This window comes from Rattus norvegicus, chromosome 14, assembly GCF_036323735.1.
Source record: "Rattus norvegicus strain BN/NHsdMcwi chromosome 14, GRCr8, whole genome shotgun sequence".
NCBI lineage: Eukaryota > Metazoa > Chordata > Mammalia > Rodentia > Muridae > Rattus > Rattus norvegicus.
The window spans coordinates 98,472,345-98,616,226 of NC_086032.1; the positions used below are offsets into that span (position 1 = coordinate 98,472,345).

The window sequence follows — 143,882 nt, forward strand, 5'->3', positions numbered from 1 at the left end:
ATCTGCCTCTGCGATTCAGAACTTTCCTTTCCGGAAGCCGGGTTTAGCGTTGGAGAACCACACCGCATCTAATACCGAAATTCCCAGGCCTGCTGCGGGCCGTGCTTCCCGCTTCGGGGAGCGGTTGCCGGAATATTTGCCTTCTGATAATTTATGGTACTTATGCACAGCTTGTATCTGGGAGGCTTTTGTGATTTATTTTATAAGACGGCTAAGAAAGAAAAGAAACATACTTTACAGTCAAATCTGCCCAGAAGCCCCTAAATGTTATTTTGGTCCCCAAAGCTATTAACAGTTTCCGACAACCCTGCATGCACGCCATGCCTGATGGGCCCTCCTCTGGTTCCACCAGCCTCAGCACATAGCAAACAGACTTGACGCTCAGGTCTCAGACCACAGGCCCCTCCCCCAGTCTCTCATTTGACCAACCCTGGCCCGTGGTGAGTCACTGGAGCCAGTATACGATCCACCCAGGCCCTCCCAAGCCACTCAAGGTGAAAGCAGGCTGGCTCGCTCAGTACTGCAGGCTGACCGACAGCTGGCACGCAGGGACTGTGACTCCACAAGCCAGGCCCGGTGGCACACACCTTTAATCCCAGTACGCGGGAGGCAGAGACAGGCAGATCTCTAGAGTTTGAGCCCAGCCTGGGCTACAGAGTGAGGTCCAATCCAGGACAGCCAGAGCTACACAGAGAAACCTTATTGGGGTGCAGAACGGAGCAGGGAGGCACTTGTCTGCTTTTCTTGGCTTCTACCCTCTCTCTGAGCCCGGGGTGGGGGTGGGGGTGGGCAGCTCGAGACTTCCTGAAGCCATGGGACCTGCAGGAGAAGATGTAAGCTACAGCTGGGCAGATGTGTGTGCTGCCACCCAGCGGGGAGATCCCGAGGGGGAAGATCCAGCTACCCCCATTCCAGCCCTGCCTAGCTACTTGGTTGCTCTGGGTCCAATCGCACCTCCTTTAGTGGCCGTGCTGACTCAGCAGGCATGACTGTGTCCTTTCTAGTTTCTGAATGATGTCATGATGTGATGGTGCAGCTGGGTGAGGGACCCTGCTCTCTGTGTCCTTGCTTCTACTCACACCTATCCCTAGGGTGCTGGGTAGTGCTAACACCTTGACTGCCAAGTACGCTGCTCAACTAATTAATAAATCAAGTAGTTAATTACGTGCATTTGTGTCCTGCCTCCATGCATGTCTGTGTAAGGTTGTCAGATCCCTTGCAAACGGAGTTGCAAACAGTTGCGTTTTGCTGGGTATTGAACCCAGGTCCTCAGTGCTCTTAACCACTGAGCCATCTCTCCAGCCCTCCCTAGAGGCAGGAGAATCAGGAGTTCAAGGTTATTCTCAACTTCATAGTGACTTTGAGACCAGCCTGGACTAAATAAGGAACTGCCTCAAAACAAAAAGACAGTGTCACTCCCCAATCTGTGTAGGGACATCTCCCTGAAGATGCTCCAAACAACGCTGTTACTAATAGCAACAGAAAGTCCTAAAGGTACCTAAGGTGTGTGGGCTACGGCAGTTGACGGTTCACATCGTAATCCCAGCACTCGAGGGGCAGAGGTGAATGTGCGTTGCCCACTGAGCGTCCCGCAATTCGTTCCTAGCATCCACTAAGCCGTTTTTGATTGAGCCCAAAATTCGCTGCACACTCGACCCCGCGCCCGGATAGCTGATGAATGGTTAGGCATGTTCCCTGAGCAGTCGGCAGCAGCTTTAATATTTCATCACCGGGCTGCATCTCAGGGAAGGCACTCCTTTACGGCTTCTTCCTGTGCCCCACTCAGCCTGCTATTAACAGTCCCCAAAGCCTTCTTAAAACACGCGCTGCTCCACGTGATTTCCCAAAACTGCTCCGTGTGGGGGTGGCGGTGTGGGTGGACCGGGTGAGCATCATTATCTCCCGGAGCCTCCATGGAGGATGCTAAGGAAGAGAGGCTCCTCCTACCCACGGGGAGGAACAGATTCTGAAAGCCATTCTGAGTCTGGCAGGGATTCAGTTACTCCGGCTCTGCCTTGCTAAGTACTTCCACATAGCAGAGCCAACCGACCCTGCACCCTCTGCAGGAGTGTTACACACCCAGAGGACAACGCTTGTGTGCAGCAGTCACTGTGGCACTCCTGGAGGTGGCCTAGGTTCTCCTGCAGGGCTGAGTGGGAGCTCGGTTACTATTACCTAGTTTCAAGATTATTTCATATATATATATATATATATATATATATATATATATATATATATATATATACATATATATATAGTGTGTGTGTGTGTGTGTGTGTGTGTGTGTGTGTGTATTACATGTGAGCCTGATGCTCTAGGGCAGGAGAGGGCAGCAGAGCCCATGGAACTGGGGTTACAGATGGCTGTGAGCTACCATGTGGGTGCTGGGAATTGAACTCATGTCAAAGGTGTGAGCAACAAATGTTCTATCTAAACCACTGAGCCTTCTCGCCACCCCTTTCTCCTTTTCATTCCCTCAAACCACACTGGTCTCCTGATTCTTCAGACACGTTCCTGCCTCAGGACCTTTGCACTTACCGTTCCCTCCATCTGAAATACACTGCCCCTCAATCTCTGTGCGGCTTCCTCCCTGACTCTTCCTCCAAGTCCCTTTTGTCTCGTGTGTGTGTGTGTGTGTGTGTGTGTGTGTGTGTGTGTGTGTGTGTGTGTGTGTTCCCACATATAAGTACAGGTGCATTCAGAGAAGGCCAAAGACACTGGAACTCCCTAGAGCTGGAGATCACAAGTTGATACAAGTTACCTGATTTGGGTGCTGGAAATTGAACTCTGGTCTTCTCAAAGATCATGACATATTCTTTTTTTTTTTTTTTTTTGGTTCTTTTTTTCGGAGCTGGGGATCGAACCCAGGGCCTTGCGCTTCCTAGGCAAGCGCTTTACCACTGAGCTAAATCCCCAACCCCACATATTCTTATATATTTGGTTGTGAGCCTAGCCTTTAACGGCTGAGCCATCTCTCCAGCCCAACCCCACATATTCTTAACTACCAGCCCTTACTTTTAGTTACATGTGTATGTGCGTGTGTTTGTACACATGAGTGCAGGTGCCCACCAAGGCCGGAAGAGGGCATTGGATCCCCCCCGGGTGGAGTTAGGGGTGGTTGTGAGCCACCTGCAGTTGGTTCTGGGAACCGAACTCAGGTCAGGTCCTCTGCGGGAGCAGAACGTGCTCTTAACTGCTGAGCCATCTCTCCCTCTCCCTCCCATGCTGCTTTTCAGAGTCTCTGGTGAGTCCTTTCTGTGGGGCTTGGGTTTCCAGAGCTTTGTGGGTAAAGGTAGTTTGGCGCTCTCTTGCTGGCAGGGACACTTTCTGAGCAGACCCGAGGGAAGCCTCAGGGAGACTCTGCTGCTGTGGTAACCTGAGGACCGAGGGAGGACTTTACTCTGTGGGAGTGCCCCGATGGCTCCCTGTAGCATGGTCAGGCTTCTGTCCAGGGGCTCATCCTCCTCTAACCCCTGCAGCCCCTAGACATCCTCTGATGGCTGACACGTGTCTTATGGGGAGGTAGATGTCAAGTTCCTGAACAACAGCTGTGGATGACTCGACCTGGCAGAGCCTTGCTCTGTGCTGCAGATGCTGGAGCATAGCCTCCCTGTGACAGAGATTGGGGAGGCGTTCTCTGTGAGGGTGATGGTAGCCTAGGTCTAGGTGGGAGAGCTGCTACAGTTCACACACACACACACACACACACACAGAGAGAGAGAGAGAGAGAGAGAGAGAGAGAGAGAGAGAGAGAGAGAGAGAGTTCCATGATGCATTTATAGCCATCAAAAGACAATTTCTAGTTGGGTCCCTTCTTTTACCACATGGGTCCCAGCGCTTGAACTTAAGCTGTCAGGTTTGCAGCAAGCATCCTTAGCTGCTGAGCCATCTCTCTAGTCCCTTAGGGTTTGCCCTTCCTTCCCCTCTCCTTCTTCCTGCCTTTCCTTTCCCTTTTCTCTTTTTTCTTGCTTAAGACAGGATCTCTCTAAGCAGCCCAAGTAACCTGAAACTCTGCAGCCCTCTTGCTTCAGCCTCTGAAGAACTGAGCTTACAAAGTGCTCTTGTGCTTGTGACTCAGAAGGAAGGAAGAAAGGAAGGAGGTGGGAGGGAGGGACAGAGGGAGGAAAGAAGGAAGGGAAGAAGGGAAGGAGGGGGCCAGCATGTCCGCCCCAGAAGCAGCAGTTCCAGCTGAGTTCCTTCCTAGCTGTGCCACTTTACAGAAATAACCTAACCTCTCTGTTGGACGCAGGGCTCATGCCTGTAGTCCAGCGCCTAGGAACCTGAGGTAAGAGAATTGGCACCATTTGGATACCAGCCCCACGGTGAGGTCCTGTCTTAATGGAGGAAGAGGGCACACAATCTGACAAGAAAGACTGGGGAGCGAGTCCAAGCCCTGTTTTCTCCGTTCTGGGTACTTGCAGGACCTCTCTGCCCCGTGGGAGGCCAGAGTGCAAGCATGGGGAAGGGGGCTGAGCAAAGGGGCGTGAGGCCCCGGGACAGTTTTTATTGCTGCAGCTACTAACTAAACCCTGGGTGACTGACCCTGGAGTCCGACCTACTTATCCTTGTCAAAAGTCTAATCCTCCAAGGCTGAGAAGGAGCCTCATGCTCCGGGGGTGTGTGTGTGTGTGTGTGTGTGTGTGTGTGTGTGTGTGAAGCTGCTATTCTGGACCCACCCATTTCTCCACCAAGCAGATGTGGTTGTTGGAAGCCAAGGCTGCTTGGGGGCCCACAGCAGGAAGGAGATTGAGCTGAGGAGCTGGGGTCCTGAAGAGGGGGACGAGGGGCTGGCTGACTGCACAGAGCCTGCCCTGGCCTGCTGGTGTGGAGTAAGTTGGCTCTAAGAATGGTTGTGCTATAGAGCGAAGGATGGGACCCTGACCAGGAGGAGATTGGGCAGGAGCTGTGCTTGCACAATATTGCTTTGGGAGCCTGGGTGGGCGGCTGCCCTGACCTGCCCTGCTCTGCCCTGCCATCGACTTAGCTGCAACAGTAGTGCCTCCCCTGTGCCTTATGTGGCAAATAAAAAGAGAATTTAACCAGCACATAGGTGCTCTCAAAATGCAGCAAGGACCCCAGACCAATGGCAGTCACACACACACCCCCGCCAGGCAGCCCCCAGAGGACCCCTCCCTAGTCAGGTTCCATTTTGACATAATGGAGTCCATCTGTGGATTTATTCACGGGGGAAAAAAGGGGGAGCATAGCTCGTGTGGGGACACCTGCAAGGCACTTCATACACCTCCTGTTTTGTTTACCGGAAGGGGATGTTCAGCAACTCACAGAGAAGGTATGGTTGTGCCCACCACCACACAGCAAGATCAGCGATGGAACCCCCATGCTGAAGCTCGCTCCCACCTGTCCGCTCCTTCCATTTCCGTTTTTTCCACTCTGGAATTTTCCGTTCCATTTGTTGAATGCCACTTGTAAGGAGGCTGCCTGGTGCGTCTCGATCAGGAATGTGCTAAATGGCACTCTGTACAAGCTGGCTTCTCCCACATTTTGGTCCCATCAAATGCCATGCCTTCCTGTAATTATGAGACATTCTTCTCTGGATATTTGTGGCGGGGCAGGAAGCCCTTAGTGCAGCTGTGCCCCTGTAGGTTAGGAACTGTGGTGTGGTGAGATCCAGGGCCGGCGCTGTCATAAACAGACCCTATGGAAACCTTAGAGCCTCTCACATGCCTGAACATGAACACGGAAGGGAAAAGAACGTGAAATAACCAGCCGAAGCGCAAATATCACCAAAGGCAGCTAGAACGAGCACCGCACTTCAGATACCCCGGACCGGTCTTCCCCACGCATCAAGGGGTAGAACATATATCTAAGGACAGTTTCTATTTACATATACATTCTGTGGCTATGGCAGAAGTGGGAAATCCAAAATCTACCCCAACCACATCCTTTTATTTTGACCCCCGCCCCCAGGTTGGGGATGGAAACCCCGTCTCAGGCAAGCATCGCTGAGCTGTGTTCCCTGCCTCCCATTTTGTCATTCCAGCGGCTTATAGCATATTAATATTTATAATAAATACTTTGTAAATGCCCCCTAACATCTCACAGGAAACACATGTGACCTATATATACACATCTAAAACTTCTTGTGTGTGTTGGGGGGTTAGGGGGGCGCGGTGGTACATCCGGGTGGACCTCTGAGCTTGAGGCCAGCCTGCTCTACAGAGTGAGTTCCGGGGTAGCCAGGGCTACACAGAGAAACCCCGTGTCGAAAAACAAAACAAAGCAAAAATTTCATGGTTCTTAAGCCAGAGCTTCTCAAGCCTGGCATGGATGTTTGGGGACTGTGCAATGAATCACTGTGATCATTAGTGTTGTGGGCTCTCGAGATGCCAGCAACATCTGCCTCTAGGCGTGGCAAGAAAGAATGTCTCCGGAGACTGCCAAATGTCCAAGGCTTAGGCTAAGGGGTGAGCTGACTGAGTGCACTGCAGTCCACGGGTTGTCACATCGACTCTACATGCACCAGCTACGCTTATATCTGGCTTTTGGTCATAGGATGGTGGAGAGAGAATACTGTCTGGAATCTGGTACCGAGGTGAGACTTGGCATCACTGCTGAGGGTGCCAGTGAAGACAGGCTCACCCTAGCTTTGCACGGGGTACAGAGGCCCTGGACCACTAGATCTTGGCACTTTGGTCTGGCTCCTTCTCTCCAAGCTAACCAACCTAGCAGGGGCCTCCCTGCCATTTTGACTTAGTCCCCTGGTCAATCAGAGTGGCAAAAGGCAGTAGGTTAACTGCTTTGTTTTAAAGAGTCTGGATCACCAACACCCCTCCTTCACAAGGGGCCTCTGCCAAAGAGGAATGCTACTTCCTGTCTTAGAAAATCCAACCACAGCCAGCCTGTTGGTTCCAGGGCAGAGAGCAAGTGGGGTTAGGAGAAAGGGAGAGGCTGATTGGGGTGCCTTTGTGTGCAGCCTCCAATCCTGCAGGGTCCTGAGGCCTGTGAATACTGTCAGTTCACCATCAGCAGGGAATGACGGTAGAAAGCCTAGGTGCTGTAAACATATGTTAGTGTAAACAAGGTGAGCAGTGGGCAGGAGACAGGAAGCCCCCTCTGTACCCCTTTTACTGAATGAACACGTCAATAAATAAACCCATGGCCATGGTATCGAAACCGGGATGTGTGAGAAGCAAAGAGCAGGACCTGAAGCCCACAGTCCTTACACTGTCCCAGGACCCCTAGATGTGACTGGGGCTTGTAAATTAACCCTGAAGTTATCTCCTATCCTCCTCATATGCCCAGTGTGGGCCTAATTCCTACCTGAGTCCCAGGTGGACACAAGTGTACCCTGCTCTCTCCTGACCCTGGCCTCTAACCACTGCTAGAGTGTTTTTTTGCCTCCCAAACCCAAACTGAACCAAACCAGATGGAACTGAACCCCAGCCCCAGTTCTCGGTGTGATCCAGAGGCATGGACAGCACAGACTGATGAGCAGGGGAGACAGCAGCTGTCTTGGGCCTCAGGGCACTCAGGTGGGGTGGGGCAGAGCCAGCCCAGCCGAGATTGGCAGCAGCAAGGTCTCTCTATGGTAGTAACCATAATTCCACACAGCCAAAGGCCTGGCTGAGAAGGGAATGGGCCTCTGCCTCTGCCAGAGCTCTTCCTGTTAGTCATCAACCCTAGGCTTCAGGCCATCACACTGGTGGGTAGTTCAATGTCCTTTCTGGGTCACATGGCACTCGGTAGTGGCGTGCACTCATACATACCCACACGGTTGCGCGCGCGTTCACACACACACACACACACACACACACACACACACACACACACACACACGCAGTTCTTCTCAAACACTCCAACTCAAGAAAGTAAGTTCTAACAGTGGAGTTAACCTCAGAGAGAGGTGGCGATGTCACAGCATTAGAAGGTTTTCCTGTGGATGGATCGGGTGCCATTTCATATGCCTTCTTAGAGACCCACATCTTCTTAAAGGTGTTCAGGGACGCACAGAGCCACCAATCAGTGTGGAATACCTCTCTTCTGGGGGCAGCTATCCTGGTCGTCCCATCTGTGGAAGCTAGTTTATTCCCTTTACTCCCGTTACCTTTGGACAGGGTAGAACCCTCGGAGAGGACAATGTTGGAAAAAGTGTAGGCTGTAAGTCCAGGACTTCTGGATGGCAAACACCGCATCTCACGGGTATATTTACTCTCCTCGCCAATCACAGCTCAGGGCCGGGAACCTGGAAGGGCGGATCTCAATGGTGCTGCCATCACACAGGTCGTCGTATTGAGCCTTCCTGGTCAGGTAGCAGGCTCTTTCTTTTATGGCCTTGACGCTCTCAAACTCGGAGGAGTGGAAATCATAACCCTCCTTCCGCAGTAGAGGCGGAGGAAGCACGAGGCATCTCCGCCAGCAATATCGATGAGCATGATGAAGCGAGGCATGGCGCGAAGCCTTCATACAGCGGGACCGCGTGGGTCACAGCAACCACAGAATCCCGTGGTGCCGCTGTGGCATAAAGCTTGCATGAAGATGAAGAGAGCTGGCATGCTGAAGATCTCGGAGAAAACTTCAGCAGCTTGCTCCAGAGTTTTCCCGAGGGCTTAAAGGTCCAACAGTCAGGAACACAGGATGCTCCTCCAAGAAAGACTGCAACCGGTCCTCCGAATAGACATATTGCCAAATGCGCTCTACGTCGTTCCAGTCCTTGACAATGCCATGATCCAGGGGGTAGCGGATTGACACCAGTGCTCCTCAGCTTTGGAGCTAATAAACAGGACACCTTCGAGGGCTCCTGCCATGACACAAACACATTTGGGTCTGCCCACATAGCTTGGAAAGCCATATCTGAGGATCTGATCACCAGCGAAATCAGCTTTGACTACATTGGATCCGTCGAAGACCCCAACAGGCTGGTTGTGGATCACATGGGACTCCATGGCAGAGGAATCTTTCTTCTGAAGAAGGAACTGCCCCCTCAGTCTGCTCTCCACGTAGTATTTTAGATCACAGATGATCACAGGAAACCGAAGCCATGAGTACGGAAGGACTACCATATTAGAGAAATAAGAAACCGCTTTAGAAAGAGAAAACAGGCTGGAGAGATGGCTCGGCAGTTAAGAGCACTGACTGCTCTTCCAGAGGTCCTGAGTTCAATTCCCAGCAACCACATGGTGGCTCCCAACCATTTATACTGGGATCTGATGCCCTCTTCTGGTGTGTCTGGAGAGAATGACAGTGTACTCACATATATATAAAATATAAATTAATCAATTTTAAAATGAGAAAACTACAGGATGGTGTGCACACACCTTTAATCCCAGCACTAGGGGATTCTAGAGAGTTCCAGGATAGTTAGGGTCACACAGAAAACCCCTGTCTTGGAAAACCAATAGAAGAAAAGAGGAAAACTATGGACAAAGCTGGGGTGAGCCAGACTTTGAAGTCCTAGCACCAGGATCCTTGCTTCCCTATTTTGTGACCTAGGAGTGTTCCGCTAGTGTCTGGGAAATAATTTGATGGTTAAGAGCACTTGGTGCTCTTCCAGAGGACCTGGGCTCAGCTCTCAGAATGAATGGTTCACAGCTGCCTGGAACCCCAGCTCTAGGGGATCTGATGCCCTCTTCTCACCCACCCTCCACATGGCATACAGACATAAATAAAATTAAAAATTGTCACACTGGCGGAAATCTCTAGCACTTAGAACTTGAGGGTGGGTGTGGTGGCACAGGCCAACAGCCCTGGGACTTGGCAGGGAAGATCATAAATTTGAGGCTGGGCTAGATAATGATACTCTCTCAATTAAAAGAAAGAACTTGGAGACACAGTCTATGAGGGATAAAGGCTGAGAATGAGACAGGAGCCAGACAGTGTCAAAACCCTCTCCAAAAGGAACTTAAATGGTACTGGAAGGGACTCAACAATTAGAAAAACCGACTATGTGCTGGACAAATTCTCAGAACCTAGAATTCGTTTTAATAATATGAAGGAGGTTTTGTCTGTGTGTATTTGTGTTCCATGTGCATGCAGTGCCCAAGAAGGCCAGAAGAGGGCACCAGATCCCCAAGAACTAGCCTATGAATAGTACAATCTAGAGTTCCTGTGTTGCACAGTTAAGTACATGTGCAATTACAGAATATATGTGTGTGTGTAATATATAATATATGTAATATACATTACATATATAATTATAATAGCCTTGATGAAATTATTTTATGTCTGCTCACTCATTTATTTCAAATTCTGCTCAAAGAAACTTCAAATCTCTGGTTCTCTTTTCACCGGGCTGTTGCTGCCCTGCTGTACTGTAATCCAAGAAGGATTACTTCTTGGGAAAGTTTGCAATCAGAAATGTTGAGGGGTTGGGGATTTAGCTCAGCGGTAGAGCGCTTGCCTAGCAAGCGCAAGGCCCTGGGTTCGGTCCCCAGCTCCGAAAAAAAAGAAAAAGAAAAATAAAAAAAAGAAATGTTGAAGACACAGTGTAAGCAACTAGCTGCACTGTGGAAGTGAGTTACTCCATTGTTTTAAGGCTGATTGTCTCTTTCATCAGGGTCTCTATAAGAGGCGTTATTCTAAATTACAGGCTTTTTAAAAAGTGCCTTCCTGCAACCTTCAGAACTGTGTTCTCAGTGTTGCTGACTTACAGCTCTGGTGAACTTAAGACTAGGGGACAGTTGAAAGTGACACGTGGTGTGCCTATAGGCATAGATTTGGGGAAGCTAGGAGGACTGCCTTGAGGGTCCAGGCTGGCCTGATCTATCTAGCAATACACCGATGAGGCTAAGTCACACATTACAAAACACCAAGTAGCTTCCCTGTTCTTTAATTATTTATTATTATATCTTGTGGTCTCACTAGGTAGCCCTGACTGTCCTAAAACTCACCAGGTGGACCAGGCTGGCTTTGAACCTCAGAGATCACCTGCCTCTCCCTTCTCAGTGACAGGATTAAAGGCACCAACATCAGCCCAGTGCCTTCCCTGTCCTTGATGCCAATGGTAAATGGTGTCACCAACCTGTCAACTTCCAAAATGTGACCTCTGGGCCACCACAGCTCTTGTATGACCATATCCTACTCATAACCAATCACGCTGTCAGTCTTTTGGGTGGACACCGACTGAGGTCCTCACGAAGGCTGGGGTTTGGAGCATGGCAGAGGGGTTCTAGGACCTCAAGTACTACTTTTCCATTTCTAACCCTTCTGTGCAATTCTGACTTAGCAGAATTTAGTGACCTTCTCAGAGTGTAGCACGGAAAGGTATTGAGTTCCCAATGTGCCAGCCCCTGGGGAATAGGGCTATCATTTCCCTCAGACTTCATAGTTACCTTGTGAGGCAGAAGATAGTGTTAGACCTAAATATATATGAGCAAACTGGGCTGCATCTGGGGATGTTGCCTAGAGCAGTTGCCTAACATGGGGATGGTCTAGGGTGTCACCCCCAGCACTTCCGTACCAAGTGGTCTAACATGAAAATCCCTAACATTTTAATAAAAATCTCTCTCTCTCTCTCTCTCTCTCTCTCTCTCTCTCTCTCTCTCTCTCTCTCTTTCTGACACACACACATACATGGTGAAAGGGGGAGGGAGGGAGGGAGGGAGGGAGGGAGAGAGAGATTTTATAATATGTTAATATATTAGTATCTTAGTGTTATAACATGCACAAGGCTCTCAGCTCAATCTCCAGCATTGTAAAATGTTATTCAGACCAGAGTTTATTTACATGCACACTCGGCCCTGGCCACATCTGCCCCACAGCCCTGAACATTTGGAGCAAATAAACAGTTGTTTAGAAATTTGTTTTAAAGGCTGTGAAACATCCAACTGTGAGAGAATCGTTGGGGTAAATTTGCCATGTACAGACTAGCAAACAGATCTCATCTAGAGTGTTACCTTAGCTGACTGTCAGGGACTGCCCCAGGTAAAGACTTTTAAAGCAAATCCATGACAGTCGGGATCTCCCTGATCAGCTAGAAAGAGAATATGAGATGGTCCCATTTTATGAATTTATTGTCCCTAGGCTAGAAGTTCAAGTTGTACACTTAAAAGAGATTTCAAAAATGAAAATGAAGGCAGAAAGAAATTCTCTGTGGTGCTCATACACAGCTGTGTCGCCGAGGATGACACTTGTCAATACACATGTGCCTGAGGTCCCAGCACTGGGGAGACTGAGATAGGAAAATCTGGAGTTCAAGGTTATCCCCAGCTACATAGTGAAGTGGAGGGCAGCCTGGGCTAGACAAGACCTAGTCATTCACAAAAACAAACAGCGGGGCTGGCTCAGCAGTTAAGAGCATGGACTGTTCTTTCAGAGGTCCTGAGTTCAATTCCCAGCAACCACATGGTGGCTCACAACCCTCTGTAATGAGACCTGATGCCCTCTTCTGGTGTGTCTGAAGACAGCTACAGTGTACTTATATATAATAAATAAATAAATCTAAAAGAAAATCAACAATGCAACCAATCTGAGTCCTAAATTTACAGAAAACTCACCTCCTCAGACTACCCTTCTCATGTGACCACAGAAAGTCTGAGGTGGGAAGGACCCCGGAAATGATTTGCATGTGTTCACTTTAGAAAAAAACCGGGAACAGAAACAAAGAGGAATTTCTGGCGGCGAATTCTAAGTTCACCAGAAAAGCCGGTTCTTCAGAATATTCCCTTCTCAGACGCACAGGGACCCAGACGGACATTTAAATTATTTGGGCTCTGGCTTTCCCATTTGGCTTGCAGGAGAATCATCTGGGAAACTTTAGAAAACTCAGAACGTCACTGTCTGGGTTCTGATTCAAGTGATCTGGGGTAGGCCCAGAAATTGTGATGTTGCACACCTCCCCAATTTCCCTAGGGATTCTGACACATAGATTAAATTGAGAGCTGCAGAGTTGGTCAAAGCCTGTCATTTAACAGATTTAAAAAATGAAGGCGGGGGCTGGGGGTTTAGCTCAGTGGTAGAGCGCTTGCCTAGGAAGCGCAAGGCCCTGGGTTCGGTTCCCAGCTCCGGAAAAAAAAAAAAAAAAAATGAAGGCTTAGAGCGGATGGCTGCTTTCCCAGAGACATAGTTACTTGGCACATTCTGTCTCATATGGGGTGATGCCAAGCCCCTATGTCCATGGAAGCGGCGGCACTGGAGTCCCCACTTAGGTGGTCTCAGTTTCTGTCCCTGTGGCCTCATCTTGATGCGGCCATTTTACTGCTTCTCTACCCTTGGTGTTTCCAGAGGGCCCTGACTGATATCTCTGGGCCACTAGTGCATTATATGGTTTTTGTACCCCATGCCATGAGGTGCACGCTCTATGATCTGCTTACCCTTACTGGCCCTCCGTGGTACTGCCAGCGATGGTGGGAGATTAACAACCGGGTCCTCAGCTGTAAAGCAACCTGGCAAGGGAGGTGGAGAATGTGAAGCTTGGCTTGGGGAATGCCGTACACTATCCTCCCAGCAAGCAGAAGCCCAACTTATTTATGGATGAGGACAAGTGCCCTGAGAAGTCGGTAGCTTGCCTTAGGCCCTGCAGCTAGGTAATGGCCACGTGAGGAATGTTCAAGCCAGTTCTTGTCCCCATCCTCTGCAGCGACTCCATTAAGGTGTCATGCCCAGTCTCTTGAAGGACAAGCCAGCCCCGCAGATGGCTGGCTAGTAGCCAGAAAAAAAGCAGAGGTCATGCAGTGGGGACACCTGAGTCCACACTGAGCATTACCAGATCCCTGTCCAGATCACTGGTGTGGTCTTCCAGTCAGAGGTGCTAACCCAAGTCTGAGGCATCCAAACAGAGGACAGTGTCCTGTTCTCCATCATGTGAGTGTGACAGAAGACAGAAAGAAGCGGTGATGTCACTCTGTGGGAGCGCCCGTGTCACTTGTCACCATGCTTGAGGCTTGTGCCCCATGCCCAGTGCAAAAAAGCCGTGGTGCTCGTGTCCACAGGTAAAGCACATACATACGTGAGGTAAATGATTTTGTTGTTGTTTGTCTTTTTGAGTCAGGGTTTCTCTGTGTAATAGCCCTGGCTGGCCTCAAACCACCTGCCCTTGCCTCCTGAGTGCTGGGTGTGTGACTCTGTAACCAGCTGCTTCTAGGCCTAGAATTAACCTTTAAAAAGTGTGTAGTTTTCCAAGCCACCCTTGTCTTCAAAAGTTCTAGGCTGGTCAGGAATACACAGTGAGCTCATGAATGGGGGACGGCGGGGGAGGGTAAATGGGAAAAGGGGCAACTGTTCCAAGCACCTGGAAACCCGTTGAAAGCTCGGGAATGTGGGTCAATGCCACAGCTAGAATGGCTGTGGGTATCATTTCCCAGAAGGTGCTCTGTGTAGTGGTGGTGGCCCGGAGGCGGAGTAGGAGGAACAGGCCGGCAGTGGGGAGATCCCTTGTCTAGACGGAATATACGAGATCTCCGCCCTTCTCATTTCTAGGAAGTCGAGGCTGCAGTTTCCATATGCGGGCCACAGAGCACACCCGGACACGGCATCTTGCTGAGATGCCTGGGAAACCCTGTGCAGTCAAAGCTGCCTAATCCCCTCGGATGCCCGGCAGGGCGACTCTCCACCCCTACTAACTTCTATATAAAAGCAGATGTTAGGTGTTGCCAGCTGAGCACTGCTGAGGGAAGACGACAGCGCTTCAGCCCTCGCAGGCTCTCTTCAGCTCTCGCAGGCTCTCTGACAACGAGGTCTCTACCACCGCATCTACCTTGGGAAGTGCAGCCTGAGAGCTTTACACAGCCGGGCTAGAAGCTTTCAGGCAAGCTATGTCTCGTGAAAACTACCACAGGGTAAGATAAAGTGTGTAGTAGGAAAAAACAAACAAACAAACAAACAAACATAAAAAAAAGCCTTTCCTTCCTAAGTCTATTTAACTAACATACATGAAATTTCAAATGTATTTACTTTGTATAAAATGAAACTAACATTGATGTTGTGGTTTGCCCTGGAGTTACCTGTATTTCGATGCTAATTCCATTGCCCCAAGGACAGCTGCATAGACACTCACTCAGGACTCAGGAGACTTCACCAGAACCTTCTCCCCATTGAATTTGTAAAATACAGGTGAGGGGCAGATACAGGATAGATGGAGGCCTGTCATTGGAGGAGAAGGAGGATGGTTGAGAGAAGAGTTTGAAGGAAGGGAGAAAAGACAGGAGGGAGGGAGAGAGTGGACAGTAGACAACATGGAAGATCACCTTGTTGATTCTGCTCTGTGGATTACAGGTTGTTACTAATGTTCTTTTTTCTTTTCTTCTTTTTTCTTTTTTTCGGAGCTGGGGACCGAACCCAGGGCCTTGCGCTTGCTAGGCAAGCGCTCTACCACTGAGCTAAATCCAAGGGATGGATGGTACTGGGCTTTGTATGTTTAGGTGGGCAATTATATCTTACCAATTGGGTCAAAGGTTAATGTGTTGTGTGTTCGTTCATGTAGATTTAAGTGTAATGGAGTGTGGGGTGGCTGGTCTGGGCCACCACGGAGTTGGAATATGTGTTTTTGGCATGGAAACCTGCCTTGGGAACTAGATAGGTAGAGAGATTGCTGCCAGGCTCAGAGAGAGGCCCTCGGCAGTGTGATATGGGATGGAGCAAAGCGGGTGAGAGGCTTTGCTGACTGAGAATTAAGATATCCGGCAGATATCTTGGGGCACCACAGTGCCGAACCTAGAGGGGGTTAAAAGACAGCATTTTAATTTTTTGTATTTTTACAACAACACATTGACAAGAACTGATTCATGATTGTTTGTTTGTCTGTTTTTAAACAGGGTTTCTCTGTGTAGCTTTGGCTATTCTGGAACTCACTCTGTAGACCAGGCTGGCCCAAACTCATAGAGACCCACCTGATTCTGCCTCCTAAGTGGAGAACTCCTGCTTTTAAAGATGTATGTTTGATTCAGTCACCCAAATGATGTCACCTATGGTCAAAAACATCTCAGGGTGTGGTGTGATGTGATCCCAGCACTTGGGAGGTAGAGGCAGGAAGATGAGGAGTTCAACATCAGCCTGAGCTAATAAGCTGTGCCTTGAGCAAACAAACACGGGATGGGGATAGGCTCAGCAAGGTTGTCATTGTCACACAAGCCTGAGGACCGGAGTCCCAGACTCACCCAAGGGTGAAGAGAAGACCAGCTTCACAAAGCTGTCCTCTAGCCTCCATATGCACACCGTGACACAAGTGTAAGACCACCCTATGTCATAGATACACACAATAAAGCTTTTAGGTGTTAGGAAGGCTCGCCTTCTCAAAATGGTTTTTATTTATTGAGACCAGGTAGCCCCAGCTGGCCTCAGTGTTACAGGGATCTGCCAGCCTCTGCCCAGGTACTGTGACGTACCCGTCTTTTGAGTTTGGCAATCTGAACCCTGGTGACTGTCATATTACAAAAGCAGATGCCAAGTATGGCGGTACAAACCTGTGATACCCACAGCCAGGGACCAAGGCAGGAGAAAAGGAGACAGACAGAGAGAGACAAGAGCTTATAGCTCAAATAGTACAAGATCAGGAAGCCCTGGGTTCAATCTCCAGAACCACAAAAACAAATACTAGGGCCAAGGAGTTCGACCTAGGGACCCACATGGTGGGAGAGAAGCAGCTTCTGCTAGTTACCCTCTGCCAGGCGCATCACAGAGTCTATACATACTCAAAATGGGTAAGTAAGTCCAGCCAATGTTTTTTAAAAAATGAGTTGAAATGAGAAAGTCCAGTAAGTCTAAACTAGCGTCTTGCTCAAGAGATCGCACCTTTTGCACTTTTCAAAAATCAGTACGTTCACTAGTTTAGACGTAACAGTTCGAATTGTTGGCGCACACATCAGAGCTGGCATTTTACAGATGGGAAGCCACGGAAAGGCTCAGAGCCGGGACTCTTCTCCTACCCCATCCTGTCTTCAGCGCTTTCCTCTTCCCAAGTCTGTATCAGTCCTGGGGCCTATCCTGAGCCTGCCTCTCATTGGGGCCCCAGGAACAGCTTTTGTCTTCTGTGTACCTTAATTTGACTCAGTGTCTACTGAGCTCAGGCCTGAGGTGGTGGCGCCCCTAGAACCAGCTGAAGGGCATGCTGGTGTGAAGCACCTCACCAGAGCTTCTCTTCTGTTTTCAGTACGCCCAGCCATGGAGAACATGAAATGGATTCTCTGAGGACAAGCAGGTGACCTCCTGGGCACAGGCATTGAGAGCCAGGAGGCCACCATGTTCAGAGTCCTTAGAATGCATGGTTTTGTTTTATGAGTTGCTCATCCTCATCTGAGGCCCTGGATTTATATCAGAACATGAAAAATGAGCCCCAGGCTTCTGTACACTTTCCACTCACACCAGGAAGCTAAGTTAGAGAAAGCATGGTGGCTGAGTTAGCAGCGGCCACCAGAGTCCTGATGGCCCCCCGAGAAGAACACTTGAGGAGAAACGTTTGAAGTTTCTGAACCAAGAACTCGCTTGTGTCTATGGAACTCACTGAGGTTGGTGTCTTATTTAAGATTCCTGCTGCTGTGAAGAAAGATCATGACCAAAAGCATCTTGGGGAGGCGAGGGTTACTTCATGAACAGTTCACTTCAAAAGCGGTGAGGGAAGGAACTCACACAGAGCAGGAACCTGGAGGCAGGAGCTGATGCAGGAGTTATGGAGGGTGCTGCCTCCTGGCTTGCTCAGCTTGCTTGCTTGATTTCTCTTTTCGTTGTTGGGTTTTGTTTGTTTGTTTGTTTGTTTTAGATAGGGTTTCTTCATGTAATAGCCCTGGCTGTCCTGGACTCACTTTATAGACCAAGCTGGTCTTGAACTTATAAGTCCTCTGCTTTCTGACTGCTGGGATTAAAGATGTGCACCATCACATCTGGCTTCAGTTTGCTTTCTATAGAACCCAGAAGTACAAACCCAGGGATGGCTCCACCCAGAATGGGCTGGACCCTCCTCCATTGATCAGTAATTAAGAAAATGCCTTAAGCTGGTTCTAATGGAGACATTTCCTCAACTGAGGCTCCCTTCTCTCTGATGACTACTTTGTGTCAAGTTGACATAAAAGTAACCAGTACAGTTGGCCTAGCAGTAAGCAAGCTCTCCATGTTGCCTTTGTGGGGATTTCCCATTACAAGGCATCTAACAGAGGCCTCCTAACCCTGCAAGAGAACACTGCCCTGTGGGAAACAGTAACAGCTTCTATGCAGAGTGTCTGTGTTACTTACTGCACAGCTGATTTCAAGCTCCAGGACATTTTCCCTCATCTCCACTCTGTGAAAAGAGATACTGTTTTAAATGGCTGTGTTACTTACAGGAGCTGAGATCTGGGTCTGCTGTCCCTGCAGCAGAAGGACATGATTAGTAGTTGGCCTATCTCTAAAAGCCCTGAGGACAGAGGGCAGGAAGGAAGGAAGGATGTGTATGATAAACAGAATCAAGCAAACCCAAAAATAAGCATCGAAAGCACTTCCGATACACAGGCGTCTGTAAGGCTGCAGCTCCTGGGAGAGCTGCCGGTTACTACCTGGATTAAACATTTCGAAGGCAATGGGAAAAAGCAGCTGGGGTTGGGGGTAGGGCTTGGTTTGAGTCCCGGAAACAGATTGCTCTTAGATTCTTCAATATTCAGACACTGTTTAAAAATGCAGACGTAAAGTAAGAGCTGGGCAAGGTGGCACATACACCATCAGCCCCAGGCAGAAGGACCTCTGTGCATTCAAAGCCAACCTGGTCTACACAGTGAGTTCCAGACCAGCCAAGGCTACAGACTGAGACAATTTCTCAAACAAACAAATAAAAACAAGGACAAACAAAACCAGTTTGAGTACTTGGTGCTCAATAAATGTGACCATCACAACTGTCTATCACCTTCCATTGTTCTTGGCTACCTCCAGTATGCTGACCTCTGGTGGCTGTCCTAAAAATTCAAGATGTACTCTTGCCTCCAAAAGGCAGTAAATCAAGAGAGGAGAATCATTCCTCCAAAGGTATTTGAAACAAAAGTGCTTCAGACAGATGAGACTAGAAGTGCAGAACTATACAATTATATGATTCTGACAAAAGCTATGTTCCCAAGCACAGTAGGCCCGCCAAGCACACAGTAGGCTCTCTGGAGAGCTCAGAGAGTCCTCTGAGTCTTGCTAGATGAGTATTAGGAGGAAAGTCTTTTGCCTTCATTCTTTTATAAAACTCCCAATTAAGCAAAGCCAATGGCTGGTTACAATAAACCAAAATGTTATCATGGAGTCAGCAGCTAAAAATTCTTACAAAATCACCCTCATTTTCAACCCATGGCCTTCTGACTACTAAACTCCGTCTGAGGCTCCTGCCTCTATTTCTAAAAGCTTGTGTTGGAACGGTAAATGCTTTCCTCGTTTCCCTTCCATAAATCAGTGGATGTTCTTGGCAGCAGGAGGTGAAGCTGTGAGTCCAGGGGAGAAACCCTCCTCTTCCTCCTCCTCCTCCTCCCATCCTGCCTCCCTGCTCTCCTGCCCTGCAGATGTGGTTCATCCCTTCGGCCTCAAAGCTCACTCTTTTAGCAGACGGCTCCTGATCTGAAGGAATTGGCGTATCCAGGAGAAGAGCAGTAACGGAGGTGGTAGGAAACCCTCCTCCTGATGTAAAGCCATCCCGCGTGCCAAACTGTTTCTCTGAGATGCTGCTTAGCTGCATTTTAACCCAGCCGTCCCGGAGCTGGAGAACGGCTGAGGCTTTGCCATCTGGGCCACATTTAAGTTTTTTAGTCACTGCCTTGGGGGTGGAAGTGGCCAGAAAAGCACATGAATTCGAACCTCTCTGGATTCTTTAAATGTGGGGACTTCATTTCGCTAACCACTCCTTTCAGTCGTTCAACAAAGCCACGATGCAACGAAGCGAGGAAGACCTCCATTCCCAAGGATCCCTGTTCCCAAGACCTTTTCACTGGCTCATGCCACAAACCTGACCTTTGTTTGAATGGTATGAACAAATAAAAATACTGAAGGCATAAGAAAGTGCTACATATATTAAACAGGAGAGAGGGATTTAAAAAAAAAATCAACTCCTCTGGGATTGTAGTACTGATCAAAACTAAAGAAACATGGTGTTGTCACACCCTTTGATGAATAGTAACGGCCAAACATGTGACCATCTATAATCCCAGGATTCAGGAGGTGAGGCAGGAGGATCACCACGACTCAGAAGCCAACCTAGGCTAAATACAGACATGCTGTTTCAAAAGAAAAAAGAGAAAGAAGAGAGGATTGGAGAGATGGCTCAGTGGTTAGGGGCACTTGCTGCTCTTTTAGAGAAGCCAAGTTCAGTTCCCAGCACTTACAACAGGCAGCTTTCAACTCCAGCTCCAGGAGATACAATGCCCTCTTCTGGCTTCAGAGGTCACCCACACTCGTGGCATAAACACACACACACACTCACACACACACACACACACACACACACACACACACACACAAACACACAGGTGGAGGAGAACCACACATACTACCACATGTAAAAATAAATTTAAAAAAAAGTATTATAAAAAAGGAATAGCTTACATCAGACAGGTTTACCTTTACACCTGTCCCTTATGCGTTTCAAAGGTCCGAGTCAACGCCATCACCCACATGTGCATTATGATCTGTCATTCACTTGACTTTGGAGGTTATCACTAAAACTGGTGATGCAGCAGACCTTAGGTTTGATCTCTAGTCCTGCATAATTACGTAGACAAAATCAACACGTGGACTGATAGGAACAGACGAACACTCACTTTGGACAGATTTCGGGACATATGAACTTTTCATTCACTTAATTATGTATGCAGTGCTCTAGAGATCCCAGTAGAGTTGTGAGCCACCATGTGGGTGCTGAGATTTGAACTCAGAACCTCTGGAAGAGCAGTTAGTGCTCTTAACCGCTGAGCCATCTCCCCAGCCTGGGAAATTACTTCTTACCCAGAGAAACCATTAAATTGTTCTTCAGGGAGGAGTCTGACACTGCAAGCGGACACCTTGCCCACGTGTGTAGTTACAGCTGGTTACTCTTCATACTCATTTAATGACTAATATACACGAAATACAGTAAATACATGTTTTTCACTGTGGCGGTTTGAAAACACTTGGCCCAGGGCGTGGCACCTATGTTTGGAGGTGTGGCCCTTGTTGGAGGAACTGTGTCAACTGTGGGGGTGGGCTTTGAGATTCTCCTCCTGGCTGCCTGAAGTCAGGCTTCTGTTTGCCTTTGGAACAAGATGTAGACCTCTCAGCTCCTCCAGCGCCATGGCTGCATGCATGCTGCCCTGCTTCCCGCCTTCCAACCTCTGAACTGTAAGCCAGCCGCGACTGAAGCTGCCCTTTATAGTGCTGCCTCGGCCATGGTGTCTGTTCACAGAATGGGAAGCCAAGGCAGGACCCCAGCAGTTACTCAGACAACAATGTGGCTGCATCTGAGACTTCAATAGCTGGAGCCAGCTAACGAGACCCAGAAATGTGTACTGACACAAAGAGGTTTTTCCTTTTAAAAATTACTTAATTTATGCATGAGTGCTCTCTCTGCATGTACAACTAACTGCATGCCAGAAGAGGGCACCAGAACTCATGATAGTTATAAGTCACCGTGTGGTTGCTGGGACTTGAACTCAGGACCTCTGGAAGAGCAGCTGGTACTCTTAACTGTTGAGCCATCGTTCCGGCCCCATAGAGAGCTTTTTCTTACTATTCCCTTAACAACGCACTATTTGCAAAGGATTTTCAGTGCATTAGTAGATCTGTGCAGACACTGCAACATCTATGTAACAGGTTGAGCCTTTCTGTGTATATGGAGCTAACCACTGACATACGGGCAACCCACTAGTGACTAGGGGGAACACCCCTTGAGAAAACTGACCCTCCCTCCTTCAGCAGCCATGAATTTCAGTTCTTCAGCTAGGGGTGGCTTCTGCCAGGGCTGGGCGTGTAATGACTGCCACCACTGCTCCAGTTGCACCTCCAGCCATTCCGATCCCATCATAGAATACTAAGCTGTACAGGCATGATGCTGGTTTTTTTTTTTTTATGTTTATGAGATAGACTCTTAACACTGTAGTCCAGCTGGCCCTGCCCAGGGTGGTCTAACAAAGCAGGCGGCAGAGTGGGACCCCTATCTGCACGTACTATGTACACTCATCCCATTCCAGTATAGCAACCTTCAGCAAACTAAGACACCCCACACATTACCGCCTCCATCAAGCTCTCTATACACCCCACTCTTAGATACATTATCTGAACATATACCCAATATATCTGGGTATGAGGGCCGATCCGACCTGAGCTGGTCTGGGGTTTAAGCACAGTAAGGGGAGCAGTGAATTTTTAGGGAGACTCTCATTTACCATTATACACCTTCGTGTAGTTGGACACCAACTGTTTAAAGTAAGTAGATTATGGGAAGGAACATGCGTAGTAAAGAAAGTCGTGACTTAATCTGTGAAGGTAGAAAGGTAACCAAACCAAACTATGTCACATCACAACCAAACTTCTCTTTTTTTTTTTTTTTTTTTCCCTTTTTTTCGGAGCTGGGAACCGAACCCAGGGCCTTGCGCTTGCTAGGCAAGTGCTCTACCGCTGAGCTAAATCCCCAACCCCCCAACCAAACTTTTCTTGAGCCCATAAAGGGAAGCCCCAAATGCTTGGGGAGCAAAGTACTTTCTCATGCATGTGTCCTTCTGCTACAGTACATTATGATAAGTACTTTGCTTTGAATAAAGTAGGTGGGGCTTAAAAAGCCATCCTAGAAGGACCTAGGAAGTCAGTACAGCCAAGGGAAGCATAAACTCTAAGTCTAGCTCAAGAGGTTTCAGAGGAAAACAATATTTTATATTTTTTTTAAATTAAAAAATATATATTGCTTTTCGAGACAGGGTCTTTTTTTGTTGCCCAGGTTGATCTTGAACTCAGAGTTCTGCCTGCCTCTGCCTCCCAAGTTCTGGAATTAAAGACATGGGCTACAAACCATCCTCGTGACGCAGGGTGAAGGAGTCTGCCTGAGGCCCACCCGACAAGTGTTGAGTTACTATCACTGACAGGATAGTAACAGGAGCATTAGGGCAGCCCAGTAATACTCCGTGTCCCATGGTTACCAGTGATCACTACTGCAGGTCCACTGTAGTTGATGAGGGAAAAAAGGAGAAACGTAATGTCGGAGCCAAGCCGTGGGCTCAAGCCTGATGATAAATGGAATGTTGGGGAGAGGTGGCCTCAGGGCAAGACCCCATCCGGCTAGGCTTCCAAGGTGGAAAGTAGAACTCATGTGGCAAAGAAAACTATCAACAACTCAGAGCTTACGCAAACCCAAGTCTTGGAGGCCGTGGTGGTCCAGCCCCAGCAGGCAGCAAAACCTGGCCGCTTTGGTCACGCGTTTCTGGATTTCAGGATACAGGGGAGAGTTGTGGAATCGTACTTTGTGGTTGAAAGGCACAGAAGCCAGGCGTGTGTGTGGCCGGGGAGTCCCTACATGGAGGGTCGTCACTGCGTGAAGATCTGAGGATGAAGTCTGGGTTGTGTTGGAGACGCCAGAGTCGTGGGATACCTGCCGAGGAGAGCTGCAGACAGGGAGTGGAGCCAACACGAGAGAAGTGCGTTGTGCGTCGTCGGCAAAGCTGGAGTCACCTAATAAGCATCTCAACATCAGACATGGGCTTAACGATTCGGCATCTGCTTGATTGAGGTCCAGTTATTTCCTCACTAGGATTCCTTTCCTCCCTTTTGGAATGATAACATATATTCTGTGTGTATGCTGTGTGTCGGAAGTACATGATCTGCTTTTTGATTTTATAGGGGGTTATAATTGGGAGGAAGACTGCCTTGAGTCTTGCCTACAAGCTTATGGAGGCCAGGGAGTGGACTGTGGTGGTATGAATGAGAATGGGCCCAGAGACTCATATATTTAAATGCTTGGTCACCAATTAGCAGTATTGTTTGGGAAGGATTAGGAGGTGTGGCCTTAGTGGAGGTGGTGTGTCACTTGGGACGGTGAGCTTTGAGGTTTCAAAAACCCAGACCAGGCCATTTTTCTCCACCTGCCTGTGGATCAGGATGTAAGCTCTCAGCCCCATGTCTGCCTGCTGTCATGCTTCCTGCCGTGATGTTTATGAATAACCTCCTGAAACCAGGCAAACCCCCAATTAAATTCTTTCTTTTATAAGAGTTGCTTTGGTCATTCTGTCTCTTTACAGCAACAGAACATTAAGACAGAGACTTTGTCTTAAAATAAATTAATTAAAATTAGCAGGATTTAATGAACTCAATTGTACAGCAAAGTTTACAGGTGGAGAAAAAAAAAAAAAAACGAGTACAGCAACGCTATAAAATGGCAGGAACATTCTCTGTCACCCAGGGACAAGATACCACCATGGTATTCTGGCAACCCAAGAGACGCGGGAAAGCACCAGATGCAACCCTCAGGATGTCTGAGGGACTCTGGCCATGGAAGGACAATGGGCTTGAGCATGCAGTTTATACAGAAGACAAGCTCACTGCTGTCCATTCTCTAGTCCTCATTCTCAGGGCCAACGGAACACACGGAAACAAACAAAACAAAACAAAACAAAAAAAAACCATGCACCCACACAAGAGATGACTTAGGAGCTAAGAGCACTAACTGCTCTTTCAGAGGACCAGGGCTCAATTCCCAGCAGCCATGTGGTGGCTCAGAAACATCTGTAACTCCAATCTCAGGGAGATCTATTACCCTTTTCTGGTCTCCGAGTGCACCACACACACACACACACACACACACACACACACACACACACACACACACACACACACACACAGTGCATAGACATACACGCAGCCAAAATCCCCACACATATAAAATGAAAAATAGAAAAGAAAATCCTTGTGCAGATCAGCCACAATGTCCATAAAGAATCATTTCTAGAAGTGATTTTGAAAAAGTGCCCTGTAATCTCGTAGGGAATAAATAATCTCTTAGAAAACAAAACACATTCTACTTTTTTTTTTCTTTTTGGAGCTGAGTATCTCAAACCCGGGGCCTTGCGCTTGCTAGACAAGCACTCTACCACTGAGCTAAATCCCCAACCCCGACAAAACACATTCTAATGTAGCTCTAATATAATTTCTTATATCTAAAAACCCTACTAGAAGGGATGGGTGTGGTGGTGCACCTTTAATCCCAGCACCCCAGAGGCAGAGGCAGGTAGTGATCTCTGTTTGGGACTAGCCAAGACTACAAAGAGAGACCCCAAAACAAATAGGTCATAATAGTAAATAAAACCTCAGTAGAACAGAGTTTTGCCCCCAACAAACACTAAACCAGAGCTGGGCACTGTCGCGCACATCTAACATCCCAGTACTCTGGAAGGCAGAGGAGAATCAAGAGTTCAAGTCCTCCTTGGCTATACAGCTAGTTCAGATCACCTGGCTATAGTCCCGTTTCTTCTGTCTACTCCACAGAGGATAAACAACAGCAACAGCACCTTGATAATCTTGAACTAACTGGTTTAAAGTTCTAAACCCACCTTACAGAGCAAAACTGAAAGTACAAGTGAAAATATCAAAATTAAAGAGAAAAACTACTCAAAGAAAAAACAAAGACAAAATTCAAATTACTTTGTAAATTTAATTTATTTTCTTAATCAAAAAGAAGTGTATTGTGTTAAACTTAGAATGTTTAGCTTTCCATTGCTTTCCAGTACTTGCCGGATAGAAGCTAACAGCACTCAGAACTGGGGAGTTAACACCCAATACCACATTTTCTAAGACGTTCCTCAAGGCATTGGTGATTGTAATTTAAAAATAAAGGAATTTTAATTAGCATTGGAAATCTAAATGACGATGGGTTTCAAGAGCTAAAAATCAGATCTTTTAAAAAAGGCTTTGTTTTATTTTGAAGGACTCAAACCTGAAGGACGCCTCCAATAGAATACAGTATGTCCCAACTCCCAAATTAGTAAATTCATCATTTCACCTTAGAGTAGGAGAACTATAAAATGGAATCTCTAAATTATTACATATATAAATACATCATTTTAACAGTCATGTTTGCTAGCAGAATTATGAAATAAAAACAAATTCTACATTCACGGTACAAAGAATAATGTTCTTCCACTGTTTTATTCGATTCCATCCTACTCTTCCTTGTTTTCCACCCCTCATTTAAAGCCATGGTCAAAGCCAAGAGTTGATCATTTTCTACACTCAATAGACCTTGGTACCAGTCCTATATACAGCATGTGTCCTGTAATGGGCCCAGGACTCCCAAGACTGGAGAATTTGACAGCATGATTTAGGTGTGCTTAGGAGTTCTGTGACTCTGAGTCTCGCACCCAACGCCGAGCAGCCGGCACCGGCGGGCTATTGTGTGTACTGAGCATGTCCAGCATGCACCCAGACTTCTCCTATTTGTTCAAATTGAGGTAAAACAGGCAAAAATACTTAATATCACAGAAGCTGCATTATTAAGACAAACTTCCTTTTGCTGCTGATTTTATATGAACTAATTATAAAGTTACCTAAAAAAAATTCATTAAAAATTCTGATTTTAAGCATCCAAAAAGAAAGAAAAAGGAAAAAAGCCATCCTTTCAAATTCATCATTAGTAAAGAATATTCTGAAACAAAGGAAAATATTTCTCTCAGAATCATCATTTTGTATTTTCTGTGATACAGCTTCTCATTCATTTTTCAGTGTTAGGTAGACCTCACACTTGGGTACCATCCGATTGTCTCTGAGTTGACAGACAATACCAACAGGACTCATGAACAGGGTTTCCTGACAGGTCTGCACTCTTCCTGTAAGAACAAGAGAGGGCTGGGAAAAGGCCTCCACGACTGACCACACATAGGTGACTACTGGTAAATTTCCTATTGTGGTTGTTGTTGCTAAAATTGTAGTCCCAGGTCTCATGAAAACACAACACAACACAGCTGGCACCAAGTCCCAGTGTCAATGCTAACACAGCAATTATGATTAACTCCGGCCACGACTTCTCTGTACAGCTGCCTTTGTCAAGAAGCGCTGATCAGGAACAGAAACGTGAAGCTTTCAAGAATGGAACTTGGTATCATTACCTCAATGCTTCCAGCAAAAACAGCATTTAGAAAATGCTGGCCCTTGAGCAATTTTCTATCTGCAATTTGACCTAGCAAAAGCTTTTTCACTGGTAGTCTAGGAAATATACTCCCAGCTGACAGGCTGACTTAAGGGGCAAACAGCCCCTAAGCCTCTAGGCTTGCTTTTTTTCTGTCACATGGAAACAGTCCCGGGCAGACCAAAAGAAGAAACCCTACCAAGTCAAAGTACGGTAAATGAGGTTCATTCGTCTTTTGTACCCAGAAGCAGAAAACCTCAAAAATCACAATAGAAAGACCACCCATTTGTTTCATCATATAAAAACCTGCCCCAAACACCTTAGTTCTGAGCTGAATATTTCCCTAAGATGTTAATCAGAGACGCTTCAGGTACTAAAAAGAGGCAGCAGGTAACTGCTGAAAGCTAACACTACAGAGGAAATGCCCTCAAGGGCTAGAGCTGCCCACCCATCCCTCACCACCCCCACCCAGACTATGTAAGAGCTCCTGGGAAAGTTTTTTATGCTAATAAAGACATACCACCTACAGCGCTAAAACTAAATCTAGCAGCGTTAGGCAATGAAGCAAAGACTGGAAGCCTGAAGAATATCTCAATGCCTACACAGAAAGGAACGGAGCAGCAGCAACCCTTTGCCCTCAGTTAGGTCTGCAGAGAACCGGCTGTCTTAAACAACCAGGTTTACCCATACTAACAAGAATTCAGCAAAGCTTCCCCAAGACAGAGAAAAAAACTTGACCTTTCTGTCAAAAGGGACAGAGAGGCCTCCTTCAGTCCTGGAGTTGAATGAGTTTAAAGATTGGCATTAAAGAATTTTTTTTTTTTTTTTTTTAAAAGGGAAAAAGAAAAAGCATTAGAGGCGTGATGGGGACAAGCCTGCTATTTTATCGAACAGTCACACCGAGTTTCTCCAGCACACGGACACCCTTTTCTTGGTACTCTTGTCTGGTCATCCAGAAGTTGTCTTTGTCTTTCATGATGTCTGCTAGGACTGCGCCACCCAAGAACACCATGTGCTTCCTGCGAGGCGGGTCTTCAATGCGGATCTTAAATTTCTAAAGAAGAAAGAACAATGAGGCCATGTGTGTATAATGCTTGTTTCAGGAAGACCTCTGCATATGCATTGTTGAGTCTCTCCACAATCGGCAATCTACACAGTCAACAGGAGAGGGGCCGGCCCTCAGGCACCCAGCAACTGCTCACATCACAACCTGAGACAGGTGTGAGCTGTGTATAAGAGGACTTGTCTGCCAATCCATCTCTCTCTCTGTGCTGGCTGGTTTTGTGTGTCAACTTGACACAAGCAGGAGTTCTCACAGAGAAAGGAGCCTCCCTTGAGGAAATGCCCCCATGAGATCCAGCTGCAAGGCATTTTCTCAATTAGTGATTAAGGCTGGGAGGACCCAGCCCTTTGTTGGTGGTGCCATCCCTGGGCTGGTAGTCTTGAGTTTTATAAGAGAGCAAGACGAGCAAGCCAGGAGAAGCAAGTCAGTAAGTAACATCCCTCCATGGCCTCTGCATCAGCTCCTGCTTCCTGATCTGCTTGAGTTCCAGTTCTGACTTCCTTTGGTGATGAACAGCAATGTGAAAGAAAGCTGATTCACCCCTTCCTCCCCAACTTGCTTCTTAGTTTTGTGTTTGTGCTGTTTGTGCAGGAACAGAAGCCCTGACCGAGACTCTCTGCTCTCTGTGGGTGCCCCTCCCCAACTCCTCTCCCTGCCCTCATGGCCCTGAGCCCATCTGTCACCTGTCTGCAAGTCCACTTGCCTGCCTCTACCCCGTCCCAGGTCCTTATCCTCTCCCTTCCTTGAACAAACCTCTTATACCAGGTCTGTTAGTTACATGGTGTAGTTTCCTAGGGGCACCCCTCTCGCTGCATCATCTCTCATAACATCTGGTACCTCAGACACAGAGACATTCAGTAAGTCCTCTCAAGCTCATGATCAGCAGAGTCTTTTTCATACCTGCTATCCCGATTTGAAAAAAGCGGCACAACCAAGTGTGTGCTAAGCCCAAGAGTCAGAAGCAAGGCTTTCTGCTGTCCCTGAACAGTGCTCTTCAGGCCTCACCCCACCATGACACTAGTGCAGCACGTAAAACTGACACGGTTGTCTAGTCTGGTTGGGTGCTTGTGTCAACCTGACACAAACTAAGTTAGGAGGGGTGGAGGTGGGGATCAAATGAGAAAATGCCTTCGTAACCTGGCTGTAGGCAACCTTGTGGGCCAGTTTCTTAATTAATGACTGATGGGGCTGGGGGTGCAAGCAAGTGTGTGGGGGGTAGTTTATCATGTTCGTGGGCCCCTGGGCTACTGGTTCTGTGTTCTATAAGAAAAACACACTGAGCAAGCCAGCGAGCAGCACTCCCCAGCCTCGGCATCAGCTCCCGCCTCTACTTCTCATAAAGCCAAGCTAGGTCTGAAGTTTTAATTATGGTGCCGTAAAGAGCCACAAAACAAGTGATCCCAACCTGTAAGCCCCTACCCCGAGGATGTATCTTCTGAAATGCTGGAGGCCACTGTGTATGCAGGATAACAAGCCCCTTGCTCTCACCTCCCTAAATGAGTGCGTGCGTGTGCGTGTGTGTATATGGGTAGGGAGTAGGGATGGGGGGTGAGGTACACAGGCAACAAATACATCAGGATGTATGCCTGCCCCTGACTGAATGTAGGCAGGAGGCACACAGGCAGGAAGTACATCATATATATGATACACACACGCGCACACACACACACACACACACACACACACACACACACACACACACACACAATATGCTTGCCCGATTGGACCTGGTGAGAAATACTTGGCTTTATGGTTTTGCCTTTAAGCCTCTGTGATTCATTACCATTTTTTGGGAACAGGCCAGAGTCCCTCATTCTGGCCAGTATTTAATTAAAGCTTGTTTCAAATATGGCTCAGAAATGTGGTAGTGGTCATATTCTCACCTGGTAGGATTAACAGCGTCTCTCAATAGACTGATTCAGGGCATGTTCACCAAATACTCTTTCCTCTCCACGTGCTTTGGTCATGTCTTTATTGTAGCAATAAATGTAGTCCTGAGACAGGACTGAACTCCAGTTCATTCACATCTATTCATGTGGCTTACACCTGAGCTCCACCCAGACCTCCAGCTCTTTTCTTATATGCAAAACTCATGTTCTGGGGTTGGGGATTTAGCTCAGTGGTAGAGCGCTTGCCTAGCAAGCACAAGGCCCTGGGTTCGGTCCCCAGCTCCGAAAAAAAGAAAGAAGAAAAAAAAAAAAACAAAAACAAAAACAAAAACAAAAACTCATGTTCTATGGTCTTAAATTCAAACGGAAATGTACTCAAAACAAGTAAGTCAGATTGTCCTAGAATTCATTATCCAGACCAGGCTGGCCTTGAACTCAGAGACTCTACCTACCGGATGAGATTTTAACTCTCCCACCTCTGGAGTGCTGAGACTGAAGGAGTGAACGACCACCCACCCAGCTGCTGTGGTCCATCTTCAATATGAGGCATTAAAGCTCATCAGAGTTACAGATAAGTGAATGGATAAAAAAAAAAAAAAAAAAAAGGAAGAAGAAATACAGCAAAGGATGTGACTGGCCCTGGGTTTCAGCACCAGACAAATTAAAGACATAAAAAAGGAAGTACGGACTGCTCCTAGATACGGTGAGGAGGTGGTTTACTGTAGGTAAAAGGGAGGACATAGTCAGAGGCAGAGACATCTGGGAGAGTCTGGAGTGGACAAGGCCCTGAGTCAGGCACTGTGAGGCAAGGGGGAGGGGAGAGGAGAGCCCAAACAAGAGACCAGGCCAGGAAGGGAAAGGCAGACAGGAGCATGGAGTGGGGTGTTGGGTAGGACTGACCCTCGGAGGAAAGCTTTGTGCTGTAACTGTACCATTGTACATGACTGAGGCGATGAGACACACAACCTATAGAAATCAACCTGGACCAGAACTCTGACAAGCTATGAGTAAGGCTGGGTCACAGTCACAGGTTAGACACCAGGCAGGAGTGACGGTGAGGCTCTTCAGTCCTATCTCCTGGGGGCAGAGCCGGTGGAGCTCTTCACGCTCTAAGTCCCAAGGCAGGGAGGGAAGGGGAGGGGAGGGGAGGGGAGGGGAGGGGAGGGGAGGGGAGGAAGAAAGAAAGGAAAAAGCTGGCCAAAAAAGGACATTTCCTCTCCCTTCTTCCCAAGCACCGCCTGCCGACTGCTTAATAGTCTGGGTTGGAGTCACTATTGCTGATGCCAAGAAGCGCTTGCTGACAGGAGCCTGATATGGATGTCTGAGAGGCTCTGCCACAGCCTTACTGATACAGATGAAAATGCTTGCAGCTAACCATCAGACTGAACACGGGGACCTCCCCCAATGGAGGAGTTAGAGAAAGGACTGAAGGAGCTGAAGGGGTTTGTAACCCCATAGGAAGAACAACAATATCAACCAAGCAGACACCCTAGAGCTCCCAGGGACTAAACCACCAACCAAAGAGTACACATGGAGGGACCCATGACTCCTGCCGCATATGTAGCAGAGGATGGCATCAATAGGAGGAGAGGCCCTTGGTCCTGTGAAGGCTTGATGAAGGATGTTGAGGTGGGAGTGGGTAGGTGGGAGCATCTTCATAGAAGAGGGGGGATGGAACAAGGGGAAAGGGGATAACATTTGAAATGTAAATACATAAAATATCCAATAGGGAAAAGAAAGAAAAAAAAAAGTGTGGGGTAGGGGAATGGGTAGGAGGGAGCTGAGATGGCTCAGTGGTTAAAAGCACTCACTGTTCTTTTGAGGTCCTGAGTTCAATTGCCAGTAACCACATGGTGGCTCACAGCCATCTGTAATGGAACCCAATGTTCTCTTCTGGTGTGTCTGACGATAGCTACAGTGTACTCAAACATAAAATAAAAAATCTTAAAAAAAAAGAGCCCAGGCTGCTCACTACAGATTACCAAGGACACTGGACTCAGTCACCTGTATTCCTTCAACACAGTGGTAACCTCGTAGGTAGGAACAGTTTCCGGTGAGCCCTGTAAGTCTTCAAGAGGCTAACTGCACAGAAATCTGTTAGAAGACCTCTGGCTCCCTCTAGTGGTTGTCAAGATCCAAAGGCTACTTTACAGGGCTTTAAAAGATACTTACCGAAAGTTTCTCCACATCTCCTTTCAGAACTCGTTCTAGGTAAAGCTGTTTAAGCTCTCGTTCCAACCTCGATGGCAGGCCAGGATACATGGTAGAACCTCCAGAAAGCACAATGTGCTTGTAAAATTCAGATCTAGGAGACAGAGTGGGTGTTTAGTTTCAGATTATGAAAATGGTACTCTATTTTTTCTTTTTTTAATTTTGGGCTGCAGATGAGGCTTAGCAGAGCACTTGCCCAGGAAGCACAAAGTCCTGGGCTCCACAGCAGCACCACACACGCCAGATGTCTACAAAGTGGAGAAAGGAAGATCGGAAGTTCAAGTCTCTGCTAAATTAGAAGTACCACGACATGGAGGGAGGAAAATCAGCTCGACACCACCTATCACATAAATTAAATGGCAATAAACGCCTGCCCAACAGATAACCAACAACAAAGCACACGCTCTGCCCTGAGCTGCACACGGAACTGAATGTTGGGGGAGACTTCAGAGCAGCAGAAGGCTCTCTACTGCGCAACGGCCAAAACAACGCAAACACAAACATGCAATGGGTCAGCGGTGTGCGTCCGTGGCATGCCTGCCCACATTTCCTCATGCAACGTCTCTGTGGCCTCGTTCTGAACACAGTCCTCTGTGCGGTGTTCATGCAGCCATGCCATGCCGCCCCTGAGCTCACCCAAGACTGTGGCATGTTAGAAAGCTGGTACGTACAGCTTTCTGCTCTTACGAAAACATGAGAGTGAACAAAGACATTTTTCTACCATCGACTCTCGGCACAGTGAGTATGAAATCAATACATTTTTAACCAGCACTTGAGAGACAGAGGCCAGCCTGGTCTCCATAGTGAGTTTCAGGATAGCCAAGGCTACACAGACAAACCCTGTCTCAAAAAAAAAGTAAAAAACTAATATTTGAATTCCTAATTTTTGAGTTTCATTAAAAAAAAAAATCCTTATGTGAATTCTGACTTGAGATTAGCCCAGAGTCTCCAATAATTTCTGAAACGGCCTAAAACATATTTGTGCCATTTTGTTCAGCTGTTTTTTGCAGCACTGAGGTTTGAGGCTAGTGGCTCACACACGCTGGCTAAGTATTCTGCCTGAGAGGGCCTCATCTCTGTTGTGTTTTGAGACAGGATCTCACTATCCAGACTTAGGTGGCCTGAAACTTGCTATGTAGGCTGTGCTGGCCTCAAACTCAGATCTGTCTCCCAAGTGCAAGGATTAAAGACATTTGCCACCGAATCTGGCTAGCACTAACAATTAGAAAATCAAAACACTGACCAACTAAAAACAGTTAGAGTCTTCAACTGGACTATCAAATATTCAGCCAAGATTTCTTCTTTTGGTGTGTGTGGACAAGTCTGAAAACCAAAATCTAGGTCTTATACACACAAGGCCAGTGCTCTACCACTAAGCTACATCCCAACCCAAGAGTTCTCCCTTTCTTCCTTCTGATACAAGGTCTCATGCTGTCCAGGACTGACTTCTATATAGCTATGGTTGGCCTTAAATAGGTGTGAACCACCATATCCAGTTTAAGATTTAATTATTTTTAAAAAAGATTTATTTTTATTTAATGTGTTTTTCTTGCATTATTGTGTACGTCATGTGTGCCTGGTGCCTAATAAGGTCAGAAGAGTGTTCCAGATTCTCTGGTACTGGAGTTACAGATTGTGGTAAGCTATCATGTGGGTATAGAAATCAAATCTGGGTCCTCTGCAAGAGCAGCAAACACTGGTAACCACTGAGTCATTTCTCTATCCCCAAGACTTAATTCTTTATGTAAAACCAAATAAACCCATTCATTTCATTAGTATGGAATTTGTTTTCATTTTTAATACATATAATATATATATATATCTTCATGATTATCAGTAAATATTTGCCTATGCTGAGAATTATGTAAAAATTTTTCAGCTAAAAAGTGTTCATAGCCAGGTAAAGTGGTATATGCCTTTATTTCCAGCACTTGGAAGACAGAACCAGGTGGATCTCTTTTTTTTTTTTTTTTCCGGAGCTGGGGACTGAACCCAGGGCCTTGCGCTTCCTAGGCAAGGGCTCTACCACTGAGCTAAATCCCCAGCCCCCCCCCCAGGTAGATCTCTTAAGAGAGGTCATCCTGGTCTACATAGCGAGTTTCAGGCCATCCAAGGCTATATAGTGAAATCGACTCCTTTCCTCAAAGGGTGTATATGATAGCTATTCTTGGTTGTCAACTTGACTACATCAAGAATTAACTAAACCCCAAACACAGTGGGGTACATCTGTGAGGGGTCTTTTCTTAATTTGAAATTGGAAGACCTATTTCTAATCCAGATCTTTTAGATGGGAAGACTCACCTTTAGTGTGGGCCACACCCTGTCTGCTCGAAGTCTATATAAGAGCATGGAAGGAGGAGGCTGCCCTCTTTGCCTGCTTGCTCTCCCCTCACTAACAAGTCCATTCCTTCACTGGCATTGGAGCCTACATCTTTGAGATTTCAGCTGATCCTGAAAACCTGTCAGGACATCCAACCTCGTGGACTGGATTCCTGAACTAGAAGGCAGCCACTGTTCGATTAGCTAAACCACAGCTTATAAGTTGTTCTAATAAATCCTGTGTGTGTGTTTGTGTATGTGAATATATGCATATTCATGAATATATACATACATATTCATTCTATACGTTTTGTTACTCTAGAGAATCCTGACTAACATAGGGGTGTCATAAGTGAAAAGTTTAAGGAACCCTGACATAAATTATGGTCACCATTACAGAAAACAGTATAGAAACACTCCCCAAAACTAAAGATGGAGCTATCAAACAATTCAGCAATCCACCACTAGATACATATCTCAAGGAATAAAGAAATGATAGACACAGTAAAACATCATTCTCTCTTAAAAAAAGGAAACCTTATGATTTGTAGCGATGAAGACAGGCCTGGAATAAATTGTGTTAGATGAAGCCAGGCCAAGTCTGACAGTGAATTCAGCAGCAGAGAACAGAATGATGGTTACCAGGGACACTGAGCTGGTGACTGAATCGAGGAGGTGCTAATCAAAAGATATGCAATTTCAGTTAGATAGGAGTCCTATCACACAACACAGATTCCATTTGAAAAGATACTGTATATCTGAAAAGCACTGAGTTTGAGGCCAGCCTGGTCTAAAGTGCAAGTTCCAGGACAGCCAGGGCTATATACAGAGAAACCCTGCCTTAAAACACAGACAAACCAAAAGCAAAACAAACATTTTGTTCTTATTATTTTAAACCACGTCTAGATGTGTGTGTCTGCACATTAACCCCGTGTGCATGACCGCAGGTTCCCACAGAGGCCAGCACTGTGAGTTACAGACGCACGATTGTGAGCTTCTGACATGGGTGCTAGGAGTGGAGCTCAGGTCCTCCAGACAAACAGCAAATACTCTCAACTGCTGAGCCGTCTCTGAGGCCATCCATGTTTTATAAGTGACTTGGAAATGCTGTCTACAGTACCTGGTATCAATGTCGGCTGCCTGGATTGTGTTAAAAAGCAATTCAGCAACACCAACCCCCTCAACATTGATCAAATGAGGCTGAAATAAAGCTTCTGGTGCTTCAAATCTTTCTCCTCCAACCTTAATAATACGTCCATCTGGAAGCTACAAACAAAATTATCAGGTGTTAGTCAGCAAAACCACAACTCCCAGCATTCTCTACACAGTGATTCTTTAAACACATCCGTTCTGTAATCAAAATTATTTAAAAGCAATAAAATTTCCTAGTTTTCTGAGGTGAAACAAAATAACTCAGATGATGTTAGCATCATACTCTATTGTTTATTTTTCTAACAGCTAGCAATGCAGTCAAGAAGAGACAACATCTTAACAAAGCAGAACACAAAAAATGACTCCCCAAAATTATCCTTTGATCTACACACGTGCATATACACACTTTCTTTCTTAAAAACCAACCAACCAAGCAACAGCAACAGCAGCTGGGCTGGTGTATAGCCTGCAATGCCAAGTCTTGAGGCAAGAGGATCACGAATTCAACCCCAGCTTGGGCTGTTACATATTGAGACATTATCTCAAAACAAAAATCTTAAGAACACTGATTTAGAATAATGTTCATGCTACTATGCCTTAAATAACTAAGCGCTAAGTATAACTCTAACTTAAGTGCAGACTTGGACAGTCCAGCGTTTTACCATGACTTATGCCTGCTTCCCTCTGGTCTACACGGTCTGTTTACTGCTCAGACTTAGAGATGTTCCTGCATCTGGCTCCAAGCGCTGAGACTGCAGGTGGCCCACCATGCCTGCTGTCACTGAGTTTGGGGCTAACCTATATACACAGGTGGGCCTCCAACTCAGTAATGCTTCAGCCCCACATCAAATTTACTCACGTCACAGGTGGGCACCACCATGTCTGGCTTTTGGGTTTTTTGTGGGGGTGTTGGAGAGGGTGAAGGTAGGGTTAAGATGGCCTGGCTATTTGTCCAGACTGAGCTTGAACTAATTCAATGACTCCCCTATCTTAACCAAGGTCCAACACAAGGTCAAGTCTGTGTGTGTGTGTGTGTGTGTGTGTGTGTGTGTGTGTGTGTGTGTGTGTGTGTGTGTGACTATGGAACGCATCAGGAATCTGTGTCATCCTTGCACAGGGCCCATGCTAACCTTCTCTACTTCGTTCCAAGTTTAGTGTATATGCTGCCGCGCTCTACCACTGAGCTAAATCCCCAACCCCAACAAATCAAGTCTGACATTGCCAGTTCTCGCTGGCTGGCTTTATGCCACTTCCTTCAAAGCAATTAAGACTGAACATTAGGATCATAAACCACCAGGACAAATCTAGAGGTTACTAAAGGTTATAAAGTACATTTTTATTGTACCCTTCAAACAGCACCCTTTTTTGTGGAGGGCAGGGATGAGATAGGGGTCTCTTTATCTTGGCTGGCCTGGGACTTGTGATAGAGACTAGGCTGGCCTCAAGCTCAGGGATCCCCCTGCCTCTGCTTCCAAGATGGGAATTAAAGGCATGGTCTCTGACAATATTTTCATTCGTTTTTGACTTTTAAGACAGCTATTTACCCTTAGCTGGCCTAGAACTCATGGAACTCATACCAAGCTAGTCTGTCTTATTTTGGAGGCCCTGTGAGGTTGGTCTCATTACTTCTTGCTACTTCACTGATACTGTGGCACTCTCGCCTCGGTATTCCGAGTGCCTCTATTACAGCATGTGCCACCATGCCCAGCACAAGTGTTCTTAAGCCCTGTGATCCAAGTTGTCACCAATCACAAATCTGTGCAACATAATGGATTTTAAAGTAACTCTGAAACCAGCCTGGGTTCTAACCCAGCTTGGGCTACAGCAAGACTCTGTCTGAGAGAAAAAGAAAAAAAATCAAAGCATAAATATTTCCCAAAATACACTGCTTAGATGATTAGCTCCATGACACTACAAAACCCTGAGGTCCAGGCGGAAACAATGCATGACTGCGGGGTTGGGGATTTAGCTCAGTGGTAGAGCGCTTGCCTGGCAACGGCAAGGCCCTAGGTTCAGTCCCCAGCTCCGAAAAGAAGAAAAAAAAAAAAAAGAAATGTGCACCACAATGCATGACTGCAATCCCACCATTTGTGAGGCAGAGGCAGAAGGAGACTCTGTCTCAGAATAGTCCAACAGTCTGAGGAACAGGCACACCACACATTTTCACAAAGAGCTGGAAAGTCATGCAACAAAGGAATATTAATGATCTTCATAATGTCTGACCATTATAATTGTGTTCTATTTTTAGAACTCTTACACAACATCACAGAGAAATAACACTATACAAAACATGTTGAGATATATTCTGAAGATGCTAGAATCTTAAATATGACCTCCAGTTCTAATTATATTCCAATTTAATTCTTGCTTTAGTTTGCAATACATGACCTCCCTAATAACTAAATCACAGAAGCTTAACATAGCAGGAGATATTGAAAAATCATATATAAACATATTACGGTAACTCAAACCAACAGTGCCCACGTTAGGGCTGAGTACACATGAGACCCTCAGTATAATAATATAAATAAAATATAATATAATAAATGAAATGTAATAATATCAAAAAAGGTGTGTGAACAAACAAGCCAAAACTCTGGAGTCCTTCAGTGACATTAGTACCACAGATGCCCCTTTTCAACTCCCAGTGTATGTTACACAGGATACTTACAGTGTATGACTCAACTAGCACTGTGGTCTCTAAGGCCAGCTTCTGCTCTTGCTCAATATTGTAACCCACATAACAAAGTTTTTCTTTAATCATGCGAACTGTCTCAAAGTCAGCAGAATGGTTGAAGGCATATCCTCGCAACAGCAGCAGCTGGTATATTAAAAAAAAAAAAACAGTAAATTAATAATCTATGAGAATGAGTTTCACTGAACAAAAGTTAGTCCCCTGGGGGATAAAGTGGCTTGGACAGTAAGAAGCACTTGCTATTCATATCCGTGACAGACAACTTCAGCTCAGTGCCTGGAACCCACAGCAAAGCCAGTAATGGTATACTGGGGTGTCTTCGTGTGGGTACGTGCCTGACAGGTGCAGAGGGAGGCGGTAGATCCCATGGGAATTAGAGTCACAGGGAGTGGTGAGCTGGCCACGACGGGAACCAAGATGTTTCTCTGCAAGGGCAGTATGTGCACTTGATCGCTCTAAGTCAGTAAACAAACTAAAGGGAAAAACCTAGCTTTTATGATATTTTCCTCTCACTTACCTTGATAAGATACCTGGTAATATCCCTCCCAGCAATATCCAGCCTCCTTGTAAGGTGAGGGAGGGAAAAGCCTTCATATACTGGGCAAATGTGAGTGACACCATCTCCAGAGTCCACTACCACACCAGTCAGTAAACCTGCACAAGAACAGAAGGTTTGAGTAAATTCAGAAAAATCAAAGAGAGAAAGTTTCAAAGGTAGTAGAGATGCCACCCCCAGAAAAGTGGCTAGTAAGTCTTGGAGCCAGCACTTCCTTTTCTCTTAATTCTATGAGTGTGGGCAATTTGCATCCACGCATATAGATGTATACCATGGGCACGTCTGGTGCCGTGGACCCCCTGGAACTAGAGTTAGACGGTTGTGAGCAGCCATGTGGGTGCTGGGGATTGAACCTGGGTCCTCTGGAAGAACACTCAATCTCCTAACCACTGAGCCACCCCTCTAACCCTGCTTCTTGTTTGTTTTTTCTCAAGACAGATCTCTTTATGTAGTCCTGGCTGTCCTGGAACTCACTATGTAGACCAGACTGGCCTCATACTCACAGAGATCCCCCCGCCTCTGAGCACTGGGACTAAAGGTGTGCGCCACTAGGCCCAAATTCAGCACTGACCCCAGCCGGAAGCATTTGCTCCCTGATGGTTTGCTTTATAGTCTCCTTACAGTGGAGGGGGGGAGCGTGCATGCCATTTGGTGCATGTGAAGCCAGAGGACAACATGGGGAGTGGACGAGGTGGCTCTCTCCTAACATGTGTGGTCAAGGGATGAACTCAGGTGTCAGGCCTGGTGCCAAGTGGCATTACCCAAACATCTTGCCCTGGTGTTTTTCTTGTGAGGTTTTTAGTTCAATCGTGTGCTTTTTTAAGAGCTTGGGAAGAAAGACCTGCTAGTTTCCTTTCCAACTTAATTGCCGGATGCCCTTAAGTGAAAGTTTCTAAAGTATAATCATTAATTTATGGAACTGTAGAAGGATTTTAATCCAGCTACATGGCTACTCTGGCTGGAATACAGACAAGTCCTTAGCATACACCTTTAATCTAGGCCTTTAATTCTAGGCCTAGATTAGATTGTATGGAGGCTAGAATCTTCCAGGACTAGGCCTAGGTCAGAAGGAAGAGGCAGTTAAACCCCAGCAACAATTACTATGGGAGAATAAGTTACCTTTACAGGAAACAGCTGTGAAAAATGACTACTACACAGTTACAAGACTGCATGTGAATCTGCTAAAATCATCCCGTCAGGGCTGGTGCTCAGACCTGAAACCCAGCTCTCAGAAGGCTTGTGATTGAAGGACCAAAAACTCTAGGTCACCTATCTTAAAACCCCCAAAACAAGGCCACCAACAGAGTAACTCTACCTCTCACTCTTCCTCATTTACAGGATGGCTAGAGTTCCTGGACAGTCAGAGCTACACAGTCATCACCATCTCAAAACAAAAGAAAAAATACCATCAACAACAACAAAAACCTCGAGGTGACGTGTGAGCCCGGTGGGTCCCCAGCCAGAGCCTATGAGGAACAGCAAAACTATAAAGAGCGAGGGAGCTGCTGTTTCCTGTTTCCACTGCAAGGATTTGTTCATTTTTGTTGTTATTAAGGCAAGCGATCGTAACCACACCGCCTCAGCAGCCTGAGCAATGGGGCGAGAGAATGGACTCACTGGGGTGTGCAATGTCTGGCCTGTGCTACTGAAAGCAGAAACAGGGGTTGGTGAAGTGGCTCTGAGGGGAGAAGGCACACAAAAGGGAATATATGGGAACAGTCGAAGGAGGAAAAGGAAGGAGAAATGATATAACTATTTCAAAAATTGAAGAGATTAAAAAGAGAAAGGCAGTTTCTTTCATTAAGACTGATTCATAAACTAGGAATATATTCTAAAGTAACTTACTGTGCACTTGACTGGTACGTGTGCTTTCGTTTTATACCCTGTAGGGTTCACTATGGAGCACTAGCTGGCCTACAACTCACTGTATAGACAAGGCTCACTGGAACTCTCAGCCCTCTACATGCCTTTGCCTCCCTCCCAACTGCTGGATGAGCAGTAAGACTCTCTGTGATGTCTTAGTTGGTTACTACTGCTGTGATAGAACACCACGACCAAACACAACCTGGAGAGAAAAGGGTTTATTTGGTTCATCATCAAAGAAGGGAAGGACAGGAACTCAACCGGCCAGGGACCTGGAGGCAGAAGCCCTGATAGAGATTATGGAAGAATGATGCTTACTGACCTGCTCCCTCCTCCTCTTCCCCCTCTCTTCCTTCTTTGTGTTGCCCTGGCTGTCCTGGAACTCATTCTGTAGACCAGGTTGGTCTCAAACTCAAGAGATCCATCAACCTCTGCCAGAGGGTTGAGATTAAAGGCGTGCACGACAGCCCATCTGCCTTTACTGTAAACAGCAGGTGGGACATGTAGCAATGGTAAAAAGTTAATTTACAAAAGCAGAGGCTCGGTGAGCTGCCTGGTGGGTACCTTGGAGACTCATATGTAGAAGCCAACCCAGAGCAGGAGGAAGAGGACTCCGAAGCCCATGAAGAGTGAGGCCATCAAGGAAATGAGGAGCTCTTTGTAAATATCACGCATGAGAGCCCAGGACCACCAGCCTAGCTTGGCACCACACACAATGGGCCGCCACCCAACCCCAGTCAATCACTAATTTAAAGTTCCCTTCAGGCTCTGCCTCTAGCCACATCTTACAGAAGCATTACTGCTGCCGTCGCCCCCTACCCCCCCCCCCCCACATACACACACACACACACACACACAGGATTTCTCTTTGGAGCCCTGGCTGTCCTAGAACTCCCTCTGTAGACCAGGCTGGCCTTGAACTCAAAGATCCACCTGCTTCTGCTCCTGAGAGCTGGGATTAAAGGGTGGGCCACCACATTTTCTTAACCGAGGTTCCCTCATGTGTCAAGCTGACATAAAACTATCCAGCACACTAATTCTTTGAAATTTTTAAAGCAAGCAAACCAACAACAACAACAACCAAGCCAATTCTGAAGACAAATTCTGTTTTTCTCAATAAAGGTTTTACTTTAATTTGCTTATTCTTATTTTGTGTACGGAGGTGTTGCCTGCATGTGTGTTTGTGTAGTACATGCCTGCAAGTGCCCAAGGAGGCCAGAAGAGGACATCAGAACTGGAACTACAGACAGTTGTGAGCCACCATGAGGTGCTAGGAATTGAACCTGGGTCATCTGGAAGAAAAGTCAGTGCTCCTAATTGGTAAGGCATCTCTAGTCCCTCTTAGTGTATAAAATTTTGAAATGGTTTAACAGGAAAAAAAATACACTAATTTTTTAAAAACCCAATGCCACTTTCGATGAAGCAAGTGAATGTAAATGGCACTTTTATGACAGATGACAAAACCTGTAACCATGGGCGGGTAGGTGGCTCAGTAGGGAAATCGCTTGCTACACAAGCATGGAGACTTGAGTCTGGATCCTCAACCAACATCCACAGGAAAACCAGACATAGCAACACAGGCCTGTAGTTTCCGCACTGCAAAGTGGTGACAGGAGGATCCTGGATGCTTATGACTAGGCATCCTAGTCAACCAGTGAACTCCAGGTCAACTAACAAGAGAAGCTGCTTAAAAAGATGTGGAGAATAAGAAAGACACTGGTATCAACCTCTGGCTTCCCAGTATATGCATCCCTGCGCGGACATGATGGACACACACAACTGTAAAGTCTTAAAGTGGGATCGTAGCAAAGTAATGGGCTTTTCAGGTTTTTGATTGCTTGATTAAACTTTATTTACTTTAATCTTATCTGTAATAGTGTTTATCTGAATGTGTGTCTTTGCACCAAGTGCATGACGTGCTTGGAGGCCAGAAAAGGGCCTTGGAACTCTGGAACTGGAGTCACAGATGGCTGTGAGCCTCCATGTATCTATCCACACAGAAAAGCCTGAGCCCTTCACAAGAACATCTCTTAACCACTGAGTCAACTCTCCAGCTCCCTAGTAATGGACTTTGGTGACAAATTAAGTTTCTGTGGCATATAGTATTTGCTGAATTAATTTTCCTAACAGTTAAGCTTTACTTACCTTGAGCATACAAAGTCAGAACTGCTTGGATGGCTACATACACACCAGAAAACTGGTAAGTTTCAAACATTACCTGAAAGCAGAAAGAGAAGAAAAATGGAGGTGGTTTATATAGAAGTCTATATGCATTCATATATTTCCTTCATGATCGAAATGCAGATTCATTGGTTGATTAAGGCGCCACCAAAGGACCCTGAACATCCATGCTAACCAGTTCCTTTTGCCCTTATAAAGCCTACCTCTAACTCCAGTTACTAGGGCAGATCTTGGTAATCACAAATAAACATGTGAGCTGAATCTCAAATCACTTCTAAGTGCTACAAAGACTTCTGAATATATTATAGTCAGTGGCTAATCAGTATGAAAGGAAGTTTCACACAAAATTTCGTAAACTGACATTACTAAAAACAAAACAAACCCAAAACAATGCACACCTGCCTGGGACCAGCAAGATGACTCAGCCAGTAGAGACGCTTGCCACCAAGTCTAATGGCCCGAGTTTGAGCCCTAGGACCCACATGGTGGAAAGAGAAAAACATTCTCACGGGTGTCCTTTTACCTGCCACTCATGCGTGCTTGTGCACTCTCACACAGACACACAGGAAAAGGGTCAATGTAAAAAGAAATCAGATTAAAGAAATAAAAAGACATATCTTCTTAGAACCAGAGAAATGGCTCAGCAGCTTAAAGTTCAATCTCCAGAACTCACACGGTAGAAGGAAAAACTTACTCCCCATAAACGTCCATACGAGGATGCGCAAGTGTGCACATACACATGAACACACACCAAATAAATAATGAAGAAAAAAGAAAAGGAGAGAAATATCTGTTTATTTCCCCCAAGCAGGGTCAAAACTGGCTCTACCCCCCACACCCCTGGCAATTAAAAACAAATAATAAAAGAAATAGGATTGGGATGCAATTCAAGAGAAGAGCTCTTTCTTGCTTGAATTAGACTCTGGGTATGATTCCCTAGCAGTGGGAGGGATGGATGGATGGATGGTCGGGTGATGGATGGATGGATGATAGGTGGGTGGATGGATAGATAGATGGATAGGTGGGTGGATGGATGGATAGATGGATGGATGGATGGATAGATGGATAGGTGGGTGGATGGATGGATGGATGGATGGATGGGGGATGGATAGATGGATGGGTGATGGATGGATAGCTGGGTGATGGATGGATAGATGGATGGATAGATGGATGGATGGGTGATGGAGGATGGATGGATGGATGGATGGATGGATGGATGGATGGTAAAACGAGGTGAAGACAAACATAAACAAAAGCTAAGTTGTCAGATGCCAAGGCAACTCAGTTGCCCAGACCCCTGCCTCTACTTGAGCCCAGGCCGTAACTCCACTTCACACTCAACTACACTGGATGCAGGAGGCGTTTTCTTGGGTCCTCTCTGGTCACACCGTGCTCATTCTCAGCATCCAGGTCAACTGAGAAAAATCTTGAATGATGTCTTTTGTTCATCCACTGTAAGCACTCCTTGACTGGTAGGGTAATCACTGAATATCCAGATTTGATAACTGATTGCAATGAGAACTATACAGAACTTCAAGTTGACAACTTTGGAATACCTCTTCATCAGTTAACCTGACCTTCTAACACACTACTCCAGCATTCATTTAATAAGGAAGCTGCTGCTGTGTAGGTATACATCAACAAAATTAAAAGTCCTCCAAATCCGTTATTAAATGAAGAATTCAGCTCCCCTTCTGCCCTGATGTCACTCAACAGCCTTCTCTTCTGCAGGTCCTGCCCTCTCTGCCCCACCTTCTTACCACTGTCTCGTCTCACTGCTTTGGTGAAAAGTACCCTCTATATTCCAAAGACTTTTAAGTTTTTACCTTGAATTCCACATTATTTTCCTGAACTCTTTACACACACACTCTTACACAAAATTGTCATTTCTACGCAGATGTTTAATAAGGACTCAAACTTGAACATACCTAAAATAAACTTTCTGATCACTGCCTGTAAATCCTATAATCCTATTCTGCTATTCTCAGCTTTTTCCTCATCCCTCTAACTACTCAAGCCAAAACTTTCCCAAGTGCCCTCCTCTATTACCTGTATTTAAACCATAAGAAAATCCTTCAAAGTAACTAACGATCTGGTACTTCTCGCACGTCTACTGCTATTCCTGACCCTACCCATCATTATCTTTCCTATAAACACTGTCAAAGTCTCTCAACTGGTGTCTCAACTGGTGTCTCTCTGCAGCATGCTCACAACTCTGCAGTCAGAGAACTGTAAACCTGAGCAGACCTCTTCCGTGCTGCAGCACCCACTGCCCCTCAGCACAAGGCCAGCTCCCTACAGACACAGGCAAGGAAGGTAGTACTATCACTTCTCCAACTTGTTTCTTCAGCCATCTCCTTCCCCATTCCCTCCAGCCACAGCAGCCACTTGCCTGCTCTCAATGTACAGATGCCACACTGGCTGTTCTCTTTGCCTTGGAATGTTCTTTCCCCTACTGCCCTCAGCTTCCTTAGCCTGTCTTTGTTAAACAGCACTGTCACCACCACAACTTCTCACTCCCTAACTTCACTATTTTTCCATTAGAACTATTGCTTTCTAATAAACTACTTAACTCAATCACTTAATTTTGGGAGAGGAGAGTATTCTCCTCTGCTAGCACATACATGTTCACTGTCCCTTATCCAAAATATTGGGGACTGAGAGATTACTGATTTTAGATTTTGTAATATTTGCCTATTTACCAGGTGAGTTCCCTTATCCAAAACTCCAAAATCTACAGTGTTCCAAAATTCAAAGTTTCAGTGTATCATTGACATGATCAAAACATTTCAGATTTCAGATTAGTAACCCTTATCCTACAGTAAGTGCAAAATAATTAGGATCTAGGGCCAAACAATTGCTTTACTTATCCCTTGCAGCCGAAGCAGCAAGAAGAAAAAAAAAATGATTTAACATTCTATCACAGAGATACACATGGATATCATCTCAGCCATCAAAGACTGACCTCGACAATCTTCTCTCTGTTCTTGGTTGGATTCATTGGGGGTTCTGTAAGTAAGATCTTGCAGCTCCTGGTGTCTATATTGAGCTTCTCTGGCCCGAATGTGTAGTCCCACAGGTGCTTCATGTCGTCCCAGTTGCGCACGATGCCGTTCTCCATCGGGTAGTTCACCTCCAACATGGAGCGCAGCTCACTTGCCTCATCGCCAACCATGAGATCCTACAAGGGGAGAGGGCAGGGCTTTAAGATGGCCAGAGTTTTACATAGAGAAAACTCAGGAATGACTGAATTTTAAATTTTCTGGAACTTGCAGATCAAGTTTTTTATTCCAAAGTTAAAAATCTTTTCTTTCAAGAAAAGCTTACTAAGTTTAATCAATATTTGATACAGTATGTGTTTAAATCAATAAATTGACCTTACCTTTTAATACATGTTTCCAAAAGAAGAGCATTAGCACAAATAAAACCCACATTTGCACATTGTGAAGGGTTTGAATGAGGTTTCATCTGTTTCTTTTGCTCAAATGTTCAAAAAATAAGTCCTGTGACATGTGAGATAGCACATCAGGGGAAACTTGAGAAATGCTCAATGCACACATGCACATTTCTTTTCTACCAAAATGATTGACATGAATGTAGATGCAAAATCATAATGATTCTTCATCCCTCTGTAACAACGCATCATACACATATACACACACCCACCAACAGACTTCACAAATGTCTCTATGTGTATGAATTAAAACAGCTCCTTTAAAGTTATCTCAAGGGACACATCTTTAATCATGAAGTATGATATTCAAAATCAATGCTATCTTTCATAAAGCACAATACTTACAACCATTCTCCAATGAGGGCATATTTAAAGTGATCCGCATTTTAAAAAATAATCAAACTTTGTATGCATAACAAGGCAAGCAATATTCTATATTTAAATATTTTAGAAATAGACCTATGTTGATGAATAAGTTTAGAAATTAGTACCAGAAATAGCTACTATTTGGTGTACAGTAACAGGTTCAAATTATGGGGAGATAAAGAAAAGCAACCACAAAACCAGCATGAGAAGATGTAAACGAAACTTTAAAAAAATTATGAACTTTAGAGGTGGGGATATTATTTTAGTGGTAAGAGTGCTTGCTTTAGCAAGTGTATAAGGCCCTGGGTTCAATCTGTAGCACTGGGGAAAAGGAGAAATCAGAACTAGAAATGTCCCAGAAAAGTAATTTTAATCTTTTAAACCAGAATGGGGAGCCTATTAAAAGCCAGATTTCTGGAAAATACACTAATGGCAAAAGGAAAGCAGAGTTCACTATAACTTTCTGTTGCAACTAATTCCTTATAAAGTCAATTCCCCAAAACCAACACTCTTAGCTGCTCAGACTTTCCGAGAAGAAAAGGCAAAGCTAGAAAGATCTCTACTGTGAATGCTGGATAAAAGCATGCTTGGTGATGTTCACTAGTATCTGTAATTTACAAAACACATCAAAACAAACAAAAACCAAGGCATTTTGATGGAAGAGTAGTATGTAGTCACCCAGAATAATAAATGTTTTGTTTTTGAGATAGGGTCCGTCTATGTAGCCCTGGCTCTCCTGGAACGCTCCCTGTAGACCAGGCTAGCCTCAAACACACAGAGATCTGCTTGCCTCTGCTTCCCAAGTGTTAGGATTAAAGGTGTGCCTTTCTAAGCCACTACACCTGGCTTAGAATAATAAATATTAATACTGGAATCTAGATAACAGGTATATGGAGGGGTCTGTAAAACCTGTTTAACATAGCCATATGTGGTAAAGATTTCTTAATAAAAAAATAGGGAAATCTATATGCTACTTTGTATCAAAATTACAGTTATGAAGTAGCAAAATAATTTTATGGTGGGGGGGTCACTGAAAATGAGGAGCTGTATATATAGGAGGGTCATGGTGTTAGGAAGGTTGAGAACCACTGTTTTAAACCCTCCAACAGGCCAGAGGCGTCGCAGTTGGTACAGGGCTTGCCTAGCATGAAAGCCCTCGTTCCATCCGATGGCACACTGCAATCTTAGAACTTGGGAGTTAGAGGCAAGGGGATCAAAAGTAGAAGGGCAGCTTGAGATATATGAAATTCTGTCAAAAACAAACAAAGCCCAAGCAATGACTACAAGGTATGGTGTGGCAGGCACACAATGGCCTAGGGTAGGAAAATGAAGAATGCCTAAGAGGTCAAGCTCAGCTTGGGTTACACAGGGACACCACAGATCAAAACACTAAACAGGGAGTTGGGGATTTGGCTCAGTGGTAGAGGGCCTGGGTTCAGTCCTCAGCTCCAAAAAAAAAAAAAAAAAACAAAAAAACACTAAACAGCCAGGAGTTGGTACAGGCTTATAATCTCAGCACTCAAGAGATAGAGGCAGAAAGGTCAAACGCTCAACACTAATGCTATCCTAGGCTCCACAAGAAGACTGATGCCAGCCTTTTTTCTGCAGAAAACAAAACAAAAACAAAACAAACAAACAAAAAACCCAACAACCAATCAAGCAAAACCTACATCTAAACTCTTCCCTAGAACCTGTCAACTTTCAAATGTCCCTCCTCGCCTTGGAACCAAGCAGGACATGTTCAGAGCAGCCAGCCTTGAGTCTTCACTGTTTCCCACCACTGGACATCAGAACTAAACCTCTTCCACTACTTGAAAACTCAGTGACCAAGACACTGCTCTAAAGTCATGTATACAGTTAAGAGTATATTTGCCAAGAATGATTTTGAACAATGTCACTCTGAACTAGAAAATAGAAAAAAACCTGAAGCTTTAAACCACAATTCTATCCCTACAAGGAAACTATGAAACCAGGGAGAAGCTGACAGGCGTGCAGGTTATAGAGTAAGGTTGTCTCAAAGGATGTTCTTTCTCTCCACCCAACAGACTGAGAACTTTATTTTTATACCAAAAGACAAATACACTTACAATACCAATTAGACATTCTTTTTCTGATTTTAAAAAACTTTAAAATTATGCCTATACTATTCTCTCTAACTACATCTGAAAAACTTTAGTGTCTAAGACAAATGCATGCTCTTTTATTCAGAAAAAAATTAAGAATTTAAAAGACTAACACGGAAAAGTGTAACAAGACGCCAATGTCTGAGATAGTTCCAGCAAGGCTCTGCTTGCTCGCTTGCTTGTTTTAAAGGGGAGGATCTACATAATGGTATTTGTGTGCATGTGTGTATGTTTACGGGGGTGTGTCCTTTTACCTGTAGGAAAGCCTGATAGGTATGTTTTTTTTAATTTATTCTCAGATAATATCGAATGTATTCATCAGTAAAGATGACATGGAAACAGGTTTTCTTCTGTTACTTTTTTCATTTATGATTCATTTGCACATTAAATGTTTACTCAGTTTACCAAATACATCATGATACTGTACTGGCTGCAAATGTATGCACTCAGTATGATAGGCAATGTATAACATCAATCAATAACCTGAGTCTCCAATATATCAAATTGCCCCATTTCCTGTCTATAGGACATAGTACTTCATTTCTGTGTTATACACACCACATTCCATTTTAACTATAACATTCAGCTACAAAAAATAAGGAAAACAATTCAAAACTATGTTAGTAATTAGTTCTTGTTTGGTTCACTGTATGCAATCAGGAAAGTATAAGACTTTATTAGTTGCTACCAAACTGAAGAAATGAAAAGGGTTAAAAATTAAAGTACTAAGACAAAAATAAGGATTCCCCCTCCCCACACTAAAAGGACACAAACCGACAACTACTGTCCCACCAAGCAGAGTGGAAAACAAACAGAGAGCATGTGTGTAACCTCACTTACCATCTTTTTGTTATTCTACTTCAACAGGTCAAGAAAGGTGAAGAGAGAGAAGGTAGAACGAGAGTCAGAAAAGGCCTACATAAAATGCTCACTGAAATGTTTAAACACACAAGCAACAGAGACAAATTAGGCTAAGGTCAGATGCAGTACCACTGTAACTTATGGTGTTAATTATCAGGGCCAAACGAATATGGACAGTAATTACTCCTAACTGAAAATTAACTAAAAGATTTAAATTTCCATAGTCTTAGTCAACTATCACATTTTAGCTAACAAGACATACAAACATAAGTCAATTTTCTATGCACAGGAACTCCAAAATGTCAAACTTTAGTTTATTATTGAATTTAAGAACTTCAATTAAGAAAATACATGGTAACAGCAAAGGCCTAGGTCTGTCAGAGTTAGTTCAGGAGTGTTTATCTAAACCCTAGCATTCATGGAAAAGGAAAGGGATTTAACTTAAAAGGCTTAAAAGAGCAGAGTGAAAAGAACTAAAGTAATAAAACACAGACTGAGACACTATATCAGCAACGATACTGGGGAGTCCCTGGGAAATGTCTCTCAAGAAAACTGCTGATTTCTATTACTTGGCCTTAAAAAGCAAGAAGCAGGTGTGAAGAAATGTGTCGCTTTTTTCGTGTTAGAAAATAAAAATAGCTATATGTTGTAGTTCTCTGAACCTCAAAAATGTTATCATCCATAAAAATGTTTAAAAGCCAGATACTAAATTAGTAAATGAGATATATTGCTGCCACTCAGTTTCCTTCATCACATTACTAGCTACGTTTCAAATTGAAGTTCTTTCAAGACAGAATATGACAGGTGTCCTGATACAGGCCTTTAATCCTACACTTGGAGGCAGAGACAGGCTCTCTGCGAGTTCAAGGCCAGACTAGGCTACATAGTGAGACCTTGTCTCCAAGAAAAGAAAAGATAAAATTCATTCAGTCAGAATAAAAATTTATGAAAAGAGAAAAAGGAATCCAGCAAAATTTCCCTTGAGGCCTTTTCTTAAATATCTTATACTGAGCAAACCATTTAATTTTTGAAACTCACCAAAGGGCAGAATTCACTTTAAGGTTTTTAGAAACAAGCACAGAACCTCAGTTTCCGTGTTTATTTTTATTCATCATGTACCCGTTCTCTAACTCCCTAACAGAGACCTAGAGCACAGAAATTTCTATCAGCAATTACCACCAACTCTCGCCTTCCTTAGCGCCTCAAAGAAATGTCCCAAGATGTACACCCTACTAAGTCTTGCCAAAGACTGTCCCAACAGGACCAACAATGTTAACTACCCACAAAACAAACAGAACAAAACAAAACAAAAAAAAACCCATTTATTAAAAAAAAAAGTTCCTAAACTCCAAACTGTGTTTCTGTAATTTGAATCCTGGCCACCTTCAGAATTTAAAGTCAATTGGTGATCTCTAAATTACTCTATTTCTTAGAAAATAATGTGATTCCTGCTTGAATTCTAGTTCTGTGGGAGAAAAATGTGTTGAGTCTCTCGTGTAAAGTACTTAGGCTAATGGCAACTCGCCCCGTCTTCCGTCGGTAAGACCAACAGCAAGAGACCAAATAAAGACTGGCTTCCTCCAGCATGTTAGGAAAACCCAACTGTAAGGATAGGAAGAGGAGCCAGGGTCCAGACCTCTGTGTTTTCCTATCTCACTCTATAGAAAGAGGAGGGCCAGCCTATGACAACATGGAGAGAAAGCCTCAAGTCTCAGAGACACTAAGACACTAACAGCTGCAAAACATAAAACTGCCAGGCTGATTTTTTTTTCAAATTAAACTATGCAAGAAGACTTTATGGCACTAATATGTATCAATTTTGTACCTAATTTTAAAAACTTACAATTTATACTCCATATAATAATGGTTACCATGCTATACATAAGTGAAAAAGATAAAGATCACTTCAGAGACCTTTTTTCCTTTGTTGAGGAGTTACTGTATATTAAAATTATGAGACGGTCTGACCCCCACCTTTGCTTTTCCTGACATTGTACTTTACTTAATTCAAAGATCACCTCACACACCCTTATGGAGGGTTAGCAATGAATAAAACATTACCTTGATTTCAATGTTTCCCACTTTGGTGGTTGATCTGATAATAGGTCTTCCAACCAAAGCTGGGAAGATGTGTTCTGGAAAGTTAGAGCCTGCATATCCACACTTCACAAACTGGAAGGAAACAGAGAAAGCAGGTTAGCATCCAAGCATTTACTACAGTTATTTAAAAACAGTATCAGAAAACATCACTATGCTTTCAAACCATCCAAAGTCGTCTCCCATTCTAGTCCTAGTACCATCTCTTTTAAGTTCTCCCAGGTACCAAGCACTTTCATAGTGTATGTTAGTCAGGGCTTCTACTGCTGAGATGTATCATGACCAAACCAATTTTGGGAGGAAAACGTTTATTTGGCTTACAGCTGTACATCATAGTTCATCGCTGAAGGAAGTCAGGACAGAAACTCGAACAGGAGGCAGGAGCTGATGCAGGGGCCGTGGAGGGTGCTGCTTACTGTCTTGTTCCTCATGGTTTGCTCAGCCTGCTGTCTTATAGAACCCAGGACCATCAGCCTAGGGATGGCATTGCCCATAATGGAGTGGACCCTCCGCCATCAATCACTAATTAAGAAAATACCCTACAGCCTTGCCTACCTCACCTTACAGAGGCATTTTCTCCATTGAGGTTTCCTCCTCTCAAGCCAAAATAAGCCCTTCCTCTTCTAAGTTTGTGTCAAGCTGACATAAACTGGCCAGCAGAGCTCAGGTTAGTTTCAGGGTGACTGCTTCCTTCATATCCAAGTGTTCCCAGAGGGAAAGCTGTTTGAGCAGGAAGCTGAGCTGAGTGAGTGGTTCATGCCCTTCCTCTTCTAAGTTACTTCGATGAGGAACTGATCCAATGACCAGAAAAATAGCTAATACACAGAAAGATGCTGTATCAAGAAAGAAAATCCTGCCGAAGCCTCCACAATATTAATAAGGTCTTTCTCCAATGCGCACTAAGTTATGACTTTTGTGTTTAATGAGAATGCCTACATCAAAGTTTGACATATAAGATGAGCATATTAAGGGCTGGAGAGATGGCTCAGCGGTTAAGAGCACCCGACTACTCTTCCAGAGGTCCTGAGTTCAATTCCCAGCAATCACATGGTGGCTCACAACCATCTGTAAAGAGATCTGATGCCCTCTTCTGGTGTATCTGAAAACAGCTACAGTGTACTTATATATAATAAATAAATCTTTAAAAAAAAAAAAGATGAGCATATTAATAACTGATTGGTAGTATTAAAAAGAATTGTTAATTTACAAGCATGAGATTATGATAATTTTAAAATATAGAGCTGGTAGGTTCCTTATTCATGGACTCAACTAATCATGGATCAAAATACCTGAAGCAGGGTCAATGTGATGTCTTAGGAGGTAAAGGCATTTGCTGCCCAACCCAACAACCTGAATTCAATCTTAAAGACTCACCCTGGAAGCAAAGAATCAGCTCCCACAAAGTTGTCCTTTGTCCTCTACACATATACTGTGGCACATGCAAGCCTATCCATTCACCAATAAGTGGAATAAAATATATTTAAATCCTATCTGAAAATACCTCTCACCTTACCATTATTCCCTCAACAGTAGAAAATAACTATTTATATGACATTTACATTGTATTAGGACTGTGCGTGATGGTACAGTCCCATAACCCTAGCACTCTGACGGTGGTTGGTAGAATAGAAGTTCAAGGCCAGCCTTAGCTGCCCAAATATATAGGAGTTTGAGGCCAGCCTGGACTACATGAGACCCTGTCTCAAAATCATAAATAACCACAATAGTATTGAGTTAGGAAATAGACTAAGGTAATATACAGATATTATGTACCTTATGAACAGCTACAAGTGTGTGTGTGTGTGTGTGTGTGTGTGTGTGTGTGTGAGTGTGTGTGTGTGTGTGTGTGTAAAAAGAGACAAATGCACAGGGGAATGGAATGAAATCAATTCCCTAAAGAAAACACCTATTTTTCTGTGGCATTAGGGATCATAAACTTTTAGAAGAACTAAAGTGAAGAACAGTACTTAGAGATATAAACACTGGTAATAATACAAAGGGACGACAGAAAGCCAAGCTGGTGACAAAAGCTGAGGCAAGAGGATTGTGTACAAGTCCAAGGGCAGTCTGTCCTATATCATGAGACTCTTGACTCAAGCAAACCAAAGAAACTCTAAACAGAAAATATTATATTGGTATTTATTCGATGTATATAATAATGAGTTCACAAAGACATCAACCACATTCTCCATCCAAACCCTCCCCCTTTCCCTTCCTCCTGCTAGTGCCTTCTGTTGGCTCAGGGTTTCACTTCTCCTTTCATGACATGTAAAAAAGTGATTTTGTATATCTATAAAAAACTTATTGGAAGCATGGCATTTGTCTTGACTCTGGCCTTTTTAATTAACATGATCTCTAGCTGCATCACCTTCCTGCAAATGACAGTTCATTCCTTTTTAGGGCTGAAATCCTACTCTACAGAACATCCTGTCAACTCATCTGTTGGCTACTATGAACAGTGCAGCAGTAAGTAATCAGTTACTTATCTGAAGGATGCTGTCTTCTGGATGAATCCTCAGGGCAATATAATTGTCGTTTGATTGTTTACTTCTAGTTTTATCTTTTGAAAACAAGTGTATGCAAGTGCTGATGTCCACACATGTAGACACTATAGGGTAACTTCCGGTGTCATCCTCAGACCTTTGAGATAGGGTCATTGGCTGTGACTTACCGACTGGACTGGACTGGACTGGCTGGTCAGGGGATACCCTGTCTCTACCTCTGCAGTACTGAGATTACAACTCCAAGTCACCGTTTTTACATGGGTCCTAGGGATTGAGCTCAGGTTCTCAAGCTTCTAGGAAATATACTTTACCAATAAATCTATCTCTTCAGCTACTATGCATCTGTAGTCTTCTGAAAAACCTTATCAATGTCCACAGTGACTCAACAAGTCTACATTCCCACTGGCAGAATATAAGGGTTCTCTTCTTGAAATGTGGATATTAGTTATACACACACTTGTAGGTTGGGAAGATGGCTCAGAGGGTGAGGGCACTGGCTAATAACCTGCCTGAGTTCATTTAATTCCTGGGACACACAGGGTGGAAGGAGAGAACCAAGTCTTGCATGTTGTCCTACGGCCTCCACAAAGTCATGTAATGTGAGTTTATATCAATCCTGCCAAAATACAAACAGCTTCACTGTCTCTACAGCAGCCCTTTTGGAAATGATGATGAATTACTTCTATTATAAATAGCCTCCCTAGAACATTCTGCTATCTAGAATTCTGTCTTCTTAAACAGAACTTCTAAAAATGTTAAAATTGTATTTAAAGGTAATTATGAAAAATGTCTGAAACTCAAAATTTCGAAATGCTTTGTTCTAAACTCACAAAGCTTAATTAATCCTGGTTAGTTCACTGCGTAGCTACCAAAGCTGGAGGGGGGGGGGGGTGGGAGGCAGCAGTTTTAGATATAGCCACACATTTCTAAAAGCATATTATATAAGTTGGTATGATGAAGCCTGTTTATAATTCCAGCCCTAAAAAGGACCAGCCTGAGCTACACATGAGTACCATGCCAACCAAAGCTTCATGCACAGTTTAGACTTTTGTCTTTTTTTTTAAAGATTAATTTATTTTGTGTATATGAGTACACTATAGCTCATCTTTAGAATGTTTTGGTTGTCTTCAGACACACCAGAAGAGGGCATCAAATCCCATTACAGATGGTTAGGAACCACCATGTGGTTGCTGGGATTTGAACTCAGTACCTCTGGAAGAGCAGTCAGTGCTCTTAACCGCTGAGCCATCTCTCCAGCCCTAGACTTTCGTCTTAAATAAAAGTGCAATATAATCTTTCTTGGGTTACCTCTGAAGGCACAAGTCAGTGTGGTCTAAGGGCGTATGTAATCAGATACCCTACTTGTTCAGTTGATAAGTATTTCAGAAGTGAAATCAAGAGTAATGCAACATCCTAAAGGGATGTTTAATAGAATTCAGGAACACTAGTTCATATTCCCACAATGTCTTCTTAAATATTTGATTGATGTGACCTAAAAAGACTTGGGGGAACAATTACCACAGAGGAAAGGAATAGCATCTGGCTGGGTGTGGCAGCTCATGATTGTGGTTCTCTGTCTCTGGAGGAGGCTGAGGCAGAAAGACTACAGGTTCAAGGCCAACTCAAGCTATCAAAACCCAAAACAAAACAAATATATAAAATTTATCACCCTTCTCCAAAACCATAACATTTCTGTTTCTCACGTCAAAACCCAGCTTACTTGATAACTTGAAATAATACAGAAATAGAGGAAATATTCCCATCATATCTCTACCATAGACATATTTTAATGCAAAATCTGTCGGATCACCAACCCACTGTCATAATTTCCACATACATTCTGAATATATAAAATTAAATATTATTTAAATACAGAAATCTTATGGTTAACTTTAAAGAAGGCCAGACAAAACTGCAGGCCTTTAAAGCCAACACTGGGGGAGCAAAATCTTAGTTCAAGCCAACATGGGCTAATCAAAACAGCAAAAAACCCTCAGAAATGAACAGATATAGACATTAGGCAAGTCAAAAGTGCCATTTCTCAGGACGAGATGCTCACTTATATAAACAGTCTCAAAGAAAATTAGAACTGGTTTCCCTCAGTGGTACAGTGCTTGCTTTCCATACACAGGGCAGTGGGTTGGAATGACAGCACTTCCAAAATACAAAAAAACCAAAAACCTGCTACAAGTTTAACAAACATTTTCCGTGTAACAAATATAACTGGATAACTTTGTTACATGAGAAATCAGAAGTTTAGGAGGGGAGAGGGGACTTGCTAAGAGTAACCCTAATGAGGGAGGAGACAGCTAAAGTTGACAGGTCTGTCATTTACACATATACACAACAGCAAAGAAAAGGGTCCCGTAAATGTCTTTTGATTACAACTGTGCAGGTGGGTAGTTCCTATCTTAAAACTCTTCTTAGAAGCTAGAGTTTAGAGCACTGGCTGCCTTTCCAGAGGACCTGGGTTCAATTCCCAGCACACACATGGCAGCTTGCACCTGGGGCTGACTCTAGTTCTAGGAAATCTGATGCCTTCCTCTGGCCTCCATGGCACCAGGCATGTAGGAGACACACTTTTTAATAAACATAATTTTAAAAAATATATATTTTGAATTTAACCTACATTTTTAGAAACTGTGTGTTTGCAGGCACACACACTTGAGCTCCCTGACACATTGTCTCCCTCCACTATGTGGGTCTCAGTAATCAAACTCAGGTTGTCAGGATTGGTGCCAAGCACCTTCACCTGCTGATCAGCTCAAGGCCCCTTAATGTTCTTGAGCATATTTTAAGTGGAAAAAAATGTTTTCCAAGTACATCAGAAGACAATTGAAATCACTGAAGCCATAGGAATGAATAATTATAAACCACTATCACTGCTTTACTGAAAACAGGAGGGGGGGCGGTTAGACTTTTCACATGAAATCTACTATCAGTAGAAAAAGGAAGTAATAGTTAAAACTACTCCTGGGTGGGAATGTAGCTCAGGTAGCAGAGTGCTGACTTGCACTGAGCCTTGGGTTTGTTCTCCAATACTCATAAACCAAACATGGCGGGCGGCACACAAGAGGTAGAGGCTGGAGGATCAGAAGTTCAAGTCTAATCTTGGCTAATATGGCAAAATGGAGGCTAGCGCAGACTCTAACACTTGTTTTAAAAGCCAACATCAAAAAAAACCTATTCACTCTGCCTAAGCAGCAGCTTGGTTGAAGCAGATGCTGTTTTAGAATCCAACACCAGCATTTCTGTAAGGAATCCAGAGATTTCACCAGAACAGTATAAACCATGCTATCGCACATTATTTCAAATCTGAATGCATTAGGATCCAATAATATTAAAACAATCCAATTCAACAATGTAAAATTAATAGACAATAGTCCTTCAAACACTCAAAAAAATGTAAAAGAGCCATAACAAAATACAAAGAAGATATTCTTTTCTAGGCTACTCTTGTGTTATCATTTTAATCACTGAAATTCCTCCTGCATGTCAATCATTTTAAGACTGGTGACTTAGCTCTCTTACTGTGTGCAACAGGCTGTGTTCAAGAAACAGATTTTACCATATATAGCTTCTTCCTTGTAGCACTGTGGTTTGAGCAGGCGCCCTACTTCTTACTGAGTCATCAAATGGTAAGAGGTACAATCTTCCTTAAGACAAAAAAAAAGGAACAAAAGACCTGTCTATATTCAATATCACAGAAACTTTTTCCTTAAATAGGACTCAAAACTTTCATTTTATTTTTAAATCTTTTATTCATTTCTTGAGAATTTTGCACATTTCTGGCCCCCAACTCATCCCCAGACCCACCCCTTCCCTTCCCACTCAACTGTCTTTTGTCTCCATCAAAGCTAGTATATCCAAAATTCTTGAGTAAGCAGCCTTCCTTGGGAGTATGGGAAGTTGACTTATCAGGGGCTGTATTAGGGAAAATGGTCTGTCTGTATCTCTCCCTGCACTCCCAGCAGCTAAAAATTCCCCATAGCTCCTTGGCTGGGGTGGAACTTCGCCAAACTCCCCTCTTGCTCTGGCTTGGGTTTGCACTGTCTTGTATATGTTGTCATACTGTTGTTGAGGTCCTATTCGTCCCACAGCACAGTTTCCTTGTGGTAATCCCCTGCCTTGGGTGCTAACATTCTTTCCATCACCTCTTGTGCAATGATCCCTGAACCTCTGAGAATGTCACTATGTAGACCAGGCTACCCTGGAATCGGTGGTGATCCTCACGCTTTAGTCTCCCACGTGCTGGAAGGAGCACCAAGCAGGATTTTCTATCTTTTGAGACAAGGCCTCACACAGCCCAGGCTGGTCTGTAATTCCAACGCATCTGCCTCTCCGCCCCGAGCATGGGGATGATAGACATGCCCCACCACACACTCACTGAGATTCATTTTTAATTTTTATTCTTAAAGATTTATTCATGTATGAGTGCTCTATCTGCATGTGCACTGTCATGTCAGAAGAGGGCATCTGATCCCATTACAGATGGTTCTGAGCCACCAGGAGCTGGGGATTGAACTCAGGACCTCTGGAAAAGCAGACAGTACTCTTAACTCCTAAGCTATCTCTCCAGCTACTCGATGAGATTTTTAAACTCCCATTTGAGCTTACTCACTTTGTGTTCTTTCACTTAATAATTGGTGGTGCTTGTACTTCACCTTCATAGTGACCCATTTTTATTTGAGGCCAATAGTTACGGTAGTTCTGTTAGACCAATGTGTTCCACACGGTGGAACTCAAATTGTTGTTTTTACTTAATACTCCTAAATTCAACATATAAGCTAGCAGAAGCATAATAAAACAGACCATAATCAACTACAAACATGCATTTTAACTGAAAGGTTCTTTTAGCATCATGTCTATATATAATCACTAAACTTTATAAGCATCGTGTCACCAACATGAGAAATCTGCATTTTGTTGGTCAAGGAAGTCATTCTTGGTGAGTTCATATTGAAGTTTGGTAATACTATATATTAACACCAGGAATGTGGACTCAATTCGAAAGGAATCAAAATTCACAGCTAAGAGGTATCCAGACTTTTTGTCTAAATGGCCACTTTCAGAAGCCCTATTTTAGAAAAGAGGTTTCCTTCTCTGAGCCAAGGATCTAGTTGTAGATAATAGGAAAATAGAGGTCAAGCATCTAAGTGATCAAAAGAACATTTAAAACCTTGACTTCTAAGGTTGGAGAGCTGTGGTTAAGAGCATTTGCTTTTGCAAAGGATCCAGGTTCCAGTCCCAGTGCCCACATGGTATCTCAAAATCATCTGTAAGTCCAGTACCAGGGGATCCAACCTCCTTGGCCACCACGCACATATATGATGCACATACATATATGTAGGCAAAACATCTATACACATACAAATATAACAAATCCTTACTTTTTTTTCTTTAATTTTAACTTCTCAGGGGTGGGGATACACCTCAGAAAGAACATTTATCTCACAAGTCCTTGGATTCAATCACTTTCATCATTAAAAGCAAACAAACCTCCTCAAACAGCCCACATTTTAAAATCTAAAGTATACAAAAGATAAATGAAACCACCATTTGATTAAGGACTTAAGGTACTTCTGTATGCACCTCTCATGTGCAGAAATTACAGGTATGTACACTTGACAGGATAGGGCTGGGGATGGACCCTCTGTTTCTCAAACATCAGGCCAGCACTCTACTAAATGAGCTACACCTCCAGCCCCCGTTATGTGTGTGACTAGATGGTACGTATATGAGGATCCCTGGGTGAGCGTGTGGGAGAATGCATGCTATGGAGCGTGCACCTCTGGAAATCAGAGGGCAACTTCAAGTGCTGGTCCTCATCCTTCACTTTGTCTTTTGCTGTCCACTGCTGCATACAGTTTCAGCTAGCCCAAAAGCTCTCTGAGGTTCTCCTTTCTCTGTCTCGGGCCTTGTGGTGGAAGCACTGGTGTTACAATCCCAGATCCATGTGGGTTCTGGGGACTTATCCACTGAGCCATTTCCCCAAACCCTTTTCTATTATTTTTTTTTTAAAACTCGAATCATAATGTCTTCTCTAATATTTAATTGTAAAGACATCATTATAACTTCGGGTCCCTAAGTAAAACTGAGATGACTTTAGAAGAATAAGCAGTTAGGGAACAAAACAGAATCTAAGGATGTACTAGTCCTCAAGTTTTCTTGGTTCTTTTTTTTTTTTTTCGGAGCTGGGGACCGAACCCAGGGCCTTGTGCTTCCTAGGTAAGCGCTCTACCACTGAGCTAAATCCCCAGCCGTCCTCAAGTTTTCTTAAGGGACATCACAATATTCCTAACTGTGTTATGATTTAAATCGGAGCTATCTATGAATATGAGGATATGACTATTTCATTCACAGCCAAACATATGTACAAAAAAAAGTGAATAGAGCTTTTAAGTAACTACAAGAATAATACCAAATACAAAACTTTTTGTTTGAGTTAGCTCCTTTCACTTAAACCATAGTAGCTGATCTTTGTCCTAAGAAACGGGATTAAAAAAAAAAAAAAAAAAAAAAAGAAAAAGAAAAAGAAAGAGATGGAGTCTCACTATGCAGCTATGGGGATTTGCCTGTCTCTGCCTCCCAAATGTTGGCATAAAAGGAGTACGTACGCCATGACTTCAGCTTTTAAAAATACTTTTAAGACTTACTGCTTTTTTAAATATTTTTAAGACTTATTGCTATTTTAAGTGTTATGTGTGTTTACTTGGATGTCTGTACCACATGTATGCCTAGGACCCACAGAGGCCAGAAGAGGACACTGAGTACCCTCGAACTACAATTACAGATAGGTGTAAGCTACCACACAGATGCTAGGACTCAAACTTGGGTTCTCAGCAAGAGTAACAAGGGCTCTTAACTGTTGAGTAATCCCTTTGGTAGTTAAGATGGTATTTTTTTTTAAATAAGCACTTTTATAAGACTTTTAAGAAAAGTTTAGACATTTATAATTTAGTTTGAATATAGTGTAACAATACATGCTTTGCTTTAAAAATCTTTTTCCTGATAATTTAGAAGCTTTATAAAATTCTACATAGTTTTCCTCACTGCTTTATCCTTTATCTCAAAAAATATGAGATGCATTTTCTTTTTTTTTTTTTTTTTTTTTTTTTTTCGGAGCTGGGGACCGAACCCAGGGCCTTGCGCTCGCTAGGCAAGCGCTCTACCGCTGAGCTAAATCCCCAACCCCGGAGATGCATTTTCTGTATCCCTACATGAAGTCTGCAACATAAGTATCTTTAACGAACACATAAATGGCGTTGCTTGAAAACTTTTAAGTTACTGTGATCTGTTACCACAGCAGTAGTATGAATGCCCCTTTGTACTCTGTTACCTATGCTATTCAAGCCCAGTTTTAGCTTAAATGGAGCTAGAACAATAATTGTCAAAGTTTGTGATCAACTCAACCAAGGGCACTCTAGTGGCAGAGAATACCAGCTCCTTTCCCTTTTTAACAACCTGGCTTCAAAGAGATAATTCAAGTAAAATCTATTTTAATTTGTGTGTCATCTTTGTGGCAGAGAGGAGAAAAGTCGCAAAATGTTGCAACGCTAAAATAGAAATCACTGAAGAAGTCATTCAAAAGAAACATTTGCACCTTCAAAACTGGAACCTTGAGGCTCCAAACTCATTTTTAATTGGGAATAGAAAGAAACCAGTTGCAAATAGTTTTCCGAATCTGAGCTTTGGTCTGATTTTGACAATTTTAGCATCTTTAAGACTGAAGTCTCTATCTAGTACTGATCCAACTAGAATTAACGACTTGAGAGGCCCTAGGTCTCCTAAGTCTTCCCACAGACGAGGGTCTATGAGGAGTTGCATGCAAGCCAAGAGGTGAAGCAGAAGCCGCCGACCATCCCCCTCTCTCAAAACCACAGACGACAGGGACAGCCCACACACTCTCCGGGGGCAGCCTCGAAGCCCAGAGCTAGGGCCGCGGCCCAGGGCCTGACAGCACTTCCTCTTTTCTCTGCGGAACCCGTTTCCTGCCTCGCATTCGGCATCTTCAGCTACACAGGAAGAGGAAGGCCGCTAGGTCTTGTATGGACGGACACAGGCGAGGCTCGGAAATGGAGACCTCCTCGCCACCTAGACCTACATCTCGGGACGCGGGCGGATGCTCGGGAGCCTGTGGGGACCGGTTTCGCCGCCTTCGGGTGCACTGCGGGGTAGCTTAGCTCCGGGACACCGGCTCAGGGCCGGCCGGCGCCCCCCGAACGTCCTCCCGCGAGCCCGCGTCCCTCGAGAGCCCGCCCGCGCGCCTGCCCGCGCCCCCGCAGCCGAAGGGCCCGCGCGCACCCCGCACACACACGCGGCCGCCCCGCCGGGTCTTACCCCAGTGCCGTTGTCGCACACCACCACCTTCCTGCCCTGGCTGTCCATGGTTCGCCCTGGTGAGCCGCCGCCCGGCCTGGCCCGCTTCCTCCTCCACACGGCCCCGCCCTCGGCCAGCCGCTCCGCCCAAACCGGAAGTCCCCGCCCGGCAGCCGCTCCAAGAGGGAGGTACAGAGAAAAAGCAGAGCGGGGACTGGCAGCCGAGAAGACCAATGAGAGTTGCCCGGTATGGGCGCGCCCTCTCGCCTCGCTCTGCTTCCGGCGCTGCGCAAGGCTGGTGGGGCGGTGGCTCTGACCCAGGTGTCTCGGGACCTAGGGCGCGGCCCGGACGGCTGTGCTGGAGGCAGGCAGGTGAAGGCCGGCGAGAGAGCGGCGCGGAGGCGGTGGAGAAGGGTGGAGCAGCGGGCTGGGAAGACCGAAAGCCACCTGGAGGTCCCGAGGCATGATGTGTCATTGCTCCTAGATCTAGATGGATACACCTACACCAGTTTAAAGCCTCCGGTTTATTTCACACCTCCAGTTGCAGCCCCAGGAGCCCGGCGGGATGCTTTCGTTTCTTTCTGCTTCACCACTTCCCCCTTTGACAGGAACTCGCTATGTTGCCAAATGCCGCCCTCAAAATTGAGATCCTCCATAGCGTCCCTTGGAAACAGAGACAAGGGCTACGCATGAACCTAGAATCTCGTCTTTGAAGTCAGACAACTCCAGGCGGGGTGTGGTGGCTTTAATCCCAGCACTCAGGAGGACTATAGCAATAGAGGCCAGCCTGGTCTACGTGGAGTTCCAGCCCAGCCAGAACCATACAGTGAAACCCTAAGTCTTTGATTTAGCGGGTGGTGTTGCACTCGCTTTCAATCCCAGCACACAAGTAGAGGCAGTTGGATTTCGGTGAATTCCAGGCCAGCCTGGTCTATTTACTGAGCTAGTTCTAGGACAGCCAAGGCTACACAAAGAAACACCAAACAAAACCCTTTCCTTTAGTTTAGCTTTGTTTTCTGAGACAGGGTAGCATTGTCTATCCTTGTGTTAAAACCGAGAGTCACAGATTAAAAAGACCAAATCCATGATTGTCCAATTAGAGCAAGCTAATTTTGGGATGCACCCAGACTGGCTAGTCAACTGTGTCACCGCTGTCGGCCTCTCGAGGTCCGTTTTATAGTAGAGACATGGAAGGATTGTTAGATACAATTGTTAGAAAGATACAATGAAAGGGAAGGATCAATGGGAAGGATATATGTAATGTAAATCCCAAGTTTAGCTAGGTTGAAAAGTTGTTTTACAGTTTGCATCAGATCTAAGAAACAAAAACCTATTCTTTTTTTTTTTTTTTTTTTTGGTTCTTTTTTTCGGAGCTGGGGACCGAACCCAGGGCCTTGCGCTTCCTAGGTAAGCGCTCTACCACTGAGCTAAATCCCCAGCCCCCAGAAACCTATTCTTAATTACAAAGAGAAACCTTAGCTTGCAAAGACCTTAACACAGGACAACCTATTCTTAACCATCTTACTGTGAACAGAAACTTTAAGTGTTACTGGTTAACTTCAAAGTGTTCTCAACACCTGGCTGACAGGAGAGCTCTTACTCCGACCCAGCTTGTTGCATCTTTTTGATGATTTTGCACACAGCCAAGCAGTTAGTGGTACCAAGTAGTTAGTGAATTACAAGATGGTAGTGTATCCTATTTAATTAAACTTTAGGCCTAGCACTCCCTTAGACTTCTAGGTAAAATATGAAAGATACCCTTACCTAATCTTACTGGTAAAACTTGGCAAATTTCAGTTTTGTTACATATGTTACTACTTAAACTCAAGTACTCATTGTTGATGTTTAGTGTCTGTTTCCAAGTTTAATATTTTGTCATTGGGCCAGCAAGATGGCTCAGGAGGTAAAGTTGCCTGCTTGGTAACCTGAGGACAATCCCTTGACCTCACAAGATATCATATAATGTATAATATATAGTCTATATATTGCTCTTGGGGCTTTCTGACTCAAAAATGTGCGCACAATGACATTGTATACGTTTTATTATCTAATGCTGCTGCTACAATGAAATATATATTATTCTTGTAACATATAAAAGTAAACATCCAGTGTAACAGATATGGGATAAAACATGCCTAAGGGATACATTTCACAACACAATGTTTATTGCTCTTAGAATTTGACTGTCTTGTTTAGTTTGTCCTGGCTTGTTTTTAAATTAAGTAAATTTGTATTTTTTTATCCTATTAAAGGAGGAATAGGTATGTGTGACAACAGTATCCAATATTAAAATATAAGCTTCTAATCACCAAAACTAAGGCCTGGACTAGAGCAACAGCAAAATTCAAGAATCCTTCTGATTCCTCAAGTGACATTTAATACAACTGCTTATAGTCGCAAGTAAGTATCTTTGGCCTAAATACAAAATGCTACAGCTCCAACGTGGTGACTAGAATCTGGATGTTAAGATTCTAATAATTTGCTATTGAAAAAAGAACCGAGCCAGGGTTGTGGCTCTGATGTAAAATGTTTGCCTACCATGTACTGAGCCCTGGGTTCCACCCCCAGCCACAAAGCCATTCAGATATCCCAGCAGGGGGTTGGAAGCAGAAGGGGGAGAGAATGAACCCAAGGCTTGTGGGGGCAGAGACAAATTTAAATCTCTAATGGAGAATTAAAAAGAGACTTTCTGTGACCAAGCCTCCCACAGCAGTGTGTGGGTTGTGTTTTCACAAGCTGCTTCGGGCCTTGAAATCTAGCAAATAATTCAGTGTGAGCCTGGGTTGATAAGACTGGGCCCAGGCCTACTTTGCAGCCAGAGAGGTCTCAGGTCTTTTCTATCTACTTTCCCCTCAGAGTCCTCTTCTCTTTTTTCTTTTTTCTCTCTCTTTTTCTTTTTCTTTTCCTGAGGCAACTCTCACTCATGTCGCAGCCTGGCCTCCATATACAGCGTGGCCTCTCAGCCTCACACTCTTTTTTTTTTTTTTCCCCAGAGCTGAGGACTGAACTCAGGGCCTTGTGCTTGCTAGGCAAGTGCTCTACCACTGAGCTAAATCCCCAACCCCTCAGCCTCACACTCTTAAATTTGAGGGTTTCAGGCATAAGTCACCACACCAGGCCTCCCCTGTTTTTTCTTTCTTTGTAAGATTTACTTAGTTTTATTTTTATGTATGTGTCTGTATATGTGTGAAAGTGTATATGTGCAGGTATCTATGGAGGCCAGGAGTGGGCTTTGGATGCCTTGGAGCAGGAGTTACAGGTGTTTTTTTTTTTTAAGTTACAGGCGTTGGGATCTAAAACTGGTCCTCTGATAGTCGGGAAAGTGCTCTTTGCTAAGGCTCCCCTCTCGTAGACTTCTTATCTGTATTAATGGTTAATATTGATGTGAATTTGATTATGTCTACAATCACCTAAGAGACACGCATACCTGTGAGGGATTATCAGGTGAACCTCTGGGCATTCCTGTGAGGATTATCTTGCTGAGGTTAATTGAGATAGGAAGATCCACCCTAAAAATAGTCTTGAAAAGAATGTGGCGCCATTCTCTACACTATGTTTGCCGTGAGGTGGCATGAGCCTGGGGGTGATGCCCTCTGCCCCTCACCCCTCACCACCTGCAGCAGTTGGGAGAACTGGCCCAGGGTCAAGAGAGTAAGAGAGCTGGCCCTGCCCCTCACCAGCTGCAGCACTAGGGAGAGCAGACCCTGCACATCAATCACCTGGGTAGCACAACAGAGCTGACTCTGGTAGCAAGGGGGAGCCACCCCACAGGGCCTTGAGAGCCAGAGAGCTGACCCTGCCCCTTGTTGACTGCAACATTGAATGAACTAGCAGGGGCAGTGCTGAGAGTTTGCCTGGATGGTGCAGGAGTAGGGGGTGAGCTACCACCCAGGCCCAGATCTAGGGCTCTGAGTTGGCCCACCTCAAAATCTACCCCATCTATGAACTGTTGGAGCATGTGAAAGGGCCAGTCCCACAGATCCAAAGCTGTAGGCTCTCCATGTCAATGGGCAAAAACAGGATATCAGAGAGGATTCCTGGTAAGGATCCAGTATAGATGGTCCAGCAGAAGTCAGAGGCCTTGAACCACACCAATGACTCATGGCAATGAACATTCGCAAGTAAAGATATGTGGACCAAAGGGTGTACTGTGTGACACACTGTGACACACGACAGCTTTCAGGACAAGATGTTTCCTATGCATTCTTTTGTTTATTTTTCTCCCCGCCCCCTGTTTTGTTTATTTTTTTATTTTTGTTTGTTATTTTCTTTTGGGGGTAGGTTGCAAGGACAGAGGGCAGATACGAAGGGGTGTGGAGACAAGTGGGATTGGAGTGCATGATGTGAAACTCATAAAGAACCAAAGTTAAAAAAAAATTAACACACCTAAAAGTTTTTGACAAAAAAAGAAGAAAAAAGAAGAGGAGGAGGAGGAGGAGGAGCAGGTATTACCAGCAATCTCTGTTTCCTGACTTCGGATGCAGTGTCTCCCCTATAATGCACTGGACCCTTGGACTAAGAGCTAGTACACATGTAAACTGCAGTCCTCACACTATCACAATATTGTATCACAGCAACAGGGAAAGTAACCAGATAATGGGCCACAGGGGTCGGCGGAGATTTCTAACTATGACAACCCTCCAAAATTATCTGCATCGTGATTTATAACAGCAGCAAACTTACAGTTATTAAGTGGCAACAAAGATAATTTATGGTTGGGGATCACCACAACGTGAACTGTATTAAAGTGTCACAGCATTAAGGAGGCTAAGAGCCACTGCTAAAATGCAATATTTCAATTTAGCCCGGTGGAGCCGACACGGCGATTCCTTACCGGATTTTGGCTACTAAAACTCCTGACAGGAGGAGCACACTCCCACCCGTGTGGAGATGACTGTCTGATATGTGCCTCCAGTACCAGAATGACGAATAACATTGTCATAGGTATTCTGACCTCCTTCCGGGATGTTATAACGCAAACATTACCGCTTTTTGTGATGCCGGGGAATCAAACCAGGCGAGTCTCCAGTACTGAGTCACGTTGTCAGCCATCAACTTGCTCATTTTATATTCTAAGCCTATTTTATTTCTAATTCCGTGTGTGGTGGGAGAAGTACAAGGGTGAGTGCAGTGCCCTTGGAGTCCAGAAGGAAGCAGGACAAACTCTGACATCCCTCAGCTTTCTTGTTTTATAGATGGGTACATTGACAGGGTTGAAGTGGAAACTTATGGGTTCTTTGGAAAGTCATTTGTCTTGGATGGTGTTTTGCTGGGGCAAAACATGTGAAAGAATGTTTTGCAGAAGCGGACAGAGATGAAAGGACGTTCTGCTAAAGGAAGCACGTGAAAGAACAAGTGATGTAGGGTTCTTCACTAACAACAGTCATGTATTGGTCAGCCTTACACTGCATAGTTGAGCTCCATTTGTTGGGACTCCATAGAAAGAAATGAACCAGAAAACTTCTAATGGTATGCTGCAGCTTCTGGCTGCTTCCACGGACCCAGGCTGATTGGCAGAGTGATGTCAGCTGAGACAGACTCACTTGCAGAGGCAAGATGTGGTAAGGCAAGACCCATGGAGGAGACATGATGTTTGAAGGGAGTATAAATAGAACTCGACAGCCAGTGACAGAGGCTGAACTAGGCTTGCTCATAGAACTTGCTGTGCAATGCTTGTTGGTCTTGTGTCTTTGCTGATCTTCACTTCACTTCACTGAGACACAGCCGAGAACTGTTGGCCCTGGTCCCCCCTGCTGACTTGAGCCAAGGCTAAGGCCTGGCTGTTTCTGCTAGGTAGTGCCACCCCTGTTGATCTGTGTTTGCTATCCCAACTCTACAGAACTAGACTTTTGACATATCCATGATGTGTTTTCACGTGGATTGAGCTGCTGCTGCTGACCTGTGAACCGAGCCATTGATTTCTTGACAGTACAGATAGAATTTGCTCCAAAGAACCATTTCTAAACAGGTCCACTCCCCCACCACCATCCTTTCTTTTCTACTACCCCAGTGGGTAGTAGGCTACAAGGGAGGTTAAAGTGTTTAAGAACCCATCATTAAAAGTAGGCTTTGAAAAAATTAAAGTTATACGTGGTGATTTTTTTTTCTGAGACGGGGTTTCTCTGTATCCCTTCACTGCCCTGGAACTTGCTCTATAGACCAGACTGGCCTCAAACTCACAGAGATCTGCCCGACTCTGCCTCTCAAGTGCTGGGATTAAAGGTGTGCCACCACCATGCAGCAGGACACAATGACTTTAAATGACAGGATAAGAACCTAGAGTTGAACAACATGGAATTGATTGCAGGGGTCCATTTATACATGGAGTTCTTTTTTGAGGTTTTCATTTGAAAAGAGACCTCAAAGATAAATCACGTAGCCTGGAAATATCCCCCCAACATAAAGACACCTTACATGTCATGGATGCATAAAGTACAGGTAGACAGTCTATTTTGTCATTGTCCACTATAAACAGAAATCTCTGATCAAATGTAGTTAAAATACAGACTGGAGAGACAGACAGCTCAGCAGGTAAAGGTGCCAGCCACCAAGCCTGTTGACCTGAGCTGAAGACTCACATGGTCAAGGGACAAAGCTGACTCGTGGGAACCGTCCTCGCAAAATTATGTGCCCTCGGTTACCCTGAAATAAATTTGTGTTTTCTTTGAACATCTGTTTAAGACGTTTCATCTCCTAACATACAGTTGCCACAGGGGTTGGCATTTAGCTCAGTGGTGGATTCTAGCTTGCCTAGTGTGCACAATAGAAGAAGACACAGGAATACTCACACACACATTCAACCCAAGTAGAGAAGGGCCAGCAGGATGGCTCATGGAAGAGCTGAGAGGTGATTCAGTGATTCAGAGCCCTGACTGCTCTTCCACAGGACTGAAGGTCAAATCCTAGCACCCACAGGGAGCTCACAACCATCTGCAACTCCAGGCCCAGGGGATCTGCTGTCCTCTTCTGGCCTCGCTGGTCATCAGGCCCACAAGTGATACACAGATGCCCATGCAGGCAGAACGCCCACACACATAACCTTAAAAAAAAAAAAAAAAGATGTCACAGTGAGCAACAGCACTGTTAGCCTTGTAAGCTTGGCAACCTGAGTTCAAACCCCAGAACCTCCGTAAGAACAGGAGAGACCTGACTCCACACAGTTCACCTCTGACCTCCCCACCCATGCCGTGTCCATTCACACATAGCACACAGACGCACGAAGGCACAACGTCATCTGTAGCAGTGTTTTTTTTTTTTAAATGATAAATCCCAGTGGTGCATTCCATGCTACCCTCCTCAGTGTTCTGGTTTCCTGAAGAAAAGACACACACACACAACCTTTATATTTTGATATTCCTTAAGCAGGACAATATCTGGGCCACTTGTTTACCTCCGCGTGGTTAATCCACCTCCCTCCCCATAATCCTGAGTTATCACTTACTAAATTCTGTATTCTGCCTTGGCTGCCCTAGATCCGGTTGGGCAGCCCCATGGGCTGCACTCTCCCAGCTCCTTCACATGGCGGCTGTCTCCCTGTCCTCCACTCTTCTCAGACATGGCATCTCTCCTCTCCTTCTCTTTCTCCTGGCCCGGCCCATCTCCTTCTCCTTCCTAGTCTCTGTTCCAAGCCCAGGAATCCTGAAGTCCCACTTCTGTATGCCCTGTCCAGCCATTGGCTGCCGGCATCTTTATTTACAAATCAGAACCAACCGGGGCAGGGTCCCTCCTTGCAGACTCTCTCATACGAACAAAATGGGGACCCAAATTAACACAAGAATGCAAGCAGCCATCATCATCCTCATCATCATCCCTTAACACGTTAAAGTTTCTCTTTAAAAAAATGCTAAGTGGGGTTGGGGATTTAGCTCAGCAGTAGAGCACTTGCCTAGGAAGCGCAAGGCCCTGGGTTCCGTCCCCAGCTCCGAAAAAAAAAAAATGCTAAGTGATTTACTCTTTGGTTAATATTTGTTGTTATAACGTTAACATAGGAAAATTATTTGTCAAGCATCACATCTTGAGGACTTTAAAGACAGCAGTTTTCTAGAAACTTACTGGTGCTGACTGTAGGGCCCCCTCTCTTCTTTCCCTTTCTGTGCCTTTGTGCAAATTTTGCTAGTATTGTGTTTCCTGTACTTAGAGATAATTCAGATGGTTTGTCCTTTGTCTTAGTTTCTTTTCCTGCTGCTGTGATAAAATATTCTGGGGCCGGGTGGTGCTGTTTAAGGGGAAAGGGCTTACTGTTTAGGTCCAGCCTCGACTGGAAGCAGGGATATCTGGAAGGCGCATAATAAATGCACACAGACTGCTTTTCAGGTACAAACTGACAGGCAATTTTTCAAGGCTTAAAGTTACTCTCTCCTCTCTCTCTCTCTCTCTCTCTCTCTCTCTCTCTCTCTCTCTCACACACACACACACACACACACACACTCTTTACACACACCTCACATTCTCCCGCCGCCTCTCTCTTTCTCTCTTTCTCTCTCATATTCTCTCCACTCATTCTCTACTCACCTCATACACATCTCACTTTCTCCTCACTCGCTCTCGCTCTCGCTCTTCGCTCACTCTCCACTCTCTCTTGCTCTCTCGCATTTTTCTTGCCCCACTCTTTTGTTGATTCTCCAAAAGCAGGTAGAAAAGAAGACATTGTATAATCATTGCCAAATCAAATTCAAAAGAGTAACCACATCCCACAAAGAACTAAGAATTACAATTGTTCCCCAAAGTTTCAAGCTTCCCCTATTCCCAGCCCTTTGGCCAAAATAATAATTGCAAACTTATCATTATTTAAACTTTAACTTTTGACTTATTATACTTCAGAGCTCTGAGGTCAGCTACTTGCATTTTCCTGTGAAGCTCTAATGATAAATGACATGGGCAAAGCTGCCAGGCAGTGGCCAGAAAGAATCGAGTTAACCCTTAACTCAGTGGTTCCGCTAGCTTTCTGTTCCTTGCACACAATGACTCTCATAAGAGTTCCAGTGTTTTGACTTAGTTTTACTAGTATATAATTTTATATATTCTATACTTCCTTATCCAGGAACTACTCTCAAATGTTATGCAAAACTTATTTCATAACTTTGATAATATTTCTTTTCTTGGGGTCCCAATGTTGGCTCTAATTCATTTTCTAATAATTTCTTCAAACTTTCTTTGCAAATGAAGCATTAATCTGGAACTACCATTGTGCAGTTATTACATTGTTTCCAAGATGAGAACACACAGCATGCACCTGGGCCATTAGGGCTGTGCTGTGCTGTGTCCCTATGCCTTAATTTCCAATTGTTTAAGAATCATTACATCAAGGAACATCTAGTTTCACCGAATTCACCAGAGCAGAAGGAGAAAGAAGTAGGAAAGTCAGATATAATAGAATAATTAAGTACACCAACGCCAACCGAAAGGCAGTCACACACAAATGAAATCTATACAGCCGTTGTCCAGGTCTAAGGTTAGGAGAAAGGGAACAACTGTTTTTTACAACGAGCTGCTGTGGGCTCCTGAGATGTCTCCATAATGGCCTGCTGCTGGCAGTCCCTGCCATGGTCTGCTGTCCCCAGCAGCTTACTATAGTTCTAGGTTACAGTCATCATGGTGGGGGGAGGTGTCAAGAGCTTGAAGCAGTTGGTTGCATGTGGTCTTGCTTTAGTGTGGATTAACCTGTGCACACTGTTCACTGAGCTCACCCTCTCATCCTGGTATGACCTGGATTGTCTACTGAGGAGTGGTGCTGCTCAGAGTGGGCATTTCCTCCCACTAGTCAAGATAATCGCCCAGGGACATCCTCATAGTCAGCTGAAACTAGACCATTGTCCATTGAGATGGCCTTCCCGGGGATTCTAAACTGTTTCGGGTTGACAGAACTAAACAGAGCACCCTCCCTATCTTCAGACCCCACATGCACAGATCCACCAACCGCAAAGGAAAATGTGCAGAAAGGCTACTCAGATGGTTTAGTGGGTACAAATGCTTGCTTTTCTTGAAGAGAACCACGTGATGGCTCACTGCTGTCTGCAACTCCAGTTCTGGGCAATCCAATGCCCTCCTCTGACCTGTGTGGGTACCAGTCATACCCATACACACAGGCAAAAGACTCGTACACATAAAGAAAATAAATAACTCAAAAAGTTTTTTTTTTTAAAAAATACTGTAGAAAATATGTGTCTGTATTGAAAATGGATGACTTTATAGCCATAATTTTCTCACGGAGTAATGACTATTAATATTTACAGTGTATTAATGTAGAATAGAAATGATTTAAAGTAGGTAGGGTTATGCCTCAGATGGCAGTGTAGACTGGATGAAGCCGTGGGTGAGACCCTTCCTTTCTCTTGCTGTAAAGAGACACAGTGACCATAGCAATCCTCATAGAAGGACGTTTAATTGGGGCTGGCTTACAGTTTCAGAGGTTAGTCCATTATTATTATTATGGTAGGAGACGTGGTAGTATGCAGGTAGACATGGTGCTGGAGCAGGCACTGAGAATTCTACATCTTGATCCAAAGGCAGCAGCAGGAGACTGTGTACAGCACTGGGTGTAGCTTGAGCATATGCGATCTCAAAGCCAGCCCAACTTCCTCCAACAAGGCCACACCTCCTAATAGTACCACTCCCTGTGGGCCAAGCATTTAAACACATGAGTCTATGTGGGCCATTCCTATTCTAACCACCGTAGATCCCTAATATAGCATAAACTAGATATGATGGCGCACATCTGTAGTTCCATATCGTGAGAGTGGAGGCAGGAGGACGGACCAGAAGTTCAAAGTCATTCTCTTTTACATAAGAAATCCAAGGCCTACCTAGGCTAGAAACCCCCTCTCCCTCTCCCTCTCCTCCTCCCTCTCCTTTTCCTCCTCTCCCTCTGCTCCTCTCCCTCTCCTCCTCTCCCTCTCCTCCTCCTCTCCTCCTCCTCCTCCTCCTACTTCTCTCTCTCTCTCTCTCTCTCTCTCTCTCTCTCTCTCTCTCTCTCTCTCACACACACACACACACACACACAGAGTCTATCTGGGAGTATATGGGTAAGCCATATGCAAATGCTATCCCAATTTACCTAAATAACTTAGGCAACTGTGAATCTAGTGTTTGTGGTGGCTTGAATGAAAATGTGAATGCTCATTCCCCAGTTGGTAGACTATTTAGGAAGGATTAGGAGATTGTGGTCTTGCTGTAGGAGGGTCACTGTGGGTGGCTTTTGAGGCTTCAAAAGTCCATGTCCAGCTATACTCTCTCTTTGCCTCCAATTAAATGCTTTCTATTAAGAACTGCCTTGGTCACAGCGTCTCTTCACAGCATTAGAGCAATAACAGGGCCCACGTGAGGATATTTTAACAAAAGAGGCTTAACGAGAACACTTAAAATCCAGTCTTTTAGCAAAGATGGCACTGATTTTTTTTTTTTTTTTTTTTGGTTCTTTTTTTCGGAGTTGGGGACCGAACCCAGGGCCTTGCGCTTCCTAGGCAAGCGCTCTACCACTGAGCTAAATCCTCAACCCGGCACTGATTATTTTTAACTACAGTTACCACATTTCACAGTAGATCTTTGGCTCTATCTCTCCTACCTAATCGAGATGGTATATATCTTGTGATTAATATTTCCCTGGTTCCCCTTTCACCCCTGGAACAGGCTATTCTCTACTATTGAGATGGAATTTCAATTTTTTATTACATTTTATGCATTTATTATATAGGTAGGGGTGGGCAGGATTCCTGTCAGGAGGAGGTTTCTATCTAAGGGTTTTATTAACTTTAGGGAGTTGCTGGGTCGAGGCCCGGGTTGGGGTGTGTGTGTGTTGGGGAGGTGACCTGGTCGGTCCAATTGATCCCCAAAGGGTGTTCATGTACCTCTCCATCCCAGTGTCTACACGGAGTTTGGAGCACAGCTTCCAGGGCTAGTGAGGACCTGATGCACAGACCTTCCTGGCAGCTGTGCTCACTAAGTTACTGTGTAAAGGAGAAAGAAGATTAAAAAACAAAACAAAACAAACCAGGAACCCAGAGCACAGCCCAGTGCATTTAAACATTCTCACGTTCCTGGCCCATGACTAGGGCCCAACTTCTGATAGAAACAACCTTCTCAGCTTCTGGCCAGGACAGAGTGATTACCAAGGACGAGAGGTGGAACTGCTCCTTTGCCAGTGGCTCCCCCAATGGCCTGGCCACATTCTGTCGCCTGTTCTCATCACACTGACAAGTCCAGCCTACTGTACTAAGTAAACTTTTCTATTGCTGTGCTAAAACACCATGGCCAAGGCAACTTCTAGAATAAAGGTCTTCTTTGTTTGGGGTTAAGGTTCCAGAGCGATTACCGTCCATGATGGTGAGAGGCGATAGCAGGGGCCTGGAACAGCTGAGTGCTCACAACCGGAACCACAGACTGGAAGCAGAGAGAGTACACTAGCTAGTGTACTAGCACAGTTTGGACACCTCAAAGCTGACCCTCACTGACATACTTCCTCAGCAAGGTTATACCTCCCAAGACTTGCCAAACAGGGTCGCCTTTGGGGACCGAATATTCAAATGCCTGAGATTATGGGGGGCTCTCATTCAAATCACCACACCTACTCCGGAGGCTGAGGCAGGAAGAGGACTTAATTGCACAAGTTCAGAGTTAACGGATGCTGTCTCAGAAATAAAGTTAGGTAGCTGAAAGACCCCTGGAGCGGGGAGACCCTCACTCAAGTCTCGGGATGACGCGACCCACCAAGAACTCACACAAGACCATCCTTGCTGTAATCACATAAGGTTTATCAATAGGAACCAGTGCACTGGGGTCGAGACTCGTATCCCACGCAGGAGCAATGAAGTTCGACCCTGAGAGGTTAGGAGAAAGGGTATTTAAAGGAAGAAGCCACAACCCAAGGGGGCAGGGGTGGTGTCATTGGAAAATCACAAGAATACCAGTGAAAAATCACAAGGAGAAACTCACTGTTTCTCAAGATTATTCAACTTTATGGTCTGCTAGCTCCTGGGAGAAGCTGCTTGAACCAGCAGATGTAATTACCTATTCTATAGCCCTAGGAGGGGCTTCCTGGAACATACAATTCTAGGGCCTAACCGGTTTTCTTTCTGAACCTTTGTCTAGTGAGGGAGGCAACCTTAAAACTTTTACCTTTCATAACTATCTCTAAACCACTCAGTGTGGAGGGGGCACTGCAGCTCAGATACTTGGCTGGTCCTGGTGGCAGTTGCCAGAAAGAAGGTACATGGGGCTGGAACCAGGGAGAATCAGGGATGGCCAGGCATAAAGGCACACACCCTTAATCCCAGCACTCGAGAGGCAAGAGACAGGAGGATCTCTGAGTTAGAATCTTACCTGGCTACATAGTGAGTCCCAGGCTAATTGGGGCTTTTTTTTTTTTAAGATTTATTTTATTTATATGAGTACATGGTAGCTGTCTTCAGACACACCAGAAGAGGGCACCAGATCCCATTGCAGATGGTTGTGAGCCACCGTGTAGTTGCTGGGATTTGAACTCAGGAGTTTTGGAAGAGTAGCCAGTGCTCTTAACCACTGAGCCATCTCTCCAGCCCCCCCCCCCCCCAGTTGGGGCTTTTTATAGTGAGACCCTGTATAGGCAGAAAAGGCAGATGGAGGAAGGGAGGGAAAGAGGGGAAAGGGAACTGGAGGAAATCCTGGGTGCATGAGGCCTGAGTATGTGTCGTTGACCTTATAGAGCCATGCCAAGAATGCCTCAGACCCGTAGGGAAGTGGAAAAGCTTCTTGAGTCTCTGAATTTGAGGCTCAGAGGAATGGTATTTTAGGGTTCTATTGCTATGAAGAGACACCACAGCCAAGGCAACTCTTCTGAAAGAAATTGGGAGCCAGAGGTTTAGTCTATAACCGTCAGGGTGGGGAGCATGGTGGCAGGCAGGCAGCCATGGTACTATAGAAGTAGCGGAGAGCTGCGTCCTGATCCACAGGCAGCGGGGTGGGGGTGGGGAACTAGGCCTAGCATGGGCTTTCAGAATTTCAAAGCCCACACTTCCTCCAATCCTTCTAATCCTGCCAAAGACTTCCACTCCTTGGTGACTAAGTATTCAAATATGGGCTTAAGGGGCCATTCTTAACCAAACCACCACAGATGACAAAGCCTTCCTCTGGTCCACACATGGATGTGGATAGTGCAGAAAGGAAACGTCCTCCATTCAGATGCTACAGCCTAAAGACTGCTATCCTATGGAGACTGCTCCTACCAAGAGATTAGCTCCTACCAAGACAAGCTAACCGTGTCTCCTTGACCTAGCTGTGCACCATAAACCCTGCCTCCCCTTTTACCTCCTTGTTCAACTCTGTATACTAAACATGCTGAGCTTCCAGACTGCTGAGGCTTCTCCACCAGAGAGCTGAGTCTATCTGATCCCAGCTTTTCTGTGTTTATTTTTCTTCATTCCCTCCCCGCCTGAGTCAGGACAAGTTCCTGGATCCATATAAGGAATTAGCAAGTAAGAAAGCAAGGAATCAGTGTGCTATTATCATAGAAGGGAAAACGGAGGGCTAAACAATCAAAAAGAAAGTCAGGAATGGTGGTCCTCTTAGGGTTTTGATTGCTTCAATAAAGCACCTTGGCCAAACTCTCTGAGAGGTGGTGGGGCACTTGGGAGGCAGAGGCAGGTGGATTTCTGAATTTGAGGCCAACCTGGTCTTCAGAGTGAGTCCAGGACAGCCAAGGTTTTGTTTTTTTTTTTATACACCGTCTCAAAACAAACTAAAAATCAAACACCGAGAACTAACAATAACAATAATAAAACCCAATCAATGCAACCTAGGGAAGACAGGTTTATTGCAGTGTGGACCTCTCAGGTCACACTCCAACATGGAGAGAAGTCAGACCAGGAACTGGTAGGTAGGAACGGAAGCAGAAGCCATGATGGAATGCTGTTTACTGGCTTGCTGCTCATGACTTTCTCATCCCGTTTTGTTTTGTTTTTCCTTTTCTTTTTTTTGGAGCTGGGGACCGAGCACTTGGTGGGTGGAGACTGGTGGGTCTCTTAGGAGTTCCAGGCTAGCTTCTGTGTGTGAGGAAGCATCAGAGGAAACCAATAGATGGCCGCTCCAGTAGAGGGGAAAGTTTGGTTTGGTTTGGATTGGTTTACTTTTTTGAGACAGAGTTTCTTTGTGTAGCACTGGCTGGCTACAACGCAGAGACTTGCCTGCCTCTGCGTAGGCCAGTGGCTAGTGGGGATGTGGGGGTTGGGAGGAAGTAAGAAAGGTTTTCTTTTTTTTTAATATTATTTATTTTATGTATGTGAATGCACTGTCACTATCTTCAGACCAGAAGGGGCATTGGATCCTATTACAGATGATTATGAGCCACCACGTGGAGGTTGGGATTTGAACTCAGAACCTCTGGAAGAACAGCCAGTGCTCTTAATCTCTGAGCCATCTCACTAGCCCCAAGAAAGATTTTCATTATGGGTAGGAGGAGAAAATATCCAGAGGGATCTGGCAAAGTCTAGGGCAGAAAGAAAACTGGGTATTGAGAGGACCGTGGAGAGAGCAGGAAACAGAGATTAGCAAGACAGCAAGGGGGAGCAACAGAGAGGACAGTTGGACTGTGAGCTCAAGAGCTGGAGGGAGTTTAGGACATAGGGAAGGGTGAGGAGGGCTAGGAGATGAGGGTGGGGCTTTGAAATGTATAGCAAGTATTTGTGAATGGGGCTGAGGAGCCTGGAGGCCAATAAAACCACATGTACGTGTCCAGTGGCTATCCATGTCCCTTCTGCCATTTCACAAGTTCCCAAGGAACGTTGGCTTTTATCTAACAGCCAGAAACCCTTCTATGGTCCAATCTGAGCTCATTTCTGGGTATGGACTGCGGGAGACCTAGCAGATTTATCTCACCTGGGAAAATACAGGAAGCCACCACAGTGCAGTCACTGGGTATTCTTTAAGACGTTTTATAACATTAAAAAAAAGTTTTTATATATTAAAGAAAAGATTTGATTTACTCCTATGGGCCTATGTATTGGGGGCTTTCCACGGAGATCTCTGGCCTGGCCAGGTGCGAGGGTTCAGGCGAAGGAGAAAGAACTCGAGCCGGGAGGGAAAATTGTCTCTACCACCTCCATTGCTGGCGCTGCTCCACCTCAGTCTGCCACTGCCGCTTCAGTTGCTCCAAGACGTCAGCGGGGGGCTGACTAGCCAGCTAGGGGCGCAGGGGAGCCTCTGGCGGGCGATTTCGGGAGAGCAGATCTCTTCCCCAAGTGGCGGTGTTGCAGCTCCTGCGGGATAGGATTCTTCTGTACAGTTTTGGGGTGGGTCAGGGTCTGACTGCAGGTAGTTCCTAGTGGCTTGCTCTGAGAGCTTGGGGATACCTTACCTACATGTGGGAGGGCTTGGGGTGCTGCTCCTATGTGACTGAAGGTCACAAACCTCTCTATAAGAGGCTGGGGGAGGGGCAGGGCTATAGCTGTGGGACAGGAGACTGGTTTCCTGGAGTTTAGGGAACCGCCTACTGTTCCTTAGGGTCATTGGGGTTTCAAACCTCAGCTCAGCTGGGAACTAGGATACCTTTCACAGCCCACCACCCGACACACTCCCTTAACTGAAGATCCAGAAAAAGAAATTTTCGGAATAGCTAAATCTTAGCCACACGGAAATGTCCACTCTGGATTGGGCTCTAGATCTCTGGATTGGCAACTCCTAGACTATTCACGGAAGTTAAGCGAATTGCGCATCATTTAGGGAACTCCTAAATCTTCTCCCGTAACAATTGAGGACTGAGAGGAGGCCCTCTCAGGAAAGCTGTGGCACCACAGAAGCTTGATGTCTGGATGCTAGGAAATGAGACGACAGCAGTTGACAACCACTGTGAGACAGCTCCGTCCTACATGTCCCACTTGTCAGCGCTGGAAAGCCGTTAGCTCACAGTTATTGCTAAATCGCTTAACGCTAGACAAGAACTTCCATACTTTCAGTCCAACCAAGAGTGTGACCAAAATCTCATATATTTGGGGGTCAGAGAGATGGCTCAGTAGCCAGGCATACTTGTTATTCTTTCACAGGACCCAATTTGAATTTCAGCACCCACATGACAAGCTCGCAAGCACCCTTAACACCAGTAACAAGGATCCAATGTCCTCTTCTGGCCTCTGTAGGTACCGGGCGCACAGGAACACATCCACGCATGCAGGTAAAACACTAATGCATATTTCTTTCTTTCTTTCTTTCTTTCTTTCTTTCTTTCTTTCTTTCTTTCTTTCTTTCTTTCTTTTTGTTATATCCAAAATGTGCTTATTGGGAAGGTTCCCACTCATCTTGAATCAGGGGCTTTCAGTGCTGCTTCCTCCTGAAGGAGCATCCTTCTGTCAGCCTTGTTTTTCCACCTGTAGGCTGACAGAGTACAGTGGAGCAGCCAACACACAAGACTCCCGTTTGTGCATGGCTAAAGACTGTGGTGATTTTATAGAATCCTGGGCATTTCATATCCATAAAGTAGGCATTAGGGCTCTGCACCAGGCGCTTTTTCTTGTGTTTCCTCTTCTCCTCTTCTGGAGAGGGATGAAGGAGATCCTTTGCGAGAGGCCGCCCGAAAGCGCTTATTTCTTAAAAATTAAAAAAAATTAAAAATTAAAAATCAAAGCGTTGGGCTGGAGAGATGGCTCAGTGGTTAAGAGCACTGATTGCTCTTGCCAAGGTCCTGAGTTCAATTCCCAGCAACCACATGGTGGCTCACAACCTCTGTAATGGGATCCAATGCCCTCTTCTGGTGTGTCTGAGGACAGTGACAGTGCACTCACATATATAGAATAAATAAATAAAATCTTAAAAAAAAAAATCAAAGCATTGCCAGCCATGGTAACACATGCCTCTAATCTCTGTTTCTTTGAGGCTGAAATAAAGGGCCATCCTGGGCTACACATCTGAATTTTTACTTATTTTTTTTAAATATCAGGGGTGAGGTATTTTGCTCTGTGGTAGAGTACATGCTCATCACTAATAATAATAATAATAATAATAGGTAGGCTTGGTACAGTCAAGCCCTAGCTCTTGGGAGGGAAAGACAGGTGGATCTCTGTGGGTTTGAGGCCCTGGTCTACAGGCATCGGGACTACAGAGCGAGACCCTGTCTCAAAGACAACCACACAGAGAAATCATGTCTCAAAAAACCCCAATAATGATGATAATGAAGATTTGAGAGGACCTAACTCACTCCATTTTAGAACAGGCCTTAAGCTTCAGTTTCCCAAAGAATCAGGCAAGGCTTCTCAAAACAAACAAAGACAAAACAAACTAACAGAAAACCAAACCCATAGACAATGGGTCATTAATAAGCAATGACTCTGACATCTAGATGAGAGAGATAGTCAACTCAAGGACTAAGACAGTCCCTGGACTTTCTCTAAGGTCTGACCAAAAACGGTAAAGCTAATATAGCAATCAGTTATCTGGTCATCATCATTTTCTATGAATGGCTGACCCCTGCCTGCTGGTTGATTCTGCAGAGTAAACACTCTTGGTTTTTGTGTACTATTTGAATCTGGGGTTTTTCTTCAGCAACACAGATGTTGATGATGATGATGATGATGATGATGATGATGATGATGATGATGATGACGATGACTTTTTTAAAGATTTATTGGGGTTGGGGATTTAGCTCAGTGGTAGAGCGCTTGCCTAGGAAGCGCAAGGCCCTGGGTTCGGTCCCCAGCTCCGAAAAAAAGAACAAAAAAAAAAAAGATTTATTTTATTTATTTGAATTCACCATAGCTGTCTCTGGACACACCAGAAGAGGGCATCAAATACATCTCGTTACAGATGGTTGTGACCCACCATGTGGTTGCTGGGATTTGAACTCAGGACCTCTGGAAGAGCAGTCAGTGTTCCTAACCGCTGAGCCATCTCTCCAGTCCTGATAATGACTCTTTAAACAAAGTTTTCTGGCACGAGTTCTGAGTTCTAGAATATAGTATAAAAAAGAAGACTTAGATACCATGTGTGGTGGAGTCCTCAGGAGGCAGAGGCTGGTGGGTCTCTGTGAGTTTGAGATCAACCTGGTCTACATAGTAGTCCCAAGCTAGTCAGGGCCCCACAGCGAGATTCTTCTCAGAAAAACAAACAAACAGGGCTTGAAGAGATGTCCCAGCAGCTAAGAGCCCGAGCTGGTTTTCCAGAGGACTCAAGTTTGGTTCCCAGAACCCATGTCAGGCAGCTCGGAACTGCCTGCAACTGCAGCTAAGGAGAGTCTGATGCTCTACTTCAGACGCCAAGGGCACCTGTACTTGCCCACAGATACATGTACCCAGACACATACAAGTACACATATACCCAAAAACGAAATAAAGACACTTAAGAAGGAAAGAAAAAGAACTCTCGAGTATTTGTGTCCCTGAAGGACTGACAGAATTGAGCTTTAAAAGGCTGAGGAGATGGCTCAGTGGTTAAGAGCACTGGTTCTTACAGAGGATCCGGGTTCAATTCCAAGCACCCACCCACAGGGCCACTCGCAATTATCCACAATTCTAATTCCAGAGGATCTGATGCTCTCTTCTGATCTCCTCGGGTCCTAGGCATTCACATGGTGCTCAGACATGCACACAATCAAAACACGCATATGCTTTAAATCAGTGCTTCAGTTTATTGTATGTATGTATGTATGTATGTATGTATGTATGTATGTATGTATGTATTTTTGTTTTTTCCAAGACTGGTTTGCTCTGACTGTCCTGGATCTCACTCTGTGGAGCAGGCTGACCTCGAACTCACAGAGATCCACCTGCATGTGCCTCCCGAGGGAGGGTTGGGATTAAAGGTGTGCTCTACAATGCCTGGGAAAATTTAAAAAATTTAAAAAGACTTATATAAACAGGTCTTTATCGTTATCTGGAGGTTTCAGCCTTTAGTAGCCCAAGTGTATGAAAGGAGAGACAGAACTTCTTTTTATAAACTTAGAAAACCTAAAATCTGTCGGGCATGGTGTTGTCTGACAAGATTCTTCCTGGGGAGACGAAACAACACATACATCTACTCAGCCCAGATAAGGACCAAAGTATAGATACCATCAAAGTCCAACCTGGTGAGCCAATGGGATTCTGTGGTGCTAATTACTGGAATATAGGTGAAGGGTCATTTACAGGAGCAGAAATGACAGCTCAATGACAGCTGCATCACCAAAGCCCAACATAGGTGGCAGCTTACAAAATCTGGAAACCTGTGCATGTTGCACATCTTGTAGGCAGCTCAGCAGGCTGAAGAGTATCTTTCCAAGTGACTCAGTTAGTCTAGGCAGCTCTGCTGGTTTCTGCTCTAGTCTCAGAGTATTTGCAGTTTAGCTTCTCTGAGATTCTTCTTTGCAGCTTGTCTTGGCTGAGAGTGACTCCCAACAGTCTTTATTGCTTACTCTTGGGAGAGAGGGACCTAGTAAATCTGGTCAGTTTCAGGGACTTCCTGAAGCTATCTGGAATAGTTTATATTCTGTCTTATAGAGCTTTCCTGACTGACAGAATGTTTAAACCTGGTAGGAAACTGCTATGCAACACATGGTGGCATACATATGCCGCCAGAATACTCAAGTAGCAGAGACAAAGATCTACAAGTTCAAGGCCAGCCCAGGCTACACAGTGAGTTCCAAGCCATCTCGGGCTACATAAGAAGACCTGACCTTAGCCGGGCAGTGTGGATCAGGAATATAATACTAGTGTTTAGGAGATGAGGGCAAGAGGATCATGAGTTCAAGGTTATCCTTGGCTATATGGCAAGTTTAGGGCCATCCTTGGCTATAGATGAACTTGTCTCAGAAAACAAAGCAGCTGGTGTTATGGCCTGTGCGGTAAAACCCTAGCACTTGGGCAGTAGAGGCTGGATGATCAGAAGTTTGTGGACAAAAAAAAAGTCAACGAAACGATTCTTTTTTTTGTTTTGTTTTGTTTTTTTTTTTTTTTTTAAGATTTATTCAGTTGGGGATTTAGCTCAGTGGCAGAGCACTTGCCTAGCAAGCGCAAGGCCCTCGGTTCGGTCCCCAGCTCGGAAAAAAAGAAAAGAAAAAAAAATGGAAAAAGATTTATTCATTTATTATATATAAGTACACTGTAGCTGTCTTCAGACATACCAGAAGAGGGCATTGGATCTCTTTACAGATGGTTGTGAGTCACCATGTGGTTGCTGGGAATTAAACTCAGGACCTTTGGAAGAGCAGTCGGGGCTCTTAACCACTGAGCCATCTCTCCAGCCCAACAAAACAATTCTTTTTTTTTTTTTTTCTTTTTTTCAGAGTTGGGGACCGAACCCAGGGCCTTGCGCTTGCTAGGCAAGTGCTCTACCACTGAGCTAAATCCCCAACCCCACGAAATGATCTTTAATGATATTCTCCTATACTTATAGATTGGTGCCTCACCTAATTGTCATCAGAGAGGCTTCACCCAGCAAGCAATGGCCCCAAATGCAGAGACCTACAGCCAAACATTCTGCAGAGCTCAGAGAATCCCAGGGAAGAGGGGCAAGATGGTCAAGAATGTCTTTGTTTACATAAAGAGTTTTGAGGACAGCCTTAGCTACAGGAAAGTTTGTCTCAAAAGACAGAGTAAAAACCAAAATAACTCCTTCAAAATCTACTGATTCTTTTTTTTTTTTTTTCAGAGCTGGGGACTGAACCCAGGGCCTTACGCTTGCTAGGCAAGCGCTCTACCACTGAGCTAAATCCCCAACCCCCCAAATCTACTGATTCTTACTTTGCTCAAAGCAGGATTCCTAGATACAAGCCCCCCTAACTATACTAGATCACTCTTTTAATTCAAGTCGTAGAGACTGTAATGTAAAGATAGCTCCTTGGTACGGCGTGGGGTTAAGGAGTCGACTTTGGGCCTGAGCAACAGGAAGTTCCATATAGCCAAAGTAAGCAGGTCTCTAGGAGGGATGGTTTCAGGGGGTAAGGCTTATCGAGAATGTTTTAGTGCTTAAAGGGTTAAGATGGCTGCCTCAGTCATAACTCACAGGGTTGCCTAACTTGAACCTTCTCCTCTTCTTTCTGCTCAGGCCTGTTTCAGGGTGGAGAAGTCACCAGGCCAGGTGAGAGTGGGTGGGGTTAGTTCTCTGGTTTGGCGGGCTGTGAGTCTCTTCCTGTTCCCTATCCCATCTCAGGTTCCTCTTCCAGGACAGGATGGGAAGGACTTAGGAACCAGCACCTGTGTAGTTGTCCTCTCTGGGGCTGGCCTGTGTAGCTCAGACATTCCTGTGTTGGGCCCCCATGGAGACAGCTCTGCAGACTATGGACCAGCCCCGCCATCGAATGTCGTTTTTGATTGTTCCTTGTCATTTTTTCATGCCACTCAGGATTCCAAGGCTTCTTCAGGGATGGGCCAAAGAAGGGTCTAGGAGCCATACTGGTCTATAAGAAGCCTGTGTGTTCCTGACCTTGGAGGAAGTGGAGTCCTGTTTAGCACGCCCTGTTCACTCCATTTTATAAGCCACTTTAACCTGGAGAATATTTCAAACCTGGGGCCACACTCATTTCCATGGTACTGAAGCTTCAAGAGCTTGGTGAAGTCTCTGAGTAACTCTTTTGAAACCCTTTCTGGGGCTGGAGAGAGGTGGCTCAGCAGTTAAGAGCAGTGACTGGTCTTTCTGAGTTCAATTCCCAGCAACCACATGGTGACTCACAACCATCTATAATGGAGTCTGATACCCTCTTCTGGTGTGTCTGAAGACAGCTACAGTGTTCTCATAAAAATAAATAAATCTTAAAAAGAAGGAGGAGGAGGAGGAGGAGGAGGAGGAGGAGGGGAAGAAGAAGAAGAAGAAGAAGAAGAAGAAGAAGAAGAAGAAGAAGAAGAAGAAGAAGAAGAAGAAGAAGAAGAGAAAAGAAAAAAGAAACCCTTTCTCTTTATTTGGCTAACACCAGAGGAAATAAACACCAGAATGTAAAAAAAAAAAAAATCCACCTGACAAGACAAAGTACTACAGATATGAATAAATCAATGTTCTCATAGGGGCAGTGGGAAGCCTTGCTGGGAACACCGGGCAGTGTCTAGTAGGACCATCTGGCATTTTATGTACTCCTCCTCCTCTTCCTCTTCCTCTTCCTCTTCCTCTTCCTCCTTCTCCTCCTCCTCTTTCTTCTTCTCTTTCTTCTGCCCCCTCTGCTTTCCTCCCCTCTACCACACCAGAAGGATGGCATTCTGTGTAGTTTGGCTTCTATTGTTTTGAATAAAAACCTTGACCAAAATCAGTTTGGGAGGAAACAGTTTCTATTCGACAGTCCATCAAACTCAGAGATGGAACTCAGGAACTGCAGGATCTCAGGAACCTGGAGGTAGGGACTGATGGTGAGGCCATGGAGGGGTGCTGCTTATTGACCTGCTCATCATAGCTTGCTCAGCCTGCTTTCTTATACAGCCCAGGAACTGTAGCATTAGTTTTTGTTACCCTGTTGGGGGTGGACCACACTATCAGTCCCACCCAGGTTTCCTCAGATCTGTGGATGAAAGATACACATACACATTAGCTTATCTTTGATATGTTTTAGCTCAATGGTTGGGCTCTTCTAAGCCTCCCTCAGCTATGATACCCTTCTTTTCACTCCCAGCTCAGCACCCTAAATCTGCCCTCAACTTTAGTTACTCAGTTACCCTCTCATTGTTTAGACCTCTAAATCTGTCCCCAGCTTAATTATGTTTTTAATATCTCACCTGTTACCCCAGACCCAGTCAAGGAAGTGGCCGATGGCCATTCTGCCCGAGACTTCACTTGATTGATCACTCTTCCTCCCTCTGAAGTGTGGAAAGGTTTTTCTCCTTCCCTGTGTCTGTTAGCTTGCCTTTGGGAAAACTGGAAGTCCTGCCTATTCTGCCCAGCTTACTGGCCACTAGCATCTTTATTGATAGATCAAGAACCAATTGGGGAATAAGACCTTCAGTGTTCACACCCAGATTCTGATCCAAACATCAGAACCACCCCCTACATCTCATCTTTTTTGTCCAATTTAAAAAAAATGTTTTTTCCTTCAGATATAACTGAACAAAACCATAGCAATAATGTAAAGTATAAAGTATGATATACAAATAACATTGTCTATTACACTTGTCAATTAGATAAAGTACTCTATCATCATTTCTCATGTAAAGAGTTATGGGCTGGAGAGATGGTTCAGCGTTTAAGAGCACTGACTGCTCTTTCAGAGGTTCTAAGTTCTATTCCCAGCAACCACATGGTGGCTCACAACCATCTGTAATGGGTTCGGGTGTGTCTAAAGATAGCTACAGTGTGCTAATATATATCAAATAAACAAATCTTTTAAAAAAAGAGTTATAATTTTATCCATGAATTTTGCTTAGATTTTAGCCTGTAGCACTGTCTGAAATTATGTCTTTTATTTTGTAACCTCTCTCTCAATGTTAAGCAACTTGAGTTTGATTTTGAGACTATAACTAGTTTTTAACCCCATCAGAAACCTGAGAATTAAATATTGTCTGATATATAGAAAGGACCAAATATAGCTTCTAAAACTTAAACAATTATAGAGACAGCTGACTACCTGAACAGCCCTTAATTTTTTTTTTTTTTTTTTTTTCGGAGCTGGGGACCGAACCCAGGGCCTTGCTAGGGCCTTGCTCTTGCTAGGCAAGCGCTCTACCACTGAGCTAAATCCCCAACCCCCCTTAATTTTTATAATGTTGGAGCATTAGCCTTTTGGTCCAAGATCATCTGACAAACCTTTGCAAAGCAGGATTATGAAGGACTGTTTCATCCTGTCTTGGCAGAACTATCAGTCAAATATTTTGTATAGTGTGTCTTTTTTTTTCTTTCTTTCTTTCTTCTTTTTAGACAGTATTTTGTCTGTAAAGAAATGGTAATTTCTGCTCCATGGCTACCTTGCTACAATAAGCAACCTTGCCTGGAGTTAACAATGCTCAATTTTTCTTTGAAGGAGAATGGGGAAGCTGTCAGGAATAGACATGTCTCATGGTCAAATGGTCCTTAATAATGAAATAACATTAAACGTTATATTTTGTGGATTTTTGATGTTTTTGAAGACCATCTAAGTAAAGTACCTCGGAATTGTTAAACCTTAACTACTCTTAGCTATTTTTGTTTGAGCAAACTGTGAAAACACTTCATTATAATTCAATCATAATCTAACATAACCATGAGCTTATCTGGCCCTTAACTCGTGTTACTTGATCATTTCTTAAATAGTTTGTAAAACAGCTACTAGAAGGACTGGGTCTAATCCTCGTATTTTTAAATGAGTTGTATAGGCACAATGCCTATCTAAGAGTAACAATATTAATTTTAAATTTTGTATTAACATATAGATTTATATCATTGAAAACCTAAAATCTGTATCAATATAAATTCTGTACCAATCTAAGAAATTATATATTTAATTTACATCAATTATAAAGATTTCATCAACTGAGATTATGGCTACACAATTCCTTGTCTAAGAATGAAATTAGTAATCCATCCCATGTATTTTCTTCTTGTTAAAAATTATGATCATTTCCAAATTAGACTTTAAAATAACAACCTATGTATAATTTGTAAAAATAACCATTACCAGACACCCAAACCCAAGGAATTGGGCTGATGACTCTCCATAGCTTTTTACTGCTGAATATGGGTGATGAGAAATTCCCTAAAGGAGTGGGGAGGGGTAGGAAAGTTAGAAAAACCGGTTAGACTTAGATGGTAAGGCCAGCTTTACCATCTGTTATCCAGTCTCTGTCCGTTTGGAAGGTTCATAGCTTGACTGAAGTTCTGACTGGATCTGTCTGAACGGTTGGAAGAAGAAAGATGACTTCAAATCAGCAGCAGAAATCTTAAAGCTGTCCTGGAAGCGAGCCTCTGGACAGCATCAGGAATCAGGGAGCTGGAACTGCAGGTCAGTTTAACATCCCAGCAGATGAATCATGTCAGACCTGTATGCTCTGTACTCTATGAATTTCACAACCAGAGTTTTGGTACCATTAAGATTTTTGAGTGGGTTGTGCAGGGTGCACAGATCAGTTAAAGGTGAAACTCTGCTCCTTGTTTGAACAAGTGAAAGACAGTTGTCCTTTTTTTTATGAGTTAATTTGATCAATAACCAACTATAAGAAGTCTTTATTTATGCCATGTGAAGGATGGCATGATGAATCTTTACCTGTCTTGTGTGATTTTTTTTGAATTTTTATAGTTCTTTAGGGGGTCTCTCCCTATCACATCTAATCTATATTATGTCAACACAAATGTAGAGCCTTTCTTTTAAAATACCATGTCCTTGGTCTAGTAACCAGGATTCATTGAACGTTTAGCTTGACCACTCTCCCAGAGGAATTTTAATATAACCACCAAACTCATAACTCATTTTGATTAATAAAACAATTGGAGGCAAATCAAGCAATCTAAGCAAATATTAACCAATGAGACAGTGTTTTTGCTGTCCCCTGCCTTGACCTTCATGAGATCAAGGCCTGAGTTATTTATATAATGTAAACTTAAATCCCCTTCTGATTACTGCATAAACCTATTTTCAGGCTCTAATTTTGTCATACCAGGCAAAGAAATCTCATGAGTAGACCATGTTCAAAGATCCCAAGAAACTGTCCTACCAAGACTTTTATGCATCTTTACAGCGTTTATTTATTTAATATCTCTAACTCTTTTCTTTTGTAGAACTTAATATTTGCTGTGTCTACCCACTGATGCACTGCTTCTCATCTTAAGCTATTTGTATTAGTTCCAACCCATAGGACAAAATCTCCATGTGGCTCGGGTAAAATCTGTATTTCCTTCTATCCTTAAAAATAATTAAGGGGTTGGGGATTTAGCTCAGTGGTAGAGCGCTTGCCTAGCAACCGCAAGGCCCTGGGTTCGATCCCCAGCTCCGAAAAAAAGAAAAAAGAAAAAAAAATAATTAAGACAAATTTTAAAACTTTATCCTTTGATTACCTGCTTATAGGAAGCAGGTAGCTTTTATTGTTTGTCTCTCACTGCCTTCCTCCTAGTAGTGGCCTGACTGCATACCAGGTGTTCCCAGCCTCTTGGCCTAAGACCGCTCTGGTGGTGACTGTATTCCTTTGTTCTAGTTTTCTCATGCTGGGGCTCTATGACTCAGCTCAGTTTGCTGGGAAACCAATTTCCCCCTCTTCTGAGACGTATACCATTTGCGTGTTTATATACCACCCAATACTTCCTAAATTAACAGTGGATCTCTCCACATGTTGGGCGCCATCTATAGCATGCAGTTTTCGCAACTCCACTTTAAGCTCTGGGTGAACAGCGCTACCAGCTTCGTCCAGGTTTCTTCAGATCCGAGGATGAATAACTCTCACTCTCTCTTTCTCTCTCTCTCTCTCTCTCTCTCTCTCTCTCTCTCTCTCTCTCTCTCTCTCTCGTCTTTGTGATGTTTTAGCTCAATGGTTGGACTCTTCTAAGCCTCTCTCTGCTACAGCACCTTTCTTTTCACTCCCAGCTTAGCACCCGAAATCTGCCGGCAGCTTAGTTAACTTTCTAATATCCAGCCAGCTACCCCAGGCCTAGTCAGGGAAGCAGACGGTGTCCACTCCACCCAAGATCTCACATGGCTGATAGCTCTTTCACCATCTGAAACATGGCGAGATTTTCTTCCTCTCTTGTGCCTGCTAGCCTGCCTGTGGGAAAACTGAAAGTCCTGCCTGTTCTTCCCAGCTCATTGGCTACTAGCATCTTTATTGATCGATCAGAACCAATTGGGGAACAAGACCTTCAGTGTTCACATGCAGATTCTTAAAACATCAGAACCACCCCCTACACAGAACCACAAGCCCAGGGATGGTAGATACCTCCCACAGTAGACTGTGTTCTCCCCCATAATCATTAATCAAGAAAATGCCCTATAGACTTACCTACAGGCCAAGCATTTTTTCAATTAAGACTCCCCTTTTCAAAATGACTCCAGCTTGGGTCAAGCTGGCATAAAAAAAAAAAAAAAAAAACCAAAAAAAACTAGCCAGCCTATTATGTAAAATCCATTTGGTAGGTCTCAGGCACTCCATGTATCCAGAAATGATATGTTGGATTATAGAAGGATTTCTGGTGGTAAGATAAAAAGCCAGTATTCCTCAAGAACTTGTGAAATAGGTTCCCCATCTCCAAAAGGAATAATTTCCTTCCCCTGGCACAAGAGACTTGGTTTTTGTGGCAGTTTGAATAAGAATGGCCCACATAGGCTCACAAATTTAAATGCTCAGGGAGTGGCATTATTTGAAAGGATTAGGAGGAGTGCCCTTTCCAGGGTAGGTGTGGCCTTGTTGGGATAAATGTATCGCTGAGCTGGGCTTTGAGGTTCCAAAACCCCACTCTTAGCCCAGAGTCTGTCCCTTCCTGCCACCCGTGGATCCAAATGTAGAACTCTTAGCTATTTAAATCTCCAGTAATATGTCTGCTTGCATGCACCATGCTTCACATCATGATGACCTGTAAGGCAGCCCCAGCTAAATGCTTTCCTTTATAAGAGTTGCTGTGGTCATGGTGTCTGCTCACAGCAATTGAACACTAAGACATTGGCACACACCTGTGGTTACCAATCAAAGCCCGTCAGGTCTCCAGGAGCGCTTGTTACACATCTGGAAGCCTCCATGTTAGTAGCATCCTGGCCTCTCTCACCTCCTTCCAGATACGGTTTTGTTTTCTATATAATGTCAAGGTTTCCCCCTGCCGTGGCCATCGCCTGCTGTCTCTTGCTATTCACCGTTCTGCTGTCTCTCACTTCTTTTGCAGATAGCACTGGCCATGTCCAGTCTACTTCTATCTCTCTGCTCTGGACTCTTCCAGAGGCCTCTGGATATTTTCTCTCTCTTATTCACACCAGAACCCTTCCCCTTAGCCATACCATGCGAGTCCATCAGGGGCTTCTCTTCTGTGCCCCCTCGCACACGGTCATGAACTTGAAGTGACTCAAATTCCCCTCAGCAACAGAGTAAATAAAACCATTTGACTTTTTTCCTTTTTTTTTTTTAAGATTTATTCATTTATTATATATAAGTACACTGTAGCTGTCCTCAGACACACCAGAAGAGGGCATCAGATCTCCTTACAGATGGTTATGAGCCACCATGTGGTTGCTGGGAATTGAACTCAGGACCTCTGGAAGAGCAGTCGGGTGCTCTTAACCGCTGAGCCATCTCTCCAGCCCGACTTTTTTCCTTTTTTGAAGTTCAGCCTGGCTAGGAACTCACTATGTAGCTCAGGCTGTCCTTCGACATTTGGGAATCCTCCTGCCTTAGCCTCTCAAATGGCGGGATTCTAGGTATGTCTTTTAATTTATGTGTCTGCATCTGTGTGCGTACACAGGCCACAGGTACCCCTAGAGGCGAGAAGATGGTTTTGGAATCCCAGAGCTGGAGTTCCAGGCAGGTGTGCCCTACTCAGTGCAGTGGCTGAGGACCAGTCTCCAGGTCTTTGCAAGAATTCCTGTATTAATATATGGTTCGCTGGGCGGAGGCATGGCTCGGAAGTCAGGAGAGCTTGTTACTCTTACAGAGGAACAGAGTTTGGTTCTGAGCACTTGCGTTGGGACACCTAATGTTGACAATTTTTCTGGGCTCTGCCCAACAGCTACCTAGCTTGTGTAGCTACCTGCCAGGTACAAGCCAACCTGGCCTATAAGAACTGTTTGACCTCCCTCCTTTCCCCCCTCCCCTTTTCCTCTCCCCCTCCCCTCCCCCCCTCCCCTCTCCCTTCTCTTCGATATGTGTTCCTGGCCAGTCTCTTCCTCTCTCCCCTCTCCTTCAGTCCTTCTCTGTCTCCGTCTGTGCCTCTACCCCTTCTCCAAGTCCCCCTCCCTTTCTGCCAATAAACCTTCTTCATACTAGGTCTGTCACGTGGCTTGGTTGTTCAGGGGGACACCTTAGCCAGCCAGGTCCACTAAGGTACTCCGTCCTGCCACATTATATTATGATACCTACAATGACTTGTAAATCTAGCTCCTGGGGTCTATGTTCTCTGACCTCCAAGGGCACCAACACATACACGTAAATCTTAAACAAAAAAAAGTTTGAAGGGGCTGGAGAGATGGCTCAGCGGTTAAGAGCACCCAACTGCTCTTCCAGAGGTCATGAGTTCAATTCCCAGCAACCACATGGTGGCTCACAACCATCTGTAAAGAGATCTGATGCCCTCTTCTGGTGTATCTGAAGACAGCTACAGTGTACTTAGATATATAATAAATAAAATTAAAAAAAAAAAAGAACACCTTATTTAAAAAAAAAAGTTTGAAGATTTTTTTAAAGGGATTTATTACAATATACAATTTAGGAAATGGCACAGGTTATGTTAAGCCAAAGAGGCACAATACAAGAGAGCACACTGTTGACTCTACCGATATGATACTCAAGAACAGGGTAAGCTCATCTCTGCTGATAGAAGTCAGGGTGAAGGCAGCTGGCTGGGGCGACGTGCTCCTGTAATCCCAGTGCTTGAGAGGCTGAGACAGAAGAATTCAGTTCAAGATCAGCCTGGGCTAGTTAATGAACACAAAGCCCACTCAAGGGTACACATTGAGAACTTGACTCAAACAAATAGACACAGTAGCCAGAACAGTGAGTGAATATAGAAGCAAGAGAGAGGTCTCGAGACTACTAGAACACCCTGTATTTTAATTTGGATGATTTCGTTTGTAGTTTGTAATGTTTACACCTTTCCAAAGTGTCATTTAGAGATCTAGTTAAAGTTTCTATATTTCATTACCAATCGTTTATTACGATCATTCCACTAGGAGAGTGAGAACACAATTTATAGAACAGTTTGTGTTCTCTCAGCTTTCCATGGGATGCCTTTTCATCCTGTGATAACATGAGCTGGCATTATTTACAGAGGGTGCCTTACTTGTAAGAACACTGTTCTGAGCCTAAATCTGACAGAAACATTACGAAGTGAAGTGTGACAATGTGGTGCTTTGGATGAGAGTGGGCCCAGTTGGTAGAACTGTTTGGGAAGGATTAGGAAGTACGGCTTGGTTGGAAGAGGTGTGTCACTGGGGGCGGGGCTTTGAGCTTTCTTTTTTTTTTTTTTTTTTTTTTCCGGAGCTGGGGACCGAACCCAGGGCCTTGCGCTTCCTAGGCAAGCGCTCTACCACTGAGCTAAATCCCCAACCCCTGGCTTTGAGCTTTCAAAAGTGTCCTATCATTCCTGGAGTGCTCTCTGTGTCTTGTTTGTGGTTCAGGATGTGATCTCTCAGCTGTTCCTGCTGTTGCCATGCCTTTGCTCCATCATCATGGGGTATAGTCCTTTGAAACTGTAAGCTCAATTAAAATTTTTTATCTGCTGCTTTGGTCGTGGTGTTTTGTTACGATAATAGAAAGGTAACCAAGACGTATGTAGCATAACTCTCTGTCTTTGCTGCCTGTGCCTGCAGTTTCTACAGCTTAGTTTCTTGGGTGTCTACCAGAATTGGCCAGCAGAGGGCAGGGTTGTACAGCACCTGAAAGTGGAGACTTCCGGGAATCCAGACTTTCGTTTTCCAGCGGCTTCTGCAAAAGAGAAGTAACAGTACTTACTTGAACCACAGGGCATCCTCCCTGGTGGGGTGACAGAGTCAAAGGGCAAAATGCTTTCGTTTTGGGTTCCAGCTATGTCGTTACTGCCCTCATGTGAGGACCGTTGCCCTCTGCCCTGTCATCACTCTTAACTGTGATGGTCACAACATAAAACGAAACCTTCTCTACCTTCTTCTTCCTTCCACAACTCAGTGACCCTCCAGCACGTTGCTTTCACCTTTCAGGCCCTCTGCCCAGAGCCTGCTGCCCTCTCTGCCCTGCCAGGCTCTCTTCACCACTGTCTCTTTATGCAGCCCAGAAACAATGTGTCCCTTCAGGAAATTACTTTTGCAAGGGCCTTGAACCCCTTTGCAGACCAGGTCTCACTTGTAGTGTGTTAGCGATCTCCCACTGTCCTTGGGATGAAGTTTAAAGCCCACTGTGAGCCCCTAAGGCTCTGTATAATCTACCTGTGGGTTGGGAGCTCCCCTGTCTCCGTTCTATACAACAGCCTTCAACCCCTGCCTGTTAAGCAGGCAGGGTCTCATGTAGCCAGTGCTGGCCTTGAACTAGCTGTGTGGCTGCAAGATGACCTTGAGCTCCTGATCCTCTGACCTCTACCTCCCAGGTGCTGTGGTAATAAGCACGTCCACACCTAGCACTCCAGTCTTCTGACTATTCCCTCCTCCAGTAACTCATTTCCAACCACGGAATTATTTCATTGCTACTTCATAACTGCATTTTTTCTACTGTTATGAACCATAAAGTAACTATTTTGGAGAGAGAGGTTTGCCAAAGGGGCTTGACCTACAGGCTGAAAAACACTGGTTTAAGTCCACTTACAGTGGCACCCTCTTCCCTAACAGAACGCTTCTTTCTTTCCATGTATAATTTAGAGCATTCCCCGCCTCTGACTACTTGATTATTTAATAAGTGCCTCCTACTTGGGATTGTGCATTTTAATTAACACCAGCTGAGACTGTATCTGATTATTCGTTCTTCTTTTTATGTAATTAGTACCAAGCATCTGCTCGGTAATATAGACCTTAAATATAGACCTTGACGCCATCAAGGCAAGAGTCAGGTATGGTCTTTTTTGTTGCTTTATTTAAAGCGAACTGAATGGCCTGAACCTCTGACCTTCCCATTGCATCTCACTAGGATATGTGCCTGTTCTGGGTCTTCTCCAATGTCCAGTGAGTGGACTGATACAGAAGCGTTCGGGACCAGCAACCAAGTCAGGAAACTGCCTCAGGTGTGACCCGGTGCAAAACACTTCATTTTCCAGCTTCACCCTTTCTATCTCTAAAACGTGAGACTAATATTGCATAACTAATACTACATACATGATTTCACAGATATGTGTGTGCCCATGTGTATACAACTCGAGTGTCCTTAAATACGTCAAAGATATATCCTTAAAACTTCTCGGTTGGGGGGATTTAGCTCAGTGGGTTGGGGATTTAGCTCAGTGGTAGAGCGCTTGCCTGGCAAGTGCAAGGCCCTGGGTTCGGTCCCCAGCTCCGAAAAAAAAAAAAAAAAAAAAGAAAAGAAAAGAAAAAAGAAAAAAAAAAGAAAAAAAAAACTCAGCAGGTTGTGGGCCAATCAAGGTCGTATAGAAAGATTCTGTCTCAAACAACAATAAAAAAAACCAAAACCAAATTCCCAAATTGATAAAACTTTTGTCCTCAAATCCCTCCTGTTCTGGGTGGGTTGGATTCGGTAGCTATGGCAGTTACCAGGAACTGTCCTGATGTCCAGGAGTCAAGCTGTGTGCTAATGCCCTCTCCCACAGGGTAGCACTGGAGAGTACAATTGGAGAGCACTAGAGACAGCTCTATGGTCTTTCCGGTGTGGTGCCTATTAGAATGCAAAGAAATCAATGTCATTTGAAAACCTCTGTGGCAGAAGGAAGTGATGACTTAAAAATAAGACCTGGAGAGAGAAGGCCAGGCTAGGCCATTTCCTTTAGAACTTATTCCTTAGAACAAATGCTGTAATAGCTTCCTACCCTGCAGTCAGTCAATAAGTACACGGGCATGAAACCTATTAAACACGGGAGCGCAGATCTGAATGGTTTTCCTGGGTAACCAGTGTAAATGATTAACAGGTCACAGTTGGTTAGAACAGACTAAAACCCTTTGTTTTACTCTGAGTGATGAGGCTTTCTCTTCTGTCTTTGGTGTCATTCTTTAACATCTGTTAACGGCTGAGGTTATGAATCTGTGGGGATCAGTTATTAATTTACTGTATACATTGAGTCTATCAGATTATGACTCTGCAGGAAAAGTGTTAGAAGTACAAAAAGAGAAGTCTACCTTATTTCACTTATTTTATATGATATGTGTAGGGTGTTTTTCCTGCCTGTATGTCTGACCACATGCATGGAGTCCTCGTGGAGACTAGAAGATGATACTGAGGATCCCCTGGAATTAGAATTACAATCACTGTGGAGTCCTCTAAGAGAGCAGCCAGTGCTCCTAACCACTGGACCACCTCTCCAGCCCTATTCCACTTACAGAATAGTTAACTAGTGTCTGCATGGAACAGAATGCCCAAGAATCCAACGCATTGAGGCCTAGCCTTCCCGTTGTATCCCAGAAACAACCAAGCTACTACTTTTAATGAATGAACGGCTGACTTTGGAGACAATACTAAGGACCAGTGAGTGAGATGGTTCAGCCAGCAAATGTGCTTGTCTGCAAGCCTGGTGACCTGGGACCATCACTAGAACCTTCATGGCTACAGGACCAGCTCCTACAAGTCATCCTCTGACGGCTGCACACTTGCATGCACACACTAAGTAAACAAATGCAGTAATACTTAAAAAAGAAAAACGGGGGTTGGGGATTTAGCTCAGTGGTAGAGCGCTTGCCTAGCAAGCACAAGGCCCTGGGTTCAGTCCTCAGCTCCAACAAAAAAAAAAAAAAAAAAGGAACTGTGCTTTTTGGGGTGTTCCTGTTGCTCCCCAGGGCCAAGGAACCTGACAAAGAGAGAGGAGGAGGAAGGGGTGCTGGAATGGTAGGGGTACTGTAGAACTAGAGTTTTAAAAAGGTTACTCATAGTCAGAGTCCGGATGTGCAGGGCTGGACGTGCCTGAGGGAGAGCCAGAGATAGGACTTGCCAAACCAGCTATCAGCCCCAAGGACATTGATCATCTGTAGCCACCCCCTCCCCTTCCTTCACCCCCCTGAGTGAGATGAGCCACCCTACCTGCCTGCAGAGCTGCTAGAGAGCACGGACTCCTTGCTGATGTAATTTCGCGCCGAAAGTAACTGTGCACCATTTGAATTGACCAATCATGTGTAACCGCGTGAATGCCCCTATATAAACCCCCGAGTTTGGAAGCTCGGGGTCGATTCCTCTGTCTCCTGTGTGGGATACGTATCGACCCAGGATCCCGCTAATAGGGATCTCATTAATAAAAGCTACCTCCTGGTGTTACATCAAGATGGCTACTCGTGATTCCTGGGGGCACCCCATCCCATGATTGGAGTGAGAGACGCAGCTCCCCGTTTACGTTCTTTCAGTACAACCAAGTTTACCACCATAGTGATCGAAAGAGACATCCTGATGATAACATCTGGTCTTCACACATGCCTACAAGATATGTACACATGCATACACAGGCATGTACCCTCATGTGTGCACATGCATGCGCATCCACAAACAGATACACACACACACACACACACACACACACACACACACACACACGAGTTGAAGTGCTATTCTCTGACCACAATGGCAGTCATCTTCAGCAAAGCAGCTGTGAGAAACCCTTCAACTTGGGCCTGTTGACTGTTGCTATTCAGGAGGGGCATGAAAAGGGTAAAGAGACCCTCACCTGGTCTCAGTCACACAGCCCTGGGCCTCCCAGCCATCTGTATATAATCCCACCCCTATCATTCAGGGCCCCATGATAATGGGAGGTGCCCAAGAATGTAGATCACAGAAGGAATTATGACAAAGCCATCATCAGTACTAGGGTAAGAATGGTGGTGGTCTAGCTGTTTGGTCTAGTGCTCCTGTAAGTAACCCCTAACCCGTGCTCTGCAAGTTCTCCACATTGGACTTTGGTAGAATCCTGCTTTTGTTTGTTCTTGGAGTCCAACAAGGAAAAGTAGATATTTAAGTCTCAATGGAGAAAGTTCTAACAACACCCCACAACCAACAACACACAAACAACCAAAAAAAAAAAAGTTATGATACCAATAAGTTATAGGCATTTGAAGTGTAAAACATTAGTTTCTTTTATTTAAATCTGTGGTGGTGGATATTAAATCCTGTCATTGTGAATGCTACACTTTCATTGAGAATGCATTTGCTCTACCACTGTATTATGCCTTTCATCCCTCAGGATAGAAGAAGAATTCTTTTAAGCAGAGTTTCTGCTTTATCTTATGCAGTGTTCTCTGGGCCTCACAAGAATGGCTATAGACATCCCATTTGGGGCTGAACACTCAAAGGTTCTGACTTAAGTTCTCTGACCAGTTACAGGGCTCTGCATTAACTGCTGCCCACAGCCAGAGAAGGTTCTCCAGCTGAAGTCGAGGACTTTCCCATCTGGAAGATGGGCAGGAGTGCCATGAAAGACTGTCTTCTGCACAAGGCTGGCACAAAGACCAGGTCAGTCAAAACCAGCATGGGCCAGCACGGTGGTGCATGCAGATCTCTGTGAATTTGAAGCCAGCTTGGTATGTATACCAAGTTCCAGTCCATCCAGGGCTATGTAGAAAGAACCTGTCTTAAAAATAGGTAGATAGGTAGACAGACACACAGACAGATAAATGGTAGACATCCAAGTCGCTTATAAATTCAAGGAAAGGTACTCAATTTCAGTTCCCAGGTTATCAGGGAAAAGCACATTTAAATTACATATGATATATTAGAAATGTATTAGGATGTAACACATTCCACACTGACCAGAGTGAGTAAAGACAGGAAAAAACATGTTAGTGAGGCAATAAAACAACCAGAATGGCACACATGTGGCAGGCATCTGATCCCCTCTTCTGACCTCCACAACAGTGCACAGGCACACAGGCAAAGGCACACACACACACACACACACACACACACACACACATGCACACACACACACATGCACGCACACAGAGACTTAAATTGTTGTTTTTTTTTTAAATAGGTTTAAAAACAAAATAAAACAAAAAACATTACAAGGCTGGTGGATAGGCTCAGTGGTTAAGAGCACTTGTTCTTGTAGAGGACTCAGGTTCAATTCCCAGAATCCACACGGTAGCTCACAATATCTGTAACTCTAGTACCAGAGATCCTGTGCCCTCTTCTGACCTCTTTGGGCACACACACACACACACACACACACACACACACACACACACACACACAAATGCACAATCACATACACACACAAACACACACAAATGCACAATCATATACACTCACATGCACACACACACTCACACACACGCACGCACACACACACACTGTAGTTAGGGGTGAAGTACCTCTCGAGCGTACAGGAGGAGGAGGAGGAGGAAGAGAAGGAAGAAGAGGAAAAGGAGGAAGAGGAGGAGGGGGAGTGAGAAGGAGGGAGTGATCAGGAATGTGTGACTCGGATGTGTGGAGGCCAGCAGGACAGACATGGCATTCTGCTTCACGTCTCTGAATTTTATGAACTTGTGTGCTTTTAAGAAATTCATCGGGGTTGGGGATTTAGCTCAGTGGTAGAGCACTTGTCTAGCAAACGCAAGGCCCTGGGTTCGGTCCCCAGCTCTGAAAAAAAGAAAAGAAAAAAAAAAAAAGAAATTCATCAACTGAGCATGAATATTCTGAGTTTTGTTTTGTTTGTTTGTTTGTTTTTTTCTTTCTTTACCACTGAGCTAAATCCCCAACCCTGTTTGTTTGTTTTTTAAGATTTTATTTATTTCATGTATGTGAATACACTGTCGCTGTCTTCAGACACACCAGAAGAGGGCATCAGATCTCTTTACAGATGGTTGTGAGCCACCATGTGGTTGCTGGGATTTGAACTCTGGACCTCTGAAAGAGCAGTCAGTGCTCTTAACCACTGAGCCTTCTCCCCAGGCCTTGCCTAGTGTTCTTAAGGGTCTGGATTCAATCTCCAGCCCTGGGGTGGGAGCAGCCCACACAAATGGTCTGTTTTGAGATATATACAATCTGTTACAAGTGTGATCTTGTCTCTTTGACCCCCTTTTCTTTTTTTTCTAGACAGTTCTGTCAGAAAGGTTATGGTGTTATCAGCACAGAGAAGGTTATCTGTTGCTGCCTGAAGCAACACTGTGAGCAATTCGCTTATGTTCTAGAATGGTCTGCTGACACAGCGTTGAGTGACATCAGCGTGCAATAACTAAGTCCTTTGTAAAAAAAAAAAAAAATGCATCGTGGCAAAGGCATATGGCTTTTAACCAGGTTAGATCAATGATTAACCTAGGGACTGTGTCGTACAAGGTATTTCACTAACCTCGTAGGGGAAGCCTACAAAGCAAACACTGTGGCTCCCACTGTCCCTGGAAGAGGAGAGGGGAGAAGTTATTTGGTGGTGAGTGCCACTCGTCCTGGGTTCCCTGTCCAGATTTTCGTTCTAGTTACTAAATATCTGCACAAGAAGAATCACCTTTAAGAAAGGATTTTAAAGGCTGGGAAAACGGCTCAGGAGTTAAGCGCAGTTGCTGCTGCTCTTCCAGAGGTCCTGAGTTCGGTACCCAGGCCCCACACCAGGGGATATGAAGCCTCTTCTGTCTTCTGTAGACACTCAAACACACGTGCACAAGCCCACACACAAACTTGCACATATACACATGCTAAAAATAAAAGTTAGAAAGACGGAAGGACTTCCCCTATGCCCTTATAAACCCAGAAGCACATTTCCGGGTAGTTAATATGGGCAATTGGCTCATCTACCAAAAACTGAAAAACAGTCTAATGAAAGTTCAGTCTGGGGCTGGAGAGATGGCTCAGTGGTTAAGAGCACTGACTGCTCTTCCAGAGGTCCTGAGTTCAAATCCCAGCAGCCACATGGTGGCTCACAACCATCTGTAATGAGATCTGATGCCCTCCTCTAGTGTGTCTGAAGACAGCTACAGCGTACTTATATATAATAAATAAGTAAATAAATCTTTAAAAAAAGTTCAATCTGAGCCAGAGGTGGGTGTAGGCCTCCCCAGGCCTTGAGAGGCAAAGGCAGGCAGATCTGAGTTCAAAGCCAGTCTGGTCTACAAGTGAGTTCCAGGACAGTCAGAGGTACATAGAGAAACCCTATGTCACAAAACAAACAAACAAACAAACAATAAAAACTAACATCAAATAAACAAACAAACAAATACATGAAAATTTACCTTTCTTCAAAATGTACCACTCTACCTACCACCAGCACCATGACTGAGGACAGAAATCTTTTCCTAGCCTGACTTTTCAGCAGCTGTAATTAAAGGCGTAATCTGGTGATAAGTGCTCTCAGCTGGAAACAGGCAGACAGAACCAGAAACACAAGTTTAATCTTGCTTCTGGTCCGTTTGTGGCTATGACGTCCAATTTAAGTGCAAACCCTGCTCAAGGATTTAAATTCAGGGCCTGTGAGATGACATCAGTGGGTTCCCATTCTTGCTGTCTAGCCTGTGTCTGATTCTAGGCACCAACACATCGAAGAAAACCAACGCTTGCAAGTCGTCTTCTAACTCCCACACGTGTGCCATGGCACATGTACCACACACACAAACCCAACCAACAAATAAATAAAAGGTTTTTTTCTTAATTTAACAAAAAAGAATTCAAGCTTTGCCCAAAGTGACTTCCAGCTTAAGGTTAATGATGACGATGGTCCTTGTTTGAAAGGTTTGAAATCAGGCACCACATACTGTAGGAGCAGGATGTAGGAACTGTACAATTTTTTGTCTTATCCCTCAAATTCTAGTTGTCAAAGAGAACATTGCACTGCATGGAGGGTTTTAGGAGAGCAAAGTAAGAGGGCTTTAACACCAAGCATCAAGCACCTTCTCTTGTATTTTGCTTGATTCTAAGGCCTTGTACATGCTAGACAAAATAAAAATTAAATTAAATAAAGTAACCACAGCTATAGCCCCTGGTTTTTGTTTGTTTTGAGGCAGGATCTTTCTCTGTAGCCCAAGCTGGCCTGGAACTTTTTATGTAACTCAAGTTAGCCTAGAACTTGTGATCTTCCTGCTTCAGACACTAAAGTGGGGTGTTATAGGCTTGGGCCACTCTCCATGACTGCCCTCAGATATTCATCACACTCATTTCTAAGCCATGTCATTATGTAGATATATACAAAAGGTTTTTTTTTTTGAGGATGACATTTTTTAAGTAGTATTAGAAAAGAACAAACCATAGATTTAAAAAAGAAAGAAAAATTGGGAGTGGGGGCCAGGGTCTCATGTAGTCCAGGCTGGCTTCTAACTTGCCCTATAGCCAGGATGTTGGTGAATTTACAGTCTGTCCTCTTAGTTCGGGAGATTGAAGGCCTGTGCCAGCACCACACCCAGCCTTTACTCATGCTGGGCTGGGGATCGAACCTAGGACCTCATGTATACTTAGGCAAATACTAAATTCCCTATTTTGTATTTTAAAATAGTTTTTTTTTTTTTAAAACATCCACTCTTGCCAACAAGACAGCAAGCAACTGGTTTCCTGCTGAGATAACTTTTATTAGTTGTGTTCCTGGGGAGACATGAACATCCATGCACTCCAGATACAAACGAAGCAAGGATATTACCCACAGCAAGCTGGATGGACACAATGGGTTCTCCGGAGTTCCCATGGGGGCCCAATGCCACTAGAGAGTCCACTCTAGAATGCAGACTCACAGAAGTGGTCTCCTGGAGGTGCATACACAACCTGCAGCCAGCTCCACCAGGAGGTTCACCCATCCCCGGCGGCTGTTTCTGCTCACCAACCCTTTCCATGGGCCTTGAGAGTTCTGTAACTTTCTGGCTTCCAGAGCCTGGCAGGTTTGTTAGTGCCTTGAGTCTCTGAGCCTCCCTTCAGCCCAAGGAAGGAATGTTCTCATCTGGAGGAAATAGCTACATGATACATATTTATGTTTTCATCAACTGTGCAGGAAAAAATTGAAGTCAAAATGGCCTCAAACTTATTTTCCAATCTCATCTAAATATGAAGAATAAAACATTGGGAGAATATGTGCATAACTATGGGGACACAAAGAGTCTACTTGAGACAAGACCTAAACAAGTTATAAACTGCAGTAGGTGTATTAGGTATTGGAAAGTCTCATTCTCTCTCTCTCTCTCTCTCTCTCTCTCTCTCTCTCTCTCTCTCCCTCTCTCTCTTTCTGTCTTTCTCTATCTTTCTGTCTCTGTATCTCTCTCTTTTCTTTCTCTCTTTCTTTCTTTCTTTCTTTCTTTCTTTCTTTCTTTCTTTCTTTCTTTCTTTCATTTTTGAAGTGAAAAATCACAGTAAAAGCCAAGTATGGTGGTGCATGCCTGTAATTCTAGTACTTTGGAGGCACAGGCATGGGGAGACCAGAACCTCAATACCAGCCTGGGTTACACAGAAAAAAGAAAAAAGAAAAAAGAAAGGAAGGAAGGATGTAGGAAGAAAGAAACAAAGAAACAAAGAAGCAAACAAAAAAAGAGAGAAACAAAGAAAGAAACAAAGAAAAAACAAAGAAAGAAAAAGAACATAATTTATGGATGGCTGAGGGGAATAGGGTGTGAATATGTGAAGGTAGCTAATAACTTGGGGATGGGAAGGAAAGAAGCTTCAAGTTCAATTGAAGTGCATTGTTTCTTTTATTAATACATAGGGGGCATGGCAGAAGAGATAGTTCAGCTGTTAAGAACACTGACTGCCCTTCTAGAGGAGGGTTCAGTTCCTAACACCTACGTGGTCACTCAACAATTTGTAACTCTAGTTCCAAGGGATCTAATACTCTCTTCTGACCTCCAGGGGTACCAGGCATACACATAGTACATAGACATACATGCAGGCAGAACACCACATATATGGTGGTTTGAATAAGAATGGCTCCCTTAGGCTCATATGATTGACTGCTTAGTCATCAAAAGTGACAGTATGTGGGAGGATTGGGATGTGTAGCCTTGGAATAGGTGTGACCTTGTTGGAGTTTGAAGTGTGCCACTGGGGTAAGCTTTGAGGTTTTAAACAGCTCAAGTGGTTCTCTTTTCCTGCTGGCTTTGAATCTGAATGTAGAGTTCCATAACTGTCTTCCTGCCATGTCACCATGCTCTCTGCTATGACAATAATGGACTAAACCTCTGAAATTGTAAGCAATTCCCAATTAAATGCTTTCTTTCATGGGAGTTGCAGCGGTCATTTTATCTCTTCACAACAATAGAACAATAAGGGCTGGAGAGATGGCTCAGCGGTTAAGAGCACAGACTGCTCTTCCAGAGGTCCTGAGTTCAAATCCCAGCAACCACATGGTGGCTCACAACCATCTGTAATGAGATCTGATGCCCTCTTCTGATGTGTGTGAAGACAGCTACAGTGTACTTATATAGAATAAATAAATCAATCTTTAAAAAAAAAAAACAATAGAACAATAAATAAGAAGTTGGTACCAGGAGTGGGGTATTGCTATAACCTACAAAGGCTGACAATGATGCTTATTGGCAGAATGTGGACTTTGGATTAGGAAGTCAATTGAACATTTTAAGTGGGGTAAACTAGAAGAAACATGGAAGACAGTGGTGTTGAGAGCAATGGAGATTGTGATCATTTTCCTCAAGATGTCTTAAAGAAGAATAGCATTCATAAGTGGCCTAGAGACAGTTCTAGTGATATTTTGGTGGAAAATGTGGCTATTTTCTGCCCTTGTCCAAAAAAATCTGCTTGAGCTAAATTGAAGAGTTTTGGATTAATGGCATTGGCAGAGGAGATTTCAAGATAGCTTAGTGTTGACTGTGTCCTGTGGTTATTAGTAATTGCTCTTATGCAGATCTATGATGAAAAGGAGAAAGATAAGCAAGGAAAACATAATAATGTACAGTTCGAAGTAAAAAGGGGGCACCAGGAAGTATAATGGAGCTAATCCCTGTGCTCAAGGAGATAAAAAGCTTAAAGAAAAGCCTGATGCTAAATAAAATAAAGGGAGTGGTGACCTCAGGGCAAGGCCCCCCTAGCAAAACTTCCAGCCTGTGAAAAGGAATCAAAGAAAAGCTTAGGCAAATCAACAACAGAAAGTTGGTGAAAGTGTATTTGAATGAAGGGGCCATGTTCCAGCTCTAGTTAGCAGTAGAACTTGGCAGCCATATGGATCTGGCTTTAGAATCAAGGGTACAAGAAAGGGGTTATGGAATATTCCTCCATGGCTAAGGACAACCAATGAGGCAAGTGGGGTGTCCTTGAATAGAGGTCCAGAGTAGCCATTGTATGAAGCTGTGAATGTGAAGCCTGAATTTTATTGGAGACCCTAAGATGTTGGAGATACCAGAGCCATGGGATACCTGTTGAGAAAATCTGCTAACAAGGAGTGGAACCAAGAGAAAGAAGTGTTTCAGTCAACAAAGCTGGAAAGGGGTTGGAGATCTGAAGAGGCTTTGACATCAGGCATGATGATGCAGAGTTTGGACTTTGCCCACTAGCTTTTCATCTTGCTTTGGTCCAGTATTTCCTCATTCTGCTCTCTTTCCTCCATTTTGAGATGGTAATGAATATTCTATGCCATTGTATGTTGGAGGTATGTGATCACTGCTTTTATTTTTAAACTTTTTATTGATTCTTTGTGAACTTTACATCATCACCCCAATCCTACTCGTCTCCACCTCCACTTATATCTCCCCTCTGCCCTGGCAGCCTCCCCTGCAAAAGAAAATAAAAAACAAACAAAACCTATATCACCATGGAAGCTGCAATGTGTCACACAGTATTCCCTTTTGTCCAATCAGCTTTTCCTGCAAATGTTTCTTACAATGAATCACTGGTCTGGTTCAAGGCCTCTGGTTTCTGCTACACTATCAACACTGGATCTCGCTGGGGCTCCTCTTGACTATCCTGTTGTTTTCCTCTGTCATGGAGATCCTGTAGCTTTGGATCTGCATGACTGATCCCTTCATATGATCCAGCAGTTCATAGATGGAGTAGATGCTGGGGTGGACCAACTCAAAGCCCTGGGTCTGGATCTGAGCCTGGGTGGAAGCTGAGCTGGTCAGCCCACCTACTCTCCCACACTTACACCACCAGGGTAAGCTCTCTAGCACTGTCCTGGCCAACTCACTCAGTGCTGCACCCTAGAAGGGCAGGGCCAGCTCTCTTACTCCATGCTCTTGGGGCTGGCTCACTTGGGCCTTTACTACTACTGTTCTGCCCAGGCAAGGAATAGGGCCCACTAGTGCTGCTGCCAGGGAGAGATAAGGCTGGCTCTACACAGCCCTTGGACATCAACATAATCACAGGCGCCAGCCCAGACCAGGAACTTCCAATTGATCTTTGGTGTTATAGGAACCATGAAAAATGACACAGACCCCTGATGCTGCTTAGCCATGGACCCAGACATGGCCTTCAGTGGCAGCATGGGCCTCAGGTGGCAAGGCAGGCTACTCACATCAGGATGCTCCTTTCACCCTCACATCTCCCATTCTTCCTCTCCCCATAATGCTCAAACCATTCCACTTCTCTTTCTCTCCCATCTTTTCACAACATGCTTGCACATCGTAGTGGCTCCCACTGCAGTTTGGTCATGTGACTGGTGGGCTTCTGGGTATGTTTTGACTCTACGCCCACCAAGGGGTGTGCAGTGGGCATATGTGGTGGTGGGTGGGCCCTGAGATCTGCTTTGCTATTTTGATTTTACAGGGATTATAGTTGAGAGATTGCCATATGTTTGAGAAGAAACTTTGAACTTATAAACAGTGTTGAGTGAGACTGTGACAGACTGTGAGGACTGTGGGGACAGAAGTTGGGCTCAATGCATTTTTGCTTTATGCTATGCCTACAAGGCTGGGGGGGGGGGCAGGGAGTGGAATGTGGTGGTTTGAATAAGAATGGTCCCATGGGAATGCTTAAGTCACCAGGGAGTAGCAGTGCTTGGCAGGTATTAGGAGGTATTTCCAGTCCCACCTAGGGTAAGATCACTAAGTCATAGGATATGCGTATGTTCCCCTAATAAACAAACACCCTGTACCTACTAATCCAGTCCAGATTGGAATGCTGAGTTAGGAAATGCTGGCCCAGATCAATGGGGGAAAAACCAGAGAGGTGAAGCCCATGTCACCTACAGTCTACCTCACGACTTTACGGGGATGCTTCCAAAGTGGATGTGTGAGAAACAGGCACTTCGACATCTATGTCAGAAACTTTGCTAGTGGGGAAGAGCTTGAGAAAAGGTATTATAACTGCAATTCACTAAATGGCCCAAACTCGGGAAAACAGTGGAGAAGAACGGCATGTACCACAGAGTTAGTGGTTATTCACTCAATCACCCAGAATAAGCACGTGCCTGTAAACATTGCAGAAGCTAAAGCAAGCCACCTCCTAGACCAGCTCCTCTTCTGACAGGGTGCTACCTTTCGGAGGAAGCATTAGTCTGCGGAGGGTGAGTGACTTCTCGGTCAACATTATTTTCCATGTATATGTGGTTCATTTGTATATGTATGCTCACATGTATGTGTACATGTGTAGAAGCCCACAGTTGATGTTGGGGTGCTCCTCAAAGCCTTTCCTCCTTGCGTTCTGAGGTAGAATTTCTCACTGAAGCTTGCTGTTGTGGATAGTCCACCTAGCCAGCTTGAAATGAGGAATCCCTGTCTCAGCCTCCGGTTACAGGCAGGCTGCCGTACCACAGGTCTCTGGTACTCTGTGGTCTCTGGTACTCACAGGTTACCACACCACCGTTTCTGTGGTCTCTGGTGCTCACATTACATATGGGCCATGGGCTCAGTCTAACTTGTGCTCCAGACCGAATGCAGTCCTTGCACAGGCTAAGGCACTGTTCTGGGCTAGATCCTCTGCTTACTTTTCTGAGACAGGGTTTTATTAAGTTTCCTAGAGTAGCCTTGAACTCTTTGTAACCCAGGCTAGCCTTGAGCATTTGATTTTCCTAGCTCAGCCCCCCTGGAAGCTGGATTACAGGCCTGAAGCATCAAGTCCAGCTCTGCCCTGACTTGGACTCTCTCTGTACCCTACCAGCCTCAGTGTCACCACCCTCTGCCTTCTGCTCCCAGCTTCTCCCAGTTGCTTTTCTCACCTTTTATCACCACACCTTCCTCCCAACCGCAAGGATCATTTTCCATCTCCAGAAATGGTGGTAAATGCCTCTGATCCTAATAGGTAGGGGCGCTGAGGCAGGAGGATTACGAATGAGTCCAGCCTGAGACACACAGTGAGACTGCACTAAAAAGTCAAACCAAATAAAGCAAAACAAGTGAAACATCGCAATGCCAAGCAGTTGGCTTCTTTACAGGTTAAACTTTTTCCGGTATCTACATGGGGTTCAGACCAGGCAGTCTGCAGGGTGGCAAAAGCAAGGATGGTGGGTGGACAAGATGGGACCCTTCTGCAGCCCTGTTCCTGGTGGTCCTGGGGAGTCCTGGACAAAACACAACATATGCAGTTTCCCAAAACAGGCAGCAAAAGGAAGCCGGTGTCAAAAGAAGCAAGTCTCCAAAGGTTTGTCCCTGCCTCTGAGGTCATGCTTTGCCCCTCCTCCTTACATCTGCACATCGAGACCCACCCTGCATATCGAACCCCCATTTGGTGTCCCTCCAGCAAGACGTAGTCCTTGGCAGCCCTCCTGGAATGGAGGACGCAGCTCATTTTAAAATCAGCCCTTCTTTCCTCTGCCCCATTACACTCAGGGCACAATGTGCTAAGTGCAGAACTGCCATCAGTCACTCTCATTTCCCCTCTTCTCTCTTTGCTGTCTTTTCCTGCTCGGTTTTTACCAAGATCCCTCCCTAGGGCTCCAAATGGAGCTGACCCTGTAGTCTCCTTTGATCTCCCCGTCATCGTCATCGACTGCAGAGTGAGAAAGGAGCGAAGCGCAAGCTTCCGGTAGGGAAGGCTCACGGACATTCCTCAACAAATGAGGTCTCCACGTACTTTGAGTGCCTTGACTTTGCAGACAAGAGTCTCATTGTGCAGCCTGGGCTGGGCTGGCCTCTCCTCTCGGCCTCCCTGGCAGGGCGATCATAGATGTGTGTGTCTGAGAAAGAACTAGGCTCTTTCCCGGAGCCATCCCGATGAGATGTTCAAACTAAGCTTCTCTCATGCTCAGAACAAAAATGTACGTTGCGAGAGCCAAACCTCTCTCCCTGGCCTCCTAGCTGGAGTATCTGGATGTAGCCAGCACCAGCTGTTTAGTTGTTTAGTAGAGCGCTTGCCTGAACTTGATTCCACACATGTTTTGCTCTGTATGTTGTTTCCTGAGTCATGAAGGGAGGTGTTCCAATGTTCAGAAATCCCAAGAGTGAATGAGACGGGCTTGACTGCCTAGCAACCTCTAGTTTAAAAATTGATCCCAAACCGAGTGTGCTGTAGTATGTCTGTAATCCTGGCACTTTTCATGCCGAGACAGAAGGACGTCAGGCTTAAGAATAGCTGGGCTTACCCAGCAAGATTCTTTTTCAACAATTACTCTTTCAGAGTTTGGACCAAGGACCAGACACACGGCGGGAACTTGCCCAGATGCTGTGGTTGCCCAGCTTAGCTGTTAGACTGCAAAGGATATTTCTTGAAGCAGGAAGTGTTTTCGGTTTTAAACCACAGTTTATTTTGTATGGGCAGATATGAGTATCACTTTTCCTAAAAGGTGGACAGCTTTGCAATTGAAAAAAAAATCAAAATCATCATGGAACCTCTTGACTTCCTAAATTAGCCTGGGAGTTTGACTGTTGTTTGTAAGTTAGTTTGAAAAGTGAAATAGATTTCATTCTTTCCCAATTCCGACACTAAGGCTATGACCCAGCCCTTCCCCTCATTGTGGAGTTCAGGACTCTGGCTCACTAGGTTGGTCATCTCAAACACTAGAAGGGACCGGGTATGGCGATGCATGGTGTAACCTCAGCGCTGCAGAGGTGGGAGCAGAGGAGAGGAGGAGACAGTGCAGTAGACACAGACAGTGATAAAGTACTTGTCTAGCTTGGATGAAGAATAGAGATGAAGAGAGATAAGCAAGAAGGATGGAATCTGAGTTCATCCCAGAACTATATAAATATGCCTTCAATCCCAGTGCTGAGGAAGTGGGAGGTAGAGACAGGCAGATCTCTGGGGAATCAGTGGCCAGCCAGTCTAGACAAGTCAGTGCAGGGCCAAGTGAAAAGTCCTGCCTCAAAAACAGAAGGTAGGGGTTGGGGATTTAGCTCAGTGGTAGAGCGCTTGCCTAGCAAGTGCAAGGCCCTGGGTTCAGTCCCCAGCTCCAAAAAAAGAAAAAGAAAAAAAGAAAACAAACAAACAAACAAACAAAAAAAACCCAGAAGGTAAATAGTGCCTAAGTAACAGCATCTAAGCTGACCTTTGCCCTCCACCTCACACACACACACACTCACACACACACACACACACACAGATACACACATACACACACACGTACACACACATACACACACAGATACACACATACGCACACACAGAGATACACACATATACACACACAGAGATACACACACAGACACATACACAGATATACACATACACACACAGACACACAGACACACACATACACACAGATACACACACATACACACACATACATACATACACACATACACACAGACATACACACAGATACACACATACACACAGACACACACACACATGGACACACACACAAACACACACAGATACACACACAGATACACACATAGATACACACACAGATACACACACAGAGATACACACAGATACACACAGATACACACATACATACATACACACATACACATATACATACATACATACACACACACAGATACACACATACACACAGACACACACACAGACACACACAGACATACACATACATACATTCACACACGCAGATATACACGCAGACACATACACATACATACATACATACATACACACATACATACACACATACACACACACAGACACACACAGATACACACACAGACACACACAGACATACACATACATTCACACACGCAGATATACACACAGACACACACATACACACACATACATACATTCACACACACAGATATAAACACAGACACACACAGAGATACACATACACACACATACACACACAGATATACACATACACACACATACACACAGATATACACACACAGACACACAGACACACACAGAGATATATACACAGACACACACATACACACACATACATACACACAGACACACACACATACATACACACAGACACACACACATACACACACATACACACACACATACACACACATACACACACACATACACACACATACAAACACACAGACACACAGACACACACAGACACACACATACATACACACAGACACACACACATACACACACACATACACACACACATACAAACACACAGACACACAGACACACACAGACACACACATACATACACACACACACAACCAAACTGAATAAAACGTTGTGGGTAGGTGTTATATGGTGGTTTGAATAGAAATTGTCCCATAGACTCACGTGCTTAAATGCTTGGCCCGAAGGAAGTGGCACTATTAGGAGGCATGACCCTGTTGAAGGAAGTGTGTCACTCTGTGAGCAGGCTTTCAGGGTGTTCAAGCTACACCTAGTCTTGTTCTGCTGCCTGTGGATCAAGGTATAGAATTCATGGCTCCTCCAGCACCATCTGCCTGCACCCTGCCATGCTTCCTGCCATGATGATAATGACCTAAACCTCTGAACTGTAAGCTAGCCCCAGTTAAACGTTTTCCTTTATCAAAGTTGCCATGGTCATGGTATCTCTTCACAGCAACAAAACGCTAACACACTTGTAATACTAGAATACAGGAAGGCTGCCAGATGTTTAAGGCTAGTCTGTGTTACATAGTAAAGTCTAGGCTATCCTGGGCTACAGTATGAGACTCTGTTTTAAAAAACAAAACAGCAAGCCAAGAATGTTGGCTGTCTTGGTTAGGGTTTCATTGCTGTGATGAGACACCATGACCACGGCAACTCTTCTGAAGGAAGTCATTTAATTGGTGGTGGCTTACAGTTCAGAGATTTAATCCTTTATGGTCACAGCAGGAAACATGGTGGCATGTAGGGTGACTTGGCGAGGGAGAAGGAGCTGAGAGTTCCATGTGTGAATGAAGAGGGAATAGGGAGAGAGAGAGGGTGACACTGGACCCTGCTTGAGTCACTGGAACTTCAAAGCCCACCCCCCAGTGACACATTTCCTCTAACAAGCCTATACCTCCTAATAGCATCAGTCCCTGCTAGCCCGTAGGGTCATTTTTATTCAAATTACCACAGTGGCACATTCCTTCAATCCCAGCACTTGCGGGCAGAATCAGGAGTATCTCGGTGAGTTCAAGGCCTGGTCAACATGGATAGTTCTGGGCCAGTCAGCCAGTCAGGGCTACACAAACAAACAAAACAACCAACCAACATCAGCAACCATAACAACAGAACACTCCAAGGAGGTAGTTCTTTCATACATTACCCATCTCCTCGCTTTCCTTTCCTTTCCTTTCCTTTCCTTTCCTTTCCTTTCCTTTCCTCTCCTCTCCTCTCCTCTCCTCTCCTCTCCTCTCCTCTCCTCTCCTCTCCTCTCCTCTCCTTTCCTTTCCTTTCCTTGAAATACAGGTTCTAAACCCTGCCCTTGAACATTCTAGGCAACCATTCTATGGCAAGTCACCATTCTAGCCTTTCTAACCTAGCCTCAGGGATGAAGTAAAAAACCAATCCAGTTTGTAAGTATAAAGGAGAAAGTTTTAAGTTGGAAGGACAATCTGAATAAATATCTTGTATCGGTTGGTCCATTAGAATGACATTACTAACCTGTTTTCTTGGTCTGGTCCACCTGTAATAGCATTTTTTATTAGTGGATGTTTTCTTTATCCCAGGCTAGCTCACAGATGAATGAGACTGAGACTACTAGATTTATGCAATCAGGCTTTACCACACAATGCCTGGGCAGCCACTGATCTCTTCTAATCCTCTAAACTGACTAGCTACCTCCCAGCTGAAATCCCCAAGTTAGTTGCACTGTAGTAGTATTGGTCTGGCTCTCTGGGCTTCAGGTATTTTTACATGATGTCTCTCTGAAAGTTTCCTTATAGCCAATCCCTCTTTCCTCCTCTCTCCCTCTCCCCTCCCCTGGTAAGCAGATGTCCTACCCTGTTCTCCCCTCTGCCTAGCCATTGGCTGATCCGCTTTTATTTCCAAGTCAGAGAGTAAATGCGGAACGATGATTACACAAATGTGAAACAGGGGTGTGATGGTTTGTGTATGCTTGGCCCAGGGAGTGGCACTATTAGAAGGTGTGGCCCTGTTAGAGTAGGTGTGGCCTTTTTAGTGGGCGTGGCACTGTGGGTGTGGGCTTTAAGACCCTCAATCCTAGCTGCCTGGAGTATTCTGCTAGCAGCCTTCAGATGAAGATGTAGAACTCTCAGCTCCTGAAGGGGTTTGCAACCCCATAAGAACAACAACGCCAACCAACCAGAGCTTCCAGGGACTAAACCACTACCAAAAGACTATACATGGACTGAACCATGTATATGTAGCAGAGAATAGCCTTATTGGGGCAACAGTGGAAGGGGAAGCCCTTGTCCTGCCAAGGTTGGACCCCCAGTGCAGGGGAATGTCCGGGGGAGGTTGCAGTAAGGGGGGTGGATGGGGGAAAACACCCTTATGGGGGAGGGAGAGGGGTTAGGGGGCTTATGGACAGGAAACCTTGAAAGGGAATAACACTTGAAATGTAAATAAGGAAATATATCCAATTAAAAGAAAGAAAAAAAAGAACTGTCAGCTCTCCTGCACCATGCCTGCCTGGATGCTCCCATGTTCCCACCTTGATGATGATGGACGGAACCTCTGAACCTTCAAGCCAGCCCCAATTAAATCTTGTCCTTATAAGAGTTGCCTTGGTCATGGTTTCTGTTCCCAGCAGATACTTGGAATAAGCAGTACAATGCCATGTGTGGATTGCAACAAGATATGGGGGCAGAGAAATCAGCACTTGAATAACACAAGGGTAATCTTTACACCAAGCACAACAACGTCAAGCCTACACCCACCCCCACTATGCTTGCTTGTCTCCTTGCCACTTTAGATTCCATTCAGGAATTTTGGAGTATTCAAGAATGACTCTCAAGGCCCATTTAGATGCTTCAGTGGGTAAAATGGTTGCTGTTCAAACTTGTTCATTTTGTGCTAGGCAACCACAATCTTGGTACCCAATAGTCTTTTGTCTCTGACTTCAAGTTTCTGTCGACCCTGACTCCTGGACCTCCACCCAGGAATGTACAGTTGTGAGCATCTGCAATGACTAACTGCTGATTTTGACTTCTGTAACCTGCTTGTGCAAACATTCAAGGATGATTTTAAGGTTGCCTTGACTATCTAATCTTGGCAGAGCAAAACATCTCTTTTGGTTTTTGCCTTTAAAAGTCCTTCCCACCTCTGGGTGACAAGTCTCTGACTCAGTTTAGAGATCGTGGCCCTGTTAGGAGCTATAATAAATTTAGCTAATTATATTTAAATTGAGCCTGGGGGTCTTTTACCAGGGGCCTTGCACTGCATAATGGCTAAGAATGCTTGCTATGAGAAGGCTAGGCTGACTCCATGACAGGTTTCAAATTGGTAGTCTAAGAGACTAGACCTAAAGAACTGGGCAAGTCCAGGCAAGTCAGTTAAAACAAAGAAACAAACAAACAAACCAAACCCAGGCTTCAGGCAGCTAGTCAGAAACTAGAAAGTGCCCAACTAACTAGCCTGAAGCAAGGACAATGGGTCAGCAAGTTTCCAGACCTCCCCATAACAGGTTCCACCCCCCCACGCTCCCGTATTGGGATGTCCCTAAGGATGGAGTAAGATAAAGGCCACCTACTCCGGAATTCCTCGTCCCTAATGGAATGCTCCTAGAGATGGAGTAAGATAGAGGTCACCTATCCCAGAATCCCCTAACGCACTTTAAATCTAGCCTGTGAGCTCATTTGGTTGTCTATCTTGGTAATGGGAAGACCCCAGCATGCTGGACTTCTGCAGAATAAAACATTGCTTGCATTTACATACTATTTGAGTCTAGGGTATCATGGACCCTTAGACTATTCTTTGTTTTTTTGTTTGTTTGTTTAGTAGGTTAGTTAGTTTTTTGAGACAGGGTTTCTCTGTGTAGCCCTAGCTGTTCTGGAACTCACTCTGTAGACCTGGCTGGCCTTGAACTCAGAGATCCTCTGGCTTCTGCCTCCCAAGTGCTGACTAAAAGTGTTAACCACTGCTTCCCAGCTTTTTGCTTTTCCCCTGGCTGCTCTAGATCCTTTTATCTAGGTTTGGTCCCCAGCAAACACATGGTGTCTCACAACCATCTGAAACTCCAGTTCTAAGGGATCTTCTGACTTTAGTGGACGTCTGCCATGTACATACATGTAGGCCAAAAATTCATGTGCGCAAAATAAAAATAAATAAATACCTTATGAAAAATGAATAAATAAATAAAAGCAGATGGACCAGGGACAGGAGACATGGCTTGGAAGTTTTGAGTATATTGGGTAACATTTACTTATTTTAATTGTTTAAGGCCATTGCTCCATGTGGAGCTACAGGGTCTGATTAAATTACCTAGGCTGCTCTTGAACTCACTATGTAGCTTAGACAGACTTTGAATTTACAATCCCTCTGCCTCAGCTTCCTGACATAGCTTACAGGCTATGCTATCAGATCTGGCTCCTATTTCTCTTTAAGTCAAGTCCCAAAGAAACCCTATTAGCATACCTAAGTCCCTGTGGCTCCTCCCAGCTCTTACCCCGCCCCCTACTTTAACTTCTCCAGAGCATGGGAATACCTTCCCTTCCCCCAACTTCTGGTCCTATATAAAGCTTCCATTTTGGCTGCGTGTTCTCTTGGCTCCTCTCTCGGAGCGTAGCAGTGACCTATCCTCACAGTCTCCCTTTTTTTTTTTTAAATTCTGCACTGTCCCGGTCTGTTTTTCAGTAAAGAAGCAAGAGAGACTCTGAAAATGTAAAATGGGTTCCTTGGCTCTCCCCAAACAAGACTCTCAAGGAAGGAGGGAAATCAGTGGCTGAAACAGTCAACTCCCCGCCTCCCTGTTCCTTTCCAGTCGGGCTCTCTAAGACCTCCATTCACTCTGGCTTCCCTGTATTTCTGGAATAAGCGAGACTGTTCCTGTTTTCTTGGGACTCTGTACCATGTTACTTCTTCCTGGAATGCTTTCTGCTGTATATTTGCCTTTTTTTTTTTTTTTTTTTTTTAGATAGTGTCATGTGGCCCCAGCTGGCCTCAAACTTGCTAAACAGCCAGAAAAGACCGTGTGAACTGTTCATTCTCCTGCTACCTCAGGGGTGTTGGCCTTACAGATGTGCATCTTCATGTGTGGCTAAATAATGCATACTTAAAAGAAAAAAAAAATCTCCGGTCAGTTTCTTTCTCTCTAAAATTTTTAAAAATTAATTTACTTAAAAAATTTTAGATTCATTATTTTTCCCATTATGTGTCTGAGTGTTTTTTTCTGCATGTACGTATGGACAGCCATGTGTACCTGGTGCTCAGGACAGTTAGAAGAGTATCAGAGGCCTTGGAACCGGAGTCATGGATGGTTGTGAGCCATCATGTGAGTGTTGGGAATTGAACCTGCGTCCAACGCATAAGAGCGACCAGCGCTCTAACCGCTGAGCCACCTCAGCGGTTATTATTATTATTTATTTATTTATTTATTCTTTGAGATGGGGGTCTTGCAAGGCTCTTTCAACTGATCTTCAACCTTCAGCTTTTGTTGTTCCTCCTAACCTTCCTCTTTCTCCAGAACGTCCCTACCACCTTCTAACACTACCCAGTTTCCTTATATGGCAGTGTTTTAAGGCAGTCTCATGAATCCCAGAATGGCTTTAAGCTCACTACTGATGACCTTGACTTCTGAATTCATTTGCCTGCCTGCTTTAAGCAGTGCGGGGAATAGAAGTCAGGACGACATGCATGCTGGGTAAGCACTCTGCCAGCCCAGTCCCGTGATTTCAATATAACAAACAATGAATTGAACTTAATCCAAAAAACTTTTGGGGGCAGGGGGTGCAGGGTCTCACTTTGCACCCTGCCTAACTTAATTAGAAATTGTTACACACAGCCAGGCATAGTGACGCACGCCTTTGATCCCAGCACACTGGAAGCTGAGTCCCGTGGTTCTCTATGGGTCCCGTGGTTCTCTATGGGTCCCGTGGTTCTCTATGGGTCCCGTGGTTCTCTATGGGTCCCGTGGTTCTCTATGGGTCCCGTGGTTCTCTATGGGTCCCGTGGTTCTCTATGGGTCCCGTGGTTCTCTATGGGTCCCGTGGTTCTCTATGGGTCCCGTGGTTCTCTATGGGTCCCGTGGTTCTCTATGGGTCCCGTGGTTCCAGGCCAGTCTGGTCTACATAGTGATTTCTAGGACAGCTAGGGCTACGTAGTGAGACCTTGTCTTGAAAAACGCAAAACAAAAAAAAAGAAAGATATCGTTGCATAGCCTACAATGGCCTTGAATTTGTGGGGATCCTCCTGACTCTGATGCCTCCTTCTGAGTGCTAGACACGGCCATGTGACACCCTTCCAGGCTCCAAAACTCTTTTAAAATACAAAATTCATACTGGTGTACTATGCACAAGTGATGCTTGGTAATTTAATGTATTAAATTAGTATTTTAGTTATGTATCGTATTATTGTGCCAGTGTTAAAACTGCATGCTATAATCTAAAATAACAGCTGTACCGAAAAATCAGACATTTTATTTTATTTCTTTTTCAAATTAGACATTTTAATTCCTAGTAAAGTCAGAACTACACTTTTTCTTCACTCCAGCTTCTTTCTTTTTTTAATTAATTAATTTTTGTATTTTTTTTCATTCTTTTCCAAGATAGGGTTTCTCTGTGTAGCCCTGGCTGTCCTGTACTTGCTCTGTAGACCAGGCTGGCCGGAAACTCCCGCCTCTGTCTCCCGAGTGCTGAGGTAGACATGTGTCACCATGGCTCCGTTCAGCTTTCCGTTTCTTCCCTAGGTAGCACGGGACCTTGAAGGCCTCTTCTGCGAAGGAGTGTCCCGCTTCTCTTTTTCTTCTCTGTATGTTGCAATTCGGGGATCTCATGTCAAGTCTGCGATTTCACTCACCACTTCCTGAACATGAAAGAATATGGCAGAATTTACGAGAATCAGTGTGAGTTAAAAATCAATGTAAGAATCGTCTCTTTTTCCATTGTCCAGTGGCAGGGGGATGGCCTTTTGTAGGTTGCTCACACCCCAAGAGATGACCACACTCCAAGAGATGAGCAGTGTTCACTGGACTTGGGAGATACAGTTTAAAAAAATGATAGGGAGATGTGTCAGATGACCCCCAGAGAACTGATGTGAGGGAATGCGAGGTGGTTACCATCAAGATATAGTGTATACATCAGATTGTTTTTGTAAGGTCTGATCCAGTCACCTATGGTGTTATAGGCCTATAATATCAGCACTTGGGAAGTGGAGGTGTTCCTGAAAACTCTGGGGAGCCCCACGTTAGGAACCAGGTTACCAGGGTTCGTAGTTTTTGATTATTAATCTCCTTAATAAAATACTTTAAAAGGGGTTGGGGATTTAGCTCAGTGGTAGAGCGCTTGCCTAGGAAGCGCAAGGCCCTGGGTTCGGTCCCCAGCTCCAGAAAATAAATAAATAAATAAATAAATAAATAAATAAATAAATAAATTAAATACTTTAAAAACAGACTCACTGGGCTAGAGAGATGGCTCAGTGGTTAGAGCACTGGCTGCTCTTCCAGAGGTCCTGAGTTCAAATCCCAGCAACCACATGGTGGCTCACAACCATCTGTCATGGGATCTGATGCCCTCTTCTGGTGTGTCTGATGACAGCTACAGTGTACTTATATATGATAAATAAATAAATCTTAAAAAAACCAAAACAGACTCGCAAGAAAGTTCAAGGAGAGGTTTGTTTTTTTTTTGGTTCTTTTTTTCGGAGCTGGGGACCGAACACAGGGCCTTGTGCTTCCTAGGCAAGCGCTCTGCCACTGAGCCAAATCCCCAATCCCTCAAGGAGAGTTTTATTATAGTGCAATAGAAAATAGGGACAGGCCGAGGCAACAGGGTGAAGAGAGAGCACTAGCGGAGGCTTCCAGACAGGCATGTGCGGCCTCTCAGTGTTCACTCACCGACTTGCTCCCTCACACATTTGCGGGCTCGCACACCTCACACTGGAGGGCTTGCACACTCGTAGGCTCACAGGCCGGCACACTTACACACTCACAGGCATGCACGCTTGCACTCTAGCAGACCTTCAGGGCCAGGGGGCGGGGCGGGACTTTCCGATTGCTCAGGCCGGGGACTGAGAGATGGAGAGGGGAAGAGAGGATTTCTAGGACAGGGAAGCAGAAAGATGAACCTAAAGGCCCACGGGCGTGTAATAATCTGAGAACGTGACCTCGCGGCGACTTCCCTGCTTGGGTCTGGAGTAGCAGAGATGAAAGAGAGATTTTAAAAGATGTTAACTCAGGAATACCAGAGGGGATTGTTTGCTGTCCATCGGTGGAGGGACGTCAGGCGTGGGGTTAGAAGTGCCCAGACATTGAGCTAGTCGAGGCATATCATTAGCTGGTGTGTGCGTGCATGTGCGTGCGTGTGTGTGTGTGTGTGTGTTTCATTCGTGAATTCAGAGAGCTCTTGGGCAGGTGCAGCTTTTGCACAACCAGCAGGGAGCCAAGGTGGTTTAACTAATTCACTGCTACATTACTTTAGTTCCAGGGGATCAGACGTCTTCTTTTGGCCTCTCTAGGCACAGGATGTATATTTGATGCACTGACATGTGCAAGCAAAACGTTCGTATTTTAAATTGGTAAAACAAATAAATCTCTTAAAAATTGCCACATATGGTGGTGCATACCTTTAATCTCAGCACTTGGGAGGCAGAGGCATTCGGGTCTCTGAGTGTTCAGAGCCTGCCTGGTCTATATAACAAGTTCCAGGCCAACCAGGGCTACCTAGCAGAACACTATCTCAAAAATAAAAATAGATTTATTGTTTTTATTTATGAGGGGGCTGGAGAGATGGCTCAGTGCTTAAGAGCACTTGTTGCTCTTTCAGGGGACCACAGGTTCCCAGTGTGGACAAGGTGGTTCACAACCATAGGCAACTCCACACTGAGAGAATTAATACCCTCTTCTAACCTAAGCACATACATGATGCATATACATACATGTAGTCAGAATATCCACACAAAATAAAATGAAAAAAATTAAAAATTTAAATAAATAAAATACCCTTAAGATCGTGCTATCATGTGAAAAACACCGATACAGAAATGTCAGCAATATCTAGGAAGAAGATGAGCAGAGTGGCCTTGAATAACTGTTTGCAACACTTACTGCTCCCCTAAGGCAGACTCTGATTCAGTCACATGATGCCAGTGTTGGTAGATGAGGGATGACACTAGAGGGTTAACAAGAAGCATGCCAGCCAATGTCTCAGCCACCCGGCAAGCCTTCCAGCTCATCTACCCATCCTCCTCTCTCAGCTGCTTCGCAGAATTCCTGTGAGCGTGTGGTTTCTGATGAAAGAGAGCTCATTCCAGGGTCAGGCTTCAAAACACAAGATGGGAGGACTTAGGGAACCCTGGTGATTAGCTGGGTTACTGAAATCAGGGGCCTGCCTCAAGTGCAGACCGGACTCTGAAGGCAGGACCTGTAACTGCCAGAGGGCCCGTGTAGGGTATCTAACTCCTTTGTGTGTGTGTGTGTGTGTGTGTGTGTGTGTTGGTATGAATGAAAAAGGCTCTTGTAGACTCACAGGGAGTGATGTTATTAGAAGTGTGTCACTGTAGGGATGGGCTTTGAGACGCATATGCTCAAGCTATGCCCAGGGTGATGCAGTCTCCTGCTGTCCTCAGATCAGAATATAAAATTCTCAGCTCTTTCTCCAGCACCATGTCTCCTGCTGTCTTAGTTAGGGTTTTACTGCTGTGAACAGACAACATGACCAAGGCAAGTCTTATAAGGACAACATTTAATTGGGGCTGGCTTACAGGTCAGAGGTTCAGTTCGTTATCGTTAAGGAGGGAACATGGCAGCATCTAGGCAGGCATGGTGCAGGCAGAGCTGAGTTCTACATTTCATCTGAAGGCCTGGCTTCCAGGCAGCTAGGATGAGGCTTTTATAGCCCATACCCACAGTGACACACCTACTCCAACAAGGCCACACCCTCTAATAGTGCTATTCCCGAGGCAGAGTGAATACAAACCATTACACCTGCCCTGACAATAAGGGACTGAACCTCTGAACTGTAAGCCAGTGCCAATTGTTTTCCTTTATAAGAGTTGCCCTGGTCATGGTGTCTCTTCAAAGCATTAGCTAAGACAGTCCAGAATACCTCTTTCCATTCATATAGTTTGGTAAGAAAAGACAAAATAACAACAAATGTCATTTTCAGATCTTATTGTAATTCTAGAATAAGGTGGCCATATAGACACAATATTGATTGGAATCTTTCATCCTATCATGGGGGTATTGATTATTAACTTCTGGAAGAAACTTGGGGCTGGGGAGATAACTCAGCCAGTAATTGTGATGGGGATTATTGTAGGAGCCAAGATAACAAGTTACTTAGTGTAAGAGTGTTGGTCTCCACCTCACTGGCTGCTGCGAGGAGCTGGGGAGCAGGGTCTCAGGTGTAGGCGAGTATGTTGGGCATAATCCACCCCCAGAGACTGTGTGCAGTGTGTGTGTGTATGTGTGTGTGTGTGTGTGTGTGTGTGTGTCGGGGTGTGAGAAGGGGAGGAGACAGCTTGTTTATTGAAACAGAGGGACTAGATTATATAGCTCAAGTCCTGGGTGAAAGGCCAAAGGAGAAGGTGCCTCAGGGGAAGAAGGTGCGGCAGGGAAGTTAGGCACCTTAGAAGATAGAAGCCTATCAGATAGATTAGCAGACTGCCGGTCACATGATTTTTGAGAAGCCTAACGTGGCTTATCTCTAATGTGGCCTCTTTCTCTAAGTCCAAGCCTGATTTGGGTAGGGAGCAGCCCCACTCCTGCTGTGTTCCCTGAGCTGTTCGAGAGATGTCTAGTATGGGCAGCGCTCTACAGTCCTTCGTCTGGTTTGGGAACCCACATAAGGGTTTATCTTCATTGTTAACTTGACCGGCTTTAGAATCACCTAGGAGACCAAGGAAATATCTCTGGGTGTATCTGGGAAACCTCCCAAAGGACAAATGTAGAAGGTTCGGTAGCATTGGAGGGACTGCCCCTGAGCGTTGCTGGCACTACCGGGTGGACTGAGGTCTAGGTGGAATGGGAGGAAAGAAAAGCCAAGGGAGGGCGGGTTTCCTTCTTGCTTCCTGGCCCCACCCCCACCCCATTACATAAATTATTCCATGCTGCCGGAAGCCTTTGAAACCCGGGCCGAAACAAGTGTTTTCTTCCCCAAGTTGTTTCTATTGCGTATTTTGGTGACAACCACAACTAAGTAATGTTATCATGTTAGCCTTTTTTCTAGGTTCTGCCCAGCAGTTACCTAGCAACAGCCAGGTATGAGCTGTTTGGCCTTTCTCAGGCTCTCTGACCCTTCCTCTCCCTTTTCCTCCCCCTCTCCCTCCCCTCCCCCTCCTTCTCCTCCCTAACCTTTCTCTGGCCACTCCCCTACGTGTTCCTGGCTAGTCTATCTGCCTGTCTGTGTCTGTGCTGTCCTCTGTCCCCTCTCTCTGCCTCTACTCCCTTCTCAACCCCTCTTCCTGTGCCCCAAATAAACTTCATCTTATATAGACCCATTTTGTAGCCGATATCTGGGGGTGGGGGTGGGGGTAGAGGTGGGATGTGGGGGTGGTGGCTCACCATGGGCCCGCTAAAGCACCCACTTCTGCTGCATCATGCGATGTTTTACAAAACATATCAAGTAATGGATACAGTGTGGAGCGGGTCTTGTGAACCACTATACTCATAAGAACCACTATACTCACCCCTTCGCAAACAAAGGCATGTAACTCTAGTGCCATCAAGGTGTCCCACGTGGCCACTATGGTGCCCCGTCTGCATCTTCTCCAGACTGACTCCCTGTGGAACACAACTGCTGTCTGTGGCCCAAACCCCTCCCCCACACCAGCCATCCCACTGTGGTGCTGGAGTACTCCCAATGATTGCAGATCTCAGAAGAACGGGAGCAGAAGAAAGGCGCATTGGGTTCCTGCATGGTGGTTGTGGGTCTCTCAGAGCTCTCCTTCAACAGTCTATCCAGTTCTAATTCATGCTGCTGAACTCGAAGGAGTTCAATGAAGAGAGCTGGGTCCCATCTGTCTCCTTCTGTCTTCCAAGTCCTCAGCCCCAGCTACTTCTCTTTCCGCAGATGTTCTTTCTCCATTCCTGTAATATAAAAGCTGCTTCATGTGTAGATTTGTCTATGCCAGTTCGTTCTGATCTGGTTTTAGCTTGCGTGGTGCCAGAGGGGTTTCTGAACTGTCCAAAGCATGCGGCGAGCAAATGCTCTTGTATTTGTACTGCTTGAATTTTATCTCACACAGAATAATTCTTTTTCAACTATTTTTTTTTTGAAAAAAAGATGTATTTATTTTATGTATGTGAGCACACCGTCGCTCTCTTCAGAGACACCAGAAGAGGGCATTGGATCCCATCAAAGATGGTTACCAGTCACCGTGTGGTTGCTGGGAATTGAACTCAGGACCTCTGGAAGAACAGCCGGTGCTCTTAACTACTGAGCCTTCTCTCCAGCCCCTCTTTTGCAACTTTGAATTTAGTGCATAGAATAGACTACATTTTTATCCAGTATACTTTAAAGGGACAAATGTTTAATTTTATTTACTAGGTTTAACATAAACAGCTTCACGGTATCAAATTATATATTCATAGAGTTTCCTGTAAAGAAATAGAGTTAGGCATGGTGGTACATGCCTTTAATTCCAGCACTCAGAAGGCTAAGGCAGTATTACCGTGAGTTCAAGGCCAACGTGGGACTGAGAACCTGTCTGGAGCAAACAAACATAGACTAACCAGAACTGCAATTTGAAAACAGTTGGAGTTACAGCTTCCTTTTTTTTTTTTTTTTCAGTTTGGTTTGTTGTTGTTTATTTGGGTTTTCGTTGTGTTTGCTCCTTTGTTTTTCTTTTTTCTTTTTTTTTTTAACTCCTTTGTTTTTCAAGGCAGTGTTTCTCTCTGTGTAGCCCTGGCTATCCTGGAACTTACTCTGTAGACCAGGCTAGTCTCAAACTCAGAGATCTGCCTGCCTCTGCCTCCCGAGTGTGTTACCATCCCTGCCTGGCTGGAGTTATATCATATTTTAAAGTGTGCAAAAGTAAGGCAGTCAGGGACCAGCTCTCCCACCTTGCTGTGGAGAAGATTGACCACAGAGAATTGGTAGAGAATATTTATTGATCGCAGGGGCAGTTTTCTTCATTGACCGCCCAGGATTCATTGGGAGTTCACTAGTGACTGCTGCATTTGGACTGGCTTGTCGGCGCCAGCACGGACACGGTACCGAGAATCGGGCGAAAGCCTACGGGATGAAAGAAACACGCACACACACACAGGTTATCGTGTCAAGCCAGGAGAGGAAGAGAGGAAGAGGAGAGAGAGAGAGAGAGAGAGAGAGAGAGAGAGAGAGAGAGAGAGGGAGAGGAAGAGTGGAAGAGCGGAAGAGAGAGTGAGAGACTCCTGTAGCTTTATTCACCACTTATATACCCAAGTCTCCAGGTAGAAAATAACTGGGAAGCACAGTGGGAAACCCTGTTCGTGACTACGGACTAAGAGACCAGAATTAATTAGGGAGAAATCTGAGAAGACCAGCCTAAATCTCAAGGATAAAGGCTGAGGAAGCAAAAGGCAGAAGTAAATTGACCACCACCCAGGTGTGGTCCAGGTGTGTCGGTTCCACATGCATCAGCCGGGCTCAGCAGAGGTCATGCAGTGGAGACACCGGTGTTTACTACTTGGTCTTTTCTCCCTGTAAATACACAGGAGAGGTCTCTGTTCAACAATCCCATGACTTTTTTTTTTTTCTTTTTTTCGGAGCTGGGGACTGAACCCAGGGCCTTGCGCTTGCTAGGCAAGCGCTCTACCACTGAGCTAAACCCCCACTCCAACCCCATGACTTCTTAACTGTGGCCATGCAGTTACAAAGCGGCCAGGCCCAAATCCAATATGGCTCACTACACTGGCTGGTGCCCAAGTCAAATTCCTTTTGTTTTGTGTTTTGAAACAGTGTCTCATTCTGTAGCCCTGGTTGGCCACCTCCAACTCACAGAGATCTGTGGCCTCTGCTTTCCTGGTGCTGGTTATTCAAGGTGTGCACCACCATGCCTGGCTCTACATCCACATACAGACAAATCTTTGTGCTCCCCGGTAACTAGAGAGGAGGTGGAGGCTGGGAACAAAGGCCATAATGTCCTTGAATTTTATCTGTGAGCAGTTAAACCCTTTTGTTGTCTGTGGACAGCAGTTTAGGACCCAAAGGAAAATTATCTAAACGATTGGGATCCTTGTGAATTCTTTTGGGACAAGATTTAATGACTTGATAAATTGCCTGTTTTTCATGTTGATGAATGTGTCATTAAACCACAAAACAGTGAGAAACGGATTCCTTCTCCTGCCAGCCTGCTTGATACCTGTCTTTGGTGTTGTGTCTTGGGAAACGCACTACAGTCTAGAGTGTCAGGTCTCCAGAGCTTGGCATTAGCTGCTCATCTGCTTTGATACTCCGCGCTCCAGATCAACCGCGTGACCTAACCAATCAGTTAATAAAAATTACCCCATGGGAAAAAGAGCTTGGCTTCTGAGATCTGAGACATTTTACTGTGTGTGTAAGACACCTGTCCTGATTCATTCCACTCAAATCATCTAAATATACTGACTTGGGGTGAGCCAATCCTTCCCGATGTGAATAGAGAGTGAGTCATAGGAGACAAATGTCTTTTCTTTTAATACTAAACCATAGAGTAAGCGTTAGGGTCTCAAAGAAACTCAGTGCAAATGGCTAACTGTGGTGCCTTGACCAAAGTAGACTCTGATTGAGCACCAGGCTGGCTCAGCATTGTGAAGCATCTTTATCACCTGATAAAGAGCTTGGTTCCTCTCAGCACTTCTCTGACCCCCAACCTCTCCAGCCCCTGAGCTTTGCTTCTTTTCCTCCAATTTCTGATCTCTGTACAACCCTGCCATTTTGATTGCGCAACCTCTTTGCCTCTCTCTGTTCTTTTTCTCCTCTCTTGGCTTCCCGGCTCCTCTCTTGGTCCACTTACCCTCCACCCCCTCACTCCCCACCCCCGCTGGCCACGTTCAATCTGGACTCTCCCAGATGCCTCTGATCTTGTCTCCCTCATATCTACAGTTAAAAACCTTCTCCTCAACCATACTTAGGAGGGTCAGGTCTTCGTTTTATTCAACAAGGAATTCCCACCTTCCCATCTACCAAACACCCAGGGAGTCAGACCTTTGTTTTTCTCAGAGCCTCTCAGGACAGCAACTCTCAAGGTGAAACCACTATTTAACCCCCCCCACCACCACCACCACCAGCAAACTGACCATGAGCAGAAAGGCTCAGAAACTGACATTATCCCTCTGGGAAGCTCTGTAGCAATTCAAGCATGTGATTATTTTTCTAGCTCTTTCATTTCATCCAGCAAAAGTTTTAGTACGTTTCTGTTGGGTTGGAATGAATGGAGTGCCCTTGGCTGAGCTAGTCTGAGCAGGGCTGCTGTAGTAAATGGCCACAGCCTCCTTCCCTCTGTCTAGCAAACGTTGTTAGCATAGATAGCAATGCTGTTCTCCCCTCGGCTGCTCTGTTTCCAAGTGTCAGGACACACAGGGCCTCTCTGCCTTTAGACTGACTTCCTTCTGCGCTGCTAGTGTTCTCAGCTCTTTTCAAACAGGACTCCTTTCCATTTGGATCTTATGGAGGTGTGAGGTGTCACTGTGTGGGGAGGTGTCACTGTGTGAGGGGTCTCTGTGAAGCATCTTCCTTCTCTGGTCTCCATTTTCCTCTCTCCCATTTCAGGATATGCTGTATATCATCATTCTTGCATCAGAGGTGAGTCAGGTTGGCTGAGCTATGATAGGAGCTGACCTTCCTGTTCCACAGGAAGGCACAGCACTAACCTAGGAGCTTTCCCAACCTCTCAGATGATGCCCTTAGTCCCCAGGCCCTCCTCTGTCCCCACAAGCTCCCACTTGAAGTGCCTCTTGATAGTCCAGGGTTCTTCTAACCAGAGACATAGATCTGAACAACTGATTGGCATAGAGTCCTTGATTGGTGTAGAGTCCTTTTGTTTAAAGTCTATTTTGAGGTAGTATTTACAAAATTTCAAGCCCAGGTTAGACATGATAACGAAGGCCTTTAATCCTACCCCTTTGGAGATCGACTGGAATAATGGGTTACAGAGCGTCTGAGGCCAACCTGGACTGCACAATGAGTTCAAGGTCAACCTGGGCTACAGCTTGAAAACCTGTCTCAAAACAAAACAGAACTTCAAGACCATAATCTACAAATGCTGGCTTTCTCTCGTTTCTCGGAGAGCTGTGTGAATGGAAAGAATTGGCATTTAGGCTAAAAGTGTAACTCAGCAGTAAGGGCCTATTACGTCTGAGGCCCGAGGTTCAATCTCCAGTACTAAAAACAAGACATCTTCCATGGTCTTCACTGTCAGACTTCTCATGTGCCTATAACTAGCAGCAGAAAGTCCCTGTCTTTTTTTTTTCTCTTAATACTTAGAGCTAGGGTGCTTGGGGCTGGGGATTTAGCTCAGTGGTAGAGTGCTTACCTAGGAAGCGCAAGGCCCTGGGTTCGGTCCCCAGCTCCGAAAAAAAGAACCAAAAAAAAAAAAAAAAAATACTTAGAGCTAGGGTGCAGCCCAGCCATAGGTGCTTACCTAGAACTGCTACTACGAAAGCCACACTCCACACTCGTGTGCCAGAAAGCTCCTTGTGCCCCATTGGCCCTATCCCTCTGTGGAAAGGGATACCTCCCCTCTGACCAGGACATTTCTCTCTGACAGGTCTCTCCATCCACTTGGATTGAATTTTGGACTCCAGACACTTACCCTTCTCACCCTCTCTACATGTTCTCAGTTCCCTCCTGGATTTCCTTAGCCTCTCCCTAAGAGCTGCTTCCTAAGTCCCATAGCTGCTTCCTTATGCTCTCTCTGGCCTCCATGATATTGGAATCTCCCCTCAGATGAAATTCTTATACGTGACCCTGTCCCTTCTGTCCCTCAGCTCCCTCCTGGAAGTCTCACTGCTTCCTTATGCCCTCCTGGATTGCATATGATCCTTCCTCTCTTCCTTCCTGGACGCAGAGATTTTATTGCTGTCTTACTGCAAAAGACTTGGCCTCAGTACAGCTCAATGAACAAGTTTCAACTCAATTTCTAAATTCTCTCATATGGTAATGAATTCTGCCACTGCACAAATGATCCCCAAATTTATTATTTCTACACTTTCTTTGCTCACTTCCAAAAGTCTCTTAACCTTAAGGTTTTGCCACTTTCCACTCTTTATATTTTAAAGGTTTATTTATTTTATGTAAATACACTGTAGCTACCTTCAGACACACCAGAGGAGAGCATCTGATCCCATTACAGATGGTTGTGAGCCGCTATGTGGTTACTGGGAATTGAACTCAGGACCTCTGGGAAGGCAATCAGTGCTCTAAACCACTGAGCCATCTCTCCGGCCCTGCCACTTTCCACTCCTTTGCTTTCTGCTCCATTCCCCACCCCAATCTCTTAAGACTTTGTTGTAAATTGTCTCATGATCTGTGAATTCACTGAGTATGCTTGAAAATCTGTAACAATATTTTAGCTTAAAACTTCTGTCTTGAGTTAAATCCGAGGCAATCCGTAGCCGGGTGCTGACGCCAGAGCCGAGCGCCCATCGCCATGCCTCGGAAAATTGAGGAAATCAAGGACTTTCTACTCACAGCCCGGCGGAAGGATGCCAAATCTGTCAAGATCAAGAAAAACAAGGATAATGTAAAGTTCAAGGTCCGCTGTAGCAGGTACCTCTACACCCTGGTTATCACAGACAAGGAGAAGGCGGAGAAGCTGAAGCAGTCCCTGCCCCCAGGTTTGGCAGTGAAGGAGCTGAAATGAACCGGACCTCTGCGTGTGACTATTAAAAACCCTGAAAACTCAAAAAAAAAAAAAAAAAAAAAAACTTCTGTTTTAGGTAGGGTTTTACTGCTGTGACACCATGACCAAAGCAACTCTCATAAGGACAACATTTAATTGGGGCTGGCTTACAGGGTCAGAAGTTCAGTCCATTATCATCAAGGAGGGAACATGGCAGCATCCAGGCAGGCCTGGTGCAGGAGGAGCTGAGAGTTCTACATCTTCATCCGAAGCCTGCTAACAGAATACTGACTAGGATGAGGGTCTTAAAGCCCACACTCAGAGTTACACACCTACTCTAACAAGGCCACACCCACTCCAACAAGGCCACACCTTCTAATAGTGCCACTGCATATACAAACCATCACAACTTATAATAAAAGGCTTATAGTTAAAAATCTATCACGGGTAATTTAAAATCTGCTACATAATTATATATGCATATATATATTATACACACATTATATATACACATACATACATATATATATGTATATATATATATAACTTGGATTCAACTCTTGTTTAAAATTAGGTCTACTTGCTGTATATGTAACTTGGGTTCAACTCTTATGTAGAGAAATAGATGTTTTAAAATAGCAGCCATGGGCTGGAGAGATGGCTCAGTGGTTAAGAGCACCGACTGCTCTTCCAGAGGTCCTGAGTTCAAATCCCAGCAACCACATGGTGGCTCACAACCATCTGTAATGGAATCCGATGCCCTCTTCTGGTGTGTCTGAAGACAGCTACAGTGTACTCATATACAAAATAAATAAATAAATCTTAAAAATAGCAGCCATGTGACTTACCTGCATCCTGGATGAGAAGTCGTCAGGGTGGAAGCAGCCAAGTGGCTGGCAGCCATCTTTATTTATGTTAAAGGGTAAGTGCCTTGTAACTCTGTCTCCTTCTTGGTTAAGATGGGGCACACACCAGTTAAGGCAGGACCTGTGAACTTCTTAGTCCCTCTGAGCCCTGGCTTTATCCTTATATCTCCCTTTCAGACCGAGGAGGCAGCAGCAGTCTCCAGTTCGTGTTGGATTTGGATGGATTTTTGTATGATGCTAAATCCCCAAGGTTACAAAGAGACTCAGGTTAACGGAAACTGACTTGGAGCTTCATGCCTAATTGCTTCTGTCTTTTGCCAAATGTATTCAACACAAGGCTTCTAGAAATTTTAAATAAGGAACACATATGTTTGATAAATAAGGTATGCTTAATAAAAAAGGTTTATAAATTCCTAAGGTTGTGAAAGTATACTCATTATAACAGAAATTGGCTTAGAGCTGTACGCTAACTGCTTATGTTCTTGCTAACTATATTCAACACCAGGCCTCTAAAATTTTCTTTAAAAAACAGCATATATTCAACAAATAATATATTTAAAAGGGCTGTGGTATTTGGTGATTATGTGCTTTGAAAGGACCAGGAAGGAGAAGGTGCCAGTCTCCCTATGGACTATATTTATGGTTTAATGTTTTATTTTGTGCTAAAGGATCTTCGATAAAATCGTCAACTCAAAAATGTAAAACTCAAATTCAGCAGGGCTTAAACGGTAAAATCCTAATCTTTTGTCTGTTTGTTTTTCAAGACAGGGTTTCTCTGTGTAGCTTTGGCTCTTCTGGGCTTGCTTGGTAGACCAGGCTGCCCTTGAACTCACAGAGATTTGCCTCTGCGTCCCAGAGTGCTGGCACCAAAGATGTGTACTACCACAATCAGCTTAAAATCTTTCCCTGGCTACAGCTTTCTGGTCAGTTCATTTTCTTTTTAAAATTTTATTTTTCTTGGCAATTTTATGTAGTTACATTTCAAATGTTATCCCTTTCCCCCCTCTCTTATAGCCCCTCCTCCCTCCCCCGGTTTCTGTGAAGATGCTCCCACTCCCACCCACCCACTCTAACCTCAATGCCCTGGCATTAGCCTACACTGGGGAAACAAGACTTCACAGGACCAAGGGCTTTTCCTCCTATTGATGCTACAATACCATCTATGTGGCTGGAGTCATGGGTCCTTCCGTGTGTACAGTTCATTTTCTGTGTTAAATTAGGTCTCACTTTTCTAGAGCTACAGATCTCCTGCTGAGAAAAGCAAATGCAGACACAGTTTATCATGTTGACAGACTTCACCCCAACAGACACAAACTCACAGAAGAGGTTTCAATGTAACTTTTTACTATTCCTTTATTTGAAGGAAATTTCTTTGTAGTGACTGCTTTCGATAATTAACCACTGTGTCTCCCGGTAAATGATTAGATAGAAAAAGAAAAAGTTTGAAGTTTATGCAGTTGGGAGGGTCTAAGAAAGTAATTTAGGTATGTAAATGCAAGTTATAAATGTCTAAGGATGTAAAAATTTAAGTGAGTTATGAGGATCTAAAAAGTGATTTAAGGTGTGTTGTAAAGATCTAAAAAAGTGATTTAAGGTATGCAAAAATGAAAGTGTTTCAGATTTCTTTCTCTCTGTATCATTGTTCTTGAAGCTAACAGACTACTACCATCGTCCTCACAAACTCAAAAGTTTAAATTTCCTTTGGTTGTCTTCTAAGTACAGACTTAAAAGTGCTTCTTCTGTCCAATCTCTGATCCAGTCCTCTGGACAGAGAGGAGAGTGTTTATGCTTTAAACCCCAAGCCATAATTTTTGTTATGATTCAACAGCCAGAACCTACAGGTTTTTCAGTGCAGAATCCAGACAGTGGTAATGCTAATATATCTAAAACTCTTATCTCATTTTTGTAAACATAAAAAAAAATCATGTAAGTTTTAGGGAGTTATAGCTTGTACTTAACCCTTGCAATTGAAACAGACTCTTTTTTTTTTATGTATTTATTTATTATATATAAGTACACTGTAGCTATCCTCAGACACACCAGAAGAGGGCATCAGATCTCATTACAGATGGTTGTGAGCCACCATGTGGTTGCTGGGATTTGAACTCAGGACCTCTGGAAGAGCAGTCGGTGCTCTCAACCGCTGAGCCATCTCTCCAGCCCTGAAACAGACTCTTATCAAAGCTTTTCCCACTACTGCCTAGCTCTCAGGCTGGGCCCCACCTTCCACTGGTCTTGAAACTCCAGTCAGCCAAATACCGGGACCATGAGCCTATAAGTTTCAAGTATACACCTAAGATAAAGATTTTCCCGTAGATTGTGTAACTTTACCTTCTGTCCCTATTGGCTTACAGGCAATTCCACTAGTCTCCTGCCAGGACCTAGCAACACCGACCTAGCATCCGTGCTGCCAGACGTGAGCCAGGCATAGAAGAGGGACTGCCTCGTTACCCCACCTCTCCCCATTCTTCGCTCTCTGTTTGTATGTGTTTCCGGCTGACCTCTCTCTCTTTTTGTCTTCCCACCCCCAGCAGCCCTTTTCTCTGCCTCTACCCCTTTCCAGGTTCCTGCTCCTTTTCCCTAAAATAAATCTTCTTTATACGGGGCCAGTTGCATGGCGTGATTGTTCAGGGGGAACAATGGCCTGGCCGCCATGTTGTTCCCACTGCAGTGTTATGCTGCGTTATAAAACATAACAGTCCCAGCAGATTTCCAATCAACTGGAGATTGCAAAGTGCTCCAAACCTCAGGTGTTCCTTCAGAACTACATCCCAGATGCTCCACTGTTTGATTTCAGATTCGGCACAAGGGACTGAGGTGCATACTTCACATATCAAAGCAGACCTGACCTCAGCTTCTCCCAGCATTCCTCAATCCCTACCTTGGAATACCCTGCCCCCAACCTGGGCTGCCCTTCCCCCAGAGGCTCCTCCCTATATAATCCAGACATTTTGTGCCCCCCTCCTTCCTTTCTCCTCCTCCTCTTCTCTCTCTGCGAGTGCTCCTGTTCTCTCTTTATCTTCCTCCACCCCTCTCCATCTCTACCCATAGTGACTCCCCATAGTGACACTCCCCACCCCCACCCCCCACCCCCCCACCCCCGGCAGCTTCCCAGTAAACCTGCCTTTAATATAATCTAGTCTGGCTTGAATTGGTCCCACAGAACTGGGCAGTGAGTGAAACATGTCCCCCAGCCTGCACTCCTCTCTCCCTTCCTAGCCTTTGACCACATCCCCTGTAAGCAGTTACAGAAGAGATTCTGTCACCCCTTATCAACACAAGGCTCAAACCCAGGACAACTAGCTAAAGGTCTCTTAGCATGGCAAGGCACAAGCTTGGTCTCCTGGCTCACTCAGTACCTGTGACTCTTACTGGCTTTTCGCACCTGCCCCCTACCCTAAGCCTCTCCAGCCCAGGGGCTCAGCTTTCCTCCCCCAGTTTCTCATTCCTATTTAACCCTGCACTTTTGCCCTTGTACTCTCTTGCATTCTTCTCTTTCTCCCTTGCTTCCCCCCCCCCCTTCTCATGGCTCCGCCCCTTCTCATGGCCCCGCCTCTTCTCAGGGCTCCGCCTCTTCTCAGGGCCCTGTCTTTTCTGCTGGTCTTGTTCAATTCACTACTTTCTGTCTTTGCTCTGGACTCTTCCAGTTGCCTCTGGCTGAAATCTCATATCTACAATAAAAACCTTCTCCTCAAACAACCATACTGTCTGGTTTCATGCCCTAGGACAAGGAGTTTTGGCGCATATTTTACATACCAAAGCAGACCTGGTCTCCAGGTTTCCTCTGCATTCCTCAGTACCTACCTGGTATTCCCTGCCCCCAATCCTGTACTTTCTACCCTAGGGGCTGGGCTCTTCTTCCCCCAGAGGCTCCTCCCTACGCAATCTAGATATTTTGGCCTGTTATCTCTCTCTCTCTCTCTCTTCTTGTCTTCTGTTGTCTCTTTCCCTCCCCACACCCTTTTCCACGGTAACTTCCCTGGCCTTGGTCCTTGGGGCAACTGAACTCACTCAAGAGCACGTTCCCAATAAATCTACATGTACATGTTTTTAAATCTGGCTTGAATTGGCTCTTTTCACCCGTGGAGAAATAAATTATCACATACCTAGTGCAGTGGTTTGTATATGCTTGGCCCAGGAAGTGGCACTATTAGGAGGTGTGGCCTTGTCTTTGAGACTCTCCTCCTAGCTGCCCAGGAGGCAGCCTTCTCCTGTTTGCCTTCAGATGGAGATGTAGAACTCCAAGCTCTGCCTGCATCATGCCTGCCTGGATGCTACCATGCTTCCTGCCTTGATGATAATAGACTGAACACCCGAACTTTAAACCAGCCTCAATTAAATGTTGTCCTTTATAAGACTTGCCTTGGTCATGGTGTTTCTTCACAGCCGTGGAAACTCAAACTAAAACAGAAGTTGGTACTAGGGACTGGGGTACTGCTGGGATAGGCCTGACCATGCTTTTGTTTGAAGGAATGCAGATTTGGGGACTTTGGTTTTGAGAGCAAGTGGAATGCTTTAAGTGGGGCTCCATGGACCATCCTAGTAGGAATGTGGAAGACATTGGGGCTGGGGATAATTGGGAACATCCCATCCCGTCATGTCTCAGTTTTCATTCAGGAAGCAGAGGTAGGCAGACCTCTACCTCTATCTATCTCTAGGTAGCTGGCTAGTCAGCCTAGTCTGTCTATATGTTGAGTTCTAGGATAGAGACAGACAGGGTGACATAGTGAGACCGTGTGTGTGTGTGTGTGTGTGTGTGTGTGAATTTAAGAGATTTTTTTTTAAATATTTTTTTTATTATTTTTATTTATTTGAGTACACCCTAGCTGTCTTCAGACACACCAGTAGAGGTCATCAGATCTCTTTACAGATGGTTGTGAGCCACCATGTGGTTGCTGGGAATTGAACTCGGGTCCTCTGGAAGAGCAGTCAGTGCTCTTAACCGCTGAGCCATCTCTCCAGCCCTTAAGAGATCTTTGAATAAAGCATTGTCCTTGATCACACAGTATTAAACCTAGCCTTTTCTGCTTAGAATATTTCAAGGCAGGAAACAAACGTTAAATAAAAATTACAGGAGGTTCTGTGGTTTTACTGTTGCCTGTGCTTTGTTGATCTCTGTGGCCTGTCATACCACCGAAGGCCACGTGGATGTCTATGGTTTGTGCTGCGGCTTAAAGCCATGTTGATGTTTGTGGGCAATGCTGCCGTTAGGAGCCCTGTTCATGGTCTCTGCTGATGCCAGAAACCATGTGGAAGCCCATGAACCATGCCCCGTGGTCCATAAAGAGCAAGTAACTCTGTGGCAGTGATATCCTTGACTGAAGACATTCTGTTGAGAAAGAGGGACATGGAAGACTTCTATGACTACCCCTAACCTCCACCTCTCCACTCCCCTAAATACGAATGCCTAGACAGGAAGCCATTGGAAAGAGATCTTAAAAACCATGATAGAATGTTGGGGTACAGCCCTCCACCATAGATTACTTCCAGCAGGGATGGGAGAGGGGAAGGACTCAGTTCTATTTAAGGGGACAGGCCACTGAGAGCTTGACCAGGCCCCAGTGAGTATATAGATAATGCAAATTGGGCTGGAGAGATGGCTCAGAGGTTAAGAGCACTGACTGCTCTTCCAGAGGTCCTGAGTTCAAATCCCAGCAGCCACATGGTGGCTCACAACCATCTGTAATGAGATCTGATGCCCTCTTCTGGTGTGTGTGAAGACAGCTAAAGTGTTCTCTTATATAATAAATAAATAAATCTTTAAAAAAAAAAGAAATAGATAACACAAATTGATTATTTTTTTTTTCCCCTGGGAAGAGGCCACAAAGGCAGGGTGGTGGACAGGACAGGATTGGGAATTGAGTGTCACAGGGATGTATGGTGTGAAATCCTCAAAGAATCAATGAAAATATTGAAAAAAGATTACAGGAGGCTACTGTTTTGGCTGACTCTTGGCTGCACTAGGTCCTACCTTGGCAGTTCTCGGCTTTCCCAGGGCTGTGACCTTTAACACAGTAACTCACATTTTTGATGACTCACAATTACAAAATTATTGTCGTTGCTACTTTATAACTGTAACTTTGCCTCTATTATGAATGGTGATGCAAATATCTGCGTTTTCTGGTGGTCTTAGGCAGCCCCTGTTTAAAGGGTCATTCGATCCACAGCTGAGAATGGTTTGTCTAAAGTGGTTCAGAAAATCAAAGTAGTGTCCTTCAAGCTGCAGCGAAGACGGCTGCCCTCCAAAGCTTTGTGAGAAATCAACCCTGGGAGTGAATATCCCAAACAACCCTCACTTTAAATTGACTTGATGATGAATCACACCCTCCTCCCCTGCCTCCCTCTAAGGCTCATGAGAAAGCCCTCTCCTGAGAAGTGAAAAGAAGTGGAGTCAGCCCTTTGCCTCTACCTTGGCAGGTAGTCAGCTCGCTCTGTCTCTTGTTTCCGTCTTCACCCCTTCCTGTCCAGAAAAACCAAACTGTTTGGTTTGTCCGCTTACTAGGGGACAGGGTGCTCCTTACAGTTCATGGCAAGAAGGGGTGCTTGTTTCCCAGGAACAGAAAGCAAGCAGAGATTAAACTTCGTGGCGATTAAGGCCTTTGGCACAGTTCTACCCAGTTTTATCAGAGCAGCTTGAACCTCAGAGGCATCAGGCGGGCCTCTGAGCTAATGAGCAACTGTCTATCAAAGTAATCACAGCAAAGCACACCTTGAGCCCAAAGTCAAAACTGGCTCCTTCAGACCAAGCAGTTGCTGTGGCTTCTTTGTTTCCTTTTGGGCTCTTTCAGACCAAGCAGTTGCTGGGGCTTCCTTGTTTCCTTTTGGGCACAGACATCTCCAAGCCAGAATCCACACAACCTGTTTGAGCACTGCAGAGAGGCAGGAGGATCCTCTGGAACTGGTTTTACTGTTGTTGGGCAAGAATTTTAATCTGATGTGAAGGTGGCTGGGCATGGATGCTCATTTGTCCTGCTTTTTAAAAAGGTATTTATTTAGGAAGAAAATAGGCTTACAAAGAATTATTACCAATATTTAGGGCTTTGGTCATGTTTCTGGGAGTAAAATATTCAGATATTCAGATATCAGAGCGGAACATAGAGGGTTCTATGCATGTGCCTGTGTGTGTGTGTGTGTGTGTGTGTGTGTGTGTGTGTGTGTGTGTGTAGTGTTGTTCGATTGGTTGTTTTTTATTCCATTTATTTATTTATTTTTTAATGTATGTATGTGAGTACACTGTCACTCTCTTCAGACACACCAGAAGAGGGCATCAGATCTCATTACAGATGGTTGTGAGTCACCATGTGGTTGCTGGTTGCTGGGATTTGAACTCAGGACCATCTGGAAGAGCAGTCAGTGCTCTTAACCGTTGAGTCATCTCTCCAGCCCTGTTTGTTTTGAGGCAAAGTCTTACTTTGTAATCCTGGCTTGCTTCGAACCTGTAGTGATCCTCCTGCCTCAGGCATGGTGGTACGCACTTGTAATGTGAACATTCAAGAAGCAGAGTCAAGGTGGTCAGGCCAGCCTAAGCTACATGAGAACTTGCCCTGAAAATTAAAAAAAGGAAGGAAGGGAGGAAGAGAGGTAGGTTGGTCACTGTAAAGCATAGTTGTAGTCAGGGATCAGACTCTCCCCTCTGTTAACCTCATAGTGTATCTGTTCCCTTTCCTATCTTGCTTATCTGTCAGCACTAACAAGATTCTTTTCTGCCATAGGACCTTTGCCCATGCTCTCTCCTCCCCCACTCCCACTTCTCCATTCCTTCATCTAAGCATGGATTGTTTTTGCCTCTGTTCTAACACAGTCTGTTCTTGTAGCCTCAGGAAAGGATGAGAGATGTCCCAGTTGTGTATTTCCACAACACTTTCTTTTTTCATAGCATGTTTTGTAATCATGACTACATACCTTCAGTTGGGCAGTTATTTCATTTCTCTCAAGGAGAGCAATTTTCATATGCTCTCTTCATGGTTGATCTTCTATTATCTGATGCTTTCATAAAGATTAACACTGTTCTAGGAAACTCTGACCCAGAAAGATAAAAGTTGTGAACAGCTTTATTGTTGATTTCAGGGACTTACAGGAAGACTAAACTCTTCAAAATAAAGCATCAAGATGACAATTTATTTATCAAGATTCTTAGAATCTCCTCACTTAGTATCCACACAGTCCTACAAGTTCATAAGCAACACTCATGCATTGCCAACTGAGGCTTCTCTGTTCTGTGTGTGTGTGTGCGTATGTGTGTGTGTGTGCGTATGTGTGTGTGTGTGTGTGTGTGTGCTCTCCCATGCATACAAGTGTGTGTCTTCCTGTGTGTGCGTGTGTGTGTGTATGTGCTTGCCCGTGCATACAAGTGTGTGTCTTCCTGTGTGTGCATATGTGTGTGTGTGCCTTCCTGTGTGTGCATGTGTATGTGTGTGCCTTCCTGTGCGTACATGTGTGTGAGTGTAGGTTTTGCTTTTTGACATATGCTTTCCCTTGTAGCATGGGCCAGCCTTATGCTGACTGAAGCCAGTCTGGTCTCTAACTTGCCATGATCCTTCTACCTCCTCTCTCCAAGTGCTGAGATTAGAAGCATGACTACAAGCCTGTCTTCACTACCCTCATTACGATACTCATCTTAAAGTCTAGTTTTGAAGAAGAGCTCAATCTTGCCCTTACCTGCTCTGAGCTGCTGCAAAGACTGTCTAGACAAATGTTCTGTCTTGCCACATCAGCAATAAACTGAATTGATGAAGTCTAGGGAAATTTCTTTTCTTCTCCCTTTCTTTCTCTCTCTTTCTTTCTTTCTTTCTTTCTTCCTTCCTTCCCTCCTTCCTTCCTTCCTTTCTTTCTTTCTTTCTTTCTTTCTTTCTTTCTTTCTCTCTCTCTCTCTCTCTCTCTCTCTCTCTCTCTCTCTTTCTTTCTTTCTTTCTTTCTTTCTTTCTTCTGATTTTGATACAGGACCTTACTATATAGCTCTGGCTGTCCTGGACCTCACTCCGTAGACTAGGCTGGCCTTGAACTCATACATTAACCTGCCTCTGCTTCTCAAGTGCAGGGATTAGGAAATGCACTATCACATCCAGTTCATAGGGAAAGATATTTTTAAATACTAACATCTAACAAATATGTACATTTAGTGTTTCCTTCTCCTCCTCCTCCTCCTCTTCCTCCTCCTCTTCCTCCTCCTCTTCCTTCTCCTCCCCCTCCTCCCCCTCCTTCTCTTCTTCCCTCCTCTACTTCTTCACCTTCCTGGGAAGCTATAATTGAAGCCATGGTGGAAATCAGAGATACTGCAAATTTGAGAAAATAATTGAAATTGATAGACAGTTTTCTCCATCAATTTATGTTCTCCACAAGGACACAGACCTCGTCACCAGCTCTGATCACAATGTGAAGAATAGTTTGTGTGTGTGTGTGTGTGTGTGTGTGTGTGTGTGTGTGTGTATGTGTGTGTGTGTGTGTGTGTGTGTGAAGCCATTAATCTCAGGTCTTGGAGGCAGAGGCAGAGGTCTGCGGATCTCTGTGAGTTTGAGCCCAGCCTGATCTACAAAGCAAGTTCCAGGACAACAAGAGAACCCCCATCTGGATAAAAATTCTACCTTTGACAGTCAGTTTCCGTTAGTTTTCATGTAGTGCAGTCTGACCTTGAACACTCCGCGTAGCTAAGAATGGCCCTGTACTCCGATCCTCCTGCCTCAGCGTCTCAAGTGCTAGAATTATGGACAGGTGCTACCAATCCTGTCTTCTTACCCTTCCACTCTGACCCAGTTCTAGGAATGCCTCCTCACTGAGGCAGGTAAACATAGGGAAGGGCTCAGCAACCTGTTTGGGCTGTGTTCATACCCATCTCCTCCCAATGTATCTGGAAACCGTTACTCTGTGTGCAGGGAGCTACACACACACTTCCAAATACAGAGGTGTCCCTTCCCTAGACAACCCTCATTTGTTCCATTCAGTCTTTGGAGAGTAAGGGGGCAGATCTGTTCTGAACTAGTTTTGGGCATATGTAAAATAGGGCAGACTGTGTCTCCTGAGTGAACTTTTAAGAAAAAAAGCCCGAATTTGCTGTCTTGTGCCTTTGTGTAATAATTGGGTATTCATGTGATTACATTAGCGACATCACTGGAAGGTACAAGCTCAGTAAAGAAAGGTCATATAACTCAAGTCTGTCAGCCAAAACAGTGGCCTGCTCAGACAAACCCCGCTTCCTTTAGACCCCATGAAAGAAACCCCGGGTGATAACCTGGGGCCCTGGTGTACATTCCTGTTCATGTAGACTGCTGTCACTTTTGACAGCATTATGATTGGTATTACGGCTTTGCTTTTGGTAATATTTTCTTGCTGTGTGTTGCAGTCTCTGTGAACCTTTATTATAATTCTTTGACTAAAAGACCAACAGCCTGGAAATATTCAGTCTAGATGTCAACCATTGGTGATATAACGGTGTAAGATTTTCTAGGTTTTCGAAAATTTTACCTTGTTTTTCTTTTGTGATTCTGAGGACCAAATTGAGTACTCTGCATGCTAAGAAAGTTTCCATCGAGCTACATCTTCCCATGCCTCTATAGAATTATCTTTTTCCTTGTTCCCCTTTTTTTTTGGAGACAGAATTTGATTTAGCCCCAGCTGGAACTCTTGACACACCCACCCCCACCCTCGCCCCAAATTCTAGAATTATATAAGTCACCACACCAGGGAACTTAACTATAGGAATGTCTATAGGATTATGTGGTGGTTTGAATATGCTTGACCCAAGGAGTGGCGCTATTAGGAGGTGTGGCCTTGTTGAAGTAGGTGTGGCCTTGTTGGAGTAGGTGTGGTCTTGTGGAGGAAGTGTGTCACTGTGGGTGTGGGCTTTGAGACCAGACTTTCCTCCTGGCTGCCCATGAGACAGTCTTCTCCTGTTTGCATTTAGAACAAGATGTAGAATTCTCAGTTCCTTCTCCAGTTTTTTGCCTGCCTGGAAGCTGCCATATTTCCTGCCTTGATGATAATGGATTGAACCACTGAACTTTAAGCCAGCCCCAATTAAATGTTGTCTTGAGGCTAGAGAAATGGCTCAGTGGTAAAGAATACTGATTGTTCTTCCAGAGGTTCTGAGTTCAATTCCCAGCACCCACATGGTGGCTCACAACCATCTGCAATGGGATCATATGCCCTCTTCTGGTGTGTCTGAAGACAGCTACAGTGTACTCATATACATAGCATAAATAAATCTTTTTTTAAAAAAATGAAAGAGTTGCCTTGGTCATGGTGTTTCTTCACAGCACTGAAATCCTAACTAAAACAGATGCTAGCAGTGGACTCATATTCCCATATAGCTGCTAGCTGTTTTGTTTAGGGCTTGATTTGATTTTGGTGTGTGTGTGTGTGTGTGTGTGTGTGTGTGTGTGTGTGTGTGTGTGTCTGCATATCCGTGATGTGTCTGCATGTTTGTGAGTGTGAGTGCAGGTGCATGTGTGCCATGATACAATGCATGTATGTGCTGTGGAACACATGCAGAGTTTGGAGAACCACCTTGGGTCTTGGTCCCTATTTTCAGCCTTGAGACAGAATCTGTTGTTGCTGTTGATTATGCCGGGATATCTGGCCCAGCAGCTCTGAGAGTTCCTGCTGCCTCCTAACTGCCCTTAGCAGCCCTGGGATTACAGGTACGTAATCCCAGCTTTCCATGGGCTTTGGTACACTTGGCACCATACTTCCTCAGCCCATTCTCTTAACCACTGACATATGTACTCAACCCCTAATTGTGTTTTATTTGAGACAAGTTCTCAAGATGTAGCCTTCACTGGCCAGAACTCTGTGTGGTCCAAGCTGGCCTCAAACTTGCAGTGGTACTTCTGCCTCGGTCTCCCAGGTATTGGTTTCAGGCTCAGGCTACTACATCTGGGAAATTCTCTCTCCTTAGTGCCCTTGGATACTTCCTTTGCAAAGCAGTAGGAAGAGCTTGGGAGAGTCAGGAGACAAGACCATTAACTTCCCTCTGGGCTTGGCTTCCTGTCTAAGAAGAGTCAGTGGTTTTATACTGGATGCTCTCCAAGTTTCTGTACCGCACCAGTATGCTGTCCTCACATCAGAACTTAAGGGTGCAAGCTGGTGCAGCCTACCCTTGCTCCATGTGAAGAGGTCTCAGCTGAAGGAATACAGGGTTGTCAGAGCCGCAAGGGTTCCACCTTCCCATCCTGGAGGAAGCAGAGGTGAAGGATGGCTAACTCCCCTATCTCCCCAGGGCAGTGTCTGCGAGTTTGGAGAGAGGAAAGGCTGCACAGTGGTGGGAAGCACCTGGAAAGGAAGTGGGCCGTAGTTAAAGGTGGTTGAGGCACGGTTGAGGATGGGGAGGCGCTAGCTGAAGAAACTGAGTGGTGGTGACTAGGACATTTGAGTCCTGAGACTATCCTTTAACTTCACGGCCCTGAGACTTTTCACCCCCCATTATTTACTATTCACAAATCAAATTTTGTGCCTCAGAGTTATTGAAATAAAATGACGTAACGATGCAATCACCATGAGCTAGAAGAAGAGAGGCCGCCTCTTCCTCAAGGACTTTTATCTAGATAGATTTTTAAAAACAACTTTTAAAATTAGATTTATATATTTTATGTGAGGAGGTTTCGTCTGCATGTATGTCTACGTGTGCCTAATGCCCATGGAAGGAAGAAGAAGTTATCAGATCCTCTGGAACTGGAGTTGGGGATGGTCCTGAGCTACCTTGTGGGTGCTGGAAATGAACCAGGTCCTCTGAAAGGGCAACACGTGTTCTGAACCAGTGAGCTGTCTCTCCAGCCCATGGATACCCAGTCTGTGGATGGCAGAAATAGCTTAGTTGGTGGGGATGTGTACCGTTATGCCTCCCCAGCCGTATGGATGGCCACTGCTGCCACCACAGGGTTCAGTCACCAAAACTGACAGCACAGCGGATGTTTCCCAAATCTCAATTTGTGTAATACGTAATTACATGTATGCGTTTACATATGATATAAATAAATGTAGGACTAGCAACAGCATTACGTTCTGAATGAACATCAGCCACAGCTTTTCCAGGTTCTAAGTCACGTGAACAAAACTGAACAGACAAAACTACATGGTATGCTTCACAGACTTGCATGTCTTTCTGAGGGGCCTTGCTGATCTCTGCGTCTTCCCAGTTTTAACTTAGGTGCTGCCAACTCGAGCAGGGGACCTTGAACTTCTGATCCTCCTGCCTCACCTCTCAGGTCGGAATTTACAGGCTTACAAGGTGGTTATCAACAGCGGTGTTTCACTGAAGTACCAAGCTGAGGACTGAACTCAAAGACCTCTCACAAGCTAGGCAAGCCCTTGCTGAGCGACATCCTCTCTGAACCGCTGGGAGACATTTAGGGAGTTAAAGCTTGCTCACTCCCAGCCCAGTGTGTGCCTTGCCTGCTTCTCTCACTGGCTTTGGCCATGGAGATTCAAATAGTTTGTTATGGGGGTTGGAGAGGTGGCTCAGCAGTTAAGAGCACTTGATGCTCTTCCAGAGATTCCTAGAACCAATTTTAACTGTTACAGTTTTGTTCTAAGAGGTATCCTGGGCAATCAGGAGCCAAGGGATACCACAAAGTCACATCACACAACAAACCTCACATAACAGATTTATTGGGAGGGAAAACCCCTGGAGTGTGGCTGCCTCTGTTTAGGGAATGGGCAGAGAAAAGAAGCAGCAGGAAACTGAGCAGACCTCTATAGGGTTCCTTGGGAGGGCTGTGTGTGGGATTGGTGACATTTTTGTGGCCTGATCTTAGGGGTTGGGATTCTGTTTCTTGACCCTG

General features: G+C 44.8%; 1 protein-coding gene, 1 long non-coding RNA gene, 1 other non-coding gene and 3 pseudogenes across 3 annotated transcripts; 2 read left to right on the forward strand and 4 right to left on the reverse strand.

Annotated features, from left to right (window-relative positions):
* Nucleotides 1–4,652: 4,652 nt before the first annotated feature.
* Nucleotides 4,653–9,632, reverse strand: Actr1a-ps1 (actin related protein 1A, pseudogene 1; annotated as a pseudogene).
* An 18,142-nt stretch (nucleotides 9,633–27,774) lies between these two features.
* Actr2 (actin related protein 2) lies at nucleotides 27,775–62,748 on the reverse strand. The gene is given in 9 exon segments (NM_001009268.1): nucleotides 27,775–28,016; nucleotides 32,087–32,219; nucleotides 35,565–35,710; nucleotides 38,268–38,417; nucleotides 38,809–38,945; nucleotides 42,856–42,928; nucleotides 45,857–46,072; nucleotides 51,757–51,867; nucleotides 62,637–62,748. Coding segments are annotated over 9 exon segments (1,185 nt in total). The 5' UTR covers nucleotides 62,685–62,748; the 3' UTR covers nucleotides 27,775–27,845.
* Nucleotides 36,671–36,776, reverse strand: LOC120096761 (U6 spliceosomal RNA). The gene has a single exon (XR_005493602.1). It is a non-coding gene; the product is annotated as a U6 spliceosomal RNA (small nuclear RNA).
* A 2,131-nt stretch (nucleotides 62,749–64,879) lies between the features above and the next one.
* LOC120096684 (uncharacterized) lies at nucleotides 64,880–69,271 on the forward strand. Its single transcript, XR_005493444.2, has 2 exons — nucleotides 64,880–65,015; nucleotides 66,897–69,271. It is a non-coding gene; the product is annotated as an uncharacterized LOC120096684 (long non-coding RNA).
* On the reverse strand, nucleotides 79,834–80,142 carry Rps27-ps8 (ribosomal protein S27, pseudogene 8; annotated as a pseudogene).
* On the forward strand, nucleotides 128,998–129,329 carry Rpl38-ps2 (ribosomal protein L38, pseudogene 2; annotated as a pseudogene).
* Nucleotides 129,330–143,882: the final 14,553 nt, after the last annotated feature.